The sequence below is a fragment of the Hemitrygon akajei genome, unplaced genomic scaffold (assembly GCF_048418815.1).
Source record: "Hemitrygon akajei unplaced genomic scaffold, sHemAka1.3 Scf000086, whole genome shotgun sequence".
NCBI classification, from domain to species: Eukaryota; Metazoa; Chordata; class Chondrichthyes; order Myliobatiformes; family Dasyatidae; genus Hemitrygon; species Hemitrygon akajei.
In genome coordinates this window covers 2,202,076-2,346,254 of record NW_027331972.1, presented here as the reverse complement: position 1 = coordinate 2,346,254, position 144,179 = coordinate 2,202,076, and positions in this window count along the sequence as shown.

Sequence of the window (144,179 nt, the reverse complement as noted above, 5' to 3'; positions counted from 1 at the left end):
CTGTCTCACTGGAACGTACCAATGCAGAACTCCACACAAAAATGCCCTGTTCCTGTACCCCTCCATAACCTGCCTGTCTCACTGGAACGTACCATTGCAGAGCTCCACACAAATATGCCCTGAACCTGTACACCTCCATAACCTCCCTGTGTCACTGGAACGTACCACTGCAGAACTCCACACAAATATGCCCTGAACCTGTACCCTCCATAACCTCCCTGTCTCACTCCATAATCTCCCTGTCTCACTGGAACGTACCAATGCAGAACTCCACACAAATATGCCCTGAACCTGTAGCCTCCATAACATCTCTGTCTCACTGGAACGTACCAATGCAGAACTCCACACAAATATGCCCTGAACCTGTATCCCTCCATAACCTCCATGTCTCACTGGAACGTACCAATGCAGAACTCCACATAAATGTGCCCTGAACCTGTACTTCCATAACCTACCTGTCTCAATGGAACGTACCAATGCAGAACTCCACACAAAAATGCCTTGTTCCTGTACACCTCCATAACCTTCTTGTCTCACTGGAACGTACCAGTGCAGATCTCCACAAAAACTATGCCCTGAATCTCTACCCCTCCATAACCTCCCTGTCTCACTGGAACGTACCAATGCAGAACTCCACACAACTATACCCGAACGTACCACTGCAGAACTCCACACAAATATGCCCTGAACCTGTATCCTCCATAACTTCCCTGTCTCACAGGAACGTACCAATGAGGAACTCCACACAAATATGCCCTGAACCTGTACCCCTCCATAACCTCCCTGTCTCACTGGAACGTACCAATGCAGAACTCCACACAAATATGCCCTGAACCTGTACACTCCATAACTTCCCTGTCTCACTGGAGCGTACCAATGCAGAACTCCACACAAATATGCCCTGAACCTGTACACTCCATAACCTCCCTGTCTCACTGGAACGTACCAATGCAGAACACCACACAAATATGCCCTGAATCTGTACCCCTCCATAACCTCCCTGTCTCACTGGAACGTACCAATGTAGAACTCCACACAAAAATTCCCTGTTCCTGTACACCTCCATAACCTCCCTGTCTCACTGGAACGTACCAATGCAGAACTCCACACAAATATGCCCTGTAGCTGTACCCTCCATAACCTCCCTGTCTAACTGGAATGTACCAATGCAGAACTACACACATATACGCCCTGAACATGTACACCTCCATAACCTCTCTGTCTCACTGGAACGCACCAATGCCGAACTCAACTCAAATATGCCCTGAATCTGTACCCCTCCATAACCACCTTGTCTCACTGGACCGGACCAATGCAGAACACCACACAAATATGCCCTGTTCCTGTACCTCTCCATAACCTCCCTGTCTCACTGCAACGTACCAATGCAGAACTCCACACAAATATGCCCTGAACCTGTACCCTCCATAACCTCCCTGTCTTACTGGTACGTTCTAATGCAGAACTCCACACAAATATGCCCTGAACCTGTACCCCTCCATAACCTCCCTGTCTCACTGGAACGTACCAATGCAGAACTCCACACAAATATGCCCTGAACCTGTACCCTCCATAACCTACCTGTCTCACTGGAACGTACCAATGTAGAACTCCACACAAAAATGCCCTGTTCCTGTACCCCTCCATAACCTCTCCGTCTCACTGGAATGTACCAATGCAGAACTCCACAAAATATGCCCTGAACCTGTACACCTGCATAACCTCCCTGTCTCACTGGAACGTACCAATGCAGAACTCCACACAAATATGCCCAGAACCTGTACCCCTCCATATCCTCCCGGTCTCACTGGAACGTACCAATGCAGCGCTCCACACAAATATGCCCTGTTCCGGTACCCCTCCATAAACTCCTTGTCTCACTGGAAGGTACCACTGCAGAACTCCACACAAATATGCCCTGAACCTGTACCCTCCATAACCTCCCTGTCTCACTGGAACTTAGCAATGCAGAACTCCACACAAATATGCCCTGAACCTGTACCCCTCCATAACCTCCATGTCTCACTGGAACGTACCAATGCAGAACTCCACACAAATATGCCCTGAACTTGTACCCCTCCATAACCTCCCTGTATCACTGGAACGTTCCAATGCCAAACTCCACACAAATATGCCCTGAACCTGTACCACACCATAAACTCCCTGTCTCACTGGAACGTACCAATGCAGAACTCCACACAAATATGCCCTGATCCTGTACCCTCCATAACCTACCTGTCTCACTGGAACGTACCAATGCAGAACTCCACACAAAAATGCCCTGTTCCTGTACCCCTCCATAACCTGCCTGTCTCACTGGAACGTACCATTGCAGAGCTCCACACAAATATGCCCTGAACCTGTACACCTGCATAACCTCCCTGTGTCACTGGAACGTACCACTGCAGAACTCCACACAAATATGCCCTGAACCTGTACCCTCCATAACCTCCCTGTCTCACTGGAACGTAGCAATGCAGAACTCCACTCAAATATGCCCCGAACCTGTACCCTCCATAATCTCCCTGTTTCACTGGAACGTACCAATGCAGAACTCCTAACAAATATGCCCTGAACCTGTACCCCTCCATTACTTCCCTGTCTCACTGGAACGTACCACTGCAGAACTCCACACAAATATGCCCTGACCCTGTACACTCCATATCGTCCCTGTCTCACCGGAACGTACCAATGCAGAACTCCACACAAATATGCCCTGAACCTGTACCCCTCCATAACCTCCATGTCTCACCGGAACGTACCAATGCAGAACCCCACACAAATATGCCCTGAACTTGTACCCCTCCATAACCTCCCTGTCTCACTGGAACGTAACAATGCAGAACTCCACACAAATATGCCCTGAACCTGTACGACACCATAAACTCCCTGTCACACTGGAACGTACCAATGAAGAACTCCACATAAATATGACCTGAACCTGTACCCTCCATAACCTCTATGTCTCACTGGAACGTACCAATGCAGAACTCCACACAAATATGCCCTGAACCTGTACCCCTCCATAACCTCCATGTCTCACTGGAACGTACCAATGCAGAACTCCACACAAATATGCCCTGAACTTGTACCCCTCCATAACCTCCCTGTCTCACTGGAACGTTCCAATGCCAAACTCCACACAAATATGCCCTGAACCTGTACCACACCATAAACTCCCTGTCTTACTGGAACGTACCAATGCAGAACTCCACACAAATATGCCCTGAACCTGTACCCTCCATAACCTACCTGTCTCACTGGAACGTACCAATGCAGAACTCCACACAAAAATGCCCTGTTCCTGTACCCCTCCATAACCTGCCTGTCTCACTGGAACGTACCATTGCAGAGCTCCACACAAATATGCCCTGAACCTGTACACCTCCATAACCTCCCTGTGTCACTGGAACGTACCACTGCAGAACTCCACACAAATATGCCCTGAACCTGTACCCTCCATAACCTCCCTGTCTCACTCCATAATCTCCCTGTCTCACTGGAACGTACCAATGCAGAACTCCACACAAATATGCCCTGAACCTGTAGCCTCCATAACATCTCTGTCTCACTGGAACGCACCAATGCCGAACTCAACTCAAATATGCCCTGAATCTGTACCCCTCCATAACCACCTTGTCTCACTGGACCGGACCAATGCAGAACACCACACAAATATGCCCTGTTCCTGTACCCTCCATAACCTCCCTGTCTTACTGGTACGTTCTAATGCAGAACTCCACACAAATATGCCCTGAACCTGTACCCCTCCATAACCTCCCTGTCTCACTGGAACGTACCAATGCAGAACTCCACACAAATATGCCCTGAACCTGTACCCACCATAACCTACCTGTGTCAAGGGATCGTACCAATGCAGAACTCCACACAAAAATGTCCTGTTCCTGTACCCCTAAATTAAACTCCCTGTCTCACTGGAAATTGCCAATGCAGAACTCCACACAAATATGCCCTGAACCTGAACCCCTCCATAACCTCCCTGTCTCACTGGAACGTACCATTGCAGAGCTCCACACAAATATGCCCTGAACCTGTACACCTCCATAACCTCCCTGTGTCACTGGAACGTACCACTGCAGATCTCCACACAAATATGCCCTGAACCTGTACCCTCCATAACCTCCCTGTCTCACTCCATAATCTCCCTGTCTCACTGGAACGTACCAATGCAGAACTCCACACAAATATGCCCTGAACCTGTAGCCTCCATAACATCTCTGTCTCACTGGAACGTACCAATGCAGAACTCCACACAAATATGCCCTGAACCTGTATCCCTCCATAACCTCCATGTCTCACTGGAACGTACCAATGCAGAACTCCACATAAATGTGCCCTGAACCTGTACTTCCATAACCTACCTGTCTCAATGGAACGTACCAATGCAGAACTCCACACAAAAATGCCTTGTTCCTGTACACCTCCATAACCTTCTTGTCTCACTGGAACGTACCAGTGCAGAGCTCCACAAAAACTATGCCCTGAATCTCTACCCCTCCATAACCTCCCTGTCTCACTGGAACGTACCAATGCAGAACTCCACACAACTATACCCGAACGTACCACTGCAGAACTCCACACAAATATGCCCTGAACCTGTATCCTCCATAACTTCCCTGTCTCACAGGAACGTACCAATGAGGAACTCCACACAAATATGCCCTGAACCTGTACCCCTCCATAACCTCCCTGTCTCACTGGAACGTACCAATGCAGAACTCCACACAAATATGCCCTGAACCTGTACACTCCATAACTTCCCTGTCTCACTGGAGCGTACCAATGCAGAACTCCACACAAATATGCCCTGAACCTGTACACTCCATAACCTCCCTGTCTCACTGGAACGTACCAATGCAGAACACCACACAAATATGCCCTGAACCTGTACACTCCATAACCTCCCTGTCTCACTGGGGAGTACCAATGCAGAACTCCACACAAATATGCCCTGAATCTGTACCCCTCCATAACCTCCCTGTCTCACTGGAACGTACCAATGTAGAACTCCACACAAAAATTCCCTGTTCCTGTACACCTCCATAACCTCCCTGTCTCACTGGAACGTACCAATGCAGAACTCCACACAAATATGCCCTGTAGCTGTACCCTCCATAACCTCCCTGTCTAACTGGAATGTACCAATGCAGAACTACACACATATACGCCCTGAACATGTACACCTCCATAACCTCTCTGTCTCACTGGAACGCACCAATGCCGAACTCAACTCAAATATGCCCTGAATCTGTACCCCTCCATAACCACCTTGTCTCACTGGACCGGACCAATGCAGAACACCACACAAATATGCCCTGTTCCTGTACCTCTCCAAAACCTCCCTGTCTCACTGCAACGTACCAATGCAGAACTCCACACAAATATGCCCTGAACCTGTACCCTCCATAACCTCCCTGTCTTACTGGTACGTTCTAATGCAGAACTCCACACAAATATGCCCTGAACCTGTACCCCTCCATAACCTCCCTGTCTCACTGGAACGTACCAATGCAGAACTCCACACAAATATGCCCTGAACCTGTACCCTCCATAACCTACCTGTCTCACTGGAACGTACCAATGTAGAACTCCACCAAAAAATGCCCTGTTCCTGTACCCCTCCATAACCTCTCCGTCTCACTGGAATGTACCAATGCAGAACTCCACAAAATATGCCCTGAACCTGTACACCTCCATAACCTCCCTGTCTCACTGGAACGTACCAATGCAGAACTACACACAAATATGCCCAGAACCTGTACCCCTCCATATCCTCCCGGTCTCACTGGAACGTACCAATGCAGAGCTCCACACAAATATGCCCTGTTCCGGTACCCCTCCATAAACTCCTTGTCTCACTGGAACGTACCACTGCAGAACTCCACACAAATATGCCCTGAACCTGTACCCTCCATAACCTCCCTGTCTCACTGGAACTTAGCAATGCAGAACTCCACACAAATATGCCCTGAACCTGTACCCCTCCATAACCTCCCTGTTTCACTGGAACGTATCAATGCAGAACTCCTAACAAATATGCCCTGAACCTGTACCCCTCCATTACTTCCCTGTCTCACTGGAACGTACCACTGCAGAACTCCACACAAATATGCCCTGACCCTGTACACTCCATATCGTCCCTGTCTCACCGGAACGTACCAATGCAGAACTCCACACAAATATGCCCTGAACCTGTACCCCTCCATAACCTCCATGTCTCACTGGAACGTACCAATGCAGAACTCCACACAAATATGCCCAGAACCTGTACCCCTCCATATCCTCCCGGTCTCACTGGAACGTACCAATGCAGAGCTCCACACAAATATGCCCTGTTCCGGTACCCCTCCATAAACTCCTTGTCTCACTGGAACGTACCACTGCAGAACTCCACACAAATATGCCCTGAACCTGTACCCTCCATAACCTCCCTGTCTCACTGGAACTTAGCAATGCAGAACTCCACACAAATATGCCCTGAACCTGTACCCCTCCATAACCTCCATGTCTCACTGGAACGTACCAATGCAGAACTCCACACAAATATGCCCTGAACTTGTACCCCTCCATAACCTCCCTGTATCACTGGAACGTTCCAATGCCAAACTCCACACAAATATGCCCTGAACCTGTACCACACCATAAACTCCCTGTCTCACTGGAACGTACCAATGCAGAACTCCACACAAATATGCCCTGATCCTGTACCCTCCATAACCTACCTGTCTCACTGGAACGTACCAATGCAGAACTCCACACAAAAATGCCCTGTTCCTGTACCCCTCCATAACCTGCCTGTCTCACTGGAACGTACCATTGCAGAGCTCCACACAAATATGCCCTGAACCTGTACACCTGCATAACCTCCCTGTGTCACTGGAACGTACCACTGCAGAACTCCACACAAATATGCCCTGAACCTGTACCCTCCATAACCTCCCTGTCTCACTGGAACGTAGCAATGCAGAACTCCACTCAAATATGCCCCGAACCTGTACCCTCCATAATCTCCCTGTTTCACTGGAACGTATCAATGCAGAACTCCTAACAAATATGCCCTGAACCTGTACCCCTCCATTACTTCCCTGTCTCACTGGAACGTACCACTGCAGAACTCCACACAAATATGCCCTGACCCTGTACACTCCATATCGTCCCTGTCTCACCGGAACGTACCAATGCAGAACTCCACACAAATATGCCCTGAATCTGTACCCCTCCATAACCTCCCTGTCTCACTGGAACGTACCAATGTAGAACTCCACACAAAAATTCCCTGTTCCTGTACACCTCCATAACCTCCCTGTCTCACTGGAACGTACCAATGCAGAACTCCACACAAATATGCCCTGTAGCTGTACCCTCCATAACCTCCCAGTCTAACTGGAATGTACCAATGCAGAACTACACACATATATGCCCTGAACATGTACACCTCCATAACCTCTCTGTCTCACTGGAACGCACCAATGCCGAACTCAACTCAAATATGCCCTGAATCTGTACCCCTCCATAACCACCTTGTCTCACTGGACCGGACCAATGCAGAACACCACACAAATATGCCCTGTTCCTGTACCTCTCCAAAACCTCCCTGTCTCACTGCAACGTACCAATGCAGAACTCCACACAAATATGCCCTGAACCTGTACCCTCCATAACCTCCCTGTCTTACTGGTACGTTCTAATGCAGAACTCCACACAAATATGCCCTGAACCTGTACCCCTCCATAACCTCCCTGTCTCACTGGAACGTACCAATGCAGAACTCCACACAAATATGCCCTGAACCTGTACCCTCCATAACCTACCTGTCTCACTGGAACGTACCAATGTAGAACTCCACCAAAAAATGCCCTGTTCCTGTACCCCTCCATAACCTCTCCGTCTCACTGGAATGTACCAATGCAGAACTCCACAAAATATGCCCTGAACCTGTACACCTCCATAACCTCCCTGTCTCACTGGAACGTACCAATGCAGAACTCCACACAAATATGCCCAGAACCTGTACCCCTCCATATCCTCCCGGTCTCACTGGAACGTACCAATGCAGAGCTCCACACAAATATGCCCTGTTCCGGTACCCCTCCATAAACTCCTTGTCTCACTGGAACGTACCACTGCAGAACTCCACACAAATATGCCCTGAACCTGTACCCTCCATAACCTCCCTGTCTCACTGGAACTTAGCAATGCAGAACTCCACACAAATATGCCCTGAACCTGTACCCCTCCATAACCTCCATGTCTCACTGGAACGTACCAATGCAGAACTCCACACAAATATGCCCTGAACTTGTACCCCTCCATAACCTCCCTGTATCACTGGAACGTTCCAATGCCAAACTCCACACAAATATGCCCTGAACCTGTACCACACCATAAACTCCCTGTCTCACTGGAACGTACCAATGCAGAACTCCACACAAATATGCCCTGATCCTGTACCCTCCATAACCTACCTGTCTCACTGGAACGTACCAATGCAGAACTCCACACAAAAATGCCCTGTTCCTGTACCCCTCCATAACCTGCCTGTCTCACTGGAACGTACCATTGCAGAGCTCCACACAAATATGCCCTGAACCTGTACACCTGCATAACCTCCCTGTGTGACTGGAACGTACCACTGCAGAACTCCACACAAATATGCCCTGAACCTGTACCCTCCATAACCTCCCTGTCTCACTGGAACGTAGCAATGCAGAACTCCACTCAAATATGCCCCGAACCTGTACCCTCCATAATCTCCCTGTTTCACTGGAACGTACCAATGCAGAACTCCTAACAAATATGCCCTGAACCTGTACCCCTCCATTACTTCCCTGTCTCACTGGAACGTACCACTGCAGAACTCCACACAAATATGCCCTGACCCTGTACACTCCATATCGTCCCTGTCTCACCGGAACGTACCAATGCAGAACTCCACACAAATATGCCCTGAACCTGTACCCCTCCATAACCTCCATGTCTCACCGGAACGTACCAATGCAGAACCCCACACAAATATGCCCTGAACTTGTACCCCTCCATAACCTCCCTGTCTCACTGGAACGTAACAATGCAGAACTCCACACAAATATGCCCTGAACCTGTACGACACCATAAACTCCCTGTCACACTGGAACGTACCAATGAAGAACTCCACATAAATATGACCTGAACCTGTACCCTCCATAACCTCTATGTCTCACTGGAACGTACCAATGCAGAACTCCACACAAATATGCCCTGAACCTGTACCCCTCCATAACCTCCATGTCTCACTGGAACGTACCAATGCAGAACTCCACACAAATATGCCCTGAACTTGTACCCCTCCATAACCTCCCTGTCTCACTGGAACGTTCCAATGCCAAACTCCACACAAATATGCCCTGAACCTGTACCACACCATAAACTCCCTGTCTTACTGGAACGTACCAATGCAGAACTCCACACAAATATGCCCTGAACCTGTACACCTGCATAACCTCCCTGTGTCACTGGAACGTACCACTGCAGAACTCCACACAAATATGCCCTGAACCTGTACCCTCCATAACCTCCCTGTCTCACTGGAACGTAGCAATGCAGAACTCCACTCAAATATGCCCCGAACCTGTACCCTCCATAATCTCCCTGTTTCACTGGAACGTACCAATGCAGAACTCCTAACAAATATGCCCTGAACCTGTACCCCTCCATTACTTCCCTGTCTCACTGGAACGTACCACTGCAGAACTCCACACAAATATGCCCTGACCCTGTACACTCCATATCGTCCCTGTCTCACCGGAACGTACCAATGCAGAACTCCACACAAATATGCCCTGAATCTGTACCCCTCCATAACCTCCCTGTCTCACTGGAACGTACCAATGTAGAACTCCACACAAAAATTCCCTGTTCCTGTACACCTCCATAACCTCCCTGTCTCACTGGAACGTACCAATGCAGAACTCCACACAAATATGCCCTGTAGCTGTACCCTCCATAACCTCCCAGTCTAACTGGAATGTACCAATGCAGAACTACACACATATACGCCCTGAACATGTACACCTCCATAACCTCTCTGTCTCACTGGAACGCACCAATGCCGAACTCAACTCAAATATGCCCTGAATCTGTACCCCTCCATAACCACCTTGTCTCACTGGACCGGACCAATGCAGAACACCACACAAATATGCCCTGTTCCTGTACCTCTCCAAAACCTCCCTGTCTCACTGCAACGTACCAATGCAGAACTCCACACAAATATGCCCTGAACCTGTACCCTCCATAACCTCCCTGTCTTACTGGTACGTTCTAATGCAGAACTCCACACAAATATGCCCTGAACCTGTACCCCTCCATAACCTCCCTGTCTCACTGGAACGTACCAATGCAGAACTCCACACAAATATGCCCTGAACCTGTACCCTCCATAACCTACCTGTCTCACTGGAACGTACCAATGTAGAACTCCACCAAAAAATGCCCTGTTCCTGTACCCCTCCATAACCTCTCCGTCTCACTGGAATGTACCAATGCAGAACTCCACAAAATATGCCCTGAACCTGTACACCTCCATAACCTCCCTGTCTCACTGGAACGTACCAATGCAGAACTCCACACAAATATGCCCAGAACCTGTACCCCTCCATATCCTCCCGGTCTCACTGGAACGTACCAATGCAGAGCTCCACACAAATATGCCCTGTTCCGGTACCCCTCCATAAACTCCTTGTCTCACTGGAACGTACCACTGCAGAACTCCACACAAATATGCCCTGAACCTGTACCCTCCATAAACTCCCTGTCTCACTGGAACTTAGCAATGCAGAACTCCACACAAATATGCCCTGAACCTGTACCCCTCCATAACCTCCATGTCTCACTGGAACGTACCAATGCAGAACTCCACACAAATATGCCCTGAACTTGTACCCCTCCATAACCTCCCTGTATCACTGGAACGTTCCAATGCCAAACTCCACACAAATATGCCCTGAACCTGTACCACACCATAAACTCCCTGTCTCACTGGAACGTACCAATGCAGAACTCCACACAAATATGCCCTGATCCTGTACCCTCCATAACCTCCCTGTCTCACTGGAACGTAGCAATGCAGAACTCCACTCAAATATGCCCCGAACCTGTACCCTCCATAATCTCCCTGTTTCACTGGAACGTACCAATGCAGAACTCCTAACAAATATGCCCTGAACCTGTACCCCTCCATTACTTCCCTGTCTCACTGGAACGTACCACTGCAGAACTCCACACAAATATGCCCTGACCCTGTACACTCCATATCGTCCCTGTCTCACCGGAACGTACCAATGCAGAACTCCACACAAATATGCCCTGAACCTGTACCCCTCCATAACCTCCATGTCTCACCGGAACGTACCAATGCAGAACCCCACACAAATATGCCCTGAACTTGTACCCATCCATAACCTCCCTGTCTCACTGGAACGTAACAATGCAGAACTCCACACAAATATGCCCTGAACCTGTACGACACCATAAACTCCCTGTCACACTGGAACGTACCAATGAAGAACTCCACATAAATATGACCTGAACCTGTATCCTCCATAACCTCTATGTCTCACTGGAACGTACCAATGCAGAACTCCACACAAATATGCCCTGAACCTGTACCCCTCCATAACCTCCATGTCTCACTGGAACGTACCAATGCAGAACTCCACACAAATATGCCCTGAACTTGTACCCCTCCATAACCTCCCTGTCTCACTGGAACGTTCCAATGCCAAACTCCACACAAATATGCCCTGAACCTGTACCACACCATAAACTCCCTGTCTTACTGGAACGTACCAATGCAGAACTCCACACAAATATGCCCTGAACCTGTACCCTCCATAACCTACCTGTCTCACTGGAACGTACCAATGCAGAACTCCACACAAAAATGCCCTGTTCCTGTACCCCTCCATAACCTGCCTGTCTCACTGGAACGTACCATTGCAGAGCTCCACACAAATATGCCCTGAAACTGTACACCTCCATAACCTCCCTGTGTCACTGGAACGTATCACTGCAGAACTCCACACAAATATGCCCTGAACCTGTACCCTCCATAACCTCCCTGTCTCACTCCATAATCTCCCTGTCTCACTGGAACGTACCAATGCAGAACTCCACACAAATATGCCCTGAACCTGTAGCCTCCATAACATCTCTGTCTCACTGGAACGCACCAATGCCGAACTCAACTCAAATATGCCCTGAATCTGTACCCCTCCATAACCACCTTGTCTCTCTGGACCGGACCAATGCAGAACACCACACAAATATGCCCTGTTCCTGTACCTCTCCATAACCTCCCTGTCTCACTGCAACGTACCAATGCAGAACTCCACACAAATATGCCCTGAACCTGTACCCTCCATAACCTACCTGTGTCAAGGGATCGTACCAATGCAGAACTCCACACAAAAATGTCCTGTTCCTGTACCCCTAAATTAAACTCCCTGTCTCACTGGAAATTGCCAATGCAGAACTCCACACAAATATGCCCTTAACCTGTACCCCTCCATAACCTCCCTGTCTCACTGGAACGTCCCAACGCAGAACTCCCCACAAATATGCCCTGAACCTGTATCCCTACATAACCTCCCTGTCTCACTGGAACGGACGAATGCAGAACTCCACACAAGTATGCCCTGAAACCGTACACCTCCATAACCTCCCTGTCTCACTGGAACGTACCAATGCATAACTCCACAAATATATGACTTGAACCTGTACCCCTCCATAACGTCACTGTCTCACTGGAACGTACCAATGCAGAACTCCACACAAATATGCCCTGAACCTGTACCCTCCATAACCTACCTGTCTCACTGGAACGTACCAATGTAGAACTCCACCAAAAAATGCCCTGTTCCTGTACCCCTCCATAACCTCTCCGTCTCACTGGAATGTACCAATGCAGAACTCCACAAAATATGCCCTGAACCTGTACACCTCCATAACCTCCCTGTCTCACTGGAACGTACCAATGCAGAACTCCACACAAATATGCCCAGAACCTGTACCCCTCCATATCCTCCCGGTCTCACTGGAACGTACCAATGCAGAGCTCCACACAAATATGCCCTGTTCCGGTACCCCTCCATAAACTCCTTGTCTCACTGGAACGTACCACTGCAGAACTCCACACAAATATGCCCTGAACCTGTACCCTCCATAACCTCCCTGTCTCACTGGAACTTAGCAATGCAGAACTCCACACAAATATGCCCTGAACCTGTACCCCTCCATAACCTCCATGTCTCACTGGAACGTACCAATGCAGAACTCCACACAAATATGCCCTGAACTTGTACCCCTCCATAACCTCCCTGTATCACTGGAACGTTCCAATGCCAAACTCCACACAAATATGCCCTGAACCTGTACCACACCATAAACTCCCTGTCTCACTGGAACGTACCAATGCAGAACTCCACACAAATATGCCCTGATCCTGTACCCTCCATAACCTACCTGTCTCACTGGAACGTACCAATGCAGAACTCCACACAAAAATGCCCTGTTCCTGTACCCCTCCATAACCTGCCTGTCTCACTGGAACGTACCATTGCAGAGCTCCACACAAATATGCCCTGAACCTGTACACCTGCATAACCTCCCTGTGTCACTGGAACGTACCACTGCAGAACTCCACACAAATATGCCCTGAACCTGTACCCTCCATAACCTCCCTGTCTCACTGGAACGTAGCAATGCAGAACTCCACTCAAATATGCCCCGAACCTGTACCCTCCATAATCTCCCTGTTTCACTGGAACGTACCAATGCAGAACTCCTAACAAATATGCCCTGAACCTGTACCCCTCCATTACTTCCCTGTCTCACTGGAACGTACCACTGCAGAACTCCACACAAATATGCCCTGACCCTGTACACTCCATATCGTCCCTGTCTCACCGGAACGTACCAATGCAGAACTCCACACAAATATGCCCTGAACCTGTACCCCTCCATAACCTCCATGTCTCACCGGAACGTACCAATGCAGAACCCCACACAAATATGCCCTGAACTTGTACCCCTCCATAACCTCCCTGTCTCACTGGAACGTAACAATGCAGAACTCCACACAAATATGCCCTGAACCTGTACGACACCATAAACTCCCTGTCACACTGGAACGTACCAATGAAGAACTCCACATAAATATGACCTGAACCTGTACCCTCCATAACCTCTATGTCTCACTGGAACGTACCAATGCAGAACTCCACACAAATATGCCCTGAACCTGTACCCCTCCATAACCTCCATGTCTCACTGGAACGTACCAATGCAGAACTCCACACAAATATGCCCTGAACTTGTACCCCTCCATAACCTCCCTGTCTCACTGGAACGTTCCAATGCCAAACTCCACACAAATATGCCCTGAACCTGTACCACACCATAAACTCCCTGTCTTACTGGAACGTACCAATGCAGAACTCCACACAAATATGCCCTGAACCTGTACACCTGCATAACCTCCCTGTGTCACTGGAACGTACCACTGCAGAACTCCACACAAATATGCCCTGAACCTGTACCCTCCATAGCCTCCCTGTCTCACTGGAACGTAGCAATGCAGAACTCCACTCAAATATGCCCCGAACCTGTACCCTCCATAATCTCCCTGTTTCACTGGAACGTACCAATGCAGAACTCCTAACAAATATGCCCTGAACCTGTACCCCTCCATTACTTCCCTGTCTCACTGGAACGTACCACTGCAGAACTCCACACAAATATGCCCTGACCCTGTACACTCCATATCGTCCCTGTCTCACCGGAACGTACCAATGCAGAACTCCACACAAATATGCCCTGAACCTGTACCCCTCCATAACCTCCATGTCTCACCGGAACGTACCAATGCAGAACCCCACACAAATATGCCCTGAACTTGTACCCCTCCATAACCTCCCTGTCTCACTGGAACGTAACAATGCAGAACTCCACACAAATATGCCCTGAACCTGTACGACACCATAAACTCCCTGTCACACTGGAACGTACCAATGAAGAACTCCACATAAATATGACCTGAACCTGTATCCTCCATAACCTCTATGTCTCACTGGAACGTACCAATGCAGAACTCCACACAAATATGCCCTGAACCTGTACCCCTCCATAACCTCCATGTCTCACTGGAACGTACCAATGCAGAACTCCACACAAATATGCCCTGAACTTGTACCCCTCCATAACCTCCCTGTCTCACTGGAACGTTCCAATGCCAAACTCCACACAAATATGCCCTGAACCTGTACCACACCATAAACTCCCTGTCTTACTGGAACGTACCAATGCAGAACTCCACACAAATATGCCCTGAACCTGTACCCTCCATAACCTACCTGTCTCACTGGAACGTACCAATGCAGAACTCCACACAAAAATGCCCTGTTCCTGTACCCCTCCATAACCTGCCTGTCTCACTGGAACGTACCATTGCAGAGCTCCACACAAATATGCCCTGAAACTGTACACCTCCATAACCTCCCTGTGTCACTGGAACGTATCACTGCAGAACTCCACACAAATATGCCCTGAACCTGTACCCTCCATAACCTCCCTGTCTCACTCCATAATCTCCCTGTCTCACTGGAACGTACCAATGCAGAACTCCACACAAATATGCCCTGAACCTGTAGCCTCCATAACATCTCTGTCTCACTGGAACGCACCAATGCCGAACTCAACTCAAATATGCCCTGAATCTGTACCCCTCCATAACCACCTTGTCTCTCTGGACCGGACCAATGCAGAACACCACACAAATATGCCCTGTTCCTGTACCTCTCCATAACCTCCCTGTCTCACTGCAACGTACCAATGCAGAACTCCACACAAATTTGCCCTGAACCTGTACCCTCCATAACCTCCCTGTCTTACTGGTACGTTCTAATGCAGAACTCCACACAAATATGCCCTGAACCTGTACCCCTCCATAACCTCCCTGTCTCACTGGAACGTACCAATGCAGAACTCCACACAAATATGCCCTGAACCTGTACCCTCCATAACCTACCTGTGTCAAGGGATCGTACCAATGCAGAACTCCACACAAAAATGTCCTGTTCCTGTACCCCTAAATTAAACTCCCTGTCTCACTGGAAATTGCCAATGCAGAACTCCACACAAATATGCCCTTAACCTGTACCCCTCCATAACCTCCCTGTCTCACTGGAACGTCCCAACGCAGAACTCCCCACAAATATGCCCTGAACCTGTATCCCTACATAACCTCCCTGTCTCACTGGAACGGACGAATGCAGAACTCCACACAAGTATGCCCTGAAACCGTACACCTCCATAACCTCCCTGTCTCACTGGAACGTACCAATGCATAACTCCACAAATATATGACTTGAACCTGTACCCCTCCATAACGTCACTGTCTCACTGGAACGTACCAATGCAGAACTCCACACAAATATGCCCTGAACCTGTACCCTCCATAACCTACCTGTCTCACTGGAACGTACCAATGTAGAACTCCACACAAAAATGCCCTGTTCCTGTACCCCTCCATAACCTCTCCGTCTCACTGGAATGTACCAATGCAGAACTCCACAAAATATGCCCTGAACCTGTACACCTCCATAACCTCCCTGTCTCACTGGAACGTACCAATGCAGAACTCCACACAAATATGCCCAGAACCTGTACCCCTCCATATCCTCCCGGTCTCACTGGAACGTACCAATGCAGAGCTCCACACAAATATGCCCTGTTCCGGTACCCCTCCATAACCTCCTTGTCTCACTGGAACGTACCACTGCAGAATTCCACACAAATATGCCCTGAACCTGTACCCTCCATAACCTCCCTGTCTCACTGGAACTTAGCAATGCAGAACTCCACACAAATATGCCCTGAACCTGTACCCCTCCATAACCTCCATGTCTCACTGGAACGTACCAATGCAGAACTCCACACAAATATGCCCTGAACTTGTACCCCTCCATAACCTCCCTGTCTCACAGGAACGTTCCAATGCCAAACTCCACACAAATATGCCCTGAACCTGTACCACACCATAAACTCACTGTCTCACTGGAACTTACCAATGCAGAACTCCACACAAATATGCCCTGAACCTGTACCCTCCATAACCTACCTGTCTCACTGGAACGTACCAATGCAGAACTCCACACAAAAATGCCCTGTTCCTGTACCCCTCCATAACCTGCCTGTCTCACTGGAACGTACCATTGCAGAGCTCCACACAAATATGCCCTGAACCTGTACACCTCCATAACCTCCCTGTGTCACTGGAACGTACCACTGCAGAACTCCACACAAATATGCCCTGAACCTGTACCCTCCATAACCTCCCTGTCTCACCGGAACGTACCAATGCAGAACTCCACACAAATATGCCCTGAACCTGTACCCCTCCATAACCTCCATGTCTCACCGGAACGTACCAATGCAGAACCCCACACAAATATGCCCTGAACTTGTACCCCTCCATAACCTCCCTGTCTCACTGGAACGTAACAATGCAGAACTCCACACAAATATGCCCTGAACCTGTACGACACCATAAACTCCCGTTCACACTGGAACGTACCAATGAAGAACTCCACATAAATATGACCTGAACCTGTACCCTCCATAACCTCTATGTCTCACTGGAACGTACCAATGCAGAACTCCACACAAATATGCCCTGAACCTGTACCCCTCCATAACCTCCATGTCTCACTGGAACGTACCAATGCAGAACTCCACACAAATATGCCCTGAACTTGTACCCCTCCATAACCTCCCTGTCTCACTGGAACGTTCCAATGCCAAACTCCACACAAATATGCCCTGAACCTGTACCACACCATAAACTCCCTGTCTTACTGGAACGTACCAATGCAGAACTCCACACAAATATGCCCTGAACCTGTACCCTCCATAACCTCCCTGTCTCACTCCATAATCTCTCTGTCTCACTGGAACGTACCAATGCAGAACTCCACACAAATATGCCCTGAACCTGTAGCCTCCATAACATCTCTGTCTCACTGGAACGTACCAATGCAGAACTCCACACAAATATGCCCTGAACCTGTACCCCTCCATAACCGCCATGTCTCACTGGAACGTACCAATGCAGAACTCCACACAAATATGCCCTGAACCTGTACTTCCATAACTACCTGTCTCAATGGAACGTACCAATGCAGAACTCCACAAAAAAATGCCTTGTTCCTGTACACCTCCATAACCTCCCTGTCTCACTGTAACGTACCAATGCAGAGCTCCACAAAAATATGCCCTGAATCTCTACCCCTCCATAACCTCCCTGTCTCACTGGAACGTACCAATGCAGAACTCCACACAAATATACCCGAACGTACCACTGCAGAACTCCACACAAATATGCCCCGAACCTGTATCCTCCATAACCTCCCTGTCTCACCGGAACGTACCAATGAGGAACTCCACACAAATATGCCCTGAACCTGTACCCCTCCATAACCTCCCTGTCTCACTGGAACGTACCAATGCAGAACTCCACACAAATATGCCCTGAACCTGTACACTCCATAACTTCCCTGTCTCACTGGAGCGTACCAATGCAGAACTCCACACAAATATGCTCTGAACCTGTAGCCTCCATAACATCTCTGTCTCACTGGAACGTACCAATGCAGAACTCCACACAAATATGCCCTGAACCTGTACACTCCATAACCTCCCTGTCTCACTGGAACGTACCAATGCAGAACTCCACACAAATATACCCGAACGTACCACTGCAGAACTCCACACAAATATGCCCTGAACATGTACCCTCCATAACCTCCCTGTCTCACCGGATCGTACCAATGCAGAATTCCACACAAAAATGCCCCGAACCTGTACCTCTCCATAACCTCCCTGTCTCACTGGAACATACCAATGCAGAACTCCACAGAAATATGCCCTGAAACTGTAGCCTCCATAACATCTCTGTCTCACTGGAACGTATCAATGCAGAACTCCACACAAATATGCCCTGAACCTGTACCACTCCTTAACCTCCATGTCTCACTGGAACGTACCAATGCAGAACTCCACACAAATATGCCCTGAACCTGTACTTCCATAACCTGCCTGTCTCACTGGAAAGTACCATTGCAGAGCTCCACACAAATATGCCCTGAACCTGTACACCTCCATAACCTCCCTGTCTCACTGGAACGTACCACTGCAGAACTCCACACAAATATGCCCTGAACCTGTACCCTCCATAACCTCCCTGTCTCACTCCATAATCTCCCTGTCTCACTGGAACGTACCAATGCAGAACTCCACAGAAATATGCCCTGAAACTGTAGCCTCCATAACATCTCTGTCTCACTGGAACGTATCAATGCAGAACTCCACACAAATATGCCCTGAACCTGTACCACTCCTTAACCTCCATGTCTCACTGGAACGTACCAATGCAGAACTCCACACAAATATGCCCTGAACCTGTACTTCCATATCCTACCTGTCTCAATGGAACGTACCAATGCAGAACTCCACAAAAATATGCCCTGAATCTGTACCCCTCCATAACCCCCCTGTCTCACTGGAACGTACCAATGCAGAACTCCACACAAATATACCCGAACGTACCACTGCAGAACTCCACGCAAATATGCCCTGAACCTGTATCCTCCATAACCTCCCTGTCTCACCGGAACGTACCAATGAGGAACTCCACACAAATATGCCCTGAACCTGTACCCCACCATAACCTCCATGTCTCACTGGAACGTAGCAATTCCAAACTCCACAAAAATATGCCCTGAACCTGTACCACACCATAAACTCCCTGTCTCACTGGAACGTACCAATGCAGAACTCCACATAAATATGCCCAGAAACTGTACCCTCCATTACATCACAGTCTCACTGGAACGTACCAATGCAGATCTCCACACAAATATGCCCTGAACCTTTACCCCTCCATAACCTCCCAGTCTCAATGGAACGTACCAATGCAGAAATCCAAGCCAATATGCCCTGAACCTGTACCCTCCATAACGACCCTGTCTCACTGGAACGTACCAAAGCAGAACTCCACACAAATATGCCCTGAACCTGTACCCCTCCATAACCTCCCTTTCTCACTGGAACGTACCAATGCCAAACTCCACAAAAATATGCCCCGAAACTGTACCACACCATAAACTCCGTGTCTCACTGGAAAGTAACAATGCAGAATTCCACACAAAAATGCCCAGAACCTGTACCCTCCATAACCTACCTGTCTCAAGGGAACGTACCAATGCAGAACTCCACACAAAAATGTCCTGTTCCTGTACCCCTCCATAACCTCCCTGTCTCACTGGAAATTGCCAATGCAGAACTCCACACAAATATGCCCTAAACCTTTTCCCCTCCATAAACTCCTTGTCACACAGGAACGTACCGATGCAGAACTCCACATAAATATACCCTGAATCTATACACTCCATAACCTACCTGTCTCACTGGAACGTACCAATGCAGAACTCCAGACAAATATGCCCTGAACCTGTACCCGTCCATAACCTCCTTGTCTCACTGGAACGTACCTATGCAGAACTCCACACAAATTTGCCCTGAACCTGTACCCTCGATAACGTCCCAGTCTCACTGTAACGTACCAATGCAGAACTCCACACAAATATGCCCTGAACCTGTACCCGTCCACAACCTCCTTGTCTTACTGGAACGGACGAATGCAGAACTCCACACAAGTATGCCCTAAAACTGTACACCTCCATAACCTCCCTGTCTCACTGGAACGTACCAATGCATAACTCCACAAATATATGACTTGAACCTGTACCCCTCCATAACGTCACTGTCTCACTGGAACATACCAATGCAGAACTCCACACAAATATGCCCTGAACCTGTACCCTCCATAACCTACCTGTCTCACTGGAACGTACCAATGTAGAACTCCACACAAAAATGCCCTGTTACTGTACCCCTCCATAACCTCTCCGTCTCACTGGAATGTACCAATGCAGAACTCCACAAAATATGCCCTGAACCTGTACACCTCCATAACCTCCCTGTCTCACTGGAACGTACCAATGCAGAACTCCACACAAATATGCCCAGAACCTGTTCCCCTCCATATCCTCCCGGTCTCACTGGAACGTACCAATGCAGAGCTCCACACAAATATGCCCTGTTCCTGTACCCCTCCATAAACTCCTTGTCTCACTGGAACGTACCACTGCAGAACTCCACACAAATATGCCCTGAACCTGTACCCTCCATAACCTCCCTGTCTCACTGGAACTTAGCAATGCAGAACTCCACACAAATATGCCCTGAACCTGTACCCCTCCATAACCTCCATGTCTCACTGGAACGTACCAATGCAGAACTCCACACAAATATGCCCTGAACTTGTACCCCTCCATAACCTCCCTGTCTCACTGGAACGTTCCAATGCCAAACTCCACACAAATATGCCCTGAACCTGTACCACACCATAAACTCCCTGTCTCACTGGAACGTGCCAATGCAGAACTCCACACAAATATGCCCTGAACCTGTACCCTCCATAACCTACCTGTCTCACTGGAACGTACCAATGCAGAACTCCACACAAAACTGCCCTGTTCCTGTACCCCTCCATAACCTGCCTGTCTCACTGGAACGTACCATTGCAGATCTCCACACAAATATGCCCTGAACCTGTACACCTCCATAACCTCCCTGTGTCACTGGAACGTACCACTGCAGAACTCCACACAAATATGCCCTGAACCTGTACCCTCCATAACCTCCCTGTCTCACTGGAACGTACCGATGCAGAACTCCACATAAATATACCCTGAATCTATACACTCCATAACCTACCTGTCTCACTGGAACGTACCAATGCAGAACTCCAGACAAATATGCCCTGAACCTGTACCCGTCCATAACCTCCTTGTCTCACTGGAACGTACCTATGCAGAACTCCACACAAATTTGCCCTGAACCTGTACCCTCGATAACGTCCCAGTCTCACTGTAACGTACCAATGCAGAACTCCACACAAATATGCCCTGAACCTGTACCCGTCCACAACCTCCTTGTCTTACTGGAACGTACGAATGCAGAACTCCACACAAGTATGCCCTGAAACTGTACACCTCCATAACCTCCCTGTCTCACTGGAACGTACCAATGCATAACTCCACAAATATATGACTTGAACCTGTACCCCTCCATAACGTCACTGTCTCACTGGAACGTACCAATGCAGAACTCCACACAAATATGCCCTGAACCTGTACCCTCCATAACCTACCTGTCTCACTGGAACGTACCAATGTAGAACTCCACACAAAAATGCCCTGTTACTGTACCCCTCCATAACCTCTCCGTCTCACTGGAATGTACCAATGCAGAACTCCACAAAATATGCCCTGAACCTGTACACCTCCATAACCTCCCTGTCTCACTGGAACGTACCAATGCAGAACTCCACACAAATATGCCCAGAACCTGTTTCCCTCCATATCCTCCCGGTCTCACTGGAACGTACCAATGCAGAGCTCCACACAAATATGCCCTGTTCCTGTACCCCTCCATAAACTCCTTGTCTCACTGGAACGTACCACTGCAGAACTCCACACAAATATGCCCTGAACCTGTACCCTCCATAGCCTCCCTGTCTCACTGGAACGTAGCAATGCAGAACTCCACTCAAATATGCCCCGAACCTGTACCCTCCATAATCTCCCTGTTTCACTGGAACGTACCAATGCAGAACTCCTAACAAATATGCCCTGAACCTGTACCCCTCCATTACTTCCCTGTCTCACTGGAACGTACCACTGCAGAACTCCACACAAATATGCCCTGACCCTGTACACTCCATATCGTCCCTGTCTCACCGGAACGTACCAATGCAGAACTCCACACAAATATGCCCTGAACCTGTACCCCTCCATAACCTCCATGTCTCACCGGAACGTACCAATGCAGAACCCCACACAAATATGCCCTGAACTTGTACCCTCCATAGCCTCCCTGTCTCACTGGAACGTAGCAATGCAGAACTCCACTCAAATATGCCCCGAACCTGTACCCTCCATAATCTCCCTGTTTCACTGGAACGTACCAATGCAGAACTCCTAACAAATATGCCCTGAACCTGTACCCCTCCATTACTTCCCTGTCTCACTGGAACGTACCACTGCAGAACTCCACACAAATATGCCCTGACCCTGTACACTCCATATCGTCCCTGTCTCACCGGAACGTACCAATGCAGAACTCCACACAAATATGCCCTGAACCTGTACCCCTCCATAACCTCCATGTCTCACCGGAACGTACCAATGCAGAACCCCACACAAATATGCCCTGAACTTGTACCCCTCCATAACCTCCCTGTCTCACTGGAACGTAACAATGCAGAACTCCACACAAATATGCCCTGAACCTGTACGACACCATAAACTCCCTGTCACACTGGAACGTACCAATGAAGAACTCCACATAAATATGACCTGAACCTGTATCCTCCATAACCTCTATGTCTCACTGGAACGTACCAATGCAGAACTCCACACAAATATGCCCTGAACCTGTACCCCTCCATAACCTCCATGTCTCACTGGAACGTACCAATGCAGAACTCCACACAAATATGCCCTGAACTTGTACCCCTCCATAACCTCCCTGTCTCACTGGAACGTTCCAATGCCAAACTCCACACAAATATGCCCTGAACCTGTACCACACCATAAACTCCCTGTCTTACTGGAACGTACCAATGCAGAACTCCACACAAATATGCCCTGAACCTGTACCCTCCATAACCTACCTGTCTCACTGGAACGTACCAATGCAGAACTCCACACAAAAATGCCCTGTTCCTGTACCCCTCCATAACCTGCCTGTCTCACTGGAACGTACCATTGCAGAGCTCCACACAAATATGCCCTGAAACTGTACACCTCCATAACCTCCCTGTGTCACTGGAACGTATCACTGCAGAACTCCACACAAATATGCCCTGAACCTGTACCCTCCATAACCTCCCTGTCTCACTCCATAATCTCCCTGTCTCACTGGAACGTACCAATGCAGAACTCCACACAAATATGCCCTGAACCTGTAGCCTCCATAACATCTCTGTCTCACTGGAACGCACCAATGCCGAACTCAACTCAAATATGCCCTGAATCTGTACCCCTCCATAACCACCTTGTCTCTCTGGACCGGACCAATGCAGAACACCACACAAATATGCCCTGTTCCTGTACCTCTCCATAACCTCCCTGTCTCACTGCAACGTACCAATGCAGAACTCCACACAAATTTGCCCTGAACCTGTACCCTCCATAACCTCCCTGTCTTACTGGTACGTTCTAATGCAGAACTCCACACAAATATGCCCTGAACCTGTACCCCTCCATAACCTCCCTGTCTCACTGGAACGTACCAATGCAGAACTCCACACAAATATGCCCTGAACCTGTACCCTCCATAACCTACCTGTGTCAAGGGATCGTACCAATGCAGAACTCCACACAAAAATGTCCTGTTCCTGTACCCCTAAATTAAACTCCCTGTCTCACTGGAAATTGCCAATGCAGAACTCCACACAAATATGCCCTTAACCTGTACCCCTCCATAACCTCCCTGTCTCACTGGAACGTCCCAACGCAGAACTCCCCACAAATATGCCCTGAACCTGTATCCCTACATAACCTCCCTGTCTCACTGGAACGGACGAATGCAGAACTCCACACAAGTATGCCCTGAAACCGTACACCTCCATAACCTCCCTGTCTCACTGGAACGTACCAATGCATAACTCCACAAATATATGACTTGAACCTGTACCCCTCCATAACGTCACTGTCTCACTGGAACGTACCAATGCAGAACTCCACACAAATATGCCCTGAACCTGTACCCTCCATAACCTACCTGTCTCACTGGAACGTACCAATGTAGAACTCCACACAAAAATGCCCTGTTCCTGTACCCCTCCATAACCTCTCCGTCTCACTGGAATGTACCAATGCAGAACTCCACAAAATATGCCCTGAACCTGTACACCTCCATAACCTCCCTGTCTCACTGGAACGTACCAATGCAGAACTCCACACAAATATGCCCAGAACCTGTACCCCTCCATATCCTCCCGGTCTCACTGGAACGTACCAATGCAGAGCTCCACACAAATATGCCCTGTTCCGGTACCCCTCCATAACCTCCTTGTCTCACTGGAACGTACCACTGCAGAATTCCACACAAATATGCCCTGAACCTGTACCCTCCATAACCTCCCTGTCTCACTGGAACTTAGCAATGCAGAACTCCACACAAATATGCCCTGAACCTGTACCCCTCCATAACCTCCATGTCTCACTGGAACGTACCAATGCAGAACTCCACACAAATATGCCCTGAACTTGTACCCCTCCATAACCTCCCTGTCTCACAGGAACGTTCCAATGCCAAACTCCACACAAATATGCCCTGAACCTGTACCACACCATAAACTCACTGTCTCACTGGAACTTACCAATGCAGAACTCCACACAAATATGCCCTGAACCTGTACCCTCCATAACCTACCTGTCTCACTGGAACGTACCAATGCAGAACTCCACACAAAAATGCCCTGTTCCTGTACCCCTCCATAACCTGCCTGTCTCACTGGAACGTACCATTGCAGAGCTCCACACAAATATGCCCTGAACCTGTACACCTCCATAACCTCCCTGTGTCACTGGAACGTACCACTGCAGAACTCCACACAAATATGCCCTGAACCTGTACCCTCCATAACCTCCCTGTCTCACCGGAACGTACCAATGCAGAACTCCACACAAATATGCCCTGAACCTGTACCCCTCCATAACCTCCATGTCTCACCGGAACGTACCAATGCAGAACCCCACACAAATATGCCCTGAACTTGTACCCCTCCATAACCTCCCTGTCTCACTGGAACGTAACAATGCAGAACTCCACACAAATATGCCCTGAACCTGTACGACACCATAAACTCCCGTTCACACTGGAACGTACCAATGAAGAACTCCACATAAATATGACCTGAACCTGTACCCTCCATAACCTCTATGTCTCACTGGAACGTACCAATGCAGAACTCCACACAAATATGCCCTGAACCTGTACCCCTCCATAACCTCCATGTCTCACTGGAACGTACCAATGCAGAACTCCACACAAATATGCCCTGAACTTGTACCCCTCCATAACCTCCCTGTCTCACTGGAACGTTCCAATGCCAAACTCCACACAAATATGCCCTGAACCTGTACCACACCATAAACTCCCTGTCTTACTGGAACGTACCAATGCAGAACTCCACACAAATATGCCCTGAACCTGTACCCTCCATAACCTCCCTGTCTCACTCCATAATCTCTCTGTCTCACTGGAACGTACCAATGCAGAACTCCACACAAATATGCCCTGAACCTGTAGCCTCCATAACATCTCTGTCTCACTGGAACGTACCAATGCAGAACTCCACACAAATATGCCCTGAACCTGTACCCCTCCATAACCGCCATGTCTCACTGGAACGTACCAATGCAGAACTCCACACAAATATGCCCTGAACCTGTACTTCCATAACTACCTGTCTCAATGGAACGTACCAATGCAGAACTCCACAAAAAAATGCCTTGTTCCTGTACACCTCCATAACCTCCCTGTCTCACTGTAACGTACCAATGCAGAGCTCCACAAAAATATGCCCTGAATCTCTACCCCTCCATAACCTCCCTGTCTCACTGGAACGTACCAATGCAGAACTCCACACAAATATACCCGAACGTACCACTGCAGAACTCCACACAAATATGCCCCGAACCTGTATCCTCCATAACCTCCCTGTCTCACCGGAACGTACCAATGAGGAACTCCACACAAATATGCCCTGAACCTGTACCCCTCCATAACCTCCCTGTCTCACTGGAACGTACCAATGCAGAACTCCACACAAATATGCCCTGAACCTGTACACTCCATAACTTCCCTGTCTCACTGGAGCGTACCAATGCAGAACTCCACACAAATATGCTCTGAACCTGTAGCCTCCATAACATCTCTGTCTCACTGGAACGTACCAATGCAGAACTCCACACAAATATGCCCTGAACCTGTACACTCCATAACCTCCCTGTCTCACTGGAACGTACCAATGCAGAACTCCACACAAATATACCCGAACGTACCACTGCAGAACTCCACACAAATATGCCCTGAACATGTACCCTCCATAACCTCCCTGTCTCACCGGATCGTACCAATGCAGAATTCCACACAAAAATGCCCCGAACCTGTACCTCTCCATAACCTCCCTGTCTCACTGGAACATACCAATGCAGAACTCCACAGAAATATGCCCTGAAACTGTAGCCTCCATAACATCTCTGTCTCACTGGAACGTATCAATGCAGAACTCCACACAAATATGCCCTGAACCTGTACCACTCCTTAACCTCCATGTCTCACTGGAACGTACCAATGCAGAACTCCACACAAATATGCCCTGAACCTGTACTTCCATAACCTGCCTGTCTCACTGGAAAGTACCATTGCAGAGCTCCACACAAATATGCCCTGAACCTGTACACCTCCATAACCTCCCTGTCTCACTGGAACGTACCACTGCAGAACTCCACACAAATATGCCCTGAACCTGTACCCTCCATAACCTCCCTGTCTCACTCCATAATCTCCCTGTCTCACTGGAACGTACCAATGCAGAACTCCACAGAAATATGCCCTGAAACTGTAGCCTCCATAACATCTCTGTCTCACTGGAACGTATCAATGCAGAACTCCACACAAATATGCCCTGAACCTGTACCACTCCTTAACCTCCATGTCTCACTGGAACGTACCAATGCAGAACTCCACACAAATATGCCCTGAACCTGTACTTCCATAACCTACCTGTCTCAATGGAACGTACCAATGCAGAACTCCACAAAAATATGCCCTGAATCTGTACCCCTCCATAACCCCCCTGTCTCACTGGAACGTACCAATGCAGAACTCCACACAAATATACCCGAACGTACCACTGCAGAACTCCACGCAAATATGCCCTGAACCTGTATCCTCCATAACCTCCCTGTCTCACCGGAACGTACCAATGAGGAACTCCACACAAATATGCCCTGAACCTGTACCCCACCATAACCTCCATGTCTCACTGGAACGTAGCAATTCCAAACTCCACAAAAATATGCCCTGAACCTGTACCACACCATAAACTCCCTGTCTCACTGGAACGTACCAATGCAGAACTCCACATAAATATGCCCAGAAACTGTACCCTCCATTACATCACAGTCTCACTGGAACGTACCAATGCAGATCTCCACACAAATATGCCCTGAACCTTTACCCCTCCATAACCTCCCAGTCTCAATGGAACGTACCAATGCAGAAATCCAAGCCAATATGCCCTGAACCTGTACCCTCCATAACGACCCTGTCTCACTGGAACGTACCAAAGCAGAACTCCACACAAATATGCCCTGAACCTGTACCCCTCCATAACCTCCCTTTCTCACTGGAACGTACCAATGCCAAACTCCACAAAAATATGCCCCGAAACTGTACCACACCATAAACTCCGTGTCTCACTGGAAAGTAACAATGCAGAATTCCACACAAAAATGCCCAGAACCTGTACCCTCCATAACCTACCTGTCTCAAGGGAACGTACCAATGCAGAACTCCACACAAAAATGTCCTGTTCCTGTACCCCTCCATAACCTCCCTGTCTCACTGGAAATTGCCAATGCAGAACTCCACACAAATATGCCCTAAACCTTTTCCCCTCCATAAACTCCTTGTCACACAGGAACGTACCGATGCAGAACTCCACATAAATATACCCTGAATCTATACACTCCATAACCTACCTGTCTCACTGGAACGTACCAATGCAGAACTCCAGACAAATATGCCCTGAACCTGTACCCGTCCATAACCTCCTTGTCTCACTGGAACGTACCTATGCAGAACTCCACACAAATTTGCCCTGAACCTGTACCCTCGATAACGTCCCAGTCTCACTGTAACGTACCAATGCAGAACTCCACACAAATATGCCCTGAACCTGTACCCGTCCACAACCTCCTTGTCTTACTGGAACGGACGAATGCAGAACTCCACACAAGTATGCCCTAAAACTGTACACCTCCATAACCTCCCTGTCTCACTGGAACGTACCAATGCATAACTCCACAAATATATGACTTGAACCTGTACCCCTCCATAACGTCACTGTCTCACTGGAACATACCAATGCAGAACTCCACACAAATATGCCCTGAACCTGTACCCTCCATAACCTACCTGTCTCACTGGAACGTACCAATGTAGAACTCCACACAAAAATGCCCTGTTACTGTACCCCTCCATAACCTCTCCGTCTCACTGGAATGTACCAATGCAGAACTCCACAAAATATGCCCTGAACCTGTACACCTCCATAACCTCCCTGTCTCACTGGAACGTACCAATGCAGAACTCCACACAAATATGCCCAGAACCTGTTCCCCTCCATATCCTCCCGGTCTCACTGGAACGTACCAATGCAGAGCTCCACACAAATATGCCCTGTTCCTGTACCCCTCCATAAACTCCTTGTCTCACTGGAACGTACCACTGCAGAACTCCACACAAATATGCCCTGAACCTGTACCCTCCATAACCTCCCTGTCTCACTGGAACTTAGCAATGCAGAACTCCACACAAATATGCCCTGAACCTGTACCCCTCCATAACCTCCATGTCTCACTGGAACGTACCAATGCAGAACTCCACACAAATATGCCCTGAACTTGTACCCCTCCATAACCTCCCTGTCTCACTGGAACGTTCCAATGCCAAACTCCACACAAATATGCCCTGAACCTGTACCACACCATAAACTCCCTGTCTCACTGGAACGTGCCAATGCAGAACTCCACACAAATATGCCCTGAACCTGTACCCTCCATAACCTACCTGTCTCACTGGAACGTACCAATGCAGAACTCCACACAAAACTGCCCTGTTCCTGTACCCCTCCATAACCTGCCTGTCTCACTGGAACGTACCATTGCAGATCTCCACACAAATATGCCCTGAACCTGTACACCTCCATAACCTCCCTGTGTCACTGGAACGTACCACTGCAGAACTCCACACAAATATGCCCTGAACCTGTACCCTCCATAACCTCCCTGTCTCACTGGAACGTACCGATGCAGAACTCCACATAAATATACCCTGAATCTATACACTCCATAACCTACCTGTCTCACTGGAACGTACCAATGCAGAACTCCAGACAAATATGCCCTGAACCTGTACCCGTCCATAACCTCCTTGTCTCACTGGAACGTACCTATGCAGAACTCCACACAAATTTGCCCTGAACCTGTACCCTCGATAACGTCCCAGTCTCACTGTAACGTACCAATGCAGAACTCCACACAAATATGCCCTGAACCTGTACCCGTCCACAACCTCCTTGTCTTACTGGAACGGACGAATGCAGAACTCCACACAAGTATGCCCTGAAACTGTACACCTCCATAACCTCCCTGTCTCACTGGAACGTACCAATGCATAACTCCACAAATATATGACTTGAACCTGTACCCCTCCATAACGTCACTGTCTCACTGGAACGTACCAATGCAGAACTCCACACAAATATGCCCTGAACCTGTACCCTCCATAACCTACCTGTCTCACTGGAACGTACCAATGTAGAACTCCACACAAAAATGCCCTGTTACTGTACCCCTCCATAACCTCTCCGTCTCACTGGAATGTACCAATGCAGAACTCCACAAAATATGCCCTGAACCTGTACACCTCCATAACCTCCCTGTCTCACTGGAACGTACCAATGCAGAACTCCACACAAATATGCCCAGAACCTGTTTCCCTCCATATCCTCCCGGTCTCACTGGAACGTACCAATGCAGAGCTCCACACAAATATGCCCTGTTCCTGTACCCCTCCATAAACTCCTTGTCTCACTGGAACGTACCACTGCAGAACTCCACACAAATATGCCCTGAACCTGTACCCTCCATAACCTCCCTGTCTCACTGGAACTTAGCAATGCAGAACTCCACACAAATATGCCCTGAACCTGTACCCCTCCATAACCTCCATGTCTCACTGGAACGTACCAATGCAGAACTCCACACAAATATGCCCTGAACTTGTACCCCTCCATAACCTCCCTGTCTCACTGGAACGTTCCAATGCCAAACTCCACACAAATATGCCCTGAACCTGTACCACACCATAAACTCCCTGTCTCACTGGAACGTGCCAATGCAGAACTCCACACAAATATGCCCTGAACCTGTACCCTCCATAACCTACCTGTCTCACTGGAACGTACCAATGCAGAACTCCACACAAAACTGCCCTGTTCCTGTACCCCACCATAACCTGCCTGTCTCACTGGAACGTACCATTGCAGATCTCCACACAAATATGCCCTGAACCTGTACACCTCCATAACCTCCCTGTGTCACTGGAACGTACCACTGCAGAACTCCACACAAATATGCCCTGAACCTGTACCCTCCATAACCTCCCTGTCTCACTGGAACGTACCAATGCAGAACTCCACTCAAATATGCCCCGAACCTGTACCCTCCATAATCTCCCTGTTTCACTGGAACGTACCAATGCAGAACTCCTAACAAATATGCCCTGAACCTGTACCCCTCCATTACTTCCCTGTCTCACTGGAACGTACCACTGCAGAACTCCACACAAATATGCCCTGACCCTGTACACTCCATATCGTCCCTGTCTCACCGGAACGTACCAATGCAGAACTCCACACAAATATGCCCTGAACCTGTACCCTCCATAACCTCCATGTCTCACCGGAACGTACCAATGCAGAACCCCACACAACTATGCCCTGAACTTGTACCCCTCCATAACCTCCCTGTCTCACTGGAACGTACCAATGAAGAACTCCACACAAATATGCCCTGAACCTGTACCACACCATAAACTCCCTGTCTCACTGGAACGTACCAATGCAGAACTCCACACAAATATGCCCTGAACCTGTACCCTCCATAACCTACCTGTCTCACTGGAACGTACCAATGCAGAACTCCACACAAAAATGCCCTGTTCCTGTACCCCTCCATAACCTGCCTGTCTCACTGGAACGTACCATTGCAGAGCTCCACACAAATATGCCCTGAACCTGTACACCTCCATAACCTCCCTGTGTCACTGGAACGTACCACTGCAGAACTCCACACAAATATGCCCTGAACCTGTACCCTCCATAACCTCCCTGTCTCACTCCATAATCTCCCTGTCTCACTGGAACGTACCAATGCAGAACTCCACACAAATATGCCCTGAACCTGTAGCCTCCATAACATCTCTGTCTCACTGGAACGTACCAATGCAGAACTCCACACAAATATGCCCTGAACCTGTATCCCTCCATAACCTCCATGTCTCACTGGAACGTACCAATGCAGAACTCCACATAAATGTGCCCTGAACCTGTACTTCCATAACCTACCTGTCTCAATGGAACGTACCAATGCAGAACTCCACACAAAAATGCCTTGTTCCTGTACACCTCCATAACCTTCTTGTCTCACTGGAACGTACCAGTGCAGATCTCCACAAAAACTATGCCCTGAATCTCTACCCCTCCATAACTTCCCTGTCTCACTGGAACGTACCAATGCAGAACTCCACACAACTATACCCGAACGTACCACTGCAGAACTCCACACAAATATGCCCTGAACCTGTATCCTCCATAACTTCCCTGTCTCACAGGAACGTACCAATGAGGAACTCCACACAAATATGCCCTGAACCTGTACCCCTCCATAACCTCCCTGTCTCACTGGAACGTACCAATGCAGAACTCCACACAAATATGCCCTGAACCTGTACACTCCATAACTTCCCTGTCTCACTGGAGCGTACCAATGCAGAACTCCACACAAATATGCCCTGAACCTGTACACTCCATAACCTCCCTGTCTCACTGGAACGTACCAATGCAGAACACCACACAAATATGCCCTGAATCTGTACCCCTCCATAACCTCCCTGTCTCACTGGAACGTACCAATGTAGAACTCCACACAAAAATTCCCTGTTCCTGTACACCTCCATAACCTCCCTGTCTCACTGGAACGTACCAATGCAGAACTCCACACAAATATGCCCTGTAGCTGTACCCTCCATAACCTCCCTGTCTAACTGGAATGTACCAATGCAGAACTACACACATATACGCCCTGAACATGTACACCTCCATAACCTCTCTGTCTCACTGGAACGTACCAATGCAGAACTCCTAACAAATATGCCCTGAACCTGTACCCCTCCATTACTTCCCTGTCTCACTGGAACGTACCACTGCAGAACTCCACACAAATATGCCCTGACCCTGTACACTCCATATCGTCCCTGTCTCACCGGAACGTACCAATGCAGAACTCCACACAAATATGCCCTGAACCTGTACCCTCCATAACCTCCATGTCTCACCGGAACGTACCAATGCAGAACCCCACACAAATATGCCCTGAACTTGTACCCCTCCATAACCTCCCTGTCTCACTGGAACGTACCAATGAAGAACTCCACACAAATATGCCCTGAACCTGTACCACACCATAAACTCCCTGTCTCACTGGAACGTACCAATGCAGAACTCCACACAAATATGCCCTGAACCTGTACCCTCCATAACCTACCTGTCTCACTGGAACGTACCAATGCAGAACTCCACACAAAAATGCCCTGTTCCTGTACCCCTCCATAACCTGCCTGTCTCACTGGAACGTACCATTGCAGAGCTCCACACAAATATGCCCTGAACCTGTACACCTCCATAACCTCCCTGTGTCACTGGAACGTACCACTGCAGAACTCCACACAAATATGCCCTGAACCTGTACCCTCCATAACCTCCCTGTCTCACTCCATAATCTCCCTGTCTCACTGGAACGTACCAATGCAGAACTCCACACAAATATGCCCTGAACCTGTAGCCTCCATAACATCTCTGTCTCACTGGAACGTACCAATGCAGAACTCCACACAAATATGCCCTGAACCTGTATCCCTCCATAACCTCCATGTCTCACTGGAACGTACCAATGCAGAACTCCACATAAATGTGCCCTGAACCTGTACTTCCATAACCTACCTGTCTCAATGGAACGTACCAATGCAGAACTCCACACAAAAATGCCTTGTTCCTGTACACCTCCATAACCTTCTTGTCTCACTGGAACGTACCAGTGCAGATCTCCACAAAAACTATGCCCTGAATCTCTACCCCTCCATAACTTCCCTGTCTCACTGGAACGTACCAATGCAGAACTCCACACAACTATACCCGAACGTACCACTGCAGAACTCCACACAAATATGCCCTGAACCTGTATCCTCCATAACTTCCCTGTCTCACAGGAACGTACCAATGAGGAACTCCACACAAATATGCCCTGAACCTGTACCCCTCCATAACCTCCCTGTCTCACTGGAACGTACCAATGCAGAACTCCACACAAATATGCCCTGAACCTGTACACTCCATAACTTCCCTGTCTCACTGGAGCGTACCAATGCAGAACTCCACACAAATATGCCCTGAACCTGTACACTCCATAACCTCCCTGTCTCACTGGAACGTACCAATGCAGAACACCACACAAATATGCCCTGAATCTGTACCCCTCCATAACCTCCCTGTCTCACTGGAACGTACCAATGTAGAACTCCACACAAAAATTCCCTGTTCCTGTACACCTCCATAACCTCCCTGTCTCACTGGAACGTACCAATGCAGAACTCCACACAAATATGCCCTGTAGCTGTACCCTCCATAACCTCCCTGTCTAACTGGAATGTACCAATGCAGAACTACACACATATACGCCCTGAACATGTACACCTCCATAACCTCTCTGTCTCACTGGAACGCACCAATGCCGAACTCAACTCAAATATGCCCTGAATCTGTACCCCTCCATAACCACCTTGTCTCACTGGACCGGACCAATGCAGAACACCACACAAATATGCCCTGTTCCTGTACCTCTCCATAACCTCCCTGTCTCACTGCAACGTACCAATGCAGAACTCCACACAAATATGCCCTGAACCTGTACCCTCCATAACCTCCCTGTCTTACTGGTACGTTCTAATGCAGAACTCCACACAAATATGCCCTGAACCTGTACCCCTCCATAACCTCCCTGTCTCACTGGAACGTACCAATGCAGAACTCCACACAAATATGCCCTGAACCTGTACCCTCCATAACCTACCTGTCTCACTGGAACGTACCAATGTAGAACTCCACACAAAAATGCCCTGTTCCTGTACCCCTCCATAACCTCTCCGTCTCACTGGAATGTACCAATGCAGAACTCCACAAAATATGCCCTGAACCTGTACACCTCCATAACCTCCCTGTCTCACTGGAACGTACCAATGCAGAACTCCACACAAATATGCCCAGAACCTGTACCCCTCCATATCCTCCCGGTCTCACTGGAACGTACCAATGCAGAGCTCCACACAAATATGCCCTGTTCCGGTACCCCTCCATAAACTCCTTGTCTCACTGGAACGTACCACTGCAGAACTCCACACAAATATGCCCTGAACCTGTACCCTCCATAACCTCCCTGTCTCACTGGAACTTAGCAATGCAGAACTCCACACAAATATGCCCTGAACCTGTACCCCTCCATAACCTCCATGTCTCACTGGAACGTACCAATGCAGAACTCCACACAAATATGCCCTGAACTTGTACCCCTCCATAACCTCCCTGTATCACTGGAACGTTCCAATGCCAAACTCCACACAAATATGCCCTGAACCTGTACCACACCATAAACTCCCTGTCTCACTGGAACGTACCAATGCAGAACTCCACACAAATATGCCCTGATCCTGTACCCTCCATAACCTACCTGTCTCACTGGAACGTACCAATGCAGAACTCCACACAAAAATGCCCTGTTCCTGTACCCCTCCATAACCTGCCTGTCTCACTGGAACGTACCATTGCAGAGCTCCACACAAATATGCCCTGAACCTGTACACCTGCATAACCTCCCTGTGTCACTGGAACGTACCACTGCAGAACTCCACACAAATATGCCCTGAACCTGTACCCTCCATAACCTCCCTGTCTCACTGGAACGTAGCAATGCAGAACTCCACTCAAATATGCCCCGAACCTGTACCCTCCATAATCTCCCTGTTTCACTGGAACGTACCAATGCAGAACTCCTAACAAATATGCCCTGAACCTGTACCCCTCCATTACTTCCCTGTCTCACTGGAACGTACCACTGCAGAACTCCACACAAATATGCCCTGACCCTGTACACTCCATATCGTCCCTGTCTCACCGGAACGTACCAATGCAGAACTCCACACAAATATGCCCTGAACCTGTACCCCTCCATAACCTCCATGTCTCACCGGAACGTACCAATGCAGAACCCCACACAAATATGCCCTGAACTTGTACCCCTCCATAACCTCCCTGTCTCACTGGAACGTAACAATGCAGAACTCCACACAAATATGCCCTGAACCTGTACGACACCATAAACTCCCTGTCACACTGGAACGTACCAATGAAGAACTCCACATAAATATGACCTGAACCTGTACCCTCCATAACCTCTATGTCTCACTGGAACGTACCAATGCAGAACTCCACACAAATATGCCCTGAACCTGTACCCCTCCATAACCTCCATGTCTCACTGGAACGTACCAATGCAGAACTCCACACAAATATGCCCTGAACTTGTACCCCTCCATAACCTCCCTGTCTCACTGGAACGTTCCAATGCCAAACTCCACACAAATATGCCGTGAACCTGTACCACACCATAAACTCCCTGTCTTACTGGAACGTACCAATGCAGAACTCCACACAAATATGCCCTGAACCTGTACCCTCCATAACCTACCTGTCTCACCGGAACGTACCAATGCAGAACTCCACACAAATATGCCCTGAACCTGTACCCTCCATAACCTCCATGTCTCACCGGAACGTACCAATGCAGAACCCCACACAACTATGCCCTGAACTTGTACCCCTCCATAACCTCCCTGTCTCACTGGAACGTACCAATGAAGAACTCCACACAAATATGCCCTGAACCTGTACCACACCATAAACTCCCTGTCTCACTGGAACGTACCAATGCAGAACTCCACACAAATATGCCCTGAACCTGTACCCTCCATAACCTACCTGTCTGACTGGAACGTACCAATGCAGAACTCCACACAAAAATGCCCTGTTCCTGTACCCCTCCATAACCTGCCTGTCTCACTGGAACGTACCATTGCAGAGCTCCACACAAATATGCCCTGAACCTGTACACCTCCATAACCTCCCTGTGTCACTGGAACGTACCACTGCAGAACTCCACACAAATATGCCCTGAACCTGTACCCTCCATAACCTCCCTGTCTCACTCCATAATCTCCCTGTCTCACTGGAACGTACCAATGCAGAACTCCACACAAATATGCCCTGAACCTGTAGCCTCCATAACATCTCTGTCTCACTGGAACGTACCAATGCAGAACTCCACACAAATATGCCCTGAACCTGTATCCCTCCATAACCTCCATGTCTCACTGGAACGTACCAATGCAGAACTCCACATAAATGTGCCCTGAACCTGTACTTCCATAACCTACCTGTCTCAATGGAACGTACCAATGCAGAACTCCACACAAAAATGCCTTGTTCCTGTACACCTCCATAACCTTCTTGTCTCACTGGAACGTACCAGTGCAGATCTCCACAAAAACTATGCCCTGAATCTCTACCCCTCCATAACCTCCCTGTCTCACTGGAACGTACCAATGCAGAACTCCACACAACTATACCCGAACGTACCACTGCAGAACTCCACACAAATATGCCCTGAACCTGTATCCTCCATAACTTCCCTGTCTCACAGGAACGTACCAATGAGGAACTCCACACAAATATGCCCTGAACCTGTACCCCTCCATAACCTCCCTGTCTCACTGGAACGTACCAATGCAGAACTCCACACAACTATACCCGAACGTACCACTGCAGAACTCCACACAAATATGCCCTGAACCTGTATCCTCCATAAATTCCCTGTCTCACAGGAACGTACCAATGAGGAACTCCACACAAATATGCCCTGAACCTGTACCCCTCCATAACCTCCCTGTCTCACTGGAACGTACCAATGCAGAACTCCACACAAATATGCCCTGAACCTGTACACTCCATAACTTCCCTGTCTCACTGGAGCGTACCAATGCAGAACTCCACACAAATATGCCCTGAACCTGTACACTCCATAACCTCCCTGTCTCACTGGAACGTACCAATGCAGAACACCACACAAATATGCCCTGAATCTGTACCCCTCCATAACCTCCCTGTCTCACTGGAACGTACCAATGTAGAACTCCACACAAAAATTCCCTGTTCCTGTACACCTCCATAAACTCCCTGTCTCACTGGAACGTACCAATGCAGAACTCCACACAAATATGCCCTGTAGCTGTACCCTCCATAACCTCCCTGTCTAACTGGAATGTACCAATGCAGAACTACACACATATACGCCCTGAACATGTACACCTCCATAACCTCTCTGTCTCACTGGAACGCACCAATGCCGAACTCAACTCAAATATGCCCTGAATCTGTACCCCTCCATAACCACCTTGTCTCACTGGACCGGACCAATGCAGAACACCACACAAATATGCCCTGTTCCTGTACCTCTCCATAACCTCCCTGTCTCACTGCAACGTACCAATGCAGAACTCCACACAAATATGCCCTGAACCTGTACCCTCCATAACCTCCCTGTCTTACTGGTACGTTCTAATGCAGAACTCCACACAAATATGCCCTGAACCTGTACCCCTCCATAACCTCCCTGTCTCACTGGAACGTACCAATGCAGAACTCCACACAAATATGCCCTGAACCTGTACCCTCCATAACCTACCTGTCTCACTGGAACGTACCAATGTAGAACTCCACACAAAAATGCCCTGTTCCTGTACCCCTCCATAACCTCTCCGTCTCACTGGAATGTACCAATGCAGAACTCCACAAAATATGCCCTGAACCTGTACACCTCCATAACCTCCCTGTCTCACTGGAACGTACCAATGCAGAACTCCACACAAATATGCCCAGAACCTGTACCCCTCCATATCCTCCCGGTCTCACTGGAACGTACCAATGCAGAGCTCCACACAAATATGCCCTGTTCCGGTACCCCTCCATAAACTCCTTGTCTCACTGGAACGTACCACTGCAGAACTCCACACAAATATGCCCTGAACCTGTACCCTCCATAACCTCCCTGTCTCACTGGAACTTAGCAATGCAGAACTCCACACAAATATGCCCTGAACCTGTACCCCTCCATAACCTCCATGTCTCACTGGAACGTACCAATGCAGAACTCCACACAAATATGCCCTGAACTTGTACCCCTCCATAACCTCCCTGTATCACTGGAACGTTCCAATGCCAAACTCCACACAAATATGCCCTGAACCTGTACCACACCATAAACTCCCTGTCTCACTGGAACGTACCAATGCAGAACTCCACACAAATATGCCCTGATCCTGTACCCTCCATAACCTACCTGTCTCACTGGAACGTACCAATGCAGAACTCCACACAAAAATGCCCTGTTCCTGTACCCCTCCATAACCTGCCTGTCTCACTGGAACGTACCATTGCAGAGCTCCACACAAATATGCCCTGAACCTGTACACCTGCATAACCTCCCTGTGTCACTGGAACGTACCACTGCAGAACTCCACACAAATATGCCCTGAACCTGTACCCTCCATAACCTCCCTGTCTCACTGGAACGTAGCAATGCAGAACTCCACTCAAATATGCCCCGAACCTGTACCCTCCATAATCTCCCTGTTTCACTGGAACGTACCAATGCAGAACTCCTAACAAATATGCCCTGAACCTGTACCCCTCCATTACTTCCCTGTCTCACTGGAACGTACCACTGCAGAACTCCACACAAATATGCCCTGACCCTGTACACTCCATATCGTCCCTGTCTCACCGGAACGTACCAATGCAGAACTCCACACAAATATGCCCTGAACCTGTACCCCTCCATAACCTCCATGTCTCACCGGAACGTACCAATGCAGAACCCCACACAAATATGCCCTGAACTTGTACCCCTCCATAACCTCCCTGTCTCACTGGAACGTAACAATGCAGAACTCCACACAAATATGCCCTGAACCTGTACGACACCATAAACTCCCTGTCACACTGGAACGTACCAATGAAGAACTCCACATAAATATGACCTGAACCTGTACCCTCCATAACCTCTATGTCTCACTGGAACGTACCAATGCAGAACTCCACACAAATATGCCCTGAACCTGTACCCCTCCATAACCTCCATGTCTCACTGGAACGTACCAATGCAGAACTCCACACAAATATGCCCTGAACTTGTACCCCTCCATAACCTCCCTGTCTCACTGGAACGTTCCAATGCCAAACTCCACACAAATATGCCCTGAACCTGTACCACACCATAAACTCCCTGTCTTACTGGAACGTACCAATGCAGAACTCCACACAAATATGCCCTGAACCTGTACCCTCCATAACCTACCTGTCTCACTGGAACGTACCAATGCAGAACTCCACACAAAAATGCCCTGTTCCTGTACCCCTCCATAACCTGCCTGTCTCACTGGAACGTACCATTGCAGAGCTCCACACAAATATGCCCTGAACCTGTACACCTCCATAACCTCCCTGTGTCACTGGAACGTACCACTGCAGAACTCCACACAAATATGCCCTGAACCTGTACCCTCCATAACCTCCCTGTCTCACTCCATAATCTCCCTGTCTCACTGGAACGTACCAATGCAGAACTCCACACAAATATGCCCTGAACCTGTAGCCTCCATAACATCTCTGTCTCACTGGAACGCACCAATGCCGAACTCAACTCAAATATGCCCTGAATCTGTACCCCTCCATAACCACCTTGTCTCACTGGACCGGACCAATGCAGAACACCACACAAATATGCCCTGTTCCTGTACCTCTCCATAACCTCCCTGTCTCACTGCAACGTACCAATGCAGAACTCCACACAAATTTGCCCTGAACCTGTACCCTCCATAACCTCCCTGTCTTACTGGTACGTTCTAATGCAGAACTCCACACAAATATGCCCTGAACCTGTACCCCTCCATAAACTCCCTGTCTTACTGGAACGTACCAATGCAGAACTCCACACAAATATGCCCTGAACCTGTACCCTCCATAACCTCCCTGTCTCACTGGAACGTACCAATGCAGAACTCCACACAAATATGCCCTGAACCTGTACCCACCATAACCTACCTGTGTCACTGGAACGTACCAATGCAGAACTCCACACAAATATGCCCTGAACCTGTACCCTCCATAACCTCCCTGTCTCACTCCATAATCTCCCTGTCTCACTGGAACGTACCAATGCAGAACTCCACACAAATATGCCCTGAACCTGTAGCCTCCATAACATCTCTGTCTCACTGGAACGCACCAATGCCGAACTCAACTCAAATATGCCCTGAATCTGTACCCCTCCATAACCACCTTGTCTCACTGGACCGGACCAATGCAGAACACCACACAAATATGCCCTGTTCCTGTACCTCTCCATAACCTCCCTGTCTTACTGGTACGTTCTAATGCAGAACTCCACACAAATATGCCCTGAACCTGTACCCCTCCATAACCTCCTGTCTCACTGGAACGTACCAATGCAGAACTCCACACAAATATGCCCTGAACCTGTACCCACCATAACCTACCTGTGTCAAGGGATCGTACCAATGCAGAACTCCACACAAAAATGTCCTGTTCCTGTACCCCTAAATTAAACTCCCTGTCTCACTGGAAATTGCCAATGCAGAACTCCACACAAATATGCCCTGAACCTGTACCCCTCCATAACCTCCCTGTCTCACTGGAACGTACCATTGCAGAGCTCCACACAAATATGCCCTGAACCTGTACACCTCCATAACCTCCCTGTGTCACTGGAACGTACCACTGCAGAACTCCACACAAATATGCCCTGAACCTGTACCCTCCATAACCTCCCTGTCTCACTCCATAATCTCCCTGTCTCACTGGAACGTACCAATGCAGAACTCCACACAAATATGCCCTGAACCTGTAGCCTCCATAACATCTCTGTCTCACTGGAACGTACCAATGCAGAACTCCACACAAATATGCCCTGATCCTGTATCCCTCCATAACCTCCATGTCTCACTGGAACGTACCAATGCAGAACTCCACATAAATGTGCCCTGAACCTGTACTTCCATAACCTACCTGTCTCAATGGAACGTACCAATGCAGAACTCCACACAAAAATGCCTTGTTCCTGTACACCTCCATAACCTTCTTGTCTCACTGGAACGTACCAGTGCAGAGCTCCACAAAAACTATGCCCTGAATCTCTACCCCTCCATAACCTCCCTGTCTCACTGGAACGTACCAATGCAGAACTCCACACAACTATACCCGAACGTACCAATGAGGAACTCCACACAAATATGCCCTGAACCTGTACCCCTCCATAACCTCCCTGTCTCACTGGAACGTACCAATGCAGAACTCCACACAAATATGCCCTGAACCTGTACACTCCATAACTTCCCTGTCTCACTGGAGCGTACCAATGCAGAACTCCACACAAATATGCCCTGAACCTGTACACTCCATAACCTCCCTGTCTCACTGGAACGTACCAATGCAGAACACCACACAAATATGCCCTGAACCTGTACACTCCATAACCTCCCTGTCTCACTGGGGAGTACCAATGCAGAACTCCACACAAATATGCCCTGAATCTGTACCCCTCCATAACCTCCATGTCTCACTGGAACGTACCAATGTAGAACTCCACACAAAAATTCCCTGTTCCTGTACACTTCCATAACCTCCCTGTCTCACTGGAACGTACCAATGCAGAACTCCACACAAATATGCCCTGTAGCTGTACCCTCCATAACCTCCCTGTCTAACTGGAATGTACCAATGCAGAACTACACACATATACGCCCTGAACATGTGCCCTCCATAACCTCCCTGTCTTACTGGTACGTTCTAATGCAGAACTCCACACAAATATGCCCTGAACCTGTACCCCTCCATAACCTCCCTGTCTCACTGGAACGTACCAATGCAGAACTCCACACAAATATGCCCTGAACCTGTACCCTCCATAACCTACCTGTCTCACTGGAACGTACCAATGTAGAACTCCACACAAAAATGCCCTGTTCCTGTACCCCTCCATAACCTCTCCGTCTCACTGGAATGTACCAATGCAGAACTCCACAAAATATGCCCTGAACCTGTACACCTCCATAACCTCCCTGTCTCACTGGAACGTACCAATGCAGAACTCCACACAAATATGCCCAGAACCTGTACCCCTCCATATCCTCCCGGTCTCACTGGAACGTACCAATGCAGAGCTCCACACAAATATGCCCTGTTCCGGTACCCCTCCATAAACTCCTTGTCTCACTGGAACGTACCACTGCAGAACTCCACACAAATATGCCCTGAACCTGTACCCTCCATAACCTCCCTGTCTGACTGGAACTTAGCAAAGCAGAACTCCACACAAATATGCCCTGAACCTGTACCCCTCCATAACCTCCATGTCTCACTGGAACGTACCAATGCAGAACTCCACACAAATATGCCCTGAACTTGTACCCCTCCATAACCTCCCTGTATCACTGGAACGTTCCAATGCCAAACTCCACACAAATATGCCCTGAACCTGTACCACACCATAAACTCCCTGTCTCACTGGAACGTACCAATGCAGAACTCCACACAAATATGCCCTGATCCTGTACCCTCCATAACCTACCTGTCTCACTGGAACGTACCAATGCAGAACTCCACACAAAAATGCCCTGTTCCTGTACCCCTCCATAACCTGCCTGTCTCACTGGAACGTACCATTGCAGAGCTCCACACAAATATGCCCTGAACCTGTACACCTGCATAACCTCCCTGTGTCACTGGAACGTACCACTGCAGAACTCCACACAAATATGCCCTGAACCTGTACCCTCCATAACCTCCCTGTCTCACTGGAACGTAGCAATGCAGAACTCCACTCAAATATGCCCCGAACCTGTACCCTCCATAATCTCCCTGTTTCACTGGAACGTACCAATGCAGAACTCCTAACAAATATGCCCTGAACCTGTACCCCTCCATTACTTCCCTGTCTCACTGGAACGTACCACTGCAAAACTCCACACAAATATGCCCTGACCCTGTACACTCCATATCGTCCCTGTCTCACCGGAACGTACCAATGCAGAACTCCACACAAATATGCCCTGAACCTGTACCCCTCCATAACCTCCATGTCTCACTGGAACGTACCAATGCAGAACTCCACACAAATATGCCCTGAACTTGTACCCCTCCATAACCTCCCTGTCTCACTGGAACGTTCCAATGCCAAACTCCACACAAATATGCCCTGAACCTGTACCACACCATAAACTCCCTGTCACACTGGAACGTACCAATGAAGAACTCCACATAAATATGACCTGAACCTGTACCCTCCATAACCTCTATGTCTCACTGGAACGTACCAATGCAGAACTCCACACAAATATGACCTGACCCTGTACCCTCCATAACCTCTATGTCTCACTGGAACGTACCAATGCAGAACTCCACACAAATATGCCCTGAACCTGTACCCCTCCATAACCTCCATGTCTCACTGGAACGTACCAATGCAGAACTCCACACAAATATGCCCTGAACTTGTACCCCTCCATAACCTCCCTGTCTCACTGGAACGTTCCAATGCCAAACTCCACACAAATATGCCCTGAACCTGTACCACACCATAAACTCCCTGTCTTACTGGAACGTACCAATGCAGAACTCCACACAAATATGCCCTGAACCTGTACCCTCCATAACCTACCTGTCTCACTGGAACGTACCAATGCAGAACTCCACACAAAAATGCCCTGTTCCTGTACCCCTCCATAACCTGCCTGTCTCACTGGAACGTACCATTGCAGAGCTCCACACAAATATGCCCTGAACCTGTACACCTCCATAATCTCCCTGTGTCACTGGAACGTATCACTGCAGAACTCCACACAAATATGCCCTGAACCTGTACCCTCCATAACCTCCCTGTCTCACTCCATAATCTCCCTGTCTCACTGGAACGTACCAATGCAGAACTCCACACAAATATGCCCTGAACCTGTAGCCTCCATAACATCTCTGTCTCACTGGAACGCACCAATGCCGAACTCAACTCAAATATGCCCTGAATCTGTACCCCTCCATAACCACCTTGTCTCACTGGACCGGACCAATGCAGAACACCACACAAATATGCCCTGTTCCTGTACCTCTCCATAACCTCCCTGTCTCACTGCAACGTACCAATGCAGAACTCCACACAAATTTGCCCTGAACCTGTACACTCCATAACCTCCCTGTCTTACTGGTACGTTCAAATGCAGAACTCCACACAAATATGCCCTGAACCTGTACCCCTCCATAACCTCCCTGTCTCACTGGAACGTACCAATGCAGAACTCCACACAAATATGCCCTGAACCTGTACCCACCATAACCTACCTGTGTCAAGGGATCGTACCAATGCAGAACTCCACACAAAAATGTCCTGTTCCTGTACCCCTAAATTAAACTCCCTGTCTCACTGGAAATTGCCAATGCAGAACTCCACACAAATATGCCCTGAACCTGTACCCCTCCATAACCTCCCTGTCTCACTGGAACGTCCCAACGCAGAACTCCCCACAAATATGCCCTGAACCTGTATCCCTACATAACCTCCCTGTCTCACTGGAACGGACGAATGCAGAACTCCACACAAGTATTCCCTGAAACCGTACACCTCCATAACCTCCCTGTCTCACTGGAACGTACCAATGCATAACTCCACAAATATATGACTTGAACCTGTACCCCTCCATAACGTCACTGTCTCACTGGAACGTACCAATGCAGAACTCCACACAAATATGCCCTGAACCTGTACCCTCCATAACCTACCTGTCTCACTGGAACGTACCAATGTAGAACTCCACACAAAAATGCCCTGTTCCTGTACCCCTCCATAACCTCTCCGTCTCACTGGAATGTACCAATGCAGAACTCCACAAAATATGCCCTGAACCTGTACACCTCCATAACCTCCCTGTCTCACTGGAACGTACCAATGCAGAACTCCACACAAATATGCCCAGAACCTGTACCCCTCCATATCCTCCCGGTCTCACTGGAACGTACCAATGCAGAGCTCCACACAAATATGCCCTGTTCCGGTAACCCTCCATAACCTCCTTGTCTCACTGGAACGTACCACTGCAGAATTCCACACAAATATGCCCTGAACCTGTACCCTCCATAACCTCCCTGTCTCACTGGAACTTAGCAATGCAGAACTCCACACAAATATGCCCTGAACCTGTACCCCTCCATAACCTCCATGTCTCACTGGAACGTACCAATGCAGAACTCCACACAAATATGCCCTGAACTTGTACCCCTCCATAACCTCCCTGTCTCACAGGAACGTTCCAATGCCAAACTCCACACAAATATGCCCTGAACCTGTACCACACCATAAACTCCCTGTCTCACTGGAACTTACCAATGCAGAACTCCACACAAATATGCCCTGAAACTGTACCCTCCATAACCTACCTGTCTCACTGGAACGTACCAATGCAGAACTCCACACAAAAATGCCCTGTTCCTGTACCCCTCCATAACCTGCCTGTCTCACTGGAACGTACCATTGCAGAGCTCCACACAAATATGCCCTGAACCTGTACACCTCCATAACCTCCCTGTGTCACTGGAACGTACCACTGCAGAACTCCACACAAATATGCCCTGAACCTGTACCCTCCATAACCTCCCTGTCTCACCGGAACGTACCAATGCAGAACTCCACACAAATATGCCCTGAACCTGTACCCCTCCATAACCTCCATGTCTCACCGGAACGTACCAATGCAGAACCCCACACAAATATGCCCTGAACTTGTACCCCTCCATAACCTCCCTGTCTCACTGGAACGTAACAATGCAGAACTCCACACAAATATGCCCTGAACCTGTACGACACCATAAACTCCCTGTCACACTGGAACGTACCAATGAAGAACTCCACATAAATATGACCTGAACCTGTACCCTCCATAACCTCTATGTCTCACTGGAACGTACCAATGCAGAACTCCACACAAATATGCCCTGAACCTGTACCCCTCCATAACCTCCATGTCTCACTGGAACGTACCAATGCAGAACTCCACACAAATATGCCCTGAACTTGTACCCCTCCATAACCTCCCTGTCTCACTGGAACGTTCCAATGCCAAACTCCACACAAATATGCCCTGAACCTGTACCACACCATAAACTCCCTGTCTCACTGGAACGTACCAATGCAGAACTCCACACAAATATGCCCTGAACCTGTACCCTCCATAACCTACCTGTCTCACTGGAACGTACCAATGCAGAACTCCACACAAAAATGCCCTGTTCCTGTACCCCTCCATAACCTGCCTGTCTCACTGGAACGTACCATTGCAGAGCTCCACACAAATATGCCCTGAACCTGTACACCTCCATAACCTCCCTGTGTCACTGGAACGTACCACTGCAGAACTCCACACAAATATGCCCTGAACCTGTACCCTCCATAACCTCCCTGTCTCACTCCATAATTTCCCTGTCTCACTGGAACGTACCAATGCAGAACTCCACACAAATATGCCCTGAACCTGTAGCCTCCATAACATCTCTGTCTCACTGGAACGCACCAATGCCGAACTCAACTCAAATATGCCCTGAATCTGTACCCCTCCATAACCACCTTGTCTCACTGGACCGGACCAAAGCAGAACACCACACAAATATGCCCTGTTCCTGTACCTCTCCATAACCTCCCTGTCTCACTGCAACGTACCAATGCAGAACTCCACACAAATTTGCCCTGAACCTGTACCCTCCATAACCTCCCTGTCTTACTGGTACGTTCTAATGCAGAACTCCACACAAATATGCCCTGAACCTGTACCCCTCCATAACCTCCCTGTCTCACTGGAACGTACCAATGCAGAACTCCACACAAATATGCCCTGAACCTGTACCCACCATAACCTACCTGTGTCAAGGGATCGTACCAATGCAGAACTCCACACAAAAATGTCCTGTTCCTGTACCCCTAAATTAAACTCCCTGTCTCACTGGAAATTGCCAATGCAGAACTCCACACAAATATGCCCTGAACCTGTACCCCTCCATAACCTCCCTGTCTCACTGGAACGTCCCAACGCAAAACTCCCCACAAATATGCCCTGAACCTGTATCCCTACATAACCTCCCTGTCTCACTGGAACGGACGAATGCAGAACTCCACACAAGTATGCCCTGAAACCGTACACCTCCATAACCTCCCTGTCTCACTGGAACGTACCAATGCATAACTCCACAAATATATGACTTGAACCTGTACCCCTCCATAACGTCACTGTCTCACTGGAACGTACCAATGCAGAGCTCCACACAAATATGCCCTGTTCCGGTACCCCTCCATAACCTCCTTGTCTCACTGGAACGTACCACTGCAGAATTCCACACAAATATGCCCTGAACCTGTACCCTCCATAACCTCCCTGTCTCACTGGAACTTAGCAATGCAGAACTCCACACAAATATGCCCTGAACCTGTACCCCTCCATAACCTCCATGTCTCACTGGAACGTACCAATGCAGAACTCCACACAAATATGCCCTGAACTTGTACCCCTCCATAACCTCCCTGTCTCACAGGAACGTTCCAATGCCAAACTCCACACAAATATGCCCTGAACCTGTACCACACCATAAACTCCCTGTCTCACTGGAACTTACCAATGCAGAACTCCACACAAATATGCCCTGAACCTGTACCCTCCATAACCTACCTGTCTCACTGGAACGTACCAATGCAGAACTCCACACAAAAATGCCCTGTTCCTGTACCCCTCCATAACCTGCCTGTCTCACTGGAACGTACCATTGCAGAGCTCCACACAAATATGCCCTGAACCTGTACACCTCCATAACCTCCCTGTGTCACTGGAACGTACCACTGCAGAACTCCACACAAATATGCCCTGAACCTGTACCCTCCATAACCTCCCTGTCTCACTGGAACGTACCAATGCAGAACTCCACTCAAATATGCCCCGAACCTGTACCCTCCATAATCTCCCTGTTTCACTGGAACGTACCAATGCAGAACTCCTAACAAATATGCCCTGAACCTGTACCCCTCCATTACTTCCCTGTCTCACTGGAACGTACCACTGCAGAACTCCACACAAATATGCCCTGACCCTGTACACTCCATATCGTCCCTGTCTCACCGGAACGTACCAATGCAGAACTCCACACAAATATGCCCTGAACCTGTACCCCTCCATAACCTCCATGTCTCACCGGAACGTACCAATGCAGAACCCCACACAAATATGCCCTGAACTTTTACCCCTCCATAACCTCCCTGTCTCACTGGAACGTAACAATGCAGAACTCCACACAAATATGCCCTGAACCAGTACGACACCATAAACTCCCTGTCACACTGGAACGTACCAATGAAGAACTCCACATAAATATGACCTGAACCTGTACCCTCCATAACCTCTATGTATCACTGGAACGTACCAATGCAGAACTCCACACAAATATGCCCTGAACTTGTACCCCTCCATAACCTCCCTGTCTCACTGGAACGTTCCAATGCCAAACTCCACACAAATATGCCCTGAACCTGTACCCTCCATAACCTACCTGTCTCACTGGAACGTACCAATGCAGAACTCCACTCAAAAATGCCCTGTTCCTGTACCCCTCCATAACCTGCCTGTCTCACTGGAACGTACTATTGCAGAGCTCCACACAAATATGCCCTGAACCTGTACACCTCCATAACCTCCCTGTGTCACTGGAACGTACCACTGCAGAACTCCACACAAATATGCCCTGAACCTGTACCCTACATAACCTCCCTGTCTCTCTCCATAATCTCCCTGTCTCACTGGAACGTACCAATGCAGAACTCCACACAAATATGCCCTGAACCTGTAGCCTCCATAACATCTCTGTCTCACTGGAACGTACCAATGCAGAACTCCACACAAATATGCCCTGAACCTGTACCCCTCCATAACCTCCATGTCTCACTGGAACGTACCAATGCAGAACTCCACACAAATATGCCCAGAACCTGTACCCCTCCATATCCTCCCGGTCTCACTGGAACGTACCAATGCAGAGCTCCACACAAATATGCCCTGTTCCGGTAACCCTCCATAACCTCCTTGTCTCACTGGAACGTACCACTGCAGAATTCCACACAAATATGCCCTGAACCTGTACCCTCCATAACCTCCCTGTCTCACTGGAACTTAGCAATGCAGAACTCCACACAAATATGCCCTGAACCTGTACCCCTCCATAACCTCCATGTCTCACTGGAACGTACCAATGCAGAACTCCACACAAATATGCCCTGAACTTGTACCCCTCCATAACCTCCCTGTCTCACAGGAACGTTCCAATGCCAAACTCCACACAAATATGCCCTGAACCTGTACCACACCATAAACTCCCTGTCTCACTGGAACTTACCAATGCAGAACTCCACACAAATATGCCCTGAACCTGTACCCTCCATAACCTACCTGTCTCACTGGAACGTACCAATGCAGAACTCCACACAAAAATGCCCTGTTCCTGTACCCCTCCATAACCTGCCTGTCTCACTGGAACGTACCATTGCAGAGCTCCACACAAATATGCCCTGAACCTGTACACCTCCATAACCTCCCTGTGTCACTGGAACGTACCACTGCAGAACTCCACACAAATATGCCCTGAACCTGTACCCTCCATAACCTCCCTGTCTCACCGGAACGTACCAATGCAGAACTCCACACAAATATGCCCTGAACCTGTACCCCTCCATAACCTCCATGTCTCACCGGAACGTACCAATGCAGAACCCCACACAAATATGCCCTGAACTTGTACCCCTCCATAACCTCCCTGTCTCACTGGAACGTAACAATGCAGAACTCCACACAAATATGCCCTGAACCTGTACGACACCATAAACTCCCTGTCACACTGGAACGTACCAATGAAGAACTCCACATAAATATGACCTGAACCTGTACCCTCCATAACCTCTATGTCTCACTGGAACGTACCAATGCAGAACTCCACACAAATATGCCCTGAACCTGTACCCCTCCATAACCTCCATGTCTCACTGGAACGTACCAATGCAGAACTCCACACAAATATGCCCTGAACTTGTACCCCTCCATAACCTCCCTGTCTCACTGGAACGTTCCAATGCCAAACTCCACACAAATATGCCCTGAACCTGTACCACACCATAAACTCCCTGTCTCACTGGAACGTACCAATGCAGAACTCCACACAAATATGCCCTGAACCTGTACCCTCCATAACCTACCTGTCTCACTGGAACGTACCAATGCAGAACTCCACACAAAAATGCCCTGTTCCTGTACCCCTCCATAACCTGCCTGTCTCACTGGAACGTACCATTGCAGAGCTCCACACAAATATGCCCTGAACCTGTACACCTCCATAACCTCCCTGTGTCACTGGAACGTACCACTGCAGAACTCCACACAAATATGCCCTGAACCTGTACCCTCCATAACCTCCCTGTCTCACTGGAACGTACCAATGCAGAACTCCACTCAAATATGCCCCGAACCTGTACCCTCCATAATCTCCCTGTTTCACTGGAACGTACCAATGCAGAACTCCTAACAAATATGCCCTGAACCTGTACCCCTCCATTACTTCCCTGTCTCACTGGAACGTACCACTGCAGAACTCCACACAAATATGCCCTGACCCTGTACACTCCATATCGTCCCTGTCTCACCGGAACGTACCAATGCAGAACTCCACACAAATATGCCCTGAACCTGTACCCCTCCATAACCTCCATGTCTCACCGGAACGTACCAATGCAGAACCCCACACAAATATGCCCTGAACTTTTACCCCTCCATAACCTCCCTGTCTCACTGGAACGTAACAATGCAGAACTCCACACAAATATGCCCTGAACCAGTACGACACCATAAACTCCCTGTCACACTGGAACGTACCAATGAAGAACTCCACATAAATATGACCTGAACCTGTACCCTCCATAACCTCTATGTCTCACTGGAACGTACCAATGCAGAACTCCACACAAATATGCCCTGAACTTGTACCCCTCCATAACCTCCCTGTCTCACTGGAACGTTCCAATGCCAAACTCCACACAAATATGCCCTGAACCTGTACCCTCCATAACCTACCTGTCTCACTGGAACGTACCAATGCAGAACTCCACTCAAAAATGCCCTGTTCCTGTACCCCTCCATAACCTGCCTGTCTCACTGGAACGTACTATTGCAGAGCTCCACACAAATATGCCCTGAACCTGTACACCTCCATAACCTCCCTGTGTCACTGGAACGTACCACTGCAGAACTCCACACAAATATGCCCTGAACCTGTACCCTACATAACCTCCCTGTCTCTCTCCATAATCTCCCTGTCTCACTGGAACGTACCAATGCAGAACTCCACACAAATATGCCCTGAACCTGTAGCCTCCATAACATCTCTGTCTCACTGGAACGTACCAATGCAGAACTCCACACAAATATGCCCTGAACCTGTACCCCTCCATAACCTCCATGTCTCACTGGAACGTACCAATGCAGAACTCCACACAAATATGCCCAGAACCTGTACCCCTCCATATCCTCCCGGTCTCACTGGAACGTACCAATGCAGAGCTCCACACAAATATGCCCTGTTCCGGTAACCCTCCATAACCTCCTTGTCTCACTGGAACGTACCACTGCAGAATTCCACACAAATATGCCCTGAACCTGTACCCTCCATAACCTCCCTGTCTCACTGGAACTTAGCAATGCAGAACTCCACACAAATATGCCCTGAACCTGTACCCCTCCATAACCTCCATGTCTCACTGGAACGTACCAATGCAGAACTCCACACAAATATGCCCTGAACTTGTACCCCTCCATAACCTCCCTGTCTCACAGGAACGTTCCAATGCCAAACTCCACACAAATATGCCCTGAACCTGTACCACACCATAAACTCCCTGTCTCACTGGAACTTACCAATGCAGAACTCCACACAAATATGCCCTGAACCTGTACCCTCCATAACCTACCTGTCTCACTGGAACGTACCAATGCAGAACTCCACACAAAAATGCCCTGTTCCTGTACCCCTCCATAACCTGCCTGTCTCACTGGAACGTACCATTGCAGAGCTCCACACAAATATGCCCTGAACCTGTACACCTCCATAACCTCCCTGTGTCACTGGAACGTACCACTGCAGAACTCCACACAAATATGCCCTGAACCTGTACCCTCCATAACCTCCCTGTCTCACCGGAACGTACCAATGCAGAACTCCACACAAATATGCCCTGAACCTGTACCCCTCCATAACCTCCATGTCTCACCGGAACGTACCAATGCAGAACCCCACACAAATATGCCCTGAACTTGTACCCCTCCATAACCTCCCTGTCTCACTGGAACGTAACAATGCAGAACTCCACACAAATATGCCCTGAACCTGTACGACACCATAAACTCCCTGTCACACTGGAACGTACCAATGAAGAACTCCACATAAATATGACCTGAACCTGTACCCTCCATAACCTCTATGTCTCACTGGAACGTACCAATGCAGAACTCCACACAAATATGCCCTGAACCTGTACCCCTCCATAACCTCCATGTCTCACTGGAACGTACCAATGCAGAACTCCACACAAATATGCCCTGAACTTGTACCCCTCCATAACCTCCCTGTCTCACTGGAACGTTCCAATGCCAAACTCCACACAAATATGCCCTGAACCTGTACCACACCATAAACTCCCTGTCTCACTGGAACGTACCAATGCAGAACTCCACACAAATATGCCCTGAACCTGTACCCTCCATAACCTACCTGTCTCACTGGAACGTACCAATGCAGAACTCCACACAAAAATGCCCTGTTCCTGTACCCCTCCATAACCTGCCTATCTCACTGGAACGTACCATTGCAGAGCTCCACACAAATATGCCCTGAACCTGTACACCTCCATAACCTCCCTGTGTCACTGGAACGTACCACTGCAGAACTCCACACAAATATGCCCTGAACCTGTACCCTCCATAACCTCCCTGTCTCACTCCATAATTTCCCTGTCTCACTGGAACGTACCAATGCAGAACTCCACACAAATATGCCCTGAACCTGTAGCCTCCATAACATCTCTGTCTCACTGGAACGCACCAATGCCGAACTCAACTCAAATATGCCCTGAATCTGTACCCCTCCATAACCACCTTGTCTCACTGGACCGGACCAATGCAGAACACCACACAAATATGCCCTGTTCCTGTACCTCTCCATAACCTCCCTGTCTCACTGCAACGTACCAATGCAGAACTCCACACAAATTTGCCCTGAACCTGTACCCTCCATAACCTCCCTGTCTTACTGGTACGTTCTAATGCAGAACTCCACACAAATATGCCCTGAACCTGTACCCCTCCATAACCTCCCTGTCTCACTGGAACGTACCAATGCAGAACTCCACACAAATATGCCCTGAACCTGTACCCACCATAACCTACCTGTGTCAAGGGATCGTACCAATGCAGAACTCCACACAAAAATGTCCTGTTCCTGTACCCCTAAATTAAACTCCCTGTCTCACTGGAAATTGCCAATGCAGAACTCCACACAAATATGCCCTGAACCTGTACCCCTCCATAACCTCCCTGTCTCACTGGAACGTCCCAACGCAAAACTCCCCACAAATATGCCCTGAACCTGTATCCCTACATAACCTCCCTGTCTCACTGGAACGGACGAATGCAGAACTCCACACAAGTATGCCCTGAAACCGTACACCTCCATAACCTCCCTGTCTCACTGGAACGTACCAATGCATAACTCCACAAATATATGACTTGAACCTGTACCCCTCCATAACGTCACTGTCTCACTGGAACGTACCAATGCAGAGCTCCACACAAATATGCCCTGTTCCGGTACCCCTCCATAACCTCCTTGTCTCACTGGAACGTACCACTGCAGAATTCCACACAAATATGCCCTGAACCTGTACCCTCCATAACCTCCCTGTCTCACTGGAACTTAGCAATGCAGAACTCCACACAAATATGCCCTGAACCTGTACCCCTCCATAACCTCCATGTCTCACTGGAACGTACCAATGCAGAACTCCACACAAATATGCCCTGAACTTGTACCCCTCCATAACCTCCCTGTCTCACAGGAACGTTCCAATGCCAAACTCCACACAAATATGCCCTGAACCTGTACCACACCATAAACTCCCTGTCTCACTGGAACTTACCAATGCAGAACTCCACACAAATATGCCCTGAACCTGTACCCTCCATAACCTACCTGTCTCACTGGAACGTACCAATGCAGAACTCCACACAAAAATGCCCTGTTCCTGTACCCCTCCATAACCTGCCTGTCTCACTGGAACGTACCATTGCAGAGCTCCACACAAATATGCCCTGAACCTGTACACCTCCATAACCTCCCTGTGTCACTGGAACGTACCACTGCAGAACTCCACACAAATATGCCCTGAACCTGTACCCTCCATAACCTCCCTGTCTCACTGGAACGTACCAATGCAGAACTCCACTCAAATATGCCCCGAACCTGTACCCTCCATAATCTCCCTGTTTCACTGGAACGTACCAATGCAGAACTCCTAACAAATATGCCCTGAACCTGTACCCCTCCATTACTTCCCTGTCTCACTGGAACGTACCACTGCAGAACTCCACACAAATATGCCCTGACCCTGTACACTCCATATCGTCCCTGTCTCACCGGAACGTACCAATGCAGAACTCCACACAAATATGCCCTGAACCTGTACCCCTCCATAACCTCCATGTCTCACCGGAACGTACCAATGCAGAACCCCACACAAATATGCCCTGAACTTTTACCCCTCCATAACCTCCCTGTCTCACTGGAACGTAACAATGCAGAACTCCACACAAATATGCCCTGAACCAGTACGACACCATAAACTCCCTGTCACACTGGAACGTACCAATGAAGAACTCCACATAAATATGACCTGAACCTGTACCCTCCATAACCTCTATGTCTCACTGGAACGTACCAATGCAGAACTCCACACAAATATGCCCTGAACCTGTACCCCTCCATAACCTCCATGTCTCACTGGAACGTACCAATGAAGAACTCCACACAAATATGCCCTGAACTTGTACCCCTCCATAACCTCCCTGTCTCACTGGAACGTTCCAATGCCAAACTCCACACAAATATGCCCTGAACCTGTACCCTCCATAACCTACCTGTCTCACTGGAACGTACCAATGCAGAACTCCACTCAAAAATGCCCTGTTCCTGTACCCCTCCATAACCTGCCTGTCTCACTGGAACGTACTATTGCAGAGCTCCACACAAATATGCCCTGAACCTGTACACCTCCATAACCTCCCTGTGTCACTGGAACGTACCACTGCAGAACTCCACACAAATATGCCCTGAACCTGTACCCTACATAACCTCCCTGTCTCACTCCATAATCTCCCTGTCTCACTGGAACGTACCAATGCAGAACTCCACACAAATATGCCCTGAACCTGTAGCCTCCATAACATCTCTGTCTCACTGGAACGTACCAATGCAGAACTCCACACAAATATGCCCTGAACCTGTACCCCTCCATAACCTCCATGTCTCACTGGAACGTACCAATGCAGAACTCCACACAAATGTGCCCTGAACCTGTACTTCCATAACCTACCTGTCTCAATGGAACGTACCAATGCAGAACTCCACACAAAAATGCCTTGTTCCTGTACACCTCCATAACCTCCCTGTCTCACTGGAACGTACCAATGCAGAGCTCCACAAAAACTATGCCCTGAATCTCTACCCCTCCATAACCTCCCTGTCTCACTGGAACGTACCAATGCAGAACTCCACACAAATATACCCGAACGTACCACTGCAGAACTCCACACAAATATGCCCTGAACCTGTACCCCTCCATAACCTCCCTGTCTCACTGGAACGTACCAATGCAGAACTCCACACAAATATGCCCTGAACCTGTACACTCCATAACTTCCCTGTCTCACTGGAGCGTACCAATGCAGAACTCCACACAAATATGCCCTGAACCTGTACACTCCATAACCTCCCTGTCTCACTGGAACGTACCAATGCAGAACACCACACAAATATGCCCTGAACCTGTACACTCCATAACCTCCCTGTCTCACTGGGGTGTACAAATGCAGAACTCCACACAAAAATGCCCTGTTCCTGTACCCCTCCATAACCTGCCTGTCTCACTGGAACGTACCATTGCAGAGCTCCACACAAATATGCCCTGAACCTGTACACCTCCATAACCTCCCTGTGTCACTGGAACGTACCACTGCAGAACTCCACACAAATATGCCCTGAACCTGTACCCTCCATAACCTCCCTGTCTCACCGGAACGTACCAATGCAGAACTCCACACAAATATGCCCTGAACCTGTACCCCTCCATAACCTCCATGTCTCACCGGAACGTACCAATGCAGAACCCCACACAAATATGCCCTGAACTTGTACCCCTCCATAACCTCCCTGTCTCACTGGAACGTAACAATGCAGAACTCCACACAAATATGCCCTGAACCTGTACGACACCATAAACTCCCTGTCACACTGGAACGTACCAATGAAGAACTCCACATAAATATGACCTGAACCTGTACCCTCCATAACCTCTATGTCTCACTGGAACGTACCAATGCAGAACTCCACACAAATATGCCCTGAACCTGTACCCCTCCATAACCTCCATGTCTCACTGGAACGTACCAATGCAGAACTCCACACAAATATGCCCTGAACTTGTACCCCTCCATAACCTCCCTGTCTCACTGGAACGTTCCAATGCCAAACTCCACACAAATATGCCCTGAACCTGTACCACACCATAAACTCCCTGTCTCACTGGAACGTACCAATGCAGAACTCCACACAAATATGCCCTGAACCTGTACCCTCCATAACCTACCTGTCTCACTGGAACGTACCAATGCAGAACTCCACACAAAAATGCCCTGTTCCTGTACCCCTCCATAACCTGCCTGTCTCACTGGAACGTACCATTGCAGAGCTCCACACAAATATGCCCTGAACCTGTACACCTCCATAACCTCCCTGTGTCACTGGAACGTACCACTGCAGAACTCCACACAAATATGCCCTGAACCTGTACCCTCCATAACCTCCCTGTCTCACTCCATAATTTCCCTGTCTCACTGGAACGTACCAATGCAGAACTCCACACAAATATGCCCTGAACCTGTAGCCTCCATAACATCTCTGTCTCACTGGAACGCACCAATGCCGAACTCAACTCAAATATGCCCTGAATCTGTACCCCTCCATAACCACCTTGTCTCACTGGACCGGACCAATGCAGAACACCACACAAATATGCCCTGTTCCTGTACCTCTCCATAACCTCCCTGTCTCACTGCAACGTACCAATGCAGAACTCCACACAAATTTGCCCTGAACCTGTACCCTCCATAACCTCCCTGTCTTACTGGTACGTTCTAATGCAGAACTCCACACAAATATGCCCTGAACCTGTACCCCTCCATAACCTCCCTGTCTCACTGGAACGTACCAATGCAGAACTCCACACAAATATGCCCTGAACCTGTACCCACCATAACCTACCTGTGTCAAGGGATCGTACCAATGCAGAACTCCACACAAAAATGTCCTGTTCCTGTACCCCTAAATTAAACTCCCTGTCTCACTGGAAATTGCCAATGCAGAACTCCACACAAATATGCCCTGAACCTGTACCCCTCCATAACCTCCCTGTCTCACTGGAACGTCCCAACGCAAAACTCCCCACAAATATGCCCTGAACCTGTATCCCTACATAACCTCCCTGTCTCACTGGAACGGACGAATGCAGAACTCCACACAAGTATGCCCTGAAACCGTACACCTCCATAACCTCCCTGTCTCACTGGAACGTACCAATGCATAACTCCACAAATATATGACTTGAACCTGTACCCCTCCATAACGTCACTGTCTCACTGGAACGTACCAATGCAGAACTCCACACAAATATGCCCTGAACCTGTACCCTCCATAACCTACCTGTCTCACTGGAACGTACCAATGTAGAACTCCACACAAAAATGCCCTGTTCCTGTACCCCTCCATAACCTCTCCGTCTCACTGGAATGTACCAATGCAGAACTCCACAAAATATGCCCTGAACCTGTACACCTCCATAACCTCCCTGTCTCACTGGAACGTACCAATGCAGAACTCCACACAAATATGCCCAGAACCTGTACCCCTCCATATCCTCCCGGTCTCACTGGAACGTACCAATGCAGAGCTCCACACAAATATGCCCTGTTCCGGTACCCCTCCATAACCTCCTTGTCTCACTGGAACGTACCACTGCAGAATTCCACACAAATATGCCCTGAACCTGTACCCTCCATAACCTCCCTGTCTCACTGGAACTTAGCAATGCAGAACTCCACACAAATATGCCCTGAACCTGTACCCCTCCATAACCTCCATGTCTCACTGGAACGTACCAATGCAGAACTCCACACAAATATGCCCTGAACTTGTACCCCTCCATAACCTCCCTGTCTCACAGGAACGTTCCAATGCCAAACTCCACACAAATATGCCCTGAACCTGTACCACACCATAAACTCCCTGTCTCACTGGAACTTACCAATGCAGAACTCCACACAAATATGCCCTGAACCTGTACCCTCCATAACCTACCTGTCTCACTGGAACGTACCAATGCAGAACTCCACACAAAAATGCCCTGTTCCTGTACCCCTCCATAACCTGCCTGTCTCACTGGAACGTACCATTGCAGAGCTCCACACAAATATGCCCTGAACCTGTACACCTCCATAACCTCCCTGTGTCACTGGAACGTACCACTGCAGAACTCCACACAAATATGCCCTGAACCTGTACCCTCCATAACCTCCCTGTCTCACTGGAACGTACCAATGCAGAACTCCACTCAAATATGCCCCGAACCTGTACCCTCCATAATCTCCCTGTTTCACTGGAACGTACCAATGCAGAACTCCTAACAAATATGCCCTGAACCTGTACCCCTCCATTACTTCCCTGTCTCACTGGAACGTACCACTGCAGAACTCCACACAAATATGCCCTGACCCTGTACACTCCATATCGTCCCTGTCTCACCGGAACGTACCAATGCAGAACTCCACACAAATATGCCCTGAACCTGTACCCCTCCATAACCTCCATGTCTCACCGGAACGTACCAATGCAGAACCCCACACAAATATGCCCTGAACTTTTACCCCTCCATAACCTCCCTGTCTCACTGGAACGTAACAATGCAGAACTCCACACAAATATGCCCTGAACCAGTACGACACCATAAACTCCCTGTCACACTGGAACGTACCAATGAAGAACTCCACATAAATATGACCTGAACCTGTACCCTCCATAACCTCTATGTCTCACTGGAACGTACCAATGCAGAACTCCACACAAATATGCCCTGAACCTGTACCCCTCCATAACCTCCATGTCTCACTGGAACGTACCAATGAAGAACTCCACACAAATATGCCCTGAACTTGTACCCCTCCATAACCTCCCTGTCTCACTGGAACGTTCCAATGCCAAACTCCACACAAATATGCCCTGAACCTGTACCCTCCATAACCTACCTGTCTCACTGCAACGTACCAATGCAGAACTCCACTCAAAAATGCCCTGTTCCTGTACCCCTCCATAACCTGCCTGTCTCACTGGAACGTACTATTGCAGAGCTCCACACAAATATGCCCTGAACCTGTACACCTCCATAACCTCCCTGTGTCACTGGAACGTACCACTGCAGAACTCCACACAAATATGCCCTGAACCTGTACCCTACATAACCTCCCTGTCTCACTCCATAATCTCCCTGTCTCACTGGAACGTACCAATGCAGAACTCCACACAAATATGCCCTGAACCTGTAGCCTCCATAACATCTCTGTCTCACTGGAACGTACCAATGCAGAACTCCACACAAATATGCCCTGAACCTGTACCCCTCCATAACCTCCATGTCTCACTGGAACGTACCAATGCAGAACTCCACACAAATGTGCCCTGAACCTGTACTTCCATAACCTACCTGTCTCAATGGAACGTACCAATGCAGAACTCCACACAAAAATGCCTTGTTCCTGTACACCTCCATAACCTCCCTGTCTCACTGGAACGTACCAATGCAGAGCTCCTCAAAAACTATGCCCTGAATCTCTACCCCTCCATAACCTCCCTGTCTCACTGGAACGTACCAATGCAGAACTCCACACAAATATACCCGAACGTACCACTGCAGAACTCCACACAAATATGCCCTGAACCTGTACCCCTCCATAACCTCCCTGTCTCACTGGAACGTACCAATGCAGAACTCCACACAAATATGCCCTGAACCTGTACACTCCATAACTTCCCTGTCTCACTGGAGCGTACCAATGCAGAACTCCACACAAATATGCCCTGAACCTGTACACTCCATAAACTCCCTGTCTCACTGGAACGTACCAATGCAGAACACCACACAAATATGCCCTGAACCTGTACACTCCATAACCTCCCTGTCTCACTGGGGAGTACAAATGCAGAACTCCACACAAATATGCCCTGAATCTGTACCCCTCCATAACCTCCATGTCTCACTGGAACGTACCAATGTAGAACTCCACACAAAAATTCCCTGTTCCTGTACACCTCCATAACCTCCCTGTCTCACTGGAACGTACCAATGCAGAACTCCACACAAATATGCCCTGTAGCTGTACCCTCCATAACCTCCCTGTCTAACTGGAATGTACCAATGCAGAACTACACACATATACGCCCTGAACATGTGCCCTCCATAACCTCCCTGTCTTACTGGTACGTTCTAATGCAGAACTCCACACAAATATGCCCTGAACCTGTACCCCTCCATAACCTCCCTGTCTCACTGGAACGTACCAATGCAGAACTCCACACAAATATGCCCTGAACCTGTACCCTCCATAACCTACCTGTCTCACTGGAACGTACCAATGTAGAACTCCACACAAAAATGCCCTGTTCCTGTACCCCTCCATAACCTCTCCGTCTCACTGGAATGTACCAATGCAGAACTCCACAAAATATGCCCTGAACCTGTACACCTCCATAACCTCCCTGTCTCACTGGAACGTACCAATGCAGAACTCCACACAAATATGCCCAGAACCTGTACCCCTCCATATCCTCCCGGTCTCACTGGAACGTACCAATGCAGAGCTCCACACAAATATGCCCTGTTCCGGTACCCCTCCATAAACTCCTTGTCTCACTGGAACGTACCACTGCAGAACTCCACACAAATATGCCCTGAACCTGTACCCTCCATAACCTCCCTGTCTCACTGGAACTTAGCAAAGCAGAACTCCACACAAATATGCCCTGAACCTGTACCCCTCCATAACCTCCATGTCTCACTGGAACGTACCAATGCAGAACTCCACACAAATATGCCCTGAACTTGTACCCCTCCATAACCTCCCTGTATCACTGGAACGTTCCAATGCCAAACTCCACACAAATATGCCCTGAACCTGTACCACACCATAAACTCCCTGTCTCACTGGAACGTACCAATGCAGAACTCCACACAAATATGCCCTGATCCTGTACCCTCCATAACCTACCTGTCTCACTGGAACGTACCAATGCAGAACTCCACACAAAAATGCCCTGTTCCTGTACCCCTCCATAACCTGCCTGTCTCACTGGAACGTACCATTGCAGAGCTCCACACAAATATGCCCTGAACCTGTACACCTGCATAACCTCCCTGTGTCACTGGAACGTACCACTGCAGAACTCCACACAAATATGCCCTGAACCTGTACCCTCCATAACCTCCCTGTCTCACTGGAACGTAGCAATGCAGAACTCCACTCAAATATGCCCCGAACCTGTACCCTCCATAATCTCCCTGTTTCACTGGAACGTACCAATGCAGAACTCCTAACAAATATGCCCTGAACCTGTACCCCTCCATTACTTCCCTGTCTCACTGGAACGTACCACTGCAAAACTCCACACAAATATGCCCTGACCCTGTACACTCCATATCGTCCCTGTCTCACCGGAACGTACCAATGCAGAACTCCACACAAATATGCCCTGAACCTGTACCCCTCCATAACCTCCATGTCTCACCGGAACGTACCAATGCAGAACCCCACACAAATATGCCCTGAACCTGTACCCCTCCATAACCTCCCAGTCTCACTGGAACGTAACAATGCAGAACTCCACACAAATATGCCCTGAACCTGTACGACACCATAAACTCCCTGTCACACTGGAACGTACCAATGAAGAACTCCACATAAATATGACCTGAACCTGTACCCTCCATAACCTCTATGTCTCACTGGAACGTACCAATGCAGAACTCCACACAAATATGACCTGAACCTGTACCCTCCATAACCTCTATGTCTCACTGGAACGTACCAATGCAGAACTCCACACAAATATGCCCTGAACCTGTACCCCTCCATAACCTCCATGTCTCACTGGAACGTACCAATGCAGAACTCCACACAAATATGCCCTGAACTTGTACCCCTCCATAACCTCCCTGTCTCACTGGAACGTTCCAATGCCAAACTCCACACAAATATGCCCTGAACCTGTACCACACCATAAACTCCCTGTCTTACTGGAACGTACCAATGCAGAACTCCACACAAATATGCCCTGAACCTGTACCCTCCATAACCTACCTGTCTCACTGGAACGTACCAATGCAGAACTCCACACAAAAATGCCCTGTTCCTGTACCCCTCCATAACCTGCCTGTCTCACTGGAACGTACCATTGCAGAGCTCCACACAAATATGCCCTGAACCTGTACACCTCCATAATCTCCCTGTGTCACTGGAACGTATCACTGCAGAACTCCACACAAATATGCCCTGAACCTGTACCCTCCATAACCTCCCTGTCTCACTCCATAATCTCCCTGTCTCACTGGAACGTACCAATGCAGAACTCCACACAAATATGCCCTGAACCTGTAGCCTCCATAACATCTCTGTCTCACTGGAACGCACCAATGCCGAACTCAACTCAAATATGCCCTGAATCTGTACCCCTCCATAACCACCTTGTCTCACTGGACCGGACCAATGCAGAACACCACACAAATATGCCCTGTTCCTGTACCTCTCCATAACCTCCCTGTCTCACTGCAACGTACCAATGCAGAACTCCACACAAATTTGCCCTGAACCTGTACCCTCCATAACCTCCCTGTCTTACTGGTACGTTCTAATGCAGAACTCCACACAAATATGCCCTGAACCTGTACCCCTCCATAACCTCCCTGTCTCACTGGAACGTACCAATGCAGAACTCCACACAAATATGCCCTGAACCTGTACCCACCATAACCTACCTGTGTGAAGGGATCGTACCAATGCAGAACTCCACACAAAAATGTCCTGTTCCTGTACCCCTAAATTAAACTCCCTGTCTCACTGGAAATTGCCAATGCAGAGCTCCACACAAATATGCCCTGAACCTGTACCCCTCCATAACCTCCCTGTCTCACTGGAACGTCCCAACGCAGAACTCCCCACAAATATGCCCTGAACCTGTATCCCTACATAACCTCCCTGTCTCACTGGAACGGACGAATGCAGAACTCCACACAAGTATTCCCTGAAACCGTACACCTCCATAACCTCCCTGTCTCACTGGAACGTACCAATGCATAACTCCACAAATATATGACTTGAACCTGTACCCCTCCATAACGTCACTGTCTCACTGGAACGTACCAATGCAGAACTCCACACAAATATGCCCTGAACCTGTACCCTCCATAACCTACCTGTCTCACTGGAACGTACCAATGTAGAACTCCACACAAAAATGCCCTGTTCCTGTACCCCTCCATAACCTCTCCGTCTCACTGGAATGTACCAATGCAGAACTCCACAAAATATGCCCTGAACCTGTACACCTCCATAACCTCCCTGTCTCACTGGAACGTACCAATGCAGAACTCCACACAAATATGCCCAGAACCTGTACCCCTCCATATCCTCCCGGTCTCACTGGAACGTACCAATGCAGAGCTCCACACAAATATGCCCTGTTCCGGTAACCCTCCATAACCTCCTTGTCTCACTGGAACGTACCACTGCAGAATTCCACACAAATATGCCCTGAACCTGTACCCTCCATAACCTCCCTGTCTCACTGGAACTTAGCAATGCAGAACTCCACACAAATATGCCCTGAACCTGTACCCCTCCATAACCTCCATGTCTCACTGGAACGTACCAATGCAGAACTCCACACAAATATGCCCTGAACTTGTACCCCTCCATAACCTCCCTGTCTCACAGGAACGTTCCAATGCCAAACTCCACACAAATATGCCCTGAACCTGTACCACACCATAAACTCCCTGTCTCACTGGAACTTACCAATGCAGAACTCCACACAAATATGCCCTGAACCTGTACCCTCCATAACCTACCTGTCTCACTGGAACGTACCAATGCAGAACTCCACACAAAAATGCCCTGTTCCTGTACCCCTCCATAACCTGCCTGTCTCACTGGAACGTACCATTGCAGAGCTCCACACAAACATGCCCTGAACCTGTACACCTCCATAACCTCCCTGTGTCACTGGAACGTACCACTGCAGAACTCCACACAAATATGCCCTGAACCTGTACCCTCCATAACCTCCCTGTCTCACCGGAACGTACCAATGCAGAACTCCACACAAATATGCCCTGAACCTGTACCCCTCCATAACCTCCATGTCTCACCGGAACGTACCAATGCAGAACCCCACACAAATATGCCCTGAACTTGTACCCCTCCATAACCTCCCTGTCTCACTGGAACGTAACAATGCAGAACTCCACACAAATATGCCCTGAACCTGTACGACACCATAAACTCCCTGTCACACTGGAACGTACCAATGAAGAACTCCACATAAATATGACCTGAACCTGTACCCTCCATAACCTCTATGTCTCACTGGAACGTACCAATGCAGAACTCCACACAAATATGCCCTGAACCTGTACCCCTCCATAACCTCCATGTCTCACTGGAACGTACCAATGCAGAACTCCACACAAATATGCCCTGAACTTGTACCCCTCCATAACCTCCCTGTCTCACTGGAACGTTCCAATGCCAAACTCCACACAAATATGCCCTGAACCTGTACCACACCATAAACTCCCTGTCTCACTGGAACGTACCAATGCAGAACTCCACACAAATATGCCCTGAACCTGTACCCTCCATAACCTACCTGTCTCACTGGAACGTACCAATGCAGAACTCCACACAAAAATGCCCTGTTCCTGTACCCCTCCATAACCTGCCTGTCTCACTGGAACGTACCATTGCAGAGCTCCACACAAATATGCCCTGAACCTGTACACCTCCATAACCTCCCTGTGTCACTGGAACGTACCACTGCAGAACTCCACACAAATATGCCCTGAACCTGTACCCTCCATAACCTCCCTGTCTCACTCCATAATTTCCCTGTCTCACTGGAACGTACCAATGCAGAACTCCACACAAATATGCCCTGAACCTGTAGCCTCCATAACATCTCTGTCTCACTGGAACGCACCAATGCCGAACTCAACTCAAATATGCCCTGAATCTGTACCCCTCCATAACCACCTTGTCTCACTGGACCGGACCAATGCAGAACACCACACAAATATGCCCTGTTCCTGTACCTCTCCATAACCTCCCTGTCTCACTGCAACGTACCAATGCAGAACTCCACACAAATTTGCCCTGAACCTGTACCCTCCATAACCTCCCTGTCTTACTGGTACGTTCTAATGCAGAACTCCACACAAATATGCCCTGAACCTGTACCCCTCCATAACCTCCCTGTCTCACTGGAACGTACCAATGCAGAACTCCACACAAATATGCCCTGAACCTGTACCCACCATAACCTACCTGTGTCAAGGAATCGTACCAATGCAGAACTCCACACAAAAATGTCCTGTTCCTGTACCCCTAAATTAAACTCCCTGTCTCACTGGAAATTGCCAATGCAGAACTCCACACAAATATGCCCTGAACCTGTACCCCTCCATAACCTCCCTGTCTCACTGGAACGTCCCAACGCAAAACTCCCCACAAATATGCCCTGAACCTGTATCCCTACATAACCTCCCTGTCTCACTGGAACGGACGAATGCAGAACTCCACACAAGTATGCCCTGAAACCGTACACCTCCATAACCTCCCTGTCTCACTGGAACGTACCAATGCATAACTCCACAAATATATGACTTGAACCTGTACCCCTCCATAACGTCACTGTCTCACTGGAACGTACCAATGCAGAACTCCACACAAATATGCCCTGAACCTGTACCCTCCATAACCTACCTGTCTCACTGGAACGTACCAATGTAGAATTCCACACAAAAATGCCCTGTTCCTGTACCCCTCCATAACCTCTCCGTCTCACTGGAATGTACCAATGCAGAACTCCACAAAATATGCCCTGAACCTGTACACCTCCATAACCTCCCTGTCTCACTGGAACGTACCAATGCAGAACTCCACACAAATATGCCCAGAACCTGTACCCCTCCATATCCTCCCGGTCTCACTGGAACGTACCAATGCAGAGCTCCACACAAATATGCCCTGTTCCGGTACCCCTCCATAACCTCCTTGTCTCACTGGAACGTACCACTGCAGAATTCCACACAAATATGCCCTGAACCTGTACCCTCCATAACCTCCCTGTCTCACTGGAACTTAGCAATGCAGAACTCCACACAAATATGCCCTGAACCTGTACCCCTCCATAACCTCCATGTCTCACTGGAACGTACCAATGCAGAACTCCACACAAATATGCCCTGAACTTGTACCCCTCCATAACCTCCCTGTCTCACAGGAACGTTCCAATGCCAAACTCCACACAAATATGCCCTGAACCTGTACCACACCATAAACTCCCTGTCTCACTGGAACTTACCAATGCAGAACTCCACACAAATATGCCCTGAACCTGTACCCTCCATAACCTACCTGTCTCACTGGAACGTACCAATGCAGAACTCCACACAAAAATGCCCTGTTCCTGTACCCCTCCATAACCTGCCTGTCTCACTGGAACGTACCATTGCAGAGCTCCACACAAATATGCCCTGAACCTGTACACCTCCATAACCTCCCTGTGTCACTGGAACGTACCACTGCAGAACTCCAAACAAATATGCCCTGAACCTGTACCCTCCATAACCTCCCTGTCTCACTGGAACGTACCAATGCAGAACTCCACTCAAATATGCCCCGAACCTGTACCCTCCATAATCTCCCTGTTTCACTGGAACGTACCAATGCAGAACTCCTAACAAATATGCCCTGAACCTGTACCCCTCCATTACTTCCCTGTCTCACTGGAACGTCCCAACGCAAAACTCCCCACAAATATGCCCTGAACCTGTATCCCTACATAACCTCCCTGTCTCACTGGAACGGACGAATGCAGAACTCCACACAAGTATGCCCTGAAACCGTACACCTCCATAACCTCCCTGTCTCACTGGAACGTACCAATGCATAACTCCACAAATATATGACTTGAACCTGTACCCCTCCATAACGTCACTGTCTCACTGGAACGTACCAATGCAGAACTCCACACAAATATGCCCTGAACCTGTACCCTCCATAACCTACCTGTCTCACTGGAACGTACCAATGTAGAATTCCACACAAAAATGCCCTGTTCCTGTACCCCTCCATAACCTCTCCGTCTCACTGGAATGTACCAATGCAGAACTCCACAAAATATGCCCTGAACCTGTACACCTCCATAACCTCCCTGTCTCACTGGAACGTACCAATGCAGAACTCCACACAAATATGCCCAGAACCTGTACCCCTCCATATCCTCCCGGTCTCACTGGAACGTACCAATGCAGAGCTCCACACAAATATGCCCTGTTCCGGTACCCCTCCATAACCTCCTTGTCTCACTGGAACGTACCACTGCAGAATTCCACACAAATATGCCCTGAACCTGTACCCTCCATAACCTCCCTGTCTCACTGGAACTTAGCAATGCAGAACTCCACACAAATATGCCCTGAACCTGTACCCCTCCATAACCTCCATGTCTCACTGGAACGTACCAATGCAGAACTCCACACAAATATGCCCTGAACTTGTACCCCTCCATAACCTCCCTGTCTCACAGGAACGTTCCAATGCCAAACTCCACACAAATATGCCCTGAACCTGTACCACACCATAAACTCCCTGTCTCACTGGAACTTACCAATGCAGAACTCCACACAAATATGCCCTGAACCTGTACCCTCCATAACCTACCTGTCTCACTGGAACGTACCAATGCAGAACTCCACACAAAAATGCCCTGTTCCTGTACCCCTCCATAACCTGCCTGTCTCACTGGAACGTACCATTGCAGAGCTCCACACAAATATGCCCTGAACCTGTACACCTCCATAACCTCCCTGTGTCACTGGAACGTACCACTGCAGAACTCCAAACAAATATGCCCTGAACCTGTACCCTCCATAACCTCCCTGTCTCACTGGAACGTACCAATGCAGAACTCCACTCAAATATGCCCCGAACCTGTACCCTCCATAATCTCCCTGTTTCACTGGAACGTACCAATGCAGAACTCCTAACAAATATGCCCTGAACCTGTACCCCTCCATTACTTCCCTGTCTCACTGGAACGTACCACTGCAGAACTCCACACAAATATGCCCTGACCCTGTACACTCCATATCGTCCCTGTCTCACCGGAACGTACCAATGCAGAACTCCACACAAATATGCCCTGAACCTGTACCCCTCCATAACCTCCATGTCTCACCGGAACGTACCAATGCAGAACCCCACACAAATATGCCCTGAACTTTTACCCCTCCATAACCTCCCTGTCTCACTGGAACGTAACAATGCAGAACTCCACACAAATATGCCCTGAACCAGTACGACACCATAAACTCCCTGTCACACTGGAACGTACCAATGAAGAACTCCACATAAATATGACCTGAACCTGTACCCTCCATAACCTCTATGTCTCACTGGAACGTACCAATGCAGAACTCCACACAAATATGCCCTGAACCTGTACCCCTCCATAACCTCCATGTCTCACTGGAACGTACCAATGAAGAACTCCACACAAATATGCCCTGAACTTGTACCCCTCCATAACCTCCCTGTCTCACTGGAACGTTCCAATGCCAAACTCCACACAAATATGCCCTGAACCTGTACCCTCCATAACCTACCTGTCTCACTGGAACGTACCAATGCAGAACTCCACTCAAAAATGCCCTGTTCCTGTACCCCTCCATAACCTGCCTGTCTCACTGGAACGTACTATTGCAGAGCTCCACACAAATATGCCCTGAACCTGTACACCTCCATAACCTCCCTGTGTCACTGGAACGTACCACTGCAGAACTCCACACAAATATGCCCTGAACCTGTACCCTACAAAACCTCCCTGTCTCACTCCATAATCTCCCTGTCTCACTGGAACGTACCAATGCAGAACTCCACACAAATATGCCCTGAACCTGTAGCCTCCATAACATCTCTGTCTCACTGGAACGTACCAATGCAGAACTCCACACAAATATGCCCTGAACCTGTACCCCTCCATAACCTCCATGTCTCACTGGAACGTACCAATGCAGAACTCCACACAAATGTGCCCTGAACCTGTACTTCCATAACCTACCTGTCTCAATGGAACGTACCAATGCAGAACTCCACACAAAAATGCCTTGTTCCTGTACACCTCCATAACCTCCCTGTCTCACTGGAACGTACCAATGCAGAGCTCCACAAAAACTATGCCCTGAATCTCTACCCCTCCATAACCTCCCTGTCTCACTGGAACGTACCAATGCAGAACTCCACACAAATATACCCGAACGTACCACTGCAGAACTCCACACAAATATGCCCTGAACCTGTATCCTCCATAACCTCCCTGTCTCACCGGAACGTACCAATGAGGAACTCCACACAAATATGCCCTGAACCTGTACCCCTGCATAACCTCCCTGTCTCACTGGAACGTACCAATGCAGAACTCCACACAAATATGCACTGAACCTGTACACTCCATAACTTCCCTGTCTCACTGGAGCGTACCAATGCAGAACTCCACACAAATATGCCCTGAACCTGTACACTCCATAACCTCCCTGTCTCACTGGAACGTACCAATGCAGAACACCACACAAATATGCCCTGAATCTGTACCCCTCCATAACCTCCCTGTCTCACTGGAACGTACCAATGCAGAACTCCACACAAAAATTCCCTGTTCCTGTACACCTCCATAACCTCCCTGTCTCACTGGAACGTACCAATGCAGAACTCCACACAAATATGCCCTGTAGCTGTACCCTCCATAACCTCCCTGTCTAACTGGAATGTACCAATGCAGAACTACACACATATACGCCCTGAACATGTACCCCTCCATAACCTCTCTGTCTCACTGGAACGCACCAATGCCGAACTCAACTCAAATATGCCCTGAATCTGTACCCCTCCATAACCACCTTGTCTCACTGGACCGGACCAATGCAGAACACCACACAAATATGCCCTGTTCCTGTACCTCTCCATAACCTCCCTGTCTCACTGCAACGTACCAATGCAGAACTCCACACAAATATGCCGTGAACCTGTACCCTCCATAACCTCCCTGTCTTACTGGTACGTTCTAATGCAGAACTCCACACAAATATGCCCTGAACCTGTACCCCTCCATAACCTCCCTGTCTCACTGGAACGTACCAATGCAGAACTCCACACAAATATGCCCTGAACCTGTACCCACCATAACCTACCTGTGTCAAGGGATCGTACCAATGCAGAACTCCACACAAAAATGTCCTGTTCCTGTACCCCTAAATTAAACTCCCTGTCTCACTGGAAATTGCCAATGCAGAACTCCACACAAATATGCCCTGAACCTGTACCCCTCCATAACCTCCCTGTCTCACTGGAACGTCCCAACGCAGAACTCCCCACAAATATGCCCTGAACCTGTATCCCTCCATAACCTCCCTGTCTCACTGGAACGTCCCAACGCAGAACTCCCCACAAATATGCCCTGAACCTGTACCCTCCATAACCTCCCTGTCTCACTGGAAAGTACCAATGCAGAACTCCACACAAATATGCCCTGAACCTGAACCCGTCCATAACCTCCCTGTCTCACTGGAACGTACCACTGCAGAACTCAACACAAATATGCCCTGTAGCTGAACCCTCCATAACCTCCCTGTCTCACTGGAATGTACCAATGCAGAGCTACACACAAATATGCCCTGAACATGTACCGCTCCATAACCTCCCTGTCTCACTGGAACATACCAATGTAGAACACAACACAAATATACCCTGAACCTGTACCCCTCCATAACCGCCCTGTCTCACTGGAACGTACCAATGCAGAACTCCACACACTTATGCCCTGAACATGTACCCGTCCATATTCTCCCTGTCTCAGTGGAACGTCCCACTGCAGATCTCCACACAAATATGCATTGAACCCGTACCCTCCATAACCTCCCTGTCTGACTGGAAAGTACCAATGCAGAACTCCAAACAAATATGCCCTGAACCTGTACCCGTCCATAACCTCCCTGTCTCACTAGAACGTACCACTGCAGAACTCAACACAAATATGCCCTGTAGCTGTACCCTCCATAACCTCCCTGTCTAACTGGAATGTACCAATGCAGAACTACGCACATATACGCCCTGAACATGTACCCCTCCATAACCTCTCTGTCTCACTGGAACGCACCAATGCAGAACTCAACTCAAATATGCCCTGAACCTGTACCCTACATAACCTCCCTGTCTCACTGGAACGTACCATTGCTGAACACAACACAAATATGCCCTGAATCTCTACCCCTCCATAACCACCTTGTCTCACTGGAACGTACCAATGCAGAACACCACACAAATATGCCCTGTTCCTGTACCTCTCCATAACCTCCCTGTCTCACTGCAACGTACCAATGCAGAACTCCACACAAATATGCCCTGAACCTGTACCCTCCATAACCTCCCTGTCTTACTGGTACGTTCTAATGCAGAACTCCACACAAATATGCCCTGAACCTGTACCCCTCCATAACCTCCCTGTCTCACTGGAACCTACCAATGCAGAACTCCACACAAATATGCCCTGAACCTGTACCCCTCCATAACCGCCCTGTCTCACTGGAACGTACCATTGCAGAACACCACACAAATATGCCCTGAACCTGTACCCCTCCATAACCACCCTGTATAACTGGAACGTACCAATGCAGAACTCCACACAAATATGCCCTGAACCTGTACCCCTCCATAACCTCTCTGTCTCACTGGAACGTACCAATGCAGAACACCACACAAATATGCCCTGAACCTGTACCCCTCCATAACCTCCATGTCTCACCGGAACGTACCAATGCAGAACCCCACACAAATATGCCCTGAACTTTTACCCCTCCATAACCTCCCTGTCTCACTGGAACGTACCAATGCAGAACTCCACACAAATATGCCCTGAACCTGTACCCCTCCATAACCTCCATGTCTCACTGGAACGTACCAATGCAGAACTCCACACAAATGTGCCCTGAACCTGTACTTCCATAACCTACCTGTCTCAATGGAACGTACCAATGCAGAACTCCACACAAAAATGCCTTGTTCCTGTACACCTCCATAACCTCCCTGTCTCACTGGAACGTACCAATGCAGAACTCCACACAAATATGCCCTGAACCTGTACCCCTCCATAACCTCCCTGTCTCACTGGAACGTCCCAACGCAGAACTCCCCACAAATATGCCCTGAACCTGTATCCCTCCATAACCTCCCTGTCTCACTGGAACGTCCCAACGCAGAACTCCCCACAAATATGCCCTGAACCTGTACCCTCCATAACCTCCCTGTCTCACTGGAAAGTACCAATGCAGAACTCCACACAAATATGCCCTGAACCTGAACCCGTCCATAACCTCCCTGTCTCACTGGAACGTACCACTGCAGAACTCAACACAAATATGCCCTGTAGCTGAACCCTCCATAACCTCCCTGTCTCACTGGAATGTACCAATGCAGAGCTACACACAAATATGCCCTGAACATGTACCGCTCCATAACCTCCCTGTCTCACTGGAACATACCAATGTAGAACACAACACAAATATGCCCTGAACCTGTACCCCTCCATAACCGCCCTGTCTCACTGGAACGTACCAATGCAGAACTCCACACACTTATGCCCTGAACATGTACCCGTCCATATTCTCCCTGTCTCAGTGGAACGTCCCACTGCAGATCTCCACACAAATATGCATTGAACCCGTACCCTCCATAACCTCCCTGTCTGACTGGAAAGTACCAATGCAGAACTCCAAACAAATATGCCCTGAACCTGTACCCGTCCATAACCTCCCTGTCTCACTAGAACGTACCACTGCAGAACTCAACACAAATATGCCCTGTAGCTGTACCCTCCATAACCTCCCTGTCTAACTGGAATGTACCAATGCAGAACTACGCACATATACGCCCTGAACATGTACCCCTCCATAACCTCTCTGTCTCACTGGAACGCACCAATGCAGAACTCAACTCAAATATGCCCTGAACCTGTACCCTACATAACCTCCCTGTCTCACTGGAACGTACCATTGCTGAACACAACACAAATATGCCCTGAATCTCTACCCCTCCATAACCACCTTGTCTCACTGGAACGTACCAATGCAGAACACCACACAAATATGCCCTGTTCCTGTACCTCTCCATAACCTCCCTGTCTCACTGCAACGTACCAATGCAGAACTCCACACAAATATGCCCTGAACCAGTACCCTCCATAACCTCCCTGTCTTACTGGTACGTTCTAATGCAGAACTCCACACAAATATGCCCTGAACCTGTACCCCTCCATAACCTCCCTGTCTCACTGGAACCTACCAATGCAGAACTCCACACAAATATGCCCTGAACCTGTACCCCTCCATAACCGCCCTGTCTCACTGGAACGTACCATTGCAGAACACCACACAAATATGCCCTGAACCTGTACCCCTCCATAACCACCCTGTATAACTGGAACGTACCAATGCAGAACTCCACACAAATATGCCCTGAACCTGTACCCCTCCATAACCTCTCTGTCTCACTGGAACGTACCAATGCAGAACACCACACAAATATGCCCTGAACCTGTACCCCTCCATAACCTCCATGTCTCACCGGAACGTACCAATGCAGAACCCCACACAAATATGCCCTGAACTTTTACCCCTCCATAACCTCCCTGTCTCACTGGAACGTACCAATGCAGAACTCCACACAAATATGCCCTGAACCTGTACCCCTCCATAACCTCCATGTCTCACTGGAACGTACCAATGCAGAACTCCACACAAATGTGCCCTGAACCTGTACTTCCATAACCTACCTGTCTCAATGGAACGTACCAATGCAGAACTCCACACAAAAATGCCTTGTTCCTGTACACCTCCATAACCTCCCTGTCTCACTGGAACGTACCAATGCAGAGCTCCACAAAAACTATGCCCTGAATCTCTACCCCTCCATAACCTCCCTGTCTCACTGGAACGTACCAATGCAGAACTCCACACAAATATACCCGAACGTACCACTGCAGAACTCCACACAAATATGCCCTGAACCTGTATCCTCCATAACCTCCCTGTCTCACCGGAACGTACCAATGAGGAACTCCACACAAATATGCCCTGAACCTGTACCCCTGCATAACCTCCCTGTCTCACTGGAACGTACCAATGCAGAACTCCACACAAATATGCACTGAACCTGTACACTCCATAACTTCCCTGTCTCACTGGAGCGTACCAATGCAGAACTCCACACAAATATGCCCTGAACCTGTACACTCCATAACCTCCCTGTCTCACTGGAACGTACCAATGCAGAACACCACACAAATATGCCCTGAATCTGTACCCCTCCATAACCTCCCTGTCTCACTGGAACGTACCAATGCAGAACTCCACACAAAAATTCCCTGTTCCTGTACACCTCCATAACCTCCCTGTCTCACTGGAACGTACCAATGCAGAACTCCACACAAATATGCCCTGTAGCTGTACCCTCCATAACCTCCCTGTCTAACTGGAATGTACCAATGCAGAACTACACACATATACGCCCTGAACATGTACCCCTCCATAACCTCTCTGTCTCACTGGAACGCACCAATGCCGAACTCAACTCAAATATGCCCTGAATCTGTACCCCTCCATAACCACCTTGTCTCACTGGACCGGACCAATGCAGAACACCACACAAATATGCCCTGTTCCTGTACCTCTCCATAACCTCCCTGTCTCACTGCAACGTACGAATGCAGAACTCCACACAAATATGCCGTGAACCTGTACCCTCCATAACCTCCCTGTCTTACTGGTACGTTCTAATGCAGAACTCCACACAAATATGCCCTGAACCTGTACCCCTCCATAACCTCCCTGTCTCACTGGAACGTACCAATGCAGAACTCCACACAAATATGCCCTGAACCTGTACCCACCATAACCTACCTGTGTCAAGGGATCGTACCAATGCAGAACTCCACACAAAAATGTCCTGTTCCTGTACCCCTAAATTAAACTCCCTGTCTCACTGGAAATTGCCAATGCAGAACTCCACACAAATATGCCCTGAACCTGTACCCCTCCATAACCTCCCTGTCTCACTGGAACGTCCCAACGCAGAACTCCCCACAAATATGCCCTGAACCTGTATCCCTACATAACCTCCCTGTCTCACTGGAACTCACCAATGCCGAACTCCACTCAAATATGCCCTGAACATGTACCCTGCATAACCTCCCTGTCTCACTGGAACGTACCACTGCAGATCTCCACACAAATATGCCCTGATCCTGTACCCCTCCATAACCGCCCTGTCTCACTGGAACGTACCAATGCAGAACTCGACACACATATGCCCTGAACATGTACCCGTCCATAATCTCACTGACTCACTGCAACGTCCCACTGCAGATCTCCACACAAATATGTATTGAACCTGTACCCTCCATAACCTCCCTGTCTCACTGGAAAGTACCAATGCAGAACTCCACACAAATATGCCCTGAACCTGAACCCGTCCATAACCTCCCTGTCTCACTGGAACGTACCACTGCAGAACTCAACACAAATATGCCCAGTAGCTGAACCCTCCATAACCTCCCTGTCTCACTGGAATGTACCAATGCAGAGCTACACACAAATATGCCCTGAACATGTACCGCTCCATAACCTCCCTGTCTCACTGGAACATACCAATGTAGAACACAACACAAATATGCCCTGAACCTGTACCCCTCCATAACCGCCCTGTCTCACTGGAACGTACCAATGCAGAACTCCACACACTTATGCCCTGAACATGTACCCGTCCATATTCTCCCTGTCTCAGTGGAACGTCCCACTGCAGATCTCCACACAAATATGCATTGAACCTGTACCCTCCATAACCTCCCTGTCTGACTGGAAAGTACCAATGCAGAACTCCAAACAAATATGCCCTGAACCTGTACCCGTCCATAACTTCCCTGTCTCACTAGAACGTACCACTGCAGAACTCAACACAAATATGCCCTGTAGCTGTACCCTCCATAACCTCTCTGTCTCACCGGAACGTACCAATGAGGAACTCCACACAAATATGCCCTGAACCTGTACCCCTGCATAACCTCCCTGTCTCACTGGAACGTACCAATGCAGAACTCCACACAAATATGCACTGAACCTGTACACTCCATAACTTCCCTGTCTCACTGGAGCGTACCAATGCAGAACTCCACACAAATATGCCCTGAACCTGTACACTCCATAACCTCCCTGTCTCACTGGAACGTACCAATGCAGAACACCACACAAATATGCCCTGAACCTGTACACTCCATAACCTCCCTGTCTCACTGGGGCGTACCAATGCAGAACTCCACACAAATATGCCCTGAATCTGTACCCCTCCATAACCTCCCTGTCTCACTGGAACGTACCAATGCAGAACTCCACACAAAAATTCCCTGTTCCTGTACACCTCCATAACCTCCCTGTCTCACTGGAACGTACCAATGCAGAACTCCACACAAATATGCCCTGTAGCTGTACCCTCCATAACCTCCCTGTCTAACTGGAATGTACCAATGCAGAACTACACACATATACGCCCTGAACATGTACCCCTCCATAACCTCTCTGTCTCACTGGAACGCACCAATGCCGAACTCAACTCAAATATGCCCTGAATCTGTACCCCTCCATAACCACCTTGTCTCACTGGACCGGACCAATGCAGAACACCACACAAATATGCCCTGTTCCTGTACCTCTCCATAACCTCCCTGTCTCACTGCAACGTACCAATGCAGAACTCCACACAAATATGCCGTGAACCTGTACCCTCCATAACCTCCCTGTCTTACTGGTACGTTCTAATGCAGAACTCCACACAAATATGCCCTGAACCTGTACCCCTCCATAACCTCCCTGTCTCACTGGAACGTACCAATGCAGAACTCCACACAAATATGCCCTGAACCTGTACCCACCATAACCTACCTGTGTCAAGGGATCGTACCAATGCAGAACTCCACACAAAAATGTCCTGTTCCTGTACCCCTAAATTAAACTCCCTGTCTCACTGGAAATTGCCAATGCAGAACTCCACACAAATATGCCCTGAACCTGTACCCCTCCATAACCTCCCTGTCTCACTGGAACGTCCCAACGCAGAACTCCCCACAAATATGCCCTGAACCTGTATCCCTCCATAACCTCCCTGTCTCACTGGAACGTCCCAACGCAGAACTCCCGACAAATATGCCCTGAACCTGTACCCTCCATAACCTCCCTGTCTCACTGGAAAGTACCAATGCAGAACTCCACACAAATATGCCCTGAACCTGAACCCGTCCATAACCTCCCTGTCTCACTCGAACGTACCACTGCAGAACTCAACACAAATATGCCCTGTAGCTGAACCCTCCATAACCTCCCTGTCTCACTGGAATGTACCAATGCAGAGCTACACACAAATATGCCCTGAACATGTACCGCTCCATAACCTCCCTGTCTCACTGGAACATACCAATGTAGAACACAACACAAATATGCCCTGAACCTGTACCCCTCCATAACCGCCCTGTCTCACTGGAACGTACCAATGCAGAACTCCACACACTTATGCCCTGAACATGTACCCGTCCATATTCTCCCTGTCTCAGTGGAACGTCCCACTGCAGATCTCCACACAAATATGCATTGAACCTGTACCCTCCATAACCTCCCTGTCTAACTGGAATGTACCAATGCAGAACTACGCACATATACGCCCTGAACATGTACCCCTCCATAACCTCTCTGTCTCACTGGAACGCACCAATGCCGAACTCAACTCAAATATGCCCTGAACCTGTACCCTACATAACCTCCCTGTCTCACTGGAACGTACCATTGCTGAACACAACACAAATATGCCCTGAATCTCTACCCCTCCATAACCACCTTGTCTCACTGGAACGTACCAATGCAGAACACCACACAAATATGCCCTGTTCCTGTACCTCTCCATAACCTCCCTGTCTCACTGCAACGTACCAATGCAGAACTCCACACAAATATGCCCTGTAGCTGTACCCTCCATAACCTCCCTGTCTAACTGGAATGTACCAATGCAGAACTACACACATATACGCCCTGAACATGTACCCCTCCATAACCTCTCTGTCTCACTGGAACGCACCAATGCCGAACTCAACTCAAATATGCCCTGAATCTGTACCCCTCCATAACCACCTTGTCTCACTGGACCGGACCAATGCAGAACACCACACAAATATGCCCTGTTCCTGTACCTCTCCATAACCTCCCTGTCTCACTGCAACGTACCAATGCAGAACTCCACACAAATATGCCGTGAACCTGTACCCTCCATAACCTCCCTGTCTTACTGGTACGTTCTAATGCAGAACTCCACACAAATATGCCCTGAACCTGTACCCCTCCATAACCTCCCTGTCTCACTGGAACGTACCAATGCAGAACTCCACACAAATATGCCCTGAACCTGTACCCACCATAACCTACCTGTGTCAAGGGATCGTACCAATGCAGAACTCCACACAAAAATGTCCTGTTCCTGTACCCCTAAATTAAACTCCCTGTCTCACTGGAAATTGCCAATGCAGAACTCCACACTAATATGCCCTGAACCTGTGCCCCTCCATAACCTCACTGTCTCACTGGAACGTACCAATGCAGAACTCCACACAAATATGCCCTGAAACTGTACCCGTCCATTACCTCCCTGTCTCACTGGAACGTACCACTGTAGAACTCCACACAAATATGCCCTGAACCTGTACCCTGCATAACCTCCTTGTCTCACTGGAACGTACCAATGCAGAACTACACACAAATATGCCCTGAAGCTGTACCCCTCCATAACCTCTCTGTCTCACTGGAACGCACCACTGCAGATCTCCACACAAATATGCCCTGTTCCTGTACCCTACATAACCTCCCTGTCTCACTGGAAAGTACCACTGCAGATCTCCACAAAAATATGCCCTGATCCTGTACCCCTCCATAACCGCCCTGTCTCACTGGAACGTACCAATGCAGAACTCCACACACATATGCCCTGAACATGTACCCGTCCATAACATCCCTGTCTCACTGGAACATACAAAAGTAGAACACCACACAAATATGCCCTGAACCTGTACCCCTCCATAACCGCCCTGTCTCACTGGAACTCACCAATGCAGAACACCACACAAATATGCCCTGAACCTGTACCCCTCCATAACCACCCTGTATAACTGGAACGTACCAATGCAGAACTCCACACAAATATGCCCTGAACCTGTACCCCTCCATAACCTCTCTGTCTCACTGGAACGTACCAATGCAGAACACCACACAAATATGTCCTGAACCTGTACCCCTCCATAACCTCCCTGTCTCACTGGAACGGACCAATGCCGAACTCCACTCAGATATACCCTGAAGCTGTACCCGTCCATAACCTCCTTGTCTCACTGGAACGTACCACTGCAGAACTCAACACAAATATGCCCTGTAGCTGAACCCTCCATAACCTCCCTGTATCACTGGAATGTACCAATGCAGAACTACACACAAATATGCCCTGAACATGTACCCCTCCATAAGCTCCCTGTCTCTCTGGATCGTACCAATGCAGAACTCCACACAAATATGCCCTTAACCTGTACCTCTCCATAACCTCCCTGTCTCACGAGAACGTCCCAACGCAGAACTCCACACAAATATGCCCTGAACCTGTACCCTCCATAACCTGCCTGTCTCACTGGAACGTACCATTGCAGAACACCACACTAATATGCCCTGAACCTGTGCCCCTCCATAACCTCACTGTCTCACTGGAACGTACCAATGCAGAACTCCACACAAATATGCCCTGAAACTGTACCCGTCCATTACCTCCCTGTCTCACTGGAACGTACCACTGTAGAACTCCACACAAATATGCCCTGAACCTGTACCCTGCATAACCTCCTTGTCTCACTGGAACGTACCAATGCAGAACTACACACAAATATGCCCTGAAGCTGTACCCCTCCATAACCTCTCTGTCTCACTGGAACGCACCACTGCAGATCTCCACACAAATATGCCCTGTTCCTGTACCCTACATAACCTCCCTGTCTCACTGGAAAGTACCACTGCAGATCTCCACAAAAATATGCCCTGATCCTCTACCCCTCCATAACCGCCCTGTCTCACTGGAACGTACCAATGCAGAACTCCACACACATATGCCCTGAACATGTACCCGTCCATAACATCCCTGTCTCACTGGAACATACCAATGTAGAACACCACACAAATATGCCCTGAACCTGTACCCCTCCATAACCGCCCTGTCTCACTGGAACTCACCAATGCAGAACACCACACAAATATGCCCTGAACCTGTACCCCTCCATAACCACCCTGTATAACTGGAACGTACCAATGCAGAACTCCACACAAATATGCCCTGAACCTGTACCCCTCCATAACCTCTCTGTCTCACTGGAACGTACCAATGCAGAACACCACACAAATATGTCCTGAACCTGTACCCCTCCATAACCTCCCTGTCTCACTGGAACGGACCAATGCCGAACTCCACTCAGATATACCCTGAAGCTGTACCCTGCATAACCTCCCTGTCTCACTGGAACGTACCATTGCAGAACAGCACACAAATATGCCCTGAACCTGTACCCCTCTATAACCGCCCTGTCTCACTGGAACGTACCAACGCAGAACTCCACACAAATATGCCCTGAACATGTACCCGTCCATAACCTCCCTGCCTCACTGGAACATCCCACTGCAGAACTCCACACAAATATGCATTGAACCTGTAACCTCCATAACCTCCCTGTCTCACTGGAAAGTACCAATGCAGATCTCCACACAAACATGCCCTGAACCTGTACCCGTCCATACCCTCCCTTTCTCATTGGAACGTACCACTGCAGAACTCAACACAAATATGCCCTGAACCTGTACCCCTCCATAAACTCCCTGTCTCACTGGATCGTACCAATGCAGAACTCCACACAATATGCCCTGAACCTGTACACCTCCATAACATCGCTGTCTCACTGGAACGTCCCAACGCCGAACTCCACACAAATATGCCCTGAACCTGTACCCCTCCATAACCTCCCTGTCTCACTGGAACTCACCAATGCCGAACTCCACTCAAATATGCTCTGAACATGTACCCTGCATAACCTCCCTGTCTCACTGGAACGCACCACTGCAGATCTCCACACAAATATGCCCTGAACCTGTACCTCTCCATAACCGCCCTGTCTCACTGGAACGTACCAATGCAGAACTCCACACACATATGCCCTGAACATGTACCCGTCCATAACCTCACTGTCTCACTGCATCGTCCCACTGCAGATCTCCACACAAATATGCATTGAACCTGTACCCTCCATAACCTCCCTGTCTCACTGGAAAGTACCAATGCAGAACTCCACACAAATATGCCCTGAACCTGTACCCGTCCATAACATCCTTGTCTCACTGGAACGTACCACTGCAGAACTCAACACAAATATGCCCTGTAGCTGAACCCTCCATAACCTCCCTGTATCACTGGAACGTACCAATGCAGAACTACACACAAATATGCCCTGAACATGTACCCCTCCATAAGCTCCCTGTCTCTCTGGATCGTACCAATGCAGAACTCCACACAAATATGCCCTTAACCTGTACCTCTCCATAACCTCCCTGTCTCACGAGAACGTCCCAACGCAGAACTCCACAAAAATATGCCCTGAACCTGTACCCTCCATAACCTGCCTGTCTCACTGGAACGTACCATTGCAGAACACCACACTAATATGCCCTGAACCTGTGCCCCTCCATAACCTCACTGTCTCACTGGAACGTACCAATGCAGAACTCCACACAAATATGCCCTGAAACTGTACCCGTCCATAATCTCCCTGTCTCACTGGAACGTACCATTGCAGAACACCACACAAATATGCCCTGAACCTGTACCCCTCCATAACCACCCTGTATAACTGGAACGTACCAATGCAGAACTCCACACAAATATGCCCTGAACCTGTACCCCTCCATAACCTCTCTGTCTCACTGGAACGTACCAATGCAGAACACCACACAAATATGCCCTGAACCTGTACCCCTCCATAACCTCCCTGTTTTTCTGGAACGGACCAATGCCGAACTCCACTCAGATATACCCTGAAGCTGTACCCTGCATAACCTCCCTGTCTCACTGGAACGTACCATTGCAGAACAGCACACAAATATGCCCTGAACCTGTACCCCTCTATAACCGCCCTGTCTCACTGGAACGTACCAATGCAGAACTCCACACAAATATGCCCTGAACATGTACCCGTCCATAACCTCCCTGCCTCACTGGAACATCCCACTGCAGAACTCCACACAAATATGCATTGTACCTGTAACCTCCATAACCTCCCTGTCTCACTGGAAAGTACCAATGCAGATCTCCACACAAACATGCCCTGAACCTGTACCCGTTCATACCCTCCCTTTCTCATTGGAACGTACCACTGCAGAACTCAACACAAATATGCCCTGAACCTGTACCCCTCCATAAACTCCCTGTCTCACTGGATCGTACCAATGCAGAACTCCACACAATATGCCCTGAACCTGTACACCTCCATAACATCGCTGTCTCACTGGAACGTCCCAACGCAGAACTCCACACAAATATGCCCTGAACCTGTACCCCTCCATAACCTCCCTTTCTCACTGGAACGTACCAATGCAGAACTCCACACAAATATGCCCTTAACCTGTACCTCTCCATAACCTCCCTGTCTCACGAGAACGTCCCAACGCAGAACTCCACACAAATATGCCCTGAACCTGTACCCTCCATAACCTGCCTGTCTCACTGGAACGTACCATTGCAGAACACCACACTAATATGCCCTGAACCTGTGCCCCTCCATAAGCTCCCTGTCTCTCTGGATCGTACCAATGCAGAACTCCACACAAATATGCCCTTAACCTGTACCTCTCCATAACCTCCCTGTCTCACGAGAACGTCCCAACGCAGAACTCCACACAAATATGCCCTGAACCTGTACCCTCCATAACCTGCCTGTCTCACTGGAACGTACCATTGCAGAACACCACACTAATATGCCCTGAACCTGTGCCCCTCCATAACCTCACTGTCTCACTGGAACGTACCAATGCAGAACTCCACACAAATATGCCCTGAAACTGTACCCGTCCATTACCTCCCTGTCTCACTGGAACGTACCACTGTAGAACTCCACACAAATATGCCCTGAACCTGTACCCTGCATAACCTCCTTGTCTCACTGGAACGTACCAATGCAGAACTACACACAAATATGCCCTGAAGCTGTACCCCTCCATAACCTCTCTGTCTCACTGGAACGCACCACTGCAGATCTCCACACAAATATGCCCTGTTCCTGTACCCTACATAACCTCCCTGTCTCACTGGAAAGTACCACTGCAGATCTCCACAAAAATATGCCCTGATCCTGTACCCCTCCATAACCGCCCTGTCTCACTGGAACGTACCAATGCAGAACTCCACACACATATGCCCTGAACATGTACCCGTCCATAACATCCCTGTCTCACTGGAACATACCAATGTAGAACACCACACAAATATGCCCTGAACCTGTACCCCTCCATAACCGCCCTGTCTCACTGGAACTCACCAATGCAGAACACCACACAAATATGCCCTGAACCTGTACCCCTCCATAACCACCCTGTATAACTGGAACGTACCAATGCAGAACTCCACACAAATATGCCCTGAACCTGTACCCCTCCATAACCTCTCTGTCTCACTGGAACGTACCAATGCAGAACACCACACAAATATGTCCTGAACCTGTACCCCTCCATAACCTCCCTGTCTCACTGGAACGGACCAATGCCGAACTCCACTCAGATATACCCTGAAGCTGTACCCTGCATAACCTCCCTGTCTCACTGGAACGTACCATTGCAGAACAGCACACAAATATGCCCTGAACCTGTACCCCTCTATAACCGCCCTGTCTCACTGGAACGTACCAACGCAGAACTCCACACAAATATGCCCTGAACATGTACCCGTCCATAACCTCCCTGCCTCACTGGAACATCCCACTGCAGAACTCCACACAAATATGCATTGAACCTGTAACCTCCATAACCTCCCTGTCTCACTGGAAAGTACCAATGCAGATCTCCACACAAACATGCCCTGAACCTGTACCCGTCCATACCCTCCCTTTCTCATTGGAACGTACCACTGCAGAACTCAACACAAATATGCCCTGAACCTGTACCCCTCCATAAACTCCCTGTCTCACTGGATCGTACCAATGCAGAACTCCACACAATATGCCCTGAACCTGTACACCTCCATAACATCGCTGTCTCACTGGAACGTCCCAACGCCGAACTCCACACAAATATGCCCTGAACCTGTACCCCTCCATAACCTCCCTGTCTCACTGGAACTCACCAATGCCGAACTCCACTCAAATATGCTCTGAACATGTACCCTGCATAACCTCCCTGTCTCACTGGAACGCACCACTGCAGATCTCCACACAAATATGCCCTGAACCTGTACCTCTCCATAACCGCCCTGTCTCACTGGAACGTACCAATGCAGAACTCCACACACATATGCCCTGAACATGTACCCGTCCATAACCTCACTGTCTCACTGCATCGTCCCACTGCAGATCTCCACACAAATATGCATTGAACCTGTACCCTCCATAACCTCCCTGTCTCACTGGAAAGTACCAATGCAGAACTCCACACAAATATGCCCTGAACCTGTACCCGTCCATAACATCCTTGTCTCACTGGAACGTACCACTGCAGAACTCAACACAAATATGCCCTGTAGCTGAACCCTCCATAACCTCCCTGTATCACTGGAACGTACCAATGCAGAACTACACACAAATATGCCCTGAACATGTACCCCTCCATAAGCTCCCTGTCTCTCTGGATCGTACCAATGCAGAACTCCACACAAATATGCCCTTAACCTGTACCTCTCCATAACCTCCCTGTCTCACGAGAACGTCCCAACGCAGAACTCCACAAAAATATGCCCTGAACCTGTACCCTCCATAACCTGCCTGTCTCACTGGAACGTACCATTGCAGAACACCACACTAATATGCCCTGAACCTGTGCCCCTCCATAACCTCACTGTCTCACTGGAACGTACCAATGCAGAACTCCACACAAATATGCCCTGAAACTGTACCCGTCCATAATCTCCCTGTCTCACTGGAACGTACCATTGCAGAACACCACACAAATATGCCCTGAACCTGTACCCCTCCATAACCACCCTGTATAACTGGAACGTACCAATGCAGAACTCCACACAAATATGCCCTGAACCTGTACCCCTCCATAACCTCTCTGTCTCACTGGAACGTACCAATGCAGAACACCACACAAATATGCCCTGAACCTGTACCCCTCCATAACCTCCCTGTTTTTCTGGAACGGACCAATGCCGAACTCCACTCAGATATACCCTGAAGCTGTACCCTGCATAACCTCCCTGTCTCACTGGAACGTACCATTGCAGAACAGCACACAAATATGCCCTGAACCTGTACCCCTCTATAACCGCCCTGTCTCACTGGAACGTACCAATGCAGAACTCCACACAAATATGCCCTGAACATGTACCCGTCCATAACCTCCCTGCCTCACTGGAACATCCCACTGCAGAACTCCACACAAATATGCATTGTACCTGTAACCTCCATAACCTCCCTGTCTCACTGGAAAGTACCAATGCAGATCTCCACACAAACATGCCCTGAACCTGTACCCGTTCATACCCTCCCTTTCTCATTGGAACGTACCACTGCAGAACTCAACACAAATATGCCCTGAACCTGTACCCCTCCATAAACTCCCTGTCTCACTGGATCGTACCAATGCAGAACTCCACACAATATGCCCTGAACCTGTACACCTCCATAACATCGCTGTCTCACTGGAACGTCCCAACGCAGAACTCCACACAAATATGCCCTGAACCTGTACCCCTCCATAACCTCCCTTTCTCACTGGAACGTACCAATGCAGAACTCCACACAAATATGCCCTTAACCTGTACCTCTCCATAACCTCCCTGTCTCACGAGAACGTCCCAACGCAGAACTCCACACAAATATGCCCTGAACCTGTACCCTCCATAACCTGCCTGTCTCACTGGAACGTACCATTGCAGAACACCACACTAATATGCCCTGAACCTGTGCCCCTCCATAACCTCACTGTCTCACTGGAACGTACCAATGCAGAACTCCACACAAATATGCCCTGAAACTGTACCCGTCCATTACCTCCCTGTCTCACTGGAACGTACCACTGTAGAACTCCACACAAATATGCCCTGAACCTGTACCCTGCATAACCTCCTTGTCTCACTGGAACGTACCAATGCAGAACTACACACAAATATGCCCTGAAGCTGTACCCCTCCATAACCTCTCTGTCTCACTGGAACGCACCACTGCAGATCTCCACACAAATATGCCCTGTTCCTGTACCCTACATAACCTCCCTGTCTCACTGGAAAGTACCACTGCAGATCTCCACAAAAATATGCCCTGATCCTGTACCCCTCCATAACCGCCCTGTCTCACTGGAACGTACCAATGCAGAACTCCACACACATATGCCCTGAACATGTACCCGTCCATAACATCCCTGTCTCACTGGAACATACCAATGTAGAACACCACACAAATATGCCCTGAACCTGTACCCCTCCATAACCGCCCTGTCTCACTGGAACTCACCAATGCAGAACACCACACAAATATGCCCTGAACCTGTACCCCTCCATAACCACCCTGTATAACTGGAACGTACCAATGCAGAACTCCACACAAATATGCCCTGAACCTGTACCCCTCCATAACATCTCTGTCTCACTGGAACGTACCAATGCAGAACACCACACAAATATGTCCTGAACCTGTACCCCTCCATAACCTCCCTGTCTCACTGGAACGGACCAATGCCGAACTCCACTCAGATATACCCTGAAGCTGTACCCGTCCATAACCTCCTTGTCTCACTGGAACGTACCACTGCAGAACTCAACACAAATATGCCCTGTAGCTGAACCCTCCATAACCTCCCTGTATCACTGGAATGTACCAATGCAGAACTACACACAAATATGCCCTGAACATGTACCCCTCCATAAGCTCCCTGTCTCTCTGGATCGTACCAATGCAGAACTCCACACAAATATGCCCTTAACCTGTACCTCTCCATAACCTCCCTGTCTCACGAGAACGTCCCAACGCAGAACTCCAAACAAATATGCCCTGAACCTGTACCCTCCATAACCTGCCTGTCTCACTGGAACGTACCATTGCAGAACACCACACTAATATGCCCTGAACCTGTGCCCCTCCATAACCTCACTGTCTCACTGGAACGTACCAATGCAGAACTCCACACAAATATGCCCTGAAACTGTACCCGTCCATTACCTCCCTGTCTCACTGGAACGTACCACTGTAGAACTCCACACAAATATGCCCTGAACCTGTACCCTGCATAACCTCCTTGTCTCACTGGAACGTACCAATGCAGAACTACACACAAATATGCCCTGAAGCTGTACCCCTCCATAACCTCTCTGTCTCACTGGAATGCACCACTGCAGATCTCCACACAAATATGCCCTGTTCCTGTACCCTACATAACCTCCCTGTCTCACTGGAAAGTACCACTGCAGATCTCCACAAAAATATGCCCTGATCCTGTACCCCTCCATAACCGCCCTGTCTCACTGGAACGTACCAATGCAGAACTCCACACACATATGCCCTGAACATGTACCCGTCCATAACATCCCAGTCTCACTGGAACATACCAATGTAGAACACCACACAAATATTGCCTGAACCTGTACCCCTCCATAACCGCCCTGTCTCACTGGAACTCACCAATGCAGAACACCACACAAATATGCCCTGAACCTGTACCCCTCCATAACCACCCTGTATAACTGGAACGTACCAATGCAGAACTCCACACAAATATGCCCTGAACCTGTACCCCTCCATAACCTCTCTGTCTCACTGGAACGTACCAATGCAGAACACCACACAAATATGTCCTGAACCTGTACCCCTCCATAACCTCCCTGTCTCACTGGTACGGACCAATGCCGAACTCCACTCAGATATACCCTGAAGCTGTACCCTGCATAACCTCCCTGTCTCACTGGAACGTACCATTGCAGAACAGCACACAAATATGCCCTGAACCTGTACCCCTCTATAACCGCCCTGTCTCACTGGAACGTACCAACGCAGAACTCCACACAAATATGCCCTGAACATGTACCCGTCCATAACCTCCCTGCCTCACTGGAACATCCCACTGCAGAACTCCACACAAATATGCATTGAACCTGTAACCTCCATAACCTCCCTGTCTCACTGGAAAGTACCAATGCAGATCTCCACACAAACATGCCCTGAACCTGTACCCGTCCATACCCTCCCTTTCTCATTGGAACGTACCACTGCAGAACTCAACACAAATATGCCCTGAACCTGTACCCCTCCATAAACTCCCTGTCTCACTGGATCGTACCAATGCAGAACTCCACACAATATGCCCTGAACCTGTACACCTCCATAACATCGCTGTCTCACTGGAACGTCCCAACGCCGAACTCCACACAAATATGCCCTGAACCTGTACCCCTCCATAACCTCCCTGTCTCACTGGAACTCACCAATGCCGAACTCCACTCAAATATGCTCTGAACATGTACCCTGCATAACCTCCCTGTCTCACTGGAACGCACCACTGCAGATCTCCACACAAATATGCCCTGAACCTGTACCTCTCCATAACCGCCCTTTCTCACTGGAACGTACCAATGCAGAACTCCACACACATATGCCCTGAACATGTACCCGTCCATAACCTCACTGTCTCACTGCAACGTCCCACTGCAGATCTCCACACAAATATGCATTGAACCTGTACCCTCCATAACCTCCCTGTCTCACTGGAAAGTACCAATGCAGAACTCCACACAAATATGCCCTGAACCTGTACCCGTCCATAACATCCTTGTCTCACTGGAACGTACCACTGCAGAACTCAACACAAATATGCCCTGTAGCTGAACCCTCCATAACCTCCCTGTATCACTGGAACGTACCAATGCAGAACTACACACAAATATGCCCTGAACATGTACCCCTCCATAAGCTCCCTGTCTCTCTGGATCGTACCAATGCAGAACTCCACACAAATATGCCCTTAACCTGTACCTCTCCATAACCTCCCTGTCTCACGAGAACGTCCCAACGCAGAACTCCACAAAAATATGCCCTGAACCTCTACCCTCCTTAACCTGCCTGTCTCACTGGAACGTACCATTGCAGAACACCACACTAATATGCCCTGAACCTGTGCCCCTCCATAACCTCACTGTCTCACTGGAACGTACCAATGCAGAACTCCACACAAATATGCCCTGAAACTGTACCCGTCCATAACCTCCCTGTCTCACTGGAACGTACCACTGTAGAACTCCACACAAATATGCCCTGAACCTGTACCCCTCCATAACCTCCCTGTCTCACTGGAACGTACCATTGCAGAACACCACACAAATATGCCCTGAACCTGTACCCCTCCATAACCACCCTGTATAACTGGAACGTACCAATGCAGAACTCCACACAAATATGCCCTGAACCTGTACCCCTCCATAACCTCTCTGTCTCACTGGAACGTACCAATGCAGAACACCACACAAATATGCCCTGAACCTGTACCCCTCCATAACCTCCCTGTCTCACTGGAACGGACCAATGCCGAACTCCACTCAGATATACCCTGAAGCTGTACCCTGCATAACCTCCCTGTCTCACTGGAACGTACCATTGCAGAACAGCACACAAATATGCCCTGAACCTGTACCCCTCTATAACCGCCCTGTCTCACTGGAACGTACCAATGCAGAACTCCACACAAATATGCCCTGAACATGTACCCGTCCATAACCTCCCTGCCTCACTGGAACATCCCACTGCAGAACTCCACACAATATGCCCTGAACCTGTACACCTCCATAACATCGCTGTCTCACTGGAACGTCCCAACGCAGAACTCCACACAAATATGCCCTGAACCTGTACCCCTCCATAACCTCCCTTTCTCACTGGAACTCACCAATGCCGAACTCCACTCAAATATGCTCTGAACATGTACCCTGCATAACCTCCCTGTCTCACTGGAACGCACCACTGCAGATCTCCACACAAATATGCCCTGATCCTGTACCTCTCCATAACCGCCCTGTCTCACTGGAACATACCAATGCAGAACTCCACACACATATGCCCTGAACATGTACCCGCCCATAACCTCACTGTCTCACTGCATCGTCCCACTGCAGATCTCCAAACAAATATGCATTGAACCTGTACCCTCCATAACCTCCCTGTCTCACTGGAAAGTACCAATGCAGAACTCCACACAAATATGCCCTGAACCTGTACCCATCCATAACCTCCTTGTCTCACTGGAACGTACCACTGCAGAACTCAACACAAATATGCCCTGTAGCTGAACCCTCCATAACCTCCCTGTATCACTGGAATGTACCAATGCAGAACTACACACAAATATGCCCTGAACATGTACCCCTCCATAAGCTCCCTGTCTCTCTGGATCGTACCAATGCAGAACTCCACACAAATATGCCCTTAACCTGTACCTCTCCATAACCTCCCTGTCTCACGAGAACGTCCCAACGCAGAACTCCACACAAATATGCCCTGAACCTGTACCCTCCATAACCTGCCTGTCTCACTGGAACGTACCATTGCAGAACACCACACTAATATGCCCTGAACCTGTGCCCCTCCATAACCTCACTGTCTCACTGGAACGTACCAATGCAGAACTCCACACAAATATGCCCTGAAACTGTACCCGTCCATAACCTCCCTGTCTCACTGGAACGTACCACTGTAGAACTCCACACAAATATGCCCTGAACCTGTACCCTGCATAACCTCCTTGTCTCACTGGAACGTACCAATGCAGAACTACACACAAATATGCCCTGAAGCTGTACCCCTCCATAATCTCTCTGTCTCACTGGAACGCACCACTGCAGATCTCCACACAAATATGCCCTGATCCTGTACCCTACATAACCTCCCTGTCTCACTGGAAAGTACCACTGCAGATCTCCACAAAAATATGCCCTGATCCTGTACCCCTCCATAACCGCCCTGTCTCACTGGAACGTACCAATGCAGAACTCCACACACATATGCCCTGAACATGTACCCGTCCATAACATCCCTGTCTCACTGGAACATACCAATGTAGAACACCACACAAATATGCCCTGAACCTGTACCCCTCCATAACCGCCCTGTCTCACTGGAACTCACCAATGCCGAACTCCACTCAAATATGCCCTGAAGCTGTACCCTGCATAACCTCCCTGTCTCACTGGAACGTACCATTGCAGAACACAACACAAATATGCCCTGAACCTGTACCCCTCCATAACCGCCCTGTCTCACTGGAACGTACCAATGCAGAACTCCACACACATATGCCCTGAACATGTACCCGTCCATATTCTCCCTGTCTCAGTGGAACGTCCCACTGCAGATATCCACACAAATATGCATTGAACCTGTACCCTCCATAACCTCCCTTTCTGACTGGGAAGTACCAATGCAGAACTCCACACAAATATGCCCTGAACCTGTACCCGTCCATAACCTCCCTGTCTCACTGGAACGTACCACTGCAGAACTCCACACACATATGCCCTGAACATGTACCCGTCCATAACATCCCTGTCTCACTGGAACATACCAATGTAGAACTCCACACAAATATGCCCTGAACCTGTACCCCTCCATAACCGCCCTGTCTCACTGGAACTCACCAATGCCGAACTCCACTCAAATATGCCCTGAAGCTGTACCCTGCATAACCTCCCTGTCTCACTGGAACGTACCATTGCAGAACACAACACAAATATGCCCTGAACCTGTACCCCTCCATAACCGCCCTGTCTCACTGGAACGTACCAATGCAGAACTCCACACACATATGCCCTGAACATGTACCCGTCCATATTCTCCCTGTCTCAGTGGAACGTCCCACTGCAGATCTCCACACAAATATGCATTGAACCTGTACCCTCCATAACCTCACTTTCTGACTGGAAAGTACCAATGCAGAACTCCACACAAATATGCCCTGAACCTGTACCCGTCCATAACCTCCCTGTCTCACTGGAACGTACCACTGCAGAACTCAACACAAATATGCCCTGTAGCTGTACCCTCCATAAACTCGCTGTCTAACTGGAATGTACCAATGCAGAACTACACACATATACGCCCTGAACATGTACCCCTCCATAACCTCTCTGTCTCACTGGAACGCACCAATGCCGAACTCAACTCAAATATGCCCTGAACCTGTACCCTACATAACCTCCCTGTCTCACTGGAACGTACCATTGCAGAACACAACACAAATATGCCCTGAATCTGTACCCCTCCATAACCACCTTGTCTCACTGGAACGTACCACTGCAGAACTCAACACAAATATGCCCTGTAGCTGAACCCTCCATAACCTCCCTGTCTCACTGGAATGTACCAATGCAGAACTACACACAAATATGCCCTGAACATGTACCCCTCCATAACCTCCCTGTCTCACTGGAACATACCAATGCAGAACTCCACACAAATATGCCCTGAACCTGTACCCCTCCATAAGCTCCCTGTCTATCTGGATCGTTGCAATGCAGAACTCCACACAAATATGCCCTGAACCTGTACCTCTCCATAACCTCCCTGTCTCACGGGAACGTCCGAACGCAGAACTCCACACAAATATGCCCTGAACCTGTACCCTCCATAACCTGCCTGTCTCACTGGAACGTACCACTGCAGAAATCCACACAGATATGCCCTGAACCTGTACCCAGCATAACCTCCTTGTCTCACTGGAACGTACCAATGCAGAACTACACACAAATATGCCCTGAAGCTGTACCCCTCCATAACCTCTCTGTCTCACTGGAACGCACCAATGCCGAACTCCACTCAAATAAGCCCTGAACCTGTACCCTGCATAACCTCCCTGTCTCACTGGAACGTACCATTGCAGAACACCACACAAATATGCCCTGAACCTGTACCGCTCCATAACCGCCCTGTCTCACTGGAACGTACCAATGCAGAACTTCACACAAATATGCCCTGAACATGTACCCGTACATAACCTCCCTGTCTTACTGGAACGTCCCACTGCAGAACTCCACACAAATATGATTTGAACATGTACCCTCCATAACCTCCCTGTCTCACTGGAAAGTACCAATGCAGAACTCCACACAAATATGCCCTGAACCTGTACCCGTCCATAACCTCCCTGTCTCATTGGAACGTACCACTGCAGAACTAGACACAAATATGCCCTGAACCTGTACCCCTCCATAACCTCCCTGTCTCACTGGATCGTACCAATGCAGAACTCCACACAAATATGCCCTGAACCTGTACCCCTCCATAACCTCCCTGTCTCACTGGAACGTCCCAACGCAGAACTCCCCACAAATATGCCCTGAACCTGTATCCCTACATAACCTCCCTGTCTCACTGGAACTCACCAATGCCGAACTCCACTTAAATATGCCCTGAACATGTACCCTGCATAACCTCCCTGTCTCACTGGAAAGTACCACTGCAGATCTCCACACAAATATGCCCTGATCCTGTACCCCTCCATAACCGCCCTGTCTCACTGGAACGTACCAATGCAGAACTCCACACACATATGCCCTGAACATGTACCCGTCCATAACCTCACTGACTCACTGCAACGTCCCACTGCAGATCTCCACACAAATATGCATTGAACCTGTACCCTCCATAACCTCCCTGTCTCACTGGAAAGTACCAATGCAGAACTCCACACAAATATGCCCTGAACCTGTACCCGTCCATAACCTCCCTGTCTCACTGGAACGTACCACTGCAGAACTCAACACAAATATGCCCTGTAGCTGAACCCTCCATAACCTCCCTGTCTCACTGGAATGTACCAATGCAGAACTACACACAAATATGCCCTGAACATGTACCGCTCCATAACCTCCCTGTCTCACTGGAACATACCAATGTAGAACACCACACAAATATGCCCTGAACCTGTACCCCTCCATAACCGCCCTGTCTCACTGGAACTCACCAATGCCGAACTCCACACAAATATGCCCTGAAGCTGTACCCTGCAAAACATCCCTGTCTCACTGGAACGTACCACAGCAGAACACCACACAAATATGCATTGAACCTGTACCCTCCATAACCTCCCTGTCTCACTGGAACGTACCACTGCAGAACTCAACACAAATATGCCCTGTAGCTGTACCCTCCATAACCTCCCTGTCTAACTGGAATGTACCAATGCAGAACTACACACATATACGCCCTGAACATGTACCCCTCCATAACCTCTCTGTCTCACTGGAACGCACCAATGCCGAACTCAACTCAAATATGCCCTGAACCTGTACCCTACATAACCTCCCTGTCTCACTGGAACGTACCATTGCTGAACACAACACAAATATGCCCTGAATCTCTACCCCTCCATAACCACCTTGTCTCACTGGAACGTACCAATGCAGAACACCACACAAATATGCCCTGTTCCTGTACCTCTCCATAACCTCCCTGTCTCACTGCAACGTACCAATGCAGAACTCCACACAAATATGCCCTGAACCTGTACGCCTCCATAAACTCCCTGTCTCACTGGAACTCACCAATGCAGAACTCCACACAAATATGCCCTGTAGCTGTACCCTCCATAGCCTCCCTGTCTCACTGGAATGTACCAATGCAGAACTACACACAAATATGCCCTGAACATGTACCCCTCCAATTCCTCTCTGTCTCACTCGAACGTACCAATGCAGAACACCACACAACTATGCCCTGAACCTGTACCCCTCCATAACCTCCCTGTCTAACTGGAACGCGCCAATGCCGAACTCCACTCAGATATACCCTGAACCTGTACCCTGCATAACGTCCCTGTCTCACTGGAACGTACCATTGCAGAACACCACATAAATATGCCCTGAACCTGTACACCTCCATAACCGCCCTGTCTCACTGGAACGTACCAATGCAGAACTCCACACGAATATGCCCTGAACATGTACCCGTCCATAACCTCCCTGTCTCACTGGAACGTCCCACTGCAGAACTGCACAAAAATATGCATTGAACCTGTACTCTCCATAACCTCCCTGTCTCACTGGAAAGTACCAATGCAGAACTCCACCCAAATATGCCCTGAACCTCTACCCGTCCATAACCTCCCTATCTCATTGGAACGTACCACTGTAGAACTCCACACAAATTTGCCCTGAACCTGTACCCGTCCATAACCTCACTGTCTCACTGCATCGTCCCACTGCAGATCTCCACACAAATATGCATTGAAAATGTACCCTCCATAACCTCCCTGTCTCACTGGAAAGTACCAATGCAGAACTCCACACAAATATGCCCTGAACCTGTACCCGTCCATAACCTCCCTGTCTCACTGGAACGTACCACTGCAGAACTCAACACAAATATGCCCTGTAGCTGAACCCTCCATAACCTCCCTGTCTCACTGTAAAGGACCAATGCAGAACTCCACACAAATATGCCCTGAACCTGTACCCCTCCATTACCTCCCTGTCTCACTGGATCGTACCAATGCAGAACACCACACAAATATGCACTGAACCTGTACCTCTCAATAACCACCCTGTCTCACTGGAACGTACCAATGCAGAACTCCACACAAATATGCCCTGAACATGTACCCGTCCATAACCTCCCTGTCTCACTGGAACATCCCACTGCAGAACTCCACACAAATATGCATTGAACCTGTACCCTACATAACCTCCCTGTCTCACTGGAAAGTACCAATGCAGAACTCCACACAAATATGCCCTGAACCTGTACCCGTCCATAACCTCCCTGTCTCATTGGAACGTACCACTGCAGAACTCAACACAAATATGCCCTGAAACTGTACCCCTCCATAACCTCCCTGTCTCACTGGATCGTACCAATGCAGAACTCCACACAATTATGCCCTGAACCTGTACCCCTCCATAACCTGGCTGTCTCACTGGAACGTCCCAACGCAGAACTCCACACAAATATGCCCTGAACCTGTACGCCTCCAATTCCTCTCTGTCTCACTGGAACGTACCAATGCAGAACACCACACAAATATGCCCTGAAGCTGTACCCCTCCATAAACTCTCTATCTCACTGGAACTCACCACTGCAGATCTCCACACAAATATGCCCTGATCCTGTACCCTACATAACCTCCCTGTCTCACTGGAACGTACCACTGCAGATCTCCACACAAATATGCCCAGATCCAGTACCCCTCCATAACCGCCCTGTCTCACTGGAACGTACCAATGCAGAACTCCACACACATATGCCCTGAACATGTAACCGTCCATAACCTCACTGACTCACTGCAACGTCCCACTGCAGATCTCCACACAAATATGCCCTGATCCTGTACCCTATATAACCTCCCTGTCTCACTGGAACGTACCACTGCAGAACTCAACACAAATATGCCCAGTAGCTGAACGCTCCATAACCTCCCTGTCTCACTGGAATGTACCAATGCAGAACTACACACAAATATGCCCTGAACATGTACCCCTCCATAACATCCCTGTCTCACTGGAACATACCAATGTAGAACACCACACAAATATGCCCTGAACCTGTACCCCTTCATAACCGCCCTGTCTCACTGGAACTCACCAATGCCGAACTCCACTCACATATGCCCTGAAGCTGTACCCTGCATAACCTCCCTGTCTCACTGGAACGTACCATTGCAGAACACAACACAAATATGCCCTGAACCTGTACCCCTCCATAACCGCCCTGTCTCACTGGAACGTAACAATGCAGAAATCCACACACATATGCCCTGAACATGTACCCGTCCATATTCTCCCTGTCACAGTGGAACGTCCCACTGCAGATCTCCACACAAATATGCATTGAACCTGTACCCTCCATAACCTCCCTGTCTGACTGGAAAGTACCAATGCAGAACTCCACACAAATATGCCCTGAACCTGTACCCGTCCATAACCACCCTGTCTCACTGGGACGTACCACTGCAGAACTCAACACAAATATGCCCTGTAGCTGTACCCTCCATAAACTCGCTGTCTAACTGGAATGTACCAATGCAGAACTACACACATATACGCCCTGAACATGTACCCCTCCATAACCTCTCTGTCTCACTGGAACGCACCAATGCCGAACTCAACTCAAATATGCCCTGAACCTGTACCCTACATAACCTCCCTGTCTCACTGGAACGTACCATTGCAGAACACAACACAAATATGCCCTGAATCTGTACCCCGCCATAACCACCTTGTCTCACTGGAACGTACCAATGCAGAACACCACACAAATATGCCCTGTTCCTGTACCTCTCCATAACCTCCCTGTCTCACTGCAACGTACCAATGCAGAACTCCACACAAATATGCCCTGAACCTGTACCCTCCATAACCTCCCTGTCTTACTGGTACGTTCTAATGCAGAACTCCACACAAATATTGCCTGAACATGTACCACTCCATAACCTCCCTGTCTCACTGGAACGTACCAATGCAGAACTCCACACAAATATGACCTGAACATGTACCCCTCCATAACCTCCCTGTCTCAGTGGAACGTACCATTGCAGAACACCACACAAATATGCCCTGAACCTGTACCCCTCCATAACCACCCTGTCTAACTGGAACGTACCAATTCAGAACTCCACACAAATATGCCCTGAACCTGTGCCCCTCCATAACCTCTCTGTCTCACTGGAACGAACCAATGCAGAACTCCGCACAGATATACCCTGAACCTGTACCCTGCATAACCTCCCTGTCTCACTGGAACGTACCATTGCAGAACAGCACACAAATATGCCCTGAACCTGTACACCTCCATAACCGCCCTGTCTCACTGGAACGTACCAATGCAGAACTCCACACAAATATGCCCTGAACATGTACCCGTCCATAACCTCCCTGTCTCACTGGAACATCCCACTGCAGAACTCCACACAAATATGCATTGAACCAGTAACCTCCATAACCTCCCTGTCTCACTGGAAAGTACCAATGCAGAACTCCACACAAACATGCCCTGAACCTGTACCCGTCCATATCCTCCCTGTCTCATTGGAACGTACCACTGCAGAACTCAACACAAATATGCCCTGAACCTGTACCCCTCCATAAACTCCCTGTCTCACTGGATCGTACCAATGCAGAACTCCACACAATATGCCCTGAACCTGTAGCCCTCCATAACCTCGCTGTCTCACTGGAACGTCCCAACGCAGAACTCCACACAAATATGCCCTGAACCTGTACCCCTCCATAACCTCCCCGTCTCACTTGAACTCACCAATGCCGAACTCCACTCAAATATGCCCTGAACATGTACCCTGCATAACCTCCCTGTCTCACTGCAACGTAGCACTGCAGATCTCCGCACAAATATGCCCTGAACCTGTACCACTCCATAAGCGCCCTGTCTCACTGGAACGTACCAATGCAGAACTCCACACACATATGCCCTGAACATGTACCCGTCCATAACCTCCCTGTCTCACTGGAACGTACCACTGCAGAACTCAACACAAATATGCCCTGTAGCTGAACCCTCCATAACCTCCCTGTCTCACTGGAATGTACCAATGCAGAACTACACACAAATATGCCCTGAACATGTACCCCTCCATAACCTCCCTGTCTCACTGGAACATACCAATGCAGCACTCCACACAAATATGCCCTGAACCTGTACCCCTCCATAAGCTCCCTGTCTCTCTGGATCGTACCAATGCAGAACTCCACACAAATATGCCCTGAACCTGTACCTCTCCATAACCTCCCTGTCTCACGGGAACGTCCCAACGCAGAACTACACACAAATATGCCCTGAACCTGTACCCTCCATAACCTGCCTGTCTCACTGGAACGTAACATTGCAGAACACCACACTAATATGCCCTGAACCTGTACCCCTCCATAACCTCCCTGTCTCACTGTAACGTACCAATGCAGAACTCCACACAAATATGCTCTGAAACTGTTCCCGTCCATAGCGTCCCTGTCTCACTGGAACGTACCACTGCAGAACTCCACATAAATATGCCCTGAACCTGTACCCTGCATAACCTCCTTGTCTCACTGGAACGTACCAATGCAGAACTACACACAAATATGCCCTGAAGCTGTACCCCTCCATAACCTCTCTGTCTCACTGGAACGCACCAATGCCGAACTCCACTCAAATATGCCCTGAACCTGTACCCTACATAACCTCCCTGTCTCACTGCAACGTACCAATGCAGAACTCCACACAAATATGCCCTGAACCTGTACACCTCGATAACCTCCCTGTCTCACTGGAACGTCCCAACGCAGAACTCCACACAAATATGCCCTGAACCTGTAGCCTCCATAACCTCCCTGTCTCACTGTAAAGGACCAAAGCAGAACTCCACACAAATATGCCCTGAACCTGTACCCCTCCATTACCTCCCTGTCTCACTGGATCGTACCAATGCAGAACACCACACAAATATCCCCTGAACCTGTACCTCTCCATAACCACCCTGTCTCACTGGAACGTACCAATGCAGAACTCCACACAAATATGCCCTGAACATGTACCCGTACATAACCTCCCTGTCTCTCTGGAACGTACCACTGCAGAACTCCACACAAATATGCATTGAACCTGTACCCTCCATAACCTCCCTGTCTCACTGGAAAGTACCAATGCAGAACTCCACACAAATATGCCCTGAACCTGTACACGTCCATAACCTCCCTATCTCACTGGAACGTACCACTGCAGAACTCAACACAAATATGCCCTGTAGCTGTACCCTCCATAACCTCCCTGTCTCACTGGAATGTACCAATGCAGAACTACACACAAATATGCCCTGAACATGTACCCCTCCATAACCTCCCTGTCTCACTGGAACGTACCAATGCAGAACTACACACAAATATGCCCTGAACCTGTACCCTCCATAACCACCCTGTCTCACTGGAAAGTACCAATGCAGAACGCCACACAAATATGCCCTGAACCTGTTCCCCTCCATAACCTCCCTGTCTCACTGGATCGTACCAATGCAGAACACCACATAAATATGCCCTGAACCTGTATCCCTCCATAACCGCCCTGTCTCACTGGAACGTACCAATGCAGAACTCCACACAAATATGCCCTGAACATGTACCCGTCCATAACCTCCCTGTCTCACTGGAACGTCCCACTGCAGAACTCCACACAGATATGCCCTGAACCTGTACCCTCCATAACCTACCTGTCTCACTGGAAAGTACGAATGCAGAACTCCACACAAATATGCCCTGAACCTGTACCCCTCCATAACCTCCCTGTCTCATTGGAACGTACCTCTGTAGAACTCAACACAAATATGCCCTGAACCTGTACCCCTCCGTAACCTACCTGTCTCACTGGATCGTACCAATGCAGAACAGCACACAAATATGCCCTGAACCTGTACCCCTCCATAACCTCCCTGTCTCACTGGAACGTACCAATGAAGAACTCCACACAAATATGCCCTGAAACTGTACCCGTCCATAACCTCCCTGTCTCACTGGAACGTACCACTGCAGAACTCCACACAAATACGCCCTGAACCTGTACCCTGCATAACCTCCTTGTCTCACTGGAACGTACCAATGCAGAACTACACACAAATATGCCCTGAAGCTGTACCCCTCCATAACCTCTCTGTCTCACTGGAACGCACCAATGCCGAACTCCACTCAAATATGCCCTGAACCTGTACCCTACATAACCTCCCTGTCTCACTGCAACGTACGAATGCAGAACTCCACACAAATATGCCCTGAACCTGTACCCCTCCATAACCGCCCTGTCTCACTGGAACGCACCAATGCAGAACTCCACACAAATATGCCCTGAACATGTACCCTTCCATAACCTCGCTGTCTCACTGGAACGTCCCACTGCAGAACTCCACACAAATATTCATTGAACCTGTACCCTCCATAACCTCCCTGTCTCACTGGAAAGTACCAATGCAGAATCCCACACAAATATGCCCTGAACCAGTACCCGTCCATAACCTCCCTGTCTCATTGGAACGTACCACTGCAGATCTCCACACAAATATGCCCTGAACCTGTACACCTCGATAACCTCCCTGTCTCACTGGAACGTCCCAACGCAGAACTCCACACAAATATGCCCTGAACCTGTACCCTCCATAACCTCCCTGTCTCACTGTAAATGACCAAAGCAGAACTCCACACAAATATGCCCTGACCCTGTACCCCTCCATTACCTCCCTGTCTCACTGGATCGTACCAATGCAGAACACCACACAAATATGCCCTGAACCTGTACCTCTCCATAACCACCCTGTCTCACTGGAACGTACCAATGCAGAACTCCACAGAAATATGCCGTGAACATGTACCCGTACATAACCTCCCTGTCTCTCTGGAACGTACCACTGCAGAACTCCACACAAATATGCATTGAACCTGTACCCTCCATAACCTCCCTGTCTCACTGGAAAGTACCAATGCAGAACTCCACACAAATATGCCCTGAACCTGTACCCGTCCATAACCTCCCTGTCTCACTGGAACGTACCACTACAGAACTCAACACAAATATACCCTGTAGCTGTACCCTCCATAACCTCCCTGTCTCACTGGAATGTACCAATGCAGAACTACACACAAATATGCCCTGAACATGTACCCCTCCATAACCTCCCTGTCTCACTGGAACGTACCAATGCAGAACTACACACAAATATGCCCTGAACCTGTACCCTCCATAACCACCCTGTCTCACTGGAAAGTACCAATGCAGAACGCCACACAAATATGCCCTGAACCTGTACCCCTCCATAACCTCCCTGTCTCACTGGATCGTACCAATGCAGAACACCACATAAATATGCCCTGAACCTGTATCCCTCCATAACCGCCCTGTCTCACTGGAACGTACCAATGCAGAACTCCACACAAATATGCCCTGAACATGTACCCGTCCATAACCACCCTGTCTCACTGGAACGTCCCACTGCAGAACTCCACACAGATATGCCCTGAACCTGTACCCTCCATAACCTACCTGTCTCACTGGAAAGTACCAATGCAGAACTCCACACAAATATGCCCTGAACCTGTACCCCTCCATAACCTCCCTGTCTCATTGGAACGTACCTCTGTAGAACTCAACACAAATATGCCCTGAACCTGTACCCCTCCATAACCTACCTGTCTCACTGGATCGTACCAATGCAGAACAGCACACAAATATGCCCTGAACCTGTACCCCTCCATAACCTCCCTGTCTCACTGGAACGTACCAATGCAGAACTCCACACAAATATGCCCTGAAACTGTACCCGTCCATAACCTCCCTGTCTCACTGGAACTTACCACTGCAGAACTCCACACACATACGCCCTGAACCTGTACCCTGCATAAACTCCTTGTCTCACTGGAACGTACCAATGCAGAACTCCACACAAATATGCCCTGATCCTGTACCCTCCATAACCTCCCTGTCTTACTTGTACGTTCTAATGCAGAACTCCAGGCAAATATGCCCTGAACCTGTACCCCTCCATAACCTCCCTGTCTCACTGGAACGTACCAATGCAGAACTCCACACAAATATGCCCTGAACCTGTACCCCTCCATAACCTCTCTGTCTCACTGGAACGTACCATTGCAGAACACTACACAAATATGACCTGAACCTGTACCCCTCTTTAACCTCACTGACTCACTGGAACGGACCAATGCCGAACTCCACTCAGATATACCCTGAACCTGTACCCTGCATAACCTGCCTGTCTCACTGGAACGTACCATTGCAGAACACCACACAAATATGCCCTGAACCTGTACCCCTCCATAACCGCCCTGTCTCACTGGAACGTACCAATGCAGAACTCCACACAAATATGCCCTGAACATGTACCCGTCAATAACCTCCCTGTCTCTCTGGAACGTACCACTGCAGAACTCCACACAAATATGCATTGAACCTGTACCCTCCATAACCTTCCTGTCTCACTGGAAAGTACAAATGCAGAACTCCACACAAATATGCCCTGAACCTGTACCCGTCCATAACCTCCCTGTCTCATTGGAACGTACCTCTGCAGAACTCAACACAAATATGCCCTGAACCTGTACCCCTCCATAACCTACCTGTCTCACTGGATCGTACCAATGCAGAACAGCACACAAACATGCCCTGAACCTGTACCCCTCCATAACCTCCCTGTCTCACTGGAAGGTACCAATGCAGAACTCCACACAAATATGCCCTGAACATGTACCCCTCCATAACCTCCCTGTCTCACTGGAACGTACCAATTCAGAACTACACACAAATATGCCCTGAAGCTGTACCCCTCCATAACCTCTCTGTCTCACTGGAACGCACCAATGCCGAACTCCACTCAAATATGCCCTGAACCTGTACCCTACATAACCTCCCTGTCTCACTGCAACGTACCAATGCAGAACTCCACACAAATATGCCCTGAACCTGTACCCCTCCATAACCGCCCTGTCTCACTGGAACGCACCAATGCAGAACTCCACACAAATATGCCCTGAACATGTACCCTTCCATAACCTCGCTGTCTCACTGGAACGTCCCACTGCAGAACTCCACACAAATATTCATTGAACCTGTACCCTCCATAACCTCCCTGTCTCACTGGAAAGTACCAATGCAGAATCCCACACAAATATGCCCTGAACCAGTACCCGTCCATAACCTCCCTGTCTCATTGGAACGTACCACTGCAGATCTCCACACAAATATGCCCTGAACCTGTACACCTCGATAACCTCCCTGTCTCACTGGAACGTCCCAACGCAGAACTCCACACAAATATGCCCTGAACCTGTACCCTCCATAACCTCCCTGTCTCACTGTAAATGACCAAAGCAGAACTCCACACAAATATGCCCTGACCCTGTACCCCTCCATTACCTCCCTGTCTCACTGGATCGTACCAATGCAGAACACCACACAAATATGCCCTGAACCTGTACCTCTCCATAACCACCCTGTCTCACTGGAACGTACCAATGCAGAACTCCACAGAAATATGCCCTGAACATGTACCCGTACATAACCTCCCTGTCTCTCTGGAACGTACCACTGCAGAACTCCACACAAATATGCATTGAACCTGTACCCTCCATAACCTCCCTGTCTCACTGGAAAGTACCAATGCAGAACTCCACACAAATATGCCCTGAACCTGTACCCGTCCATAACCTCCCTGTCTCACTGGAACGTACCACTGCAGAACTCAACACAAATATACCCTGTAGCTTTACCCTCCATAACCTCCCTGTCTCACTGGAATGTACCAATGCAGAACTACACACAAATATGCCCTGAACATGTACCCCTCCATAACCTCCCTGTCTCACTGGAACGTACCAATGCAGAACTACACACAAATATGCCCTGAACCTGTACCCTCCATAACCACCCTGTCTCACTGGAAAGTACCAATGCAGAACGCCACACAAATATGCCCTGAACCTGTACCCCTCCATAACCTCCCTGTCTCACTGGATCGTACCAATGCAGAACACCACATAAATATGCCCTGAACCTGTATCCCTCCATAACCGCCCTGTCTCACTGGAACGTACCAATGCAGAACTCCACACAAATATGCCCTGAACATGTACCCGTCCATAACCTCCCTGTCTCACTGGAACGTCCCACTGCAGAACTCCACACAGATATGCCCTGAACCTGTACCCTCCATAACCTACCTGTCTCACTGGAAAGTACCAATGCAGAACTACACACAAATATGCCCTGAACCTGTACCCCTCCATAACCTCCCTGTCTCATTGGAACGTACCTCTGTAGAACTCAACACAAATATGCCCTGAACCTGTACCCCTCCATAACCTACCTGTCTCACTGGATCGTACCAATGCAGAACTCCACACAAATATGCCCTGAAACTGTACCCGTCCATAACCTCCCTGTCTCACTGGAACTTACCACTGCAGAACTCCACACAAATACGCCCTGAACCTGTACCCTGCATAAACTCCTTGTCTCACTGGAACGTACCAATGCAGAACTCCACACAAATATGCCCTGATCCTGTACCCTCCATAACCTCCCTGTCTTACTTGTACGTTCTAATGCAGAACTCCAGGCAAATATGCCCTGAACCTGTACCCCTCCATAACCTCCCTGTCTCACTGGAACGTACCAATGCAGATCTCCACACAAATATGCCCTGAACCTGTACCCCTCCATAACCTCTCTGTCTCACTGGAACGTACCATTGCAGAACACCACACAAATATGCCCTGAACCTGTACCCCTCCATAACCGCCCTGTCTCACTGGAACGTACCAATGCAGAACTCCACACAAATATGCCCTGAACATGTACCCGTCAATAACCTCCCTGTCTCTCTGGAACGTACCACTGCAGAACTCCACACAAATATGCATTGAACCTGTACCCTCCATAACCTTCCTGTCTCACTGGAAAGTACAAATGCAGAACTCCACACAAATATGCCCTGAACCTGTACCCGTCCATAACCTCCCTGTCTCATTGGAACGTACCTCTGCAGAACTCAACACAAATATGCCCTGAACCTGTACCCCTCCATAACCTACCTGTCTCACTGGATCGTACCAATGCAGAACAGCACACAAACATGCCCTGAACCTGTACCCCTCCATAACCTCCCTGTCTCACTGGAAGGTACCAATGCAGAACTCCACACAAATATGCCCTGAACATGTACCCCTCCAGAACCTCCCTGTCTCACTGGAACGTACCAATGCAGAACTACACACAAATATGCCCTGAACCTGTACCCTCCATAACCACCCTGTCTCACTGGAAAGTACCAATGCAGAACGCCACACAAATATGCCCTGAACCTGTACCCCTCCATAACCTCCCTGTCTCACTGGATCGTACCAATGCAGAACACCACATAAATATGCCCTGAACCTGTACCCCTCCATAACCGCCCTGTCTCACTGGAACGTACCAATGCAGAACTCCACACAAATATGCCCTGAACATGTACCCGTCCATAACCTCCCTGTCTCACTGGAACGTCCCACTGCAGAACTCCACACAGATATGCCCTGAACCTGTACCCTCCATAACCTCCCTGTCTCACTGGAAAGTACCAATGCAGAACTCCACACAAATATGCCCTGAACCTGTACCCCTCCATAACCTCCCTGTCTCATTGGAACGTACCTCTGTAGAACTCAACACAAATATGCCCTGAACCTGTACCCCTCCATAACCTACCTGTCTCACTGGATCGTACCAATGCAGAACAGCACACAAATATGCCCTGAACCTGTACCCCTCCATAACCTCCCTGTCTCACTGGAACGTACCAATGCAGAACTCCACACAAATATGCCCTGAAACTGTACCCGTCCATAACCTCCCTGTCTCACTGGAACGTACCATTGCAGAACTCCACACAAATACGCCCTGAACCTGTACCCTGCATAACCTCCTTGTCTCACTGGAACGTACCATTGCAGAACACTACACAAATATGACCTGAACCTGTACCCCTCTTTAACCTCACTGACTCACTGGAACGCACCAATGCCGAACTCCACTCAGATATACCCTGAACCTGTACCCTGCATAAACTCCCTGTCTCATTGGAACGTACCAATGCAGAACTCCACACAAATGTGGCCTGAACCTGTACCCCTCCATAACCTCCCTGTCTCACTGGAACGTACCATTGCAGAACACCAAACAAATATGCCCTGAACCTGTACCCCTCCATAACCACACTGTCTAACTGGAACATAGCAATGCAGAACCCCACAAAAATATGCCCCGAACCTGTACCCCTCCATAACCTCTCTGTCTCACTGGAATTTACCAATGCAGAACACCACACTAATATGCCCTGAACCTGTACTCTTCTTTAACCTCCCTGACTCACTGGAACGCACCAATGCCGAACTCCACTCAGATATCCCCTGAACCTGTACCCTGCATAACCTCCCTGTCTCACTGGAACGTACCATTACAGAACACCACACAAATATGCCCTGAACCTGTACCCCTCCATAACCGCGCTGTCTCACTGGAACGTACCAATGCAGAACTCCACACAAATATGCCCTGAACATGTACCCGTCCATAACCTCCCTGTCTCTCTGGAACGTACCACTGCAGAACTCCACACAAATATGCATTGAACCTGTACCCTCCATAACCTCCCTGTCTCACTGGAAAGTACCAATGCAGAACTCCACACAAATATGCCCTGAACCTGTACCCGCCCATAAACTCCCTGTCTCATTGGAACGTACCACTGCAGAACTCCACACAAATATGCCCTGAACCTGTACCCCTCCATAACCTCCCTGTCTCACTGGAACGTCCCAACGCAGAACTCCACACAAATATGCCCTGAACCTGTACCCCTCCATAACCTCCCTGTCTCACTGGAACTCACCAATGTCGAACTCCACTCAAATATGCCCTGAACCTGTACCCTGCATAACCTACCTGTCTCACTGGAACGTACCACCGCAGAACACCACACAAATATGCCCTGAACCTGTACCCGTTCATAACCTCCCTATCTCATTGGAACGTACCACTGCAGAACTCCACACAAATATGCCCTGAACCTGTACCCCTCCATAAACACCCTGTCTCACTGGAACGTCCCAACGCAGAACTCCACACAAATATGCCCTGAACCTGTACCCTCCATAACCACCCTGTCTCACTGGAACGTCCCACTGTAGAACTCCACACAGATATGCCCTGAACCTGTACCCTCCATAACCTACCTGTCTCACTGGAAAGTACCAATGCAGAACTCCACACAAATATGCCCTGAACCTGTACCCCTCCATAACCTCTCTGTCTCATTGGAACGTACCTCTGTAGAACTCAACACAAATATGCCCTGAACCTGTACCCCTCCATAACCTACCTGTCTCACTGGATCGTACCAATGCAGAACAGCACACAAATATGCCCTGAACCTGTACCCCTCCATAAACTCCCTGTCTCACTGGAACGTACCAATGCAGAACTCCACACAAATATGCCCTGAAACTGTACCCGTCCATAACCTCCCTGTCTCACTGGAACGTACCACTGCAGAACTCCACACAAATACGCCCTGAACCTGTACCCTGCATAAACTCCTTGTCTCACTGGAACGTACCAATGCAGAACTCCACACAAATATGCCCTGATCCTGTACCCTCCATAACCTCCCTGTCTTACTTGTACGTTCTAATGCAGAACTCCAGGCAAATATGCCCTGAACCTGCACCCCTCCATAACCTCCCTGTCTCACTGGAACGTATCAATGCAGAACTCCACACAAATATGCCCTGAACCTGTACCCCTCCATAACCTCTCTGTCTCACTGGAACGTACCATTGCAGAACACTACACAAATATGACCTGAACCTGTACCCCTCTTTAACCTCACTGACTCACTGGAACGCACCAATGCCGAACTCCACTCAGATATACCCTGAACCTGTACCCTGCATAACCTCCCTGTCTCACTGGAACGTACCATTGCAGAACACCACACAAATATGCCCTGAACCTGTACCCCTCCATAACCGCCCTGTCTCACTGGAACGTACCAATGCAGAACTCCACACAAATATGCCCTGAACATGTACCCGTCAATAACCTCCCTGTCTCTCTGGAACGTACCACTGCAGAACTCCACACAAATATGCATTGAACCTGTACCCTCCATAACCTTCCTGTCTCACTGGAAAGTACAAATGCAGAACTCCACACAAATATTCCCTGAACCTGTACCCGTCCATAACCTCCCTGTCTCATTGGAACGTACCTCTGCAGAACTCAACACAAATATGCCCTGAACCTGTACCCCTCCATAACCTACCTGTCTCACTGGATCGTACCAATGCAGAACAGCACACAAACATGCCCTGAACCTGTACCCCTCCATAACCTCCCTGTCTCACTGGAAGGTACCAATGCAGAACTCCACACAAATATGCCCTGAACATGTACCCCTCCATAACCTCCCTGTCTCACTGGAACGTACCAATGCAGAACTACACACAAATATGCCCTGAACCTGTACCCTCCATAACCACCCTGTCTCACTGGAAAGTACCAATGCAGAACGCCACACAAATATGCCCTGAACCTGTACCCCTCCATAACCTCCCTGTCTCACTGGATCGTACCAATGCAGAACACCACATAAATATGCCCTGAACCTGTACCCCTCCATAACCGCCCTGTCTCACTGGAACGTACCAATGCAGAACTCCACACAAATATGCCCTGAACATGTACCCGTCCATAACCTCCCTGTCTCACTGGAACGTCCCACTGCAGGACTCCACACAGATATGCCCTGAACCTGTACCCTCCATAACCTCCCTGTCTCACTGGAAAGTACCAATGCAGAACTCCACACAAATATGCCCTGAACCTGTACCCCTCCATAACCTCCCTGTCTCATTGGAACGTACCTCTGTAGAACTCAACACAAATATGCCCTGAACCTGTACCCCTCCATAACCTACCTGTCTCACTGGATCGTACCAATGCAGAACAGCACACAAATATGCCCTGAACCTGTACCCCTCCATAACCTCCCTGTCTCACTGGAACGTACCAATGCAGAACTCCACACAAATATGCCCTGAAACTGTACCCGTCCATAACCTCCCTGTCTCACTGGAACGTACCACTGCAGAACTCCACACAAATACGCCCTGAACCTGTACCCTGCATAACCTCCTTGTCTCACTGGAACGTACCATTGCAGAACACTACACAAATATGACCTGAACTTGTACCCCTCTTTATCCTCACTGACTCACTGGAACGCACCAATGCCGAACTCCACTCAGATATACCCTGAACCTGTACCCTGCATAACCTCCCTGTCTCACTGGAACGTACCATTGCAGAACACCAAACAAATATGCCCTGAACCTGTACCCCTCCATAACCACACTGTCTAACTGGAACATAGCAATGCAGAACTCCACAAAAATATGCCCCGAACCTGTACCCCTCCATTACCTCTCTGTCTCACTGGAATGTACCAATGCAGAACACCACACTAATATGCCCTGAACCTGTACTCTTCTTTAACCTCCCTGACTCACTGGAACGCACCAATGCCGAACTCCACTCAGATATCCCCTGAACCTGTACCCTGCATAACCTCCCTGTCTCACTGGAACGTACCATTACAGAACACCACACAAATATGCCCTGAACCTGTACCCCTCCATAACCGCGCTGTCTCACTGGAACGTACCAATGAAGAACTCCACACAAATATGCCCTGAACATGTACCCTCCATAACCTTCCTGTCTCACTGGAAAGTACAAATGCAGAACTCCACACAAATATTCCCTGAACCTGTACCCGTCCATAACCTCCCTGTCTCATTGGAACGTACCTCTGCAGAACTCAACACAAATATGCCCTGAACCTGTACCCCTCCATAACCTACCTGTCTCACTGGATCGTACCAATGCAGAACAGCACACAAACATGCCCTGAACCTGTACCCCTCCATAACCTCCCTGTCTCACTGGAAGGTACCAATGCAGAACTCCACACAAATATGCCCTGAACATGTACCCCTCCATAAACTCCCTGTCTCACTGGAACGTACCAATGCAGAACTACACACAAATATGCCCTGAACCTGTACCCTCCATAACCACCCTGTCTCACTGGAAAGTACCAATGCAGAACGCCACACAAATATGCCCTGAACCTGTACCCCTCCATAACCTCCCTGTCTCACTGGATCGTACCAATGCAGAACACCACATAAATATGCCCTGAACCTGTACCCCTCCATAACCGCCCTGTCTCACTGGAACGTACCAATGCAGAACTCCACACAAATATGCCCTGAACATGTACCCGTCCATAACCTCCCTGTCTCACTTGAACGTCCCACTGCAGGACTCCACACAGATATGCCCTGAACCTGTACCCTCCATAACCTCCCTGTCTCACTGGAAAGTACCAATGCAGAACTCCACACAAATATGCCCTGAACCTGTACCCTCCATAACCTCCCTGTCTCATTGGAACGTACCTCTGTAGAACTCAACACAAATATGCCCTGAACCTGTACCCCTCCATAACCTACCTGTCTCACTGGATCGTACCAATGCAGAACAGCACACAAATATGCCCTGAACCTGTACCCCTCCATAACCTCCCTGTCTCACTGGAACGTACCAATGCAGAACTCCACACAAATATGCCCTGAAACTGTACCCGTCCATAACCTCCCTGTCTCACTGGAACGTACCACTGCAGAACTCCACACAAATACGCCCTGAACCTGTACCCTGCATAACCTCCTTGTCTCACTGGAACGTACCATTGCAGAACACTACACAAATATGACCTGAACCTGTACCCCTCTTTATCCTCACTGACTCACTGGAACGCACCAATGCCGAACTCCACTCAGATATACCCTGAACCTGAACCCTGCATAACCTCCCTGTCTCACTGGAACGTACCAATGCAGAACTCCACACAAATATGGCCTGAACCTGTACCCCTCCATAACCTCCCTGTCTCACTGGAACGTACCATTGCAGAACACCAAACAAATATGCCCTGAACCTGTACCCCTCCATAACCACACTGTCTAACTGGAACATAGCAATGCAGAACTCCACAAAAATATGCCCCGAACCTGTACCCCTCCATTACCTCTCTGTCTCACTGGAATGTACCAATGCAGAACACCACACTAATATGCCCTGAACCTGTACTCTTCTTTAACCTCCCTGACTCACTGGAACGCACCAATGCCGAACTCCACTCAGATATCCCCTGAACCTGTACCCTGCATAACCTCCCTGTCTCACTGGAACGTACCATTACAGAACACCACACAAATATGCCCTGAACCTGTACCCCTCCATAACCGCGCTGTCTCACTGGAACGTACCAATGCAGAACTCCACACAAATATGCCCTGAACATGTACCCGTCCATAACCTCCCTGTCTCTCTGGAACGTACCACTGCAGAACTCCACACAAATATGCATTGAACCTGTACCCTCCATAACCTCCCTGTCTCACTGGAAAGTACCAATGCAGAACTCCACACAAATATGCCCTGAACCTGTACCCGTCCATAAACTCCCTGTCTCATTGGAACGTACCACTGCAGAACTCCACACAAATATGCCCTGAACCTGTACCCCTCCATAACCTCCCTGTCTCACTGGAACGTCCCAACGCAGAACTCCACACAAATATGCCCTGAACCTGTACCCCTCCATAACCTCCCTGTCTCACTGGAACTCACCAATGTCGAACTCCACTCAAATATGCCCTGAACCTGTACCCTGCATAACCTACCTGTCTCACTGGAACGTACCACCGCAGAACACCACACAAATATGCCCTGAACCTGTACCCGTTCATAACCTCCCTATCTCATTGGAACGTACCACTGCAGAACTCCACACAAATATGCCCTGAACCTGTACCCCTCCATAAACACCCTGTCTCACTGGAACGTCCCAACGCAGAACTCCACACAAATATGCCCTGAACCTGTACCCTCCATAACCACCCTGTCTCACTGGAACGTACCAATGCAGAACTCCACACAAATATGCCCTGAACCTGTACCCTCCATAACCTACCTGTCTCACTGGAACGTACCAATGCAGAACTCCACACAAAAATGCCCTGTTCCTGTTCCCCTCCAAAACCTGCCTGTCTCACTGGAACGTACCATTGCAGAGCTCCACACAAATATGCCCTGAACCTGTACACCTCCATAACCTCCCTGTGTCACTGGAACGTACCACTGCAGAACTCCACACAAATATGCCCTGAACCTGTCCCCTCCATAACCACCCTGTCTCACTGGAACGTACCAATGCAGAACTCCGCTCAAATATGCCCCGAACCTGTACCCTCCATAATCTCCCTGTTTCACTGGAACGTACCAATGCAGAACTCCTAACAAATATGCCCTGAACCTGTACCCCTCCATTACTTCCCTGTCTCACTGGAACGTACCACTGCAGAACTCCACACAAATATGCCCTGACCCTGTACACTCCATATCGTCCCTGTCTCACCGGAACGTACCAATGCAGAACTCCACACAAATATGCCCTGAACCTGTACCCCTCCATAACCTCCATGTCTCACCGGAACGTACCAATGCAGAACCCCACACAAATATGCCCTGAACTTGTACCCCTCCATAACCTCCCTGTCTCACTGGAACGTAACAATGCAGAACTCCACACAAATATGCCCTGAACCTGTACGACACCATAAACTCCCTGTCACACTGGAACGTACCAATGAAGAACTCCACATAAATATGACCTGAACCTGTACCCTCCATAACATCTATGTCTCACTGGAACGTACCAATGCAGAACTCCACACAAATATGCCCTGAACCTGTACCCCTCCATAACCTCCATGTCTCACTGGAACGTACCAATGCAGAACTCCACACAAATATGCCCTGAACTTGTACCCCTCCATAACCTACCTGTCTCACTGGAACGTTCCAATGCCAAACTCCACACAAATATGCCCTGAACCTGTACCACACCATAAACTCCCTGTCTCACTGGAACGTACCAATGCAGAACTCCACACAAATATGCCCTGAACCTGTACCCTCCATAACCTACCTGTCTCACTGGAACGTACCAATGCAGAACTCCACACAAAAATGCCCTGTTCCTGTACCCCTCCATAACCTGCCTGTCTCACTGGAACGTACCATTGCAGAGCTCCACACAAATATGCCCTGAACCTGTACACCTCCATAACCTCCCTGTGTCACTGGAACGTACCACTGCAGAACTCCACACAAATATGCCCTGAACCTGTAGCCTCCATAACATCTCTGTCTCACTGGAACGTACCAATGCAGAACTCCACACAAATATGCCCTGAACCTGTACCCCTCCATAACCTCAATGTCTCACTGGAACGTACCAATGCAGAACTCCACACAAATGTGCCCTGAACCTGTACTTCCATAACCTACCTGTCTCAATGGAACGTACCAATGCAGAACTCCACACAAAAATGCCTTGTTCCTGTACACCTCCATAACCTCCCTGTCTCACTGGAACGTACCAATGCAGAGCTCCACAAAAACTATGCCCTGAATCTCTACCCCTCCATAACCTCCCTGTCTCACTGGAACGTACCAATGCAGAACTCCACACAAATATACCCGAACGTACCACTGCAGAACTCCACACAAATATGCCCTGAACCTGTATCCTCCATAACCTCCCTGTCTCACCGGAACGTACCAATGAGGAACTCCACACAAATATGCCCTGAACCTGTACCCCTCCATAACTTCCCTGTCTCACTGGAGCGTACCAATGCAGAACTCCACACAAATATGCCCTGAACCTGTACGCTCCATAACCTCCCTGTCTCACTGGAACGTACCAATGCAGAACACCACACAAATATGCCCTGAACCTGTACACTCCATAACCTCCCTGTCTCACTGGGGCGTACCAATGCAGAACTCCACACAAATACGCATTGAACATGTACCCTCCATAACCTCCCTGTCTCACTGGAAAGTACCAATGCAGAACTCCACACAAATATGCCCTGAACCTGTACCCGTCCATAACCTCCCTGTCTCATTGGAACGTACCACTGCAGAACTCAACACAAATATGCCCTGAACCTGTACCCCTCCATAACCTCCCTGTCTCACTGGAACGTCCCAACGCAGAACTCCCCACAAATATGCCATGAACCTGTATCCCTACATAACCTCCCTGTCTCACTGGAACTCACCAATGCCGAACTCCACTCAAATATGCCCTGAACATGTACCCTGCATAACTCCCTGTCTCACTGGAACGTACCACTGCAGATCTCCACACAAATATGCCCTGATCCTCTACCCCTCCATAACCGCCCTGTCTCACTGGAACGTACCAATGCTGAACTCCACACACATATGCCCTGAACATGTACCCGTCCATAACCTCACTGACTCACTGCAACGTCCCACTGCAGATCTCCACACAAATATGCATTGAACCTGTACCCTCCATAACCTCCCTGTCTCACTGGAAAGTACCAATGCAGAACTCCACACAAATATGCCCTGAACCTGTACCCGTCCATAACCTCCCTGTCTCACTGGAACGTACCACTGCAGAACTCAACACAAATATGCCCTGTAGCTGAACCCTCCATAACCTCCCTGTCTCACTGGAATGTACCAATGCAGAACTACACACAAATATGCCCTGAACATGTACCGCTCCATAACCTCCCTGTCTCACTGGAACATACCAATGTAGAACACCACACAAATATGCCCTGAACCTGTACCCCTCCATAACCGCCCTGTCTCACTGGAACTCACCAATGCCGAACTCCACACAAATATGCCCTAAAGCTGTACCCTGCATAACATCCCTGTCTCACTGGAACGTACCACTGCAGAACACCACACAAATATGCCCTGAACCTGTACCCCTCCATAACCGCCCTGTCTCACTGGAACGTACCAATACAGAACTCCACACACTTATGCCCTGAACATGTACCCGTCCATATTCTCCCTGTCTCAGTGGAACGTCCCACTGCAGATCTCCACACAAATATGCATTGAACCTGTACCCTCCATAACCTCCCTGTCTCACTGGAACGCACCAATGCCGAACTCAACTCAAATATGCCCTGAACCTGTACCCTACATAACCTCCCTGTCTCACTGGAACGTACCATTGCTGAACACAACACAAATATGCCCTGAATCTCTACCCCTCCATAACCACCTTGTCTCACTGGAACGTACCAATGCAGAACACCACACAAATATGCCCTGTTCCTGTACCACTCCGTAACCTCCCTGTCTCACTGCAACGTACCAATGCAGAACTCCACACAAATATGCCCTGAACCTGTACGCCTCCATAACCTCCCTGTCTCACTGGAACTCACCAATGCAGAACTCCACACAAATATGCCCTGAACCTGTACCCGTCCATAACCTCCCTGTCTCACTGGAACGTACCACTGCAGAACTCAACACAAATATGCCCTGTAGCTGTACCCTCCATAACCTCCCTGTCTCACTGGAATGTACCAATGCAGAACTACACACAAATATGCCCTGATCATGTACCCCTCCAATTCCTCTCTGTCTCACTGGAACGTACCAATGCAGAACACCACACAACTATGCCCTGAACCTGTACCCCTCCATAACCTCCCTGTCTAACTGGAACGCACCAATGCCGAACTCCACTCAGATATACCCTGAACCTGTACCCTGCATAACGTCCCTGTCTCACTGGAACGTACCATTGCAGAACACCACACAAATATGCCCTGAACCTGTACACCTCCATAACCGCCCTGTCTCACTGGAACGTACCAATGCAGAACTCCAAACGAATATGCCCTGAACATGTACCCGTCCATAACCTCCCTGTCTCACTGGAACGCCCCACTGCAGAACTGCACAAAAATATGCATTGAACCTGTACCCTCCATACCCTCCCTGTCTCACTGGAAAGTACCAATGCAGAACTCCACCCAAATATGCCCTGAACCTCTACCCGTCCATAACCTCCCTATCTCATTGGAACGTACCACTGTAGAACTCCACACAAATTTGCCCTGAACCTGTACCCGTCCATAACATCACTGTCTCACTGCATCGTCCCACTGCAGATCTCCACACAAATATGCATTGAACCTGTACCCTCCATAACCTCCCTGTCTAACTGGAACGCACCAATGCCGAACTCCACTCAGATATACCCTGAACCAGTACCCTGCATTACGTCCCTGTCTCACTGGAACGTACCATTGCAGAACACCACACAAATATGCCCTGAACCTGTACACCTCCATAACCTCCCTGTCTCACTGGAACGTACCACTGCAGAACTCAACACAAATATGCCCTGGAGCTGTACCCTCCATAAACTCGCTGTCTAACTGGAATGTACCAATGCAGAACTACACACATATACGCCCTGAACATGTACCCCTCCATAACCTCTCTGTCTCACTGGAACGCACCAATGCCGAACTCAACTCAAATATGCCCTGAACCTGTACCCTACATAACCTCCCTGTCTCACTGGAACGTACCATTGCAGAACACAACACAAATATGCCCTGAACATGTACCCGTCCATAACCTCCCTGTGTTACTGGAACGTCCCACTGCACAACTCCACACAAATACGCATTGAACATGTACCCTCCATAACCTCCCTGTCTCACTGGAAAGTACCAATGCAGAACTCCACACAAATATTCCCTGAACCTGTACCCGTCCATAACCTCCCTGTCTCATTGGAACGTACCACTGCAGAACTCCACACAAATATGCCCTGAACCTGTACCCCTCCATAACCTCCCTGTCTCACTGGAACGTCCCAACGCAGAACTCCCCACAAATATGCCATGAACCTGTATCCCTACATAACCTCCCTGTCTCACTGGAACTCACCAATGCCGAACTCCACTCAAATATGCCCTGAACATGTACCCTGCATAACTCCCTGTCTCACTGGAACGTACCACTGCAGATCTCCACACAAATATGCCCTGATCCTCTACCCCTCCATAACCGCCCTGTCTCACTGGAACGTACCAATGCAGAACTCCACACACATATGCCCTGAACATGTACCCGTCCATAACCTCACTGACTCACTGCAACGTCCCACTGCAGATCTCCACACAAATATGCATTGAACCTGTACCCTCCATAACCTCCCTGTCTCACTGGAAAGTACCAATGCAGAACTCCACACAAATATGCCCTGAACCTGTACCCGTCCATAACCTCCCTGTCTCACTGGAACGTACCACTGCAGAACTCAACACAAATATGCCCTGTAGCTGAACCCTCCATAACCTCCCTGTCTCACTGGAATGTACCAATGCAGAACTACACACAAATATGCCCTGAACATGTACCGCTCCATAACCTCCCTGTCTCACTGGAACATACCAATGTAGAACACCACACAAATATGCCCTGAACCTGTACCCCTCCATAACCGCCCTGTCTCACTGGAACTCACCAATGCCGAACTCCACACAAATATGCCCTAAAGCTGTACCGTGCATAACATCCCTGTCTCACTGGAACGTACCACTGCAGAACACCACACAAATATGCCCTGAACCTGTACCCCTCCATAACCGCCCTGTCTCACTGGAACGTACCAATACAGAACTCCACACACTTATGCCCTGAACATGTACCCGTCCATATTCTCCCTGTCTCAGTGGAACGTCCCACTGCAGATCTCCACACAAATATGCATTGAACCTGTACCCTCCATAACCTCCCTGTCTCACTGGAACGCACCAATGCCGAACTCAACTCAAATATGCCCTGAACCTGTACCCTACATAACCTCCCTGTCTCACTGGAACGTACCATTGCTGAACACAACACAAATATGCCCTGAATCTCTACCCCTCCATAACCACCTTGTCTCACTGGAACGTACCAATGCAGAACACCACACAAATATGCCCTGTTCCTGTACCACTCCGTAACCTCCCTGTCTCACTGCAACGTACCAATGCAGAACTCCACACAAATATGCCCTGAACCTGTACGCCTCCATAACCTCCCTGTCTCACTGGAACTCACCAATGCAGAACTCCACACAAATATGCCCTGAACCTGTACCCGTCCATAACCTCCCTGTCTCACTGGAACGTACCACTGCAGAACTCAACACAAATATGCCCTGTAGCTGTACCCTCCATAACCTCCCTGTCTCACTGGAATGTACCAATGCAGAACTACACACAAATATGCCCTGATCATGTACCCCTCCAATTCCTCTCTGTCTCACTGGAACGTACCAATGCAGAACACCACACAACTATGCCCTGAACCTGTACCCCTCCATAACCTCCCTGTCTAACTGGAACGCACCAATGCCGAACTCCACTCAGATATACCCTGAACCTGTACCCTGCATAACGTCCCTGTCTCACTGGAACGTACCATTGCAGAACACCACACAAATATGCCCTGAACCTGTACACCTCCATAACCGCCCTGTCTCACTGGAACGTACCAATGCAGAACTCCACACGAATATGCCCTGAACATGTACCCGTCCATAACCTCCCTGTCTCACTGGAACGCCCCACTGCAGAACTGCACAAAAATATGCATTGAACCTGTACCCTCCATAACCTCCCTGTCTCACTGGAAAGTACCAATGCAGAACTCCACCCAAATATGCCCTGAACCTCTACCCGTCCATAACCTCCCTATCTCATTGGAACGTACCACTGTAGAACTCCACACAAATTTGCCCTGAACCTGTACCCGTCCATAACATCACTGTCTCACTGCATCGTCCCACTGCAGATCTCCACACAAATATGCATTGAACCTGTACCCTCCATAACCTCCCTGTCTAACTGGAACGCACCAATGCCGAACTCCACTCAGATATACCCTGAACCTGTACCCTGCATTACGTCCCTGTCTCACTGGAACGTACCATTGCAGAACACCACACAAATATGCCCTGAACCTGTACACCTCCATAACCTCCCTGTCTCACTGGAACGTACCACTGCAGAACTCAACACAAATATGCCCTGTAGCTGTACCCTCCATAAACTCGCTGTCTAACTGGAATGTACCAATGCAGAACTACACACATATACGCCCTGAACATGTACCCCTCCATAACCTCTCTGTCTCACTGGAACGCACCAATGCCGAACTCAACTCAAATATGCCCTGAACCTGTACCCTACATAACCTCCCTGTCTCACTGGAACGTACCATTGCAGAACACAACACAAATATGCCCTGAATCTGTACCCCTCCATAACCACCTTGTCTCCCTGGAACGTACCAATGCAGAACACCACACAAATATGCCCTGTTCCTGTACCTCTCCATAACCTCCCTGTCTCACTGCAACGTACCAATGCAGAACTCCACACAAATATGCCCTGAACCTGTACCCTCCATAACCTCCCTGTCTTACTGGAACGTACCAATGCAGAACTCCACACAAATATGCCCTGAACCTGTACCCCTCCATAACCTCTCTGTCTCACTGGAACGTACCAATGCAGAACGCCACACAAATATGCCCTGAACATGTACCCCTCCATAACCTCCCTGTCTCACTGGAACGGACCAATGCCGAACTCCACTCAGATATACCCTGAACCTGCACCCTGCATAACCTCCCTGTCTCACTGGAACGTACCATTGCAGAACAGCACACAAATATGCCCTGAACCTGTACCCCTCCATAACCGCCCTGTCTCACTGGAACGTACCAATGCAGAACTCCACACAAATATGCCCTGAACATGTACCCGTCCATAACCTCCCTGTCTCACTGGAACATCCCACTGCAGAACTCCACACAAATATGCATTGAACCTGTAACCTCCATAACCTCCCTGTCTCACCGGAAAGTACCAATGCAGAACTCCACACAAACATGCCCTGAACCTGTACCCGTCCATATCCTCCCTGTCTCATTGGAACGTACCACTGCAGAACTCAACACAAATATGCCCTGAACCTGTACCCCTCCATAACCTCCCTGTCTCACTGGAACTCACCAATGCCGAACTCCACTCAAATATGCCCTGAACATGTACCCTGCATAACCTCCCTGTCTCACTGCAACGTAGCACAGCAGATATCCACACAAATATGCCCTAAACCTGTACCCTGCATAACCTCCCTGTCTCACTGGAACGTACCAATGCAGAACTCCACACACATATGCCCTGAACCTGTACCCTGCATAACCTCCCTGTCTCACTGGAACGTACCATTGCAGAACACCACACAAATATGCCCTGAACCTGTACCGCTCCATAACCGCCCTGTCTCACTGGAACGTACCAATGCAGAACTCCACACAAATATGCCCTGAACATGTACCCGTCCATAACCTCCCTGTCTTACTGGAACGTCCCACTGCAGAACTCCACACAAATATGCATTGAACATGTACCCTCCATAACTTCCCTGTCTCACTGGAAAGTACCAATGCAGAACTCCACACAAATATGCCCTGAACCTGTACCCGTCCATAACCTCCCTGTCTCATTGGAACGTACCACTGCAGAACTCAACACAAATATGCCCTGAACCTTTACCCCTCCATAAGCTCCCTGTCTCACTGGATCGTACCAATGCAGAACTCCACACAAATATGCCCTGAACCTGTACCCCTCCATAACCTCCCTGTCTCACTGGAACATCCCAACGCAGAACTCCCCACAAATATGCCCTGAACCTGTATCCCTACATAACCTCCCTGTCTCACTGGAACTCACCAATGCCGAACTCCACTCAAATATGCCCTGAACATGTACCCTGCATAACCTCCCTGTATCACTGGAACGTACCACTGCAGATCTCCACACAAATATGCCCTGATCCTGTACCCCTCCATAACCGCCCTGTCTCACTGGTACGTACCAATGCAGAACTCCACACACATATGCCCTGAACATGTACCCGTCCATAAACTCACTGACTCACTGCAACGTCCCACTGCAGATCTCCACAAAAATATGCATTGAACCTGTACCCACCATAACCTCCCTGTCTCACTGGAAAGTACCAATGCAGAACTCCACACAAATATGCCCTGAACCTGTACCCGTCCATAACCTCCCTGTCTCACTGGAACGTACCACTGCAGAACTCAACACAAATATGCCCTGTAGCTGAACCCTCCATAACCTCCCTGTCTCACTGGAATGTACCAATGTAGAACTACACACAAATATGCCCTGAACATGTACCGCTCCATAACCTCCCTGTCTCACTGGAACATACCAATGTAGAACACCACACAAATATGCCCTGAACCTGTACCCCTCCATAACCGCCCTGTCTCACTGGAACGTACCAATGCAGAACTCCACACACTTATGCCCTGAACATTTACCCGTCCATATTCTCCCTGTCTCAGTGGAACGTCCCACTGCAGATCTCCACACAAATATGCATTGAACCTGTACCCTCCATAACCTCCCTGTCTCACTGGAAAGTACCAATGCAGAACTCCACACAAATATGCCCTGAACCTGTACCCGTCCATAACCTCCCTGTCTCACTAGAACGTACCACTGCAGAACTCAACTCAAATATGCCCTGAACCTGTACCCTACATAACCTCCCTGTCTCACTGGAACGTACCATTGCTGAACACAACACAAATATGCCCTGAATCTCTACCCCTCCATAACCACCTTGTCTCACTGGAACGTACCAATGCAGAACACCACACAAATATGCCCTGTTCCTGTACCTCTCCATAACCTCCCTGTCTCACTGCAACGTACCAATGCAGAACTCCACACAAATATGCCCTGAACCTGTACGCCTCCATAACCTCCCTGTCTCACTGGAACTCACCAATGCAGAGCTCCACACAAATATGCCCTGAACCTGTACCCGTCCATAACCTCCCTGTCTCACTGGAACGTACCACTGCAGAACTCAACACAAATATGCACTGTAGCTGTACCCTCCATAACCTCCCTGTCTCACTGGAATGTACCAATGCAGAACACCACACAAATATGCCCTGAACATGTATCCCTCCAATTCCTCTCTGTCTCACTGGAACGTACCAATGCAGAACACCACACAACTATGCCCTGAACCTGTACCCCTCCATAACCTCCCTGTCTAACTGGAACGCACCAATGCCGAACTCCACTCAGATATACCCTGAACCTGTACCCTGCATAACGTCCCTGTCTCACTGGAACGTACCATTTCAGAACACCACACAAATATGCCCTGAACCTGTACACCTCCATAACCGCCCTGTCTCACTGGAACGTACCAATGCAGAACTCCACACGAATATGCCCTGAACATGTACCCGTCCATATCCTCCCTGTCTCACTGGAACGTCCCACTGCAGAACTGCACAAAAATATGCCCTGAACCTGTACCCCTCCATAACCTCCCTGTCTCACTGGAAAGTACCAATGCAGAACTCCACCCAAATATGCCCTGAACCTCTACCCGTCCATAACCTCCCTATCTCATTGGAACGTACCACTGTAGAACTCCACACAAATTTCCCCTGAACCTGTACCCGTCCATAACATCACTGTCTCACTGCATCGTCCCACTGCAGATCTCCACACAAATATGCATTGAACCTGTACCCTCCATAACCTCCCTGTCTCACTGGAAAGTACCAATGCAGAACTCCACACAAATATGCCCTGAACCTGTACCCGTCCATAACCTCCCTGTCTCACTGGAAAGTACCACTGCAGAACTCAACACAAATATGCCGTGTAGCTGAACCCTCCATAACCTCCCTGTCTCACTGGAATGTACCAATGCAGAACTACACACAAATATGCCCTGAACATGTACCCCTCCATAAGCTCCCTGTCTCTGTGGATCGTAACAATGCAGAACTCCACACAAATATGCCCTGAACCTGTACCTCTCCATAACCTCCCTGTCTCACTGTAAAGGACCAATGCAGAACTCCACACAAATATGCCCTGAACCTGTACCTCTCCATTACCTCCCTGTCTCACTGGATCGTACCAATGCAGAACACCACACAAATATGCCCTGAACCTGTACCTCTCCATAACCACCCTGTCTCACTGGAACGTACCAATGCAGAACTCCACACAAATATGCCCTGAACATGTACCCGTCCATAACCTCCCTGTCTCACTGGAACGTCCCACTGCAGAACTCCACACAAATATGCATTGAACCTGTACCCTACATAACCTCCCTGTCTCACTGGAAAGTACCAATGCAGAACTCCACAAAAATATGCCCTGAACCTGTACCCGTCCATAACCTCCCTGTCTCATTGGAACGTACCACTGCAGAACTCAACACAAATATGCCCTGAAACTGTACCCCTCCATAACCTCCCTGTCTCACTGGATCGTACCAATGCAGAACTCCACACAATTATGCCCTGAACCTGTACCCCTCCATAACCTCGCTGTCTCACTGGAACGTCCCAACGCTGAACTCCACACAAATATGCCCTGAACCTGTACGCCTCCAATTCCTCTCTGTCTCACTGGAACGTACCAATGCAGAACACCACACAACTATGCCCTGAACCTGTACCCGTCCATAACCTCCCTGTCTAACTGAAACGCACCAATGCCGAACTCCACTCAGATATACCCTGAACCTGTACCCTGCATTACGTCCCTGTCTCACTGGAACGTACCATTGCAGAACACCACACAAATATGCCCTGAACCTGTACACCTCCATAACCGCCCTGTCTCACTGGAACGTACCAATGCAGAACTCCACACGAATATGCCCTGAACATGTACCCGTCCATAACCTCCCTGTCTCACTGGAACGTCCCACTGCAGAACTGCACAAAAATATGCATTGAACCTGTACCCACCATAACCTCCCTGTCTCACTGGAAAGTACCAATGCAGAACTCCACCCAAATATGCCCTGAACCTCTACCCGTCCATAACCTCTCTATCTCATTGGAACGTACCACTGTAGAACTCCACACAAATATGCCCTGAACCTGTTCCCGTCCATAACCTCACTGTCTCATTGCATCGTCCCACTGCAGATCTCCACACAAATATGCATTGAACCTGTACCCTCCATAACCTCCCTGTCTCACTGGAAAGTACCAATGCAGAACTCCACACAAATATGCCCTGAACCTGTACCCGTCCATAACCTCCCTGTCTCACTGGAACGTACCACTGCAGAACTCAACACAAATATGCCCTGTAGCTGAACCCTCCATAACCTCCCTGTCTCACTGGAATGTACCAATGCAGAACTACACACAAATATGCCCTGAACATGTACACCTCCATAAGCTCCCTGTCTCTCTGGATCGTACCAATGCAGAACTCCACACAAATATGCCTTGAACCTGTACCTCTCCATAACCTCCCTGTCTCAAGGGAACGTCCCAACGCAGAACTCCACACAAATATGCCCTGAACCTGTACCCTTCATAACCTAACTGTCTCACTGGAACGTACCATTGCAGAACACCACACAAATATGCCCTGATCCTGTACCCTACATAACCTCCCTGTCTCACTGGAACGTAGCACCGCAGATCTCCACACAAATATGCCCTGATCCAGTAACCCTCCATAACCGCCCTGTCTCACTGGAACGTACCAATGCAGAACTCCACACCCATATGCCCTGAACATGTACCCGTCCATAACCTCACTGACTCACTGCAACGTCCCACTGCAGATCTCCACACAAATATGCCCTGATCCTGTACCCTACATAACCTCCCTGTCTCACTGGAACGTACCACTGCAGAACTCAACACAAATATGCCCTGTAGCTGAACCCTCCATAAGCTCCCTGTCTCACTGGAATGTACCAATGCAGAACTACACACAAATATGCCCTGAACATGTACCCCTCCATAACATCCCTGTCTCACTGGAACATACCAATGTAGAACACCACACAAATATGCCCTGAACCTGTACCCCTCCATAACCGCCCTGTCTCACTGGAACTCACCAATGCCGAACTCCACTCAAATATGCCCTGAAGCTGTACCCTGCATAACCTCCCTGTCTCACTGGAACGTACCATTGCAGAACACAACACAAATATGCCCTGAACCTGTACCCCTCCATAACCGCCCTGTCTCACTGGAACGTACCAATGCAGAACTCCACACACATATGCCCTGAACATCTACCCGTCCATATTCTCCCTGTCACAGTGGAACGTCCCACTGCAGATCTCCACACAAATATGCATTGAACCTGTACCCTCCATAACCTCCCTGTCTGACTGGAAAGTACCAATGCAGAACTCCACACAAATATGCCCTGAAGCTGTACCCGTCCATAACCTCCCTGTCTCACTGGAACGTACCACTGCAGAACTCAACACAAATATGCCCTGTAGCTGTACCCTCCATAAACTCGCTGTCTAACTGGAATGTACCAATGCAGAACTACACACATATACGCCCTGAACATGTACCCCTCCATAACCTCTCTGTCTCACTGGAACGCACCAATGCCGAACTCAACTCAAATATGCGCTGAACCTGTACCCTACATAACCTCCCTGTCTCACTGGAACGTACCATTGCAGAACACAACACAAATATGCCCTGAATCTGTACCCCTCCATAACCACCTTGTCTCACTGGAACGTACCAATGCAGAACACCACACAAATATGCCCTGTTCCTGTACCTCTCCATAACCTCCCTGTCTCACTGCAACGTACCAATGCAGAACTCCACACAAATATGCCCTGAACCTGTACCCTCCATAACCTCCCTGTCTTACTGGTACGTTCTAATGCAGAACACCACACAAATATGCCCTGAACCTGTACACCTCCATAACCTCCCTGTCTCACTGGAACGTACCACTGCAGAACTCAACACAAATATGCCCTGGAGCTGTACCCTCCATAAACTCGCTGTCTAACTGGAATGTACCAATGCAGAACTACACACATATACGCCCTGAACATGTACCCCTCCATAACCTCTCTGTCTCACTGGAACGCACCAATGCCGAACTCAACTCAAATATGCCCTGAACCTGTACCCTACATAACCTCCCTGTCTCACTGGAACGTACCATTGCAGAACACAACACAAATATGCCCTGAACATGTACCCGTCCATAACCTCCCTGTGTTACTGGAACGTCCCACTGCAGAACTCCACACAAATACGCATTGAACATGTACCCTCCATAACCTCCCTGTCTCACTGGAAAGTACCAATGCAGAACTCCACACAAATATGCCCTGAACCTGTACCCGTCCATAACCTCCCTGTCTCATTGGAACGTACCACTGCAGAACTCCACACAAATATGCCCTGAACCTGTACCCCTCCATAACCTCCCTGTCTCACTGGAACGTCCCAACGCAGAACTCCCCACAAATATGCCATGAACCTGTATCCCTACATAACCTCCCTGTCTCACTGGAACTCACCAATGCCGAACTCCACTCAAATATGCCCTGAACATGTACCCTGCATAACTCCCTGTCTCACTGGAACGTACCACTGCAGATCTCCACACAAATATGCCCTGATCCTCTACCCCTCCATAACCGCCCTGTCTCACTGGAACGTACCAATGCAGAACTCCACACACATATGCCCTGAACATGTACCCGTCCATAACCTCACTGACTCACTGCAACGTCCCACTGCAGATCTCCACACAAATATGCATTGAACCTGTACCCTCCATAACCTCCCTGTCTCACTGGAAAGTACCAATGCAGAACTCCACACAAATATGCCCTGAACCTGTACCCGTCCATAACCTCCCTGTCTCACTGGAACGTACCACTGCAGAACTCAACACAAATATGCCCTGTAGCTGAACCCTCCATAACCTCCCTGTCTCACTGGAATGTACCAATGCAGAACTACACACAAATATGCCCTGAACATGTACCGCTCCATAACCTCCCTGTCTCACTGGAACATACCAATGTAGAACACCACACAAATATGCCCTGAACCTGTACCCCTCCATAACCGCCCTGTCTCACTGGAACTCACCAATGCCGAACTCCACACAAATATGCCCTAAAGCTGTACCGTGCATAACATCCCTGTCTCACTGGAACGTACCACTGCAGAACACCACACAAATATGCCCTGAACCTGTACCCCTCCATAACCGCCCTGTCTCACTGGAACGTACCAATACAGAACTCCACACACTTATGCCCTGAACATGTACCCGTCCATATTCTCCCTGTCTCAGTGGAACGTCCCACTGCAGATCTCCACACAAATATGCATTGAACCTGTACCCTCCATAACCTCCCTGTCTCACTGGAACGCACCAATGCCGAACTCAACTCAAATATGCCCTGAACCTGTACCCTACATAACCTCCCTGTCTCACTGGAACGTACCATTGCTGAACACAACACAAATATGCCCTGAATCTCTACCCCTCCATAACCACCTTGTCTCACTGGAACGTACCAATGCAGAACACCACACAAATATGCCCTGTTCCTGTACCACTCCGTAACCTCCCTGTCTCACTGCAACGTACCAATGCAGAACTCCACACAAATATGCCCTGAACCTGTACGCCTCCATAACCTCCCTGTCTCACTGGAACTCACCAATGCAGAACTCCACACAAATATGCCCTGAACCTGTACCCGTCCATAACCTCCCTGTCTCACTGGAACGTACCACTGCAGAACTCAACACAAATATGCCCTGTAGCTGTACCCTCCATAACCTCCCTGTCTCACTGGAATGTACCAATGCAGAACTACACACAAATATGCCCTGATCATGTACCCCTCCAATTCCTCTCTGTCTCACTGGAACGTACCAATGCAGAACACCACACAACTATGCCCTGAACCTGTACCCCTCCATAACCTCCCTGTCTAACTGGAACGCACCAATGCCGAACTCCACTCAGATATACCCTGAACCTGTACCCTGCATAACGTCCCTGTCTCACTGGAACGTACCATTGCAGAACACCACACAAATATGCCCTGAACCTGTACACCTCCATAACCGCCCTGTCTCACTGGAACGTACCAATGCAGAACTCCACACGAATATGCCCTGAACATGTACCCGTCCATAACCTCCCTGTCTCACTGGAACGCCCCACTGCAGAACTGCACAAAAATATGCATTGAACCTGTACCCTCCATAACCTCCCTGTCTCACTGGAAAGTACCAATGCAGAACTCCACCCAAATATGCCCTGAACCTCTACCCGTCCATAACCTCCCTATCTCATTGGAACGTACCACTGTAGAACTCCACATAAATTTGCCCTGAACCTGTACCCGTCCATAACATCACTGTCTCACTGCATCGTCCCACTGCAGATCTCCACACAAATATGCATTGAACCTGTACCCTCCATAACCTCCCTGTCTAACTGGAACGCACCAATGCCGAACTCCACTCAGATATACCCTGAACCTGTACCCTGCATTACGTCCCTGTCTCACTGGAACGTACCATTGCAGAACACCACACAAATATGCCCTGAACCTGTACACCTCCATAACCTCCCTGTCTCACTGGAACGTACCACTGCAGAACTCAACACAAATATGCCCTGTAGCTGTACCCTCCATAAACTCGCTGTCTAACTGGAATGTACCAATGCAGAACTACACACATATACGCCCTGAACATGTACCCCTCCATAACCTCTCTGTCTCACTGGAACGCACCAATGCCGAACTCAACTCAAATATGCCCTGAACCTGTACCCTACATAACCTCCCTGTCTCACTGGAACGTACCATTGCAGAACACAACACAAATATGCCCTGAATCTGTACCCCTCCATAACCACCTTGTCTCCCTGGAACGTACCAATGCAGAACACCACACAAATATGCCCTGTTCCTGTACCTCTCCATAACCTCCCTGTCTCACTGCAACGTACCAATGCAGAACTCCACACAAATATGCCCTGAACCTGTACCCTCCATAACCTCCCTGTCTTACTGGAACGTACCAATGCAGAACTCCACACAAATATGCCCTGAACCTGTACCCCTCCATAACCTCTCTGTCTCACTGGAACGTACCAATGCAGAACGCCACACAAATATGCCCTGAACATGTACCCCTCCATAACCTCCCTGTCTCACTGGAACGGACCAATGCCGAACTCCACTCAGATATACCCTGAACCTGCACCCTGCATAACCTCCCTGTCTCACTGGAACGTACCATTGCAGAACAGCACACAAATATGCCCTGAACCTGTACCCCTCCATAACCGCCCTGTCTCACTGGAACGTACCAATGCAGAACTCCACACAAATATGCCCTGAACATGTACCCGTCCATAACCTCCCTGTCTCACTGGAACATCCCACTGCAGAACTCCACACAAATATGCATTGAACCTGTAACCTCCATAACCTCCCTGTCTCACCGGAAAGTACCAATGCAGAACTCCACACAAACATGCCCTGAACCTGTACCCGTCCATATCCTCCCTGTCTCATTGGAACGTACCACTGCAGAACTCAACACAAATATGCCCTGAACCTGTACCCCTCCATAACCTCCCTGTCTCACTGGAACTCACCAATGCCGAACTCCACTCAAATATGCCCTGAACATGTACCCTGCATAACCTCCCTGTCTCACTGCAACGTAGCACAGCAGATATCCACACAAATATGCCCTAAACCTGTACCCTGCATAACCTCCCTGTCTCACTGGAACGTACCAATGCAGAACTCCACACACATATGCCCTGAACCTGTACCCTGCATAACCTCCCTGTCTCACTGGAACGTACCATTGCAGAACACCACACAAATATGCCCTGAACCTGTACCGCTCCATAACCGCCCTGTCTCACTGGAACGTACCAATGCAGAACTCCACACAAATATGCCCTGAACATGTACCCGTCCATAACCTCCCTGTCTTACTGGAACGTCCCACTGCAGAACTCCACACAAATATGCATTGAACATGTACCCTCCATAACTTCCCTGTCTCACTGGAAAGTACCAATGCAGAACTCCACACAAATATGCCCTGAACCTGTACCCGTCCATAACCTCCCTGTCTCATTGGAACGTACCACTGCAGAACTCAACACAAATATGCCCTGAACCTTTACCCCTCCATAAGCTCCCTGTCTCACTGGATCGTACCAATGCAGAACTCCACACAAATATGCCCTGAACCTGTACCCCTCCATAACCTCCCTGTCTCACTGGAACATCCCAACGCAGAACTCCCCACAAATATGCCCTGAACCTGTATCCCTACATAACCTCCCTGTCTCACTGGAACTCACCAATGCCGAACTCCACTCAAATATGCCCTGAACATGTACCCTGCATAACCTCCCTGTATCACTGGAACGTACCACTGCAGATCTCCACACAAATATGCCCTGATCCTGTACCCCTCCATAACCGCCCTGTCTCACTGGTACGTACCAATGCAGAACTCCACACACATATGCCCTGAACATGTACCCGTCCATAAACTCACTGACTCACTGCAACGTCCCACTGCAGATCTCCACAAAAATATGCATTGAACCTGTACCCACCATAACCTCCCTGTCTCACTGGAAAGTACCAATGCAGAACTCCACACAAATATGCCCTGAACCTGTACCCGTCCATAACCTCCCTGTCTCACTGGAACGTACCACTGCAGAACTCAACACAAATATGCCCTGTAGCTGAACCCTCCATAACCTCCCTGTCTCACTGGAATGTACCAATGTAGAACTACACACAAATATGCCCTGAACATGTACCGCTCCATAACCTCCCTGTCTCACTGGAACATACCAATGTAGAACACCACACAAATATGCCCTGAACCTGTACCCCTCCATAACCGCCCTGTCTCACTGGAACGTACCAATGCAGAACTCCACACACTTATGCCCTGAACATTTACCCGTCCATATTCTCCCTGTCTCAGTGGAACGTCCCACTGCAGATCTCCACACAAATATGCATTGAACCTGTACCCTCCATAACCTCCCTGTCTCACTGGAAAGTACCAATGCAGAACTCCACACAAATATGCCCTGAACCTGTACCCGTCCATAACCTCCCTGTCTCACTAGAACGTACCACTGCAGAACTCAACTCAAATATGCCCTGAACCTGTACCCTACATAACCTCCCTGTCTCACTGGAACGTACCATTGCTGAACACAACACAAATATGCCCTGAATCTCTACCCCTCCATAACCACCTTGTCTCACTGGAACGTACCAATGCAGAACACCACACAAATATGCCCTGTTCCTGTACCTCTCCATAACCTCCCTGTCTCACTGCAACGTACCAATGCAGAACTCCACACAAATATGCCCTGAACCTGTACGCCTCCATAACCTCCCTGTCTCACTGGAACTCACCAATGCAGAGCTCCACACAAATATGCCCTGAACCTGTACCCGTCCATAACCTCCCTGTCTCACTGGAACGTACCACTGCAGAACTCAACACAAATATGCACTGTAGCTGTACCCTCCATAACCTCCCTGTCTCACTGGAATGTACCAATGCAGAACACCACACAAATATGCCCTGAACATGTATCCCTCCAATTCCTCTCTGTCTCACTGGAACGTACCAATGCAGAACACCACACAACTATGCCCTGAACCTGTACCCCTCCATAACCTCCCTGTCTAACTGGAACGCACCAATGCCGAACTCCACTCAGATATACCCTGAACCTGTACCCTGCATAACGTCCCTGTCTCACTGGAACGTACCATTTCAGAACACCACACAAATATGCCCTGAACCTGTACACCTCCATAACCGCCCTGTCTCACTGGAACGTACCAATGCAGAACTCCACACGAATATGCCCTGAACATGTACCCGTCCATATCCTCCCTGTCTCACTGGAACGTCCCACTGCAGAACTGCACAAAAATATGCCCTGAACCTGTACCCCTCCATAACCTCCCTGTCTCACTGGAAAGTACCAATGCAGAACTCCACCCAAATATGCCCTGAACCTCTACCCGTCCATAACCTCCCTATCTCATTGGAACGTACCACTGTAGAACTCCACACAAATTTCCCCTGAACCTGTACCCGTCCATAACATCACTGTCTCACTGCATCGTCCCACTGCAGATCTCCACACAAATATGCATTGAACCTGTACCCTCCATAACCTCCCTGTCTCACTGGAAAGTACCAATGCAGAACTCCACACAAATATGCCCTGAACCTGTACCCGTCCATAACCTCCCTGTCTCACTGGAAAGTACCACTGCAGAACTCAACACAAATATGCCGTGTAGCTGAACCCTCCATAACCTCCCTGTCTCACTGGAATGTACCAATGCAGAACTACACACAAATATGCCCTGAACATGTACCCCTCCATAAGCTCCCTGTCTCTGTGGATCGTAACAATGCAGAACTCCACACAAATATGCCCTGAACCTGTACCTCTCCATAACCTCCCTGTCTCACTGTAAAGGACCAATGCAGAACTCCACACAAATATGCCCTGAACCTGTACCTCTCCATTACCTCCCTGTCTCACTGGATCGTACCAATGCAGAACACCACACAAATATGCCCTGAACCTGTACCTCTCCATAACCACCCTGTCTCACTGGAACGTACCAATGCAGAACTCCACACAAATATGCCCTGAACATGTACCCGTCCATAACCTCCCTGTCTCACTGGAACGTCCCACTGCAGAACTCCACACAAATATGCATTGAACCTGTACCCTACATAACCTCCCTGTCTCACTGGAAAGTACCAATGCAGAACTCCACAAAAATATGCCCTGAACCTGTACCCGTCCATAACCTCCCTGTCTCATTGGAACGTACCACTGCAGAACTCAACACAAATATGCCCTGAAACTGTACCCCTCCATAACCTCCCTGTCTCACTGGATCGTACCAATGCAGAACTCCACACAATTATGCCCTGAACCTGTACCCCTCCATAACCTCGCTGTCTCACTGGAACGTCCCAACGCTGAACTCCACACAAATATGCCCTGAACCTGTACGCCTCCAATTCCTCTCTGTCTCACTGGAACGTACCAATGCAGAACACCACACAACTATGCCCTGAACCTGTACCCGTCCATAACCTCCCTGTCTAACTGAAACGCACCAATGCCGAACTCCACTCAGATATACCCTGAACCTGTACCCTGCATTACGTCCCTGTCTCACTGGAACGTACCATTGCAGAACACCACACAAATATGCCCTGAACCTGTACACCTCCATAACCGCCCTGTCTCACTGGAACGTACCAATGCAGAACTCCACACGAATATGCCCTGAACATGTACCCGTCCATAACCTCCCTGTCTCACTGGAACGTCCCACTGCAGAACTGCACAAAAATATGCATTGAACCTGTACCCACCATAACCTCCCTGTCTCACTGGAAAGTACCAATGCAGAACTCCACCCAAATATGCCCTGAACCTCTACCCGTCCATAACCTCTCTATCTCATTGGAACGTACCACTGTAGAACTCCACACAAATATGCCCTGAACCTGTTCCCGTCCATAACCTCACTGTCTCATTGCATCGTCCCACTGCAGATCTCCACACAAATATGCATTGAACCTGTACCCTCCATAACCTCCCTGTCTCACTGGAAAGTACCAATGCAGAACTCCACACAAATATGCCCTGAACCTGTACCCGTCCATAACCTCCCTGTCTCACTGGAACGTACCACTGCAGAACTCAACACAAATATGCCCTGTAGCTGAACCCTCCATAACCTCCCTGTCTCACTGGAATGTACCAATGCAGAACTACACACAAATATGCCCTGAACATGTACACCTCCATAAGCTCCCTGTCTCTCTGGATCGTACCAATGCAGAACTCCACACAAATATGCCTTGAACCTGTACCTCTCCATAACCTCCCTGTCTCAAGGGAACGTCCCAACGCAGAACTCCACACAAATATGCCCTGAACCTGTACCCTTCATAACCTAACTGTCTCACTGGAACGTACCATTGCAGAACACCACACAAATATGCCCTGATCCTGTACCCTACATAACCTCCCTGTCTCACTGGAACGTACCACCGCAGATCTCCACACAAATATGCCCTGATCCAGTAACCCTCCATAACCGCCCTGTCTCACTGGAACGTACCAATGCAGAACTCCACACCCATATGCCCTGAACATGTACCCGTCCATAACCTCACTGACTCACTGCAACGTCCCACTGCAGATCTCCACACAAATATGCCCTGATCCTGTACCCTACATAACCTCCCTGTCTCACTGGAACGTACCACTGCAGAACTCAACACAAATATGCCCTGTAGCTGAACCCTCCATAAGCTCCCTGTCTCACTGGAATGTACCAATGCAGAACTACACACAAATATGCCCTGAACATGTACCCCTCCATAACATCCCTGTCTCACTGGAACATACCAATGTAGAACACCACACAAATATGCCCTGAACCTGTACCCCTCCATAACCGCCCTGTCTCACTGGAACTCACCAATGCCGAACTCCACTCAAATATGCCCTGAAGCTGTACCCTGCATAACCTCCCTGTCTCACTGGAACGTACCATTGCAGAACACAACACAAATATGCCCTGAACCTGTACCCCTCCATAACCGCCCTGTCTCACTGGAACGTACCAATGCAGAACTCCACACACATATGCCCTGAACATCTACCCGTCCATATTCTCCCTGTCACAGTGGAACGTCCCACTGCAGATCTCCACACAAATATGCATTGAACCTGTACCCTCCATAACCTCCCTGTCTGACTGGAAAGTACCAATGCAGAACTCCACACAAATATGCCCTGAAGCTGTACCCGTCCATAACCTCCCTGTCTCACTGGAACGTACCACTGCAGAACTCAACACAAATATGCCCTGTAGCTGTACCCTCCATAAACTCGCTGTCTAACTGGAATGTACCAATGCAGAACTACACACATATACGCCCTGAACATGTACCCCTCCATAACCTCTCTGTCTCACTGGAACGCACCAATGCCGAACTCAACTCAAATATGCGCTGAACCTGTACCCTACATAACCTCCCTGTCTCACTGGAACGTACCATTGCAGAACACAACACAAATATGCCCTGAATCTGTACCCCTCCATAACCACCTTGTCTCACTGGAACGTACCAATGCAGAACACCACACAAATATGCCCTGTTCCTGTACCTCTCCATAACCTCCCTGTCTCACTGCAACGTACCAATGCAGAACTCCACACAAATATGCCCTGAACCTGTACCCTCCATAACCTCCCTGTCTTACTGGTACGTTCTAATGCAGAACTCCACACAAATATGCCCTGAACCTGTACCCCTCCATAACCTCCCCGTCTCACTGGAACGTACCAATGCAGACCTCCACACAAATATGCCCTGAACCTGTACCCCTCCATAACCTCCCTGTCTCAGTGGAACGTACCAATGCAGAACGCCACACAAATATGCCCTGAACCTGTACCCCGCCATAACCTCCCTGTCTCACTGGAACGGACCAATGCCGAACTCCGCTCAGATATACCCTGAACCTGTACCCTGCATAACCTCCCTGTCTCACTGGAACGTACCATTGCAGAACAGCACACAAATATGCCCTGAACCTGTACACCTCCATAACCGCCCTGTCTCACTGGAACGTACCAATGCAGAACTCCACACAAATATGCCCTGAACATGTACCCGTCCATAACCTCCCTGTCTCACTGGAACATCCCACTGCAGAACTCCACACAAATATGCATTGAACATGTAACCTCCATAACCTCCCTGTCTCACTGGAATGTACCAATGCAGAACTCCACACAAACATGCCCTGAACCTGTACCCGTCCATATCCTCCCTGTCCCATTGGAACGTACCACTGCAGAACTCAACACAAATATGCCCTGAACCTGTACCCCTCCATAAACTCCCTGTCTCACTGGATCGTACCAATGCAGAACTCCACACAATATGCCCTGAACCTGTACCCATCCATAACCTCGCTGTCTCACTGGAACTTCCCAACGCAGAACTCCACACAAATATGCCCTGAACCTGTACCCCTCCATAACCTCCCCGTCTCACTTGAACTCACCAATGCCGAACTCCACTCAAATATGCCCTGAACATGTACCCTGCATAACCTCCCTGTCTCACTGCAACGTAGCACTGCAGATCTCCACACAAATATGCCCTGAACCTGTACCCCTCCATAAGCGCCCTGTCTCACTGGAACGTACCAATGCAGAACTCCACACACATATGCCCTGAACATGTACCCGTCCATAACCTCCCTGTCTCACTGGAACGTACCACTGCAGAACTCAACACAAATATGCCCTGTAGCTGAACCCTCCATAACCTCCCTGTCTCACTGGAATGTACCAATGCAGAACTACACACAAATATGCCCTGAACATGTACCCCTCCATATCCTCCCTGTCTCACTGGAACATACCAATGCAGCACTCCACACAAATATGCCCTGAACCTGTACCCCTCCATAAGCTCCCTGTCTCTCTGGATCGTACCAATGCAGAACTCCACACAAATATGCCCTAAACCTGTACCTCTCCATAACCTCCCTGTCTCACGGGAACGTCCCAACGCAGAACTCCACACAAATATGCCCTGAACCTGTACCCCTCCATAACCTCCCTGTCTCACTGGAACGTACCAATGCAGAACACCACACAAATATGCCCTGTTCCTGTACCTCTCCATAACCTCCCTGTCTCACTGCAACGTACCAATGCAGAGCTCCACACAAATATGCCCTGAACCTGTACCCGTCCATAACCTCCCTGTCTCACTGGAACGTACCACTGCAGAACTCAACACAAATATGCACTGTAGCTGTACCCTCCATAACCTCCCTGTCTCACTGGAATGTACCAATGCAGAACACCACACAAATATGCCCTGAACATGTATCCCTCCAATTCCTCTCTGTCTCACTGGAACGTACCAATGCAGAACACCACACAACTATGCCCTGAACCTGTACCCCTCCATAACCTCCCTGTCTAACTGGAACGCACCAATGCCGAACTCCACTCAGATATACCCTGAACCTGTACCCTGCATAACGTCCCTGTCTCACTGGAACGTACCATTGCAGAACACCACACAAATATGCCCTGAACCTGTACACCTCCATAACCGCCCTGTCTCACTGGAACGTACCAATGCAGAACTCCACACGAATATGCCCTGAACATGTACCCGTCCATATCCTCCCTGTCTCACTGGAACGTCCCACTGCAGAACTGCACAAAAATATGCCCTGAACCTGTACCCCTCCATAACATCCCTGTCTCACTGGAAAGTACCAATGCAGAACTCCACCCAAATATGCCCTGAACCTCTACCCGTCCATAACCTCCCTATCTCATTGGAACGTACCACTGTAGAACTCCACACAAATTTCCCCTGAACCTGTACCCGTCCATAACATCACTGTCTCACTGCATCGTCCCACTGCAGATCTCCACACAAATATGCATTGAACCTGTACCCTCCATAACCTCCCTGTCTCACTGGAAAGTACCAATGCAGAACTCCACACAAATATGCCCTGAACCTGTACCCGTCCATAACCTCCCTGTCTCACTGGAAAGTACCACTGCAGAACTCAACACAAATATGCCGTGTAGCTGAACCCTCCATAACCTCCCTGTCTCACTGGAATGTACCAATGCAGAACTACACACAAATATGCCCTGAACATGTACCCCTCCATAAGCTCCCTGTCTCTGTGGATCGTAACAATGCAGAACTCCACACAAATATGCCCTGAACCTGTACCTCTCCATAACCTCCCTGTCTCACTGTAAAGGACCAATGCAGAACTCCACACAAATATGCCCTGAACCTGTACCTCTCCATTACCTCCCTGTCTCACTGGATCGTACCAATGCAGAACACCACACAAATATGCCCTGAACCTGTACCTCTCCATAACCACCCTGTCTCACTGGAACGTACCAATGCAGAACTCCACACAAATATGCCCTGAACATGTACCCGTCCATAACCTCCCTGTCTCACTGGAACGTCCCACTGCAGAACTCCACACAAATATGCATTGAACCTGTACCCTACATAACCTCCCTGTCTCACTGGAAAGTACCAATGCAGAACTCCACAAAAATATGCCCTGAACCTGTACCCGTCCATAACCTCCCTGTCTCATTGGAACGTACCACTGCAGAACTCAACACAAATATGCCCTGAAACTGTACCCCTCCATAACCTCCCTGTCTCACTGGATCGTACCAATGCAGAACTCCACACAATTATGCCCTGAACCTGTACCCCTCCATAACCTCGCTGTCTCACTGGAACGTCCCAACGCTGAACTCCACACAAATATGCCCTGAACCTGTACGCCTCCAATTCCTCTCTGTCTCACTGGAACGTACCAATGCAGAACACCACACAACTATGCCCTGAACCTGTACCCGTCCATAACCTCCCTGTCTAACTGAAACGCACCAATGCCGAACTCCACTCAGATATACCCTGAACCTGTACCCTGCATTACGTCCCTGTCTCACTGGAACGTACCATTGCAGAACACCACACAAATATGCCCTGAACCTGTACACCTCCATAACCGCCCTGTCTCACTGGAACGTACCAATGCAGAACTCCACACGAATATGCCCTGAACATGTACCCGTCCATAACCTCCCTGTCTCACTGGAACGTCCCACTGCAGAACTCCACCCAAATATGCCCTGAACCTCTACCCGTCCATAACCTCTCTATCTCATTGGAACGTACCACTGTAGAACTCCACACAAATATGCCCTGAACCTGTTCCCGTCCATAACCTCACTGTCTCACTGCATCGTCCCACTGCAGATCTCCACACAAATATGCATTGAACCTGTACCCTCCATAACCTCCCTGTCTCACTGGAAAGTACCAATGCAGAACTCAACACAAATATGCCCTGAACCTGTACCCGTCCATAACCTCCCTGTCTCACTGGAATGTACCAATGCAGAACTACACACAAATATGCCCTGAACATGTACACCTCCATAAGCTCCCTGTCTCTCTGGATCGTACCAATGCAGAACTCCACACAAATATGCCTTGAACCTGTACCTCTCCATAACCTCCCTGTCTCAAGGGAACGTCCCAACGCAGAACTCCACACAAATATGCCCTGAACCTGTGCCCTTCATAACCTAACTGTCTCACTGGAACGTACCATTGCAGAACACCACACAAATATGCCCTGATCCTGTACCCTACATAACCTCCCTGTCTCACTGGAACGTACCACCGCAGATCTCCACACAAATATGCCCTGATCCAGTAACCCTCCATAACCGCCCTGTCTCACTGGAACGTACCAATGCAGAACTCCACACAAATATGCCCTGAACATGTACCCGTCCATAACCTCCCTGTCTCACTGGAACATGCCACTGCAGAACTCCACACAAATATGCATTGAACCTGTAACCTCCATAACCTCCCTGTCTCACCGGAAAGTACCAATGCAGAACTCCACACAAACATGCCCTGAACCTGTACCCGTCCATATCCTCCCTGTCTCATTGGAACGTACCACTGCAGAACTCAACACAAATATGCCCTGAACCTGTACCCCTCCATAACCTCCCTGTCTTACTGGAACTCACCAATGCCGAACTCCACTCAAATATGCCCTGAACATGTACCCTGCATAACCTCCCTGTCTCACTGCAACGTAGCACAGAAGATATCCACACAAATATGCCCTAAACCTGTACCCCTCCATAAGCGCCCTGTCTCACTGGAACGTACCAATGCAGAACTCCACACACATATGCCCTGAACATGTACCCGTCCATAACCTCCCTGTCTCACTGGAACGTACCACTGCAGAAATCCACACAGATATGCCCTGAACCTGTACCCAGCATAACCTCCTTGTCTCACTGGAACGTACCAATGCAGAACTACACACAAATATGCCCTGAAGCTGTACCCCTCCATAACCTCTCTGTCTCACTGGAACGCACCAATGCCGAACTCCACTCAAATATGCCCTGAACCTGTACCCTGCATAACCTCCCTGTCTCACTGGAACGTACCATTGCAGAACACCACACAAATATGCCCTGAACCTGTACCGCTCCATAACCGCCCTGTCTCACTGGAACGTACCAATGCAGAACTCCACACAAATATGCCCTGAACATGTACCCGTCCATAACCTCCCTGTCTTACTGGAACGTCCCACTGCAGAACTCCACACAAATATGCATTGAACATGTACCCTCCATAACTTCCCTGTCTCACTGGAAAGTACCAATGCAGAACTCCACACAAATATGCCCTGAACCTGTACCCGTCCATAACCTCCCTGTCTCATTGGAACGTACCACTGCAGAACTCAACACAAATATGCCCTGAACCTTTACCCCTCCATAAGCTCCCTGTCTCACTGGATCGTACCAATGCAGAACTCCACACAAATATGCCCTGAACCTGTACCCCTCCATAACCTCCCTGTCTCACTGGAACATCCCAACGCAGAACTCCCCACAAATATGCCCTGAACCTGTATCCCTACATAACCTCCCTGTCTCACTGGAACTCACCAATGCCGAACTCCACTCAAATATGCCCTGAACATGTACCCTGCATAACCTCCCTGTATCACTGGAACGTACCACTGCAGATCTCCACACAAATATGCCCTGATCCTGTACCCCTCCATAACCGCCCTGTCTCACTGGAACGTACCAATGCAGAACTCCACACACATATGCCCTGAACATGTACCCGTCCATAACCTCACTGACTCACTGCAACGTCCCACTGCAGATCTCCACAAAAATATGCATTGAACCTGTACCCACCATAACCTCCCTGTCTCACTGGAAAGTACCAATGCAGAACTCCACACAAATATGCCCTGAACCTGTACCCGTCCATAACCTCCCTGTCTCACTGGAACGTACCACTGCAGAACTCAACACAAATATGCCCTGTAGCTGAACCCTCCAT